Source organism: Zootoca vivipara, chromosome 6, assembly GCF_965207765.1.
Source record: "Zootoca vivipara chromosome 6, rZooViv2.hap1.1, whole genome shotgun sequence".
NCBI lineage: Eukaryota > Metazoa > Chordata > Lepidosauria > Squamata > Lacertidae > Zootoca > Zootoca vivipara.
Genome location: NC_142589.1, coordinates 8,422,137 through 8,538,653, shown reverse-complemented (window position 1 = coordinate 8,538,653; position 116,517 = coordinate 8,422,137). Strand labels below are relative to the sequence as shown.

The window sequence follows — 116,517 nt, the reverse complement described above, 5'->3', positions numbered from 1 at the left end:
AAAAAGTACCGTACAGTATATTCTTTCTATATACTCCTTCCCACCCGCTTCTTTAAATCACCAGACCGGATGAGATTCTGAGCATGTCAAGATTGCTGCCCCTCACGAAGGAATCCCTGGTTGCCGGGGATTCGTTCCACTTGGAACAGCGAGCTCTGGAGATAAGTGAGAGTCGCCGCCTCCTGAGCATGTACAAAATTCCTATGTGAACGAGGCTTTCTCAGGAGTGGGGGGTGTGGCTGGCCACGAGACATAGCGCAGTCGCCTGAGAGGGGCGGGGAAATCACACTTTTTCCCGCCAAAAGAAGGTCGCTTCGGCCCCTTCCCCCTCCTCCCAGCCGCAAAAGCGCGCATGCGCCCTTCCTCCTTGTTCAAAGCCGGGCTGCGTTTTTGTTTATTCGAAAAGGGAAGGGAGGGGGAAAGAAAACACGAACGGGAGTGGCGGCGCGGCGCACGCGCGTGTCGGAGACGCTGGTTGGCCGCCGCCGCGCGTTCGAAAGGCGCTCGCCGCCGGCTATTGGTTGCTCCAGCCCGATAAGCCCCGCCTCTTCCTGCCCACCGCCGAACCCCCAGCGTCCCCTCCGGTTCCGCCGCCGCTGTCGCCGCCGCCGCTTCTTGCTACTGTCGCTGAAGGGGCCGCCGCTGCCGCCGCTTTGTGCCTCGCGCGCCAAGAGAGAGAGAGGTGTGTGCGGGGAGAGGAGGAGGCCCTGAAGCCGGTGAGTGGCGAGCGGGCGGGGAGAGGGGGCGGGGTCAAAGTTCACGCGTTGGGCCCGCGCTCCGATTTGCATAAAGCTTTATTTTATTTTATTTTTTGCGTGTGACGCTTTTGGCATCGGGAGGCCTGCGCTGGTCTCGGTGCCGCACGCCGGGCAGGGGGGCGGGGCGGCCCCGGTTCCCTGGAAGGCTCATTCCGTGGGGCCTGGATGGAGGTGGCCGCGGCTGCTGCGCCAGCCCCTCTGGTCTGGAGGGGAGGAGCTCGGGGCTCATCGCACACCTTGGCAGCGGCCCTCGGACTGGACCTACGGAGCAGCCCCTGCGCATCCTCCTCTTCGCCGCCACTGCTGCTGCGCAGAGAGAAACGAGGGGCAGGAAGCGACACACACCGACCCGGAAAGGTCCGTTTCCATGGCTGGCTAAGTGACAGGCTGGCCGGCTGGCGCGGAAGACGGACTCCTCCAGCCTCTCTCCTCCTTGCTTACCTGTCTTAGGTGGCAGCTGAAGCACGTTCCCCACGCCCAAAGTTTGCTTGCCCACACGGAGCTACAATAATCCCCAGCATCCTTAGCAAACTGCAGCTCCCAGGAGCCTTTGAGCAGGGTGAGCTTTTTCGATGTGCAGCCGCGTATGCCGCCTCGCCGGTGCTTATATCGCACTTTACAAAAAAAAAAAAAAAAAGCCTGGTCCCCCTAGTTTGAAATGCTTGTCATTCCAAGGGAGCCGACAGCAGTGGCTTTTCAGGCTGCTGGGAGGAAAGGAGGGGGAAGGCCCAGCAGTAGGCGGCACCATAGCCAATTACAGAGGTAACTTAATTCTAGTTTTGTACCCATTCATCTCCCTGTTGAGTTCCACAAGAGCAGCATTGAGACGACGGCGAGGAGGGAAAACTGATAGGCACAGCCATTCCACGGAGCTGGATGTAAGTAAGGAGGAAGGTGGGGACTGGCAGAGGACAGTGCTCCTTTTCCTCTAATGGACTAGCCTCCACTGGCAGCCAATGTGGTGCCCTGTACTACAACTCCCAGCATGCTATCTGATGGGAATTGGGGACCCCAGTGAGATCTGGAGGGCACCACATTGGCAACTTCTGTATGAATGTAATCTATTATTAAATCCAGGGGGAACCTGGTGTTCTCCAGAGCTTTTTGACTACAACTTCCATCAGACCCAGCCAGCATATTTGTATGCTGCTGGGGCTGCTGGGCATCTGAGGAAGGCATCATGCTGAACAGGAGACACACAAGGAAAAGGGGAGGCAGCAGTAAATAGAGGAAGGGCAGCTGTGCTCTGTTTGGTCCAATAATGTGGGTCAGGGGCTTCAGGGGTTGGTGGGCCCAGGATACCTGATCGTTGCTGATGGGTGTTGGAGTCCCAACAACATCTGGAGGGCCTCCACACAGCCCATTGCCCTGGTTTACTTTCAAGGAGGGGTAAGAGCTATGGGTCATGCCAGGAGGTGGGTGTTGAGGAAGGCTTTGCAGGATGAAATAGAGCAGAGATGATGCTGTGCAGGTGTTTGGTAAGGTGCTCTGGGCATAAGGGGCAACAATGGAGGAATGGGGGAGTTACATAAGGGAGCAGTAGATCCGAGGGTGGTGAAGTGGAAACTACAAAGATGGTGGGCAAGACAAATAAGAATCTTGAAAACTTTTATCAGGTGGAGGTAGCAACTCCAGAATAACATTCTAGGTGTGGTTATGTAGCTCCTTCCACCTCCAGCCTCCCACCACCTGCTTTTGGGGCTAATGGCTGACGCAGGCAAGAGCTGCTTCTACCCCCCAAGTTTCTGGTAGAAAAGCTAAAATCTAGGCTGCTATACTTGGATCTTAATTAGGGAAGTGTTGTAGCACAGTGGAAGAGCATCTGCTTTGCAAGCAGAATATCAGCGTTCAGTCCCTGACGGCATCTTTAGTGATGCTCCCTGAAACCCCGCTGCCAGTCTGTGTAGACAACACTGAGCTAGATGGACCCAGAGGCCTGGCTCAATATATTGTGGCAATTCCATTGTGGTCTCTGATCTCTGTCTTGCCTATAGCAGAATCCACAAGCGATGATTCCTTAAGGTTCCAGTGCAAAATTCTTTCATCTCGACCAGCTGCTTCATTTTGGATTCAGCAGGAAAGACGCACACAGAGGCATCTCTCCCCCACCCTGCAAGCAGTGTCAGAGATACCAGGAGGCCTGTCCCAAGGAAGAAGAGGAGGAATGCTGTCCATGTGGACTATTTTAATCCAGCACAGAATTTCCAACTGAAGTTAGCTTGGGCCACAGGAAGGTGTTTTCCTGTAGGTGTGCTTCATCAGGAAAGTATAGAGTCGTGTTGATTTAGGGACTGACATTCTTCCTGGAAACGCTTTTAACCTCTTTTGAGAAGTGGCAGAGTGTAGCATCTCAGTGGCTGAACTGCCAACTGGGTTGCCCCAGTGCAAATCCTGCCTCTGCTATGAACTGTTTAGGTGGCCTTAGGCAAGTCTCTCAACCTTATTCCACCCCCTAATCTACATCTGTGGGGCACAGCTATAAGGGATGCAGTAGCAAATTGTCCTGGACGTTTGTACAGTAGGTGGTTTATAAGTGCAAAATAATGATTCCATCACTTTTCCCCAACCTGGTGCCCTACAGGTGTTTTGAACTGCAGCTTCCATCGGCCCCCTACCAGCACAGCTGTATGATGCTGGGGATGGTGGGAGTTGTAGACCAATACATCTGGAGGACTGGGATATATGATCAGAGTATTGGGTAGGTGCTGAAAGTCTCCCGGAACAATTGTAGTTTTGCCACCTAGTTTTAGTTAGAAATGTTGGCGTCATAAATACCCTACATGACTTGTGATGTAAAAGCTTCTAGCTAAATCTGTGCCTTTGGAGTCTTCTGTATGATTCTCTCTTTTGCCTGCTTAGAAAAATGCATGTGGTTTGAAATGCACCTGCAGTGTGACCTTCCACACAGGGAAGGTGCTCAGTCGCACTCAGAGCTGTGTGAGAACTCTAGCACATACGGGGACAAACAGATCCTTTCCATGGCCTGAAGGTTTTGCCACCTGTGAGGTAGGTGATGCTAAGAGAGAGTTAGGCAACTGTCCCTTGCTTGCCCAGGGAGCTTTGTGGCTGAGGGGAGATTTGCATCTGGACCTCCCTGATCCTAAACCAGGCATAGGCAACCTTGGCTCTCCAGATGTTTTGGAACTACAGCTCCCACGATCCCTGACCACTGGCCCTGTTAGCTAGGGATCATGGGAGTTGTAGTTCCAAAACATCTGGAGAGCCAAGGTTGCCTATGCCTGTCCTAAACCAACACTCTAACCACCATAACCACACTGTTGTTAGCATCTACTACAGCTTTGCAGATTAAAAAAGGTATGCAGCGTTGCAGTCATTAATGTATTTACTTGAATGTACATGCTATTTGAATTCAGGTAGACTTTCCTCTGAGTAGACTTGCTGTAAGTAGAAGAAAATCCTTTCACGCTGTGCTTAGGGGGTCTGGTGCAACAGCAGTTTTAATCTCCCAGGGGGAAAACCCTGTTAGCAGCTTCTGCGCTTTGAAACCAGCCTTGTGCAGAGACAGACAAAGCTTTGCGAGATTCAAACATGACGGCTCTCTGGAGGGGCGGCTCTTTTTTTAAAAAAAGTGCATTAAAGCACCAGCAAAATCAACGCCTTTTGTCCCACAGAAATGTATGAAACTTGCTCCTGAACATCATCCTCACTTTCGGTATTCTTTAGAAAAGTAGAATGGGTGAGGGGCGACTTGCATTTGATTAATCAAAGGTTTGAAATTTACGGGGTCTCACCCTGAAGAGGAGTGTTTTGTAGGGGGTGGTAGTTGCTAGCCTGGGTGAAGAGGTTACTTCACTTCATACCAGGAATAATGCACACATGTTGGCTGTCTCAGGCTATCTGGGTTGTTTTTTAAAGTAAAAATTAAGTTTTTTTCTGGGTCTTTTGGAGGAGGGGAAGAAAGTACATTTTGCAAATCCACACACAGGACTATGCCAGCCAAGGGGTCCTGTGCCCTACCATGCCTGGGCTCAAAGAGGCAGAGGTGTCCCACAGTCACCCTGATGTCTCAGTCTCTCCAGTCTCTTCTGGCAGAAGTAAACATTCAGAAAGATTGCAGGGCATTGTGCCCTTTGGGAGGAGATAAATCTAGGGTGGTCTTCCTGCATTTGCCTTTCCCCCCTCTGCTCCTGTATTCCCAGTCGCTCCATCAAGGCTCCCCCCCCCCCCCTAGAGAGGACTAAAACCTTTCTTGTTGGTGGGGCCTGAGCCCAGAAGGAATGTAGGGAATTTGCCTTGCGGTGGGCCTAGAACCTCCCCATGCTGTTTTTCATTTCCTGCATTTTAACCTGATGGTGATTTTTTTAAATTAAAGTTGCAGCCTTGCAGGTCTTGCCCTCGTCCGACCCACATCCTTCCCACACCTCAAATAGTTAGGGGGGGAGGGGAGGGGACTGATTTGTGCTCCAGGCAGTTTAATTTTTTTCCTCTCACCCCCCAAAAAAGTTGTAATTCTGAAAAATGAGGATTCTACCCACCCACTTTCAGCTGTATTACAGTGCGGGGGGGGGGGTTGTTTGAGAAGTTGTTTTCCCCTTATTGTCACATTTCATCTGCTTTAAGAAACAGAAGTGGGGGCTGAAACTCCAAATTCGTTTCCCCCCCTGCTGTCCCCGCCATGGAGCTGTGTGGGTCTGTTGCTGCAGCTCCTTGTTTGTTAGGGGGTGGCTGGTGGGATTGTTTTTAAACAATCTGCTGCCTGGAGGTTTGGGACATTTAAAAATAAGCCGGTGAAGGTGAGGGCAATGAGCTGCTTTGCTGTAAAAATGGGTGGAAGCTGGTCGGCTGGGCACTTCAGGCCTCTGGTGGTGAATGATGTGGGATTGTCTTTAAATGTCTCACATGTAGAATAAGATCTTGGGGCTGGAGGGGGACGTTTCCACCCACAATATGCCAACAGGTTGCATTCTGCTTGGGTAGCCTACCGTGGGGCCTCCACTTCCACCCTTGGTCTGTTGGGTGTTGGGCAAGGGGCCTTGGAGGAGGAGGAGGAGGACATTCCCTCACCCCGCCCTCAATCTGTGCAAGGAAAACCCATTTCCCGCCTGTAGGGGTTTCTGACGGGAGCTTCCAGCTTCTCCATTGGACCACCAGCAAAAGTGGGCTTCCTGGCCTCCTCCTCTGCAACTGCTTCATTTGTTGTTTTCTTTTGCTTTGACTGCTCAGCAGCGCGATAGGGATGTAGATGAAGTTGCCTTTGTTCTTGTTTCGTTGTTAACCTTCACACCAAATCTTTTCTGCACTTCAGGTTGTCTGTGTTAGGAAGTCCTCTCCCCTTGAGGTTAAAACCTGGGGCTCCAAAGTGTTACCCTCACGTTGGGGCTATACATTAATTTAAAATGGCGACTGATCTGCCCGAAGCTGATCCCGCACACCGTAAGGCGCTTCCACTCTTAACGGGAGCCCCCCCGGACAAGTTGAGTGAGGTAGGGGCTGACCCTTCCCCACGCTCGCCCTTGGACTGGCCCCTGCGAGGGCTGCTCTACTCTTCCTTCCCCTGCTGCTTCTAGGAATCTTGGTTGGGGCTGCCTCCAACACTCCCCTTCCCTTTCCCCTGCCTTCCCCTGCTTCCCCTGAGACCTCCCTCGCTGGGTCCCTTTGCTCTTCTTGTTCTGAACAGAAGCAATATATATGTATTAAAATGTATATACATCCTGTGATGCTCAAAAGTTCTGATGGAAACAGGAAGTTGGAGCCAGCTGCCTCCTAAGGAGCCTGAGCGCAGTTGCCTCCGTCTTAGGTGGAATACATGGTGGGGTGATGTTGGCTTCCTTCTGGGTGTCCCTAGTTCCCTCTGGAGCCTTCCCCCTGCCCCAGCCCACTCCACACCTCCTGGGCTCTCCTTGTGACGCTCTCGCCACTGTTTCCCTTCCAGACGGCTGAAGACGCCACCATGCCCATCCGCCGGGCCGTGAATTCTTCTGCTCGGGAAACTCCTCCCAAAAGCAAACCTGCTGAAGGGGAGGAGGCCAAGCCAGGTAAAGACACCCACTCCCACCTGTTGTCCTCCTTGGTCTGTGGTCAAGTGGTGGCGGTAGGGCTGATTCGCATGCGGCCTTGTCCTTTCAGCCAGAAAACCATCGCTGCTTTATAAGTTGACCCTTGGGGATGTCTGTGTATGAGACACACAGAGAGGTTCAGGTGGGAGTTTGGAAAGTTTGCTGTTTGAGATGCATTATGTTATTTTTAATAGCATTTATTATTTCAGTTTGCATCCCACCCTTCCTAATAAGAAAAATAGGAACTTTTTTTGTAAACTGGTTTGAGTTTCCTTGTTTTCACAATCAAGAGGTGTACGAATTTTATTAAATTAAAAATGGTTCTTTTTTTCCTTTCCTTTTTTTCCTTTGAGAAGTGTTCTTAAAAACAGTTTTGAAAAGTGTTCCCCCAGCCAGTGAGCTCAGAGTTGCCTGAAACATTATCTTTCAGCCATCCAAAGCCTGGGCAAACAGGGATGTTTTTATATTTCCTCCTGGAAATAAGTAAATACAGTAAATAATAATAATAAGAAGAAGAAGAAAATAAGAATAAATTTTATTTATACCCCGCCCTCCCCAGTGAGAGCCGGGCTCAGTAATAGCACAAACAGGCATATGTCACTAGGAAGAGCGTTCCACAAGGGGTGAGAACTGTCCCCAGCAAGGCCCTGCCAACCGGGCTCACTGCCAACTAGGTATTCCCCCATGGCCGTACCACCAAGAAGACCACCTTGTACAGGCAAAACATGGGCTCAGCCCTTGAACTATAGCCTGCCCTCACCACCACACCCACCCTGCAGAGTATTGGGGATGGAAACTGAGCCTCAGTTGCCGATTGAGCCAGTGGCTGCCCTCCAACTCATCAGCTTGTAAGTGAAGGAGGCTGAAAAGTACCCCAAAAAGGAACCACCTATGGTTCCCAATAGCCCACCAGTGGGCAACCCCCACGTCTGCCTCTGGCTACCAGCTGATTGCTTTTGCCATCCTGCCGGCTTGTGAGCAGTCACTTCAGTCAGGAGACATAGCAGAAGGAGGCAAGGTTGATCTGTCCCATTGTGGCATCCCTCGGGCAGGGCCTGTTTTCCCAACTGCAGTGGGTGTGGGTGCGTTTTGTCCTTTGCCTGTAACTTCACATGGCCCTCTTCTCCCTCTTCCCTCTCAGATCCTGATGTCAGCTCAGAGGAATCCGCTTCGACTGTAGAGGAGCAAGAGAATGAAACTCCACCAGCCGCACCCAATGAGGCAGAGCCACCCAAGGAGCCCGAAGTGGAGGAAAAGGAAGGAGAGGCAAAGCCTGCTGAGGAAGCCAAAAAGGAGTAAGGGGTGGGGGCAGTCCATACCTGGGGGCAAAGGCTATGCCAATGTCTCTGCCAACCCTACCTGGAGATGCAGCCAGGGATTGAACCTGGGGCCTTCTGCATGCCAAGCAGGTGCTCAACCTCTGAGCTGCCATCCTTCCCTGACAATTTGAGGAAGGCAGTGCTGCGGTAAGTGGAAGTGGCTTTGTATGAGGCCACCTCCAACATTCGGTTGCCCAGTTCTTCTGATTCCAGCTCTCTGCTTTTCTGTGAAATCAGAGCTCCCCTGAGCTGCAGGAAATGTCTTTGGGCTTCTGGGATTCCTGCATGAGTTTTGAGTCTCCCCCTTTGTGTGTGTAAAGGGAGAAGGATCAAGTCAAAGAGGAGAAGAAGAAAGTCAAGAAGACCATCCCTGCCTGGGCCACCCTCTCTGCCAGCCAGCTAGCCAGAGCACAGAAGCAGACGCATATTTCGGCTTCCTCTCGCCCCAAGATGGATGCCATTTTGATTGAGGCAATCAAGGTGAGCACAAAGGGTGGGCTTCTTGTGGGTTGCTGCTCTTCCTTTCTCTTTTCTCTTTCCTCTTCCCCGCCCCCAGGTATGTGGTGTTTTTTGTCACCTTTCACTCCCCAGGAATAGAGTGCCAGTTGCACCGCCGGTTTAAACGTATTTGCTGTTTCTGTGTTTTTACCGCATAGGTTGCCTTGAAACGGATTGTTTAGAAGGCGATTAATAAATCATTGATAATAATAGCTCTCTCCGTCAGCACCAGCGCAAACGCCCCTGCCCTCCCAGCTCAAAGCGCACAGCTCTGCTGTGGACACCTGCCAGTTGGACCTCCCAGTTTCCTATAGGAAATCCTCCAGGCTTAAAATGTCTTTATAGAGGGTTTTGTTTGGGATGCTGTCAGAAATCTGCCACCATCACATGGAGCTGTGGGGAATGCACACATGCACACACCTTAGGAAGGCAGCATATGGTTATGAGAGCACCCTGATTTGAGTCAGGAAGGGAGAATGCCTCAAGCCATGAGCAGCCTGGGCTTTGCTAGTTGTTCTGGGAGAATCTTGCAAGTGAAAAGCTCCTGCTAGTCTACCTGGCAACCCTGAGCTAGATGGTTGACCCCCTAGTCGCTCCAGGTAGGGTTATGAAGCACCCCGTCTTGAAACTGTGGACGAAAGATACAGCCAGATCAGGCCATCCTCCTGTTCTCACTATACCCAGCAGACACCTCAGTGGGAAGCCCACAAGCAGGGCTCTCTCTGCTTGTGATTTTTCCTAGCAAATGGCATAGAGTAAGCCTAGTCACAGGTGCCTCCTCTCCTTCCAGGCGTGCTATCAAAAAGGCGGGGCGTCAGTTGTGGCCATCCGGAAGTACATCATCCATAAGTACCCTTCACTGGAGCTGGAGAGGAGAGGCTACCTCCTCAAGCAGGTCCTCAAGAGGGAGCTAGAGCGAGGGGTCATTCGGCAGGTGAGTTGGGTGTGGGTCAAGGGTTCTTTTGCTTGCTTATTTCTTTCTAGCCTGCCCAGCATTAGGTGAGCTTGCAGATTGGGTGTGTTAAGACTGAAACAATCACTTACATTTTCCAGAATTCAAAGGCTTTATTCATGTAGGATAACAACAACAACAACAACAACAGCAGCAGCAGCAGCAGGCTGTTAAACATTAAAAGCTTCCCTAAACAGTGCTGCCTTCAGATGTCTTCTAAAAGTTTTCTCTTTGACATCTGGTGGGAGGGCATTCCACAGGGCAGGTGCCACTACCGAGAAGGCCCTCTATCTGGTTCCCTGTAACTTGGCTTCTCGCAGCAAGGGAACCACCAGAAGGCTCTCGGCGCTGGACCTCAGTGTCTGGGCAGAACGATGGGAGTGGAAAGCAGCTTTGTCTTGGCAAAAACTATTTTTTTAATAGGATGAGCAGAGCTAAAGAGAGAAATGGCAGACACCTTGTCAGAACAAGTTGGGAGAGAGAAACAAAATGGCTGAGCTTTTAGGGGCAAAGTTAACTTAGATAAAGAGACTACAAAAATGTTGGATAGATTACTAGAGAAACAGTGCCCTGATGTGGTTTAAAGTAGCATCTTAGAAGCTAAGAGAAGGAAATGCATTTGTTTTGTCCAACACTCAGTCCCAAGGAGAATTCAGGGGCAGGGAACAAAGGCATTAAATGTACCACTAAAACCAATTTACAGTAGGCCTGAGGAAAGCATCTGCCAGCATGGCATAGGGAAGCTTTCCCAGCCTTTCCTCCTAGGGAATGTTTGCCTGGTGCCTGAACTGGACCCCTCTTTCTCCATGCCAGGTGAAAGGAAAAGGAGCCTCTGGGAGCTTTGTGGTGGCCCCGAACTCAGGGAAAACAGCCCCCAAATCCAGGGATCGGAAGGTAATGCTGAGGGGCCTGGGGGAGGTTTAGGAGTTGAGGTAGCAAAGCTCGTAATTTGTGTGCACAGTTGAAATCCTCCATTCTCTGAAGGAACTAACAAGGAGGGTTCCAGACCTGTCTGGATCAGGTCTTGTATCCCTTCAAGAGCTCTGAAGAAGGCATATGTTCCACAGTGCGTGGAAGCACTTGAAGAACTAGTGGCCGACCCTTTCCCATGTCTGTTGATGGCAAAGGATTACAGTAAACGTACATAATCTTTGAGATAAAAGCCACATTTGCCACATACATTTAAAGCACATGACTTTCCACCAATGAATTATGGGAACTGTAGTTTAAGGGTTGTGGGAAAAGTAGCTTTGTGGGGGTAAACTACAGTTCCTGGGATTCTTTGCCGGGGAGTGGGATGTGCTTTAAACATGTGATGTGGACGTGATGATTAGCACAGACAATTGCTTTGTAAACAGAACCTGTAGAAAATGGGGCTAAGAATGTATTGGGAAGAAATGAACACTTGCTTTGCTTCCGACCTCTCTCCTCCACAGCGGAGCTCTTCTTCGGCGTCCGGCCCAGAGCAGCAGGTGAAGCTGGAAGACATCCTCCCGCTGGCCTTTACACGTCTCTGCGAGCCAAAAGAGGCATCCTATAGCTTGATCAAGAAATACGTATCCCAGTATTACCCGAAGCTGAAGGTGGACATCAGGTAGGGCTGGAAGGGGGAGGGCAGGAAGGCGGCACTGGCTGGCCAACCAGCCGGGACTTCTTGCTTTAGGCTTTGCCCTCTGTGGCAGCAAGTGGCAGGGCACAACTCTTCAACAACTTCCAACTTGGCATTGGCAGCAAAGGATTATTCCCTGTTGGGAACATGGGTGGTACCATGTTCACAGAAGTGGACCCATTTCAATGAGAGGAACTAAGCCATGTCCATCAGTTGCATCTACTCAAGTAGGACTAACTTTGGGTACGAACTGATGTTCTCACCTGAGTCATGTACCTATGGGGTGTTCCTGAGTATGTTCAGAGTGTCCTGCCATTGTAGCCAGAGCAGAGGAAATGGCTTTCTTTACAGCTCAGTGGCGACTGAACCTGGGGCTCCCTGCACGAAAGGCAGGTGCTCCACCACTGAGCTGTAAAGAAAGCTCAATTCTGAGCTCAGTGGGCAAACAGCCAGGCCTGGTAGAAGGCAGCTTCCACTCCTGTTCAAAATTAGTTTCATCCCACTGCTCCTGTGATCCTCCTCCCTGCAAAAAAAGGAACTCTTAAACTCTTCTAGGTTTATTCCAAATGTTTTTGGATTTTTAAAAGAAGAAAAGGGAGGGGTGTGGCAGAAAAGGAGAGCAGGCAGTCTATGCGAGGGTTTTGAGCTCCAGTTCACAGCCTGTGGACAGAACAAGCCATTCTGCATCCCGCGAGGGAGCAGAATCTCCTCCACTTCAAGGAAGGGCCACCCAGGAGGGCTTTGTGTCAGCCTCGGGCCCAGGAAAGAAGCACCACTCTTCCTCCTGGGAGGCTGTTTCAATCATCCTCCCTCTTTTCCGTAGGGTCTCCCTGCTGTTGGGAGATAGGGACTGTGTGCTCTTTGTCGCTCTTTCTGCCAATCATGGCCTTAAAACTCCTTTTCTTCCCTCCCACAGACCCCAGTTGCTGAAGAATGCTCTGCAGAGAGCAGTGGAGAAGGGCCAGTTGGAGCAGATCACAGGGAAAGGAGCTTCTGGGACATTCCAGGTGTGTTGGGGGGAGCAGCCCAGTTCCCCTTAACTTGGCTCCCCTCCTCCTTTGGCCTGTCAAGAGCAAGCAGCTTAGGGGGCTGCGTCTGGTTTCGGCTGGGGGTTACCGTAACAACTGTCTGTTTCAGCTGAAGAAATCTGCGGAGAAGCCCCTTCTGGGTGGGAGCCTGATGGAAGATGCCATCCTCTCTGCCATTGCGGCCATGAATGAGCCCAAGACCTGCTCCACCACTGCTCTGAAGAGATATGTTCTGGAGAATCACCCAGGGTCAAACTCCAGCTTCCAAGGTAAGGAGGCACAGAGGGGAGAGAGCTAATTCCACAGGCGCAGGCAGGCAGAGTCATAGAATTGGAAGGGACCCCCCCCCCAAGGATGATCTGGTCCAGCCCCCTGCAATGGAAGGATCGCAGCTAAATAATCCCCCTGCCACCTGGGAGGGCCCTACACTGGCCAAAGTGAATACCAGCAGGGCCCAGCCATGGGGTGCGGCAGGGGTGGGAAGGAGTCTGACACGTTTCATTGGTGTGGGTGCAGGCTACAAGCCCCTAACTTTGGGGCTAATGTGTAGATCGCAGACTCGTACAGTTGGAAGGCACCCTGGGGGTCATCTAGTCCAACCCCCTCCAGTGTATTTCCTCTTTATGGGGCGCCCAGATTTATAGAAATAGGAAAAGACAAGAGTGGCAACCAGCCATCGCCACCTGTTGTCAGGTGTAGGAAAGGTGGGTGGTGCTTGGATTACTGGGGCCCCTGGTTTCTGCCACAAAGGTCATTTATATCTACAGAGAAGAGCCTTGGAGGTTAAGTGGGTTTAGGGTGAGGGCTTAAAAGAGCAACCAGGACAGGGGTTACATTGCAGTAGCAGAGCCTTGGCAAATGAAATGCCTGCACGACCCTCCCTCCCTTCTTCCATAGTTTCCCCTTACAGCCCAGGTTCCCCCTCTCAGATCTTTGCAGGAGCCCTGCTGGGAGAAAGTGTGTGCATGCCGTGTGTGTGTGTGTGTGTGTTTGTGTTCCAGAAGAGTACCTGCTCTTGAAAAGACACTGAGCCTTGGCAAGGGCACAGGGCTTAATGGAAGCCACCACCCTCCAGTTCTCCACAGGGGCTCCCTTGTAGCTGCTCTTTCAAGGCAGCCTGTTCTGTCCGCCACAAGGAGAAGTCCGTGGGCTGCTGTTCATATCTCACAGCCTGTGCCTGGATTATTTCCTCCTTCAACACAAAGCCAGAGTGCTTTTTCCGCCCTGCCTCAGGCATCTTGGGGCGGGGGCAGTGGTTGAAGCAAAAGCCCCTCCGCTTGGCTCAGAAAACTCACTGCAAATATAGGGGAGCAGAGAGAGAGAGAGACAGAGACAAAGACAAAGGCTTTGGGGCCCAATTTTGACCTATGTTTTGAAAGGGCTTAGAGGGAGGCAATTTGGAATCTGATTTTTGTTCCCTTTGGGAACAGCATTTTAAGATGCTCTCCTGCCCCATCACCCACTTTGCAAAGTGTGTGTGTGTGTGTGTTTTCCTTTACCCAGAGATGAGGGAGAAGGTGCTGGGTGCAGGTTCAAGTCAAAGGTACCCACCTCAAAAAAAAAAGGAGGGAGGAGCAGGGATGGAGTGGGGAGCCATTTAGCATAAACTGTTGATGGGTAGATAAAGGCAAGTTTTCCAGCTGCTCTGGCAGCCATGCAGCGCAGGGGGAGGGAATCTGCTTCTTGGGAAGAGAAGAGGCTGGGATGCTCCGAGGTCCAGCCTTGGGACTTTGACCTGAACTCTCAAACCCCTCCCCAACCCCTGAGCACAGAGGCGGCTCAAAATTGGCCTCTTTGTCAGAATCCCAAGTAATGGTGGCTCTGGCAGCCATGCAGCGCAGGGGGAGGGAATCTGCTTCTTGGGAAGAGAAGAGGCTGGGATGCTCCGAGGTCCAGCCTTGGGACTTTGACCTGAACTCTCAAACCCCTCCCCAACCCCTGAGCACAGAGGCGGCTCAAAATTGGCCTCTTTGTCAGAATCCCAAGTAACGGGGCTTGCAAAAGAGGTCATTCCATGGCAGGGAAGTGTGGGGGTTGTTGTTGGGGGGGGGGGTGCTAAGCTCAAGAGGCTGGTGTCCCTCCTGATGCTATCCCCCTCCCACCCCATAGTCCACCTACTGAAGAGGACCCTGCAGAAGTGTGAGAAGTACGGCTGGATGGAGCAGATTTCCGGGAAGGGCTTCAGTGGCACCTACCAGCTGTGTTTCCCCTACTATCCCAGGTAATGGGGCTGGGGGGCAGCAGCCTCTGCCTTAGGAGGAAGCACCTGAGATTCCAAGGTGCAAGGCAGGGACAGGGCAAGGTGAGGGGGGGCAGTTAAGGAAGCGCTTCAAATACTCGAGTCAACCTTATTCTTACACACACACCCCGTCCTCCAGCTGACTCTCTTTAACAGCAGGAGTGGGAGCTTCTTTGATTGGTGGGGCCAGATCGTTTCATCTCCCACCCCGCAGGCCCACAACCACCAATCATCTGGTGTCAGGTGACTGATAGGTGGTGGCCCCCTGATGAAGCAACCTTTCAGCAGGATTGATTCCCACTTCTCCCTGGCTACCAGCTGACATCAGATGATTGACAGGTGGGCCTGGTTTGGGGGAAGTAACTTTGTGGGCAAAACTGGACCCCCCCAGCAGGCCAAAGTTCCCCCCACCCTGTTCTAAAGCCTTGGGTGGCTACAGGTATGGGGGTGAGGAGGATCCTGCCCCTTTTGCTCCCATTGAGCTCCCACTTTCCCGCCTGGTGAGGCTGGGGGGGTTGATTATTTCCTCTTGGGGTTTTTTCCTTCTTTCTCCCCTGCAGCCCCGGTGTCCTGTTTCCGGAGAAACAGAAAGAGGAAGAGTCCGAGGAGGATGAAGAGGAAGAGTCAGAGGAAGAGTCAGAGGAAGAGTCAGAGGAGGAAGAGCCCCCTCCAAGGAAAAGGTATCTGTGGGGGGGGGGCGCTTTTGGATCCAGGAAGTTTTAACAGTCGTGGCAGCTCTCCTGGGTCACCTGGCCTGCTGTGAAGAGGCAGGGGCTGGGGTTGCCTCTGGGCTTGCAGGGCCCGCCCTGAGAGCTTTTCCTTTCCTTGACAGAATGCAGAAGCGGCCCCCACCGAAGGCCCGGAACAGGGCCCCCCCACTGGCAAAGCGGCGGGAGGCCAAGCCCAAGCCCCGCAAAGCCCCTGTGGCCCGCCGTGGGAAGGCCAAAGCCCCCCCTCCCAAGGTCAAGACCCCCAAGGCCAAAAAAGCCAAGCCAGCTGCTCCGCCGCCCCGCCCAGCCCTCAAGACTCTCTCTGCCCCCAAGAAGCCCTCCTCAGCCGCCAGCGCAAGGAAGGACCTGAAGCCCTCGGCCAAGAAGAGCAAGACCACCATGCGCAAGTCCCTGAGAGCCAAAAAGTAACCCTCTCTCCTTCCGGAGTGGCAGGGCACAAGGGGGTGGGGATCCCACATGCTTGCTTGAGAAGCGCAAGGCCATCTTTGTCTCTTGCTCCTGATGCTTTCAAACATCTCTTTCTTCTCCCCACACTTCCTTCAGCAGCGGTGAAAACCAGCCAATCAAAGTGGCACTTAATAATCCAAGCGTCTCCCCTTAGATCTAGGTCCTGCCCTCTGTGCCTTCTCGCCACCCACCCTCTCCCCCTTTCCCCTCTACCCTTCCCCTCCAGAACTTTTAATCAGTAACATAGAACTGTTCTTTTTAAAAATAAAAAAGAGAAGGTTAATCTGTACAGGGTCACCTTGCCTTTGAATTTTGGGCTTTTGAAACAGGTTGCAGAAGAAGATTTTTATATTTTTAGAAAGTGGAAAGGATCCCCGGGAAGACTTTCTGAACAAAGCACTTCCTCTTCCCTCCTCCTCCTCCTCCCGCCTTTTGGGTGCCTTGCTTGGTTCTTGCAGGCCAGTGAACCCCCTGGGGTGAGCAAGTCTTCTCAGAAGAAGAGTTGGATACCAGATGGGGGGCGGGGGGCTTCCCCACAGGCGCCTTCTTCATTACCTTGTTGTGTTTTCTTGTGTTGTTTTTTTTAGCTTAGATGCTCCCCACCCCCAGTGTTTCAATGTCGCCTAAAAACCAAGCTTACATAAAGGTCTTCTTGAATCCAGCTTTTGAAACTTGTTCTGTAAAGAAAGAGGTGGGGAAACGAACATCAGGTTTCGTCATTTGTTCCCCTTCCCCCTTTTTTTAAAGGAAAAAAAACGAAAATAAAATGACTGAGAACAATCTTAAGTAGAGCAAATCAATAGAGCCATTAAGCAAAGGAACATGCTGTTTGTTAAAATAAAAAGTAGACTCTTGACACCTGTCTGGGGTGTGGTCTTTTGCAGATACCCACAAAGTGTGGGCCTGGGGCCTGGGTGGTTGGGATGTTGGTGATAAAAGCCTGCTCCCCAGAGCCATCCCAGCATAGCCCCAGCTCTTTCATGGGCCAAGAGGGTCCTGCTTGCAGCTCATAAGTGCCCTGAAGCACCACCTCAACAGAGGGCTTGGGAATCTTTTGGCCACTGTTTCCCAAAGTTGTTGATGATGCCCAGTTGGATTTAATTAAATTCTTCATTTCCACAAAATCCTAGGGACATAGGAAATTGCCTTGTGCCGAGTCAGACCCATTGGTCCATCTAGCTTAGCATTGTTTTTGCTGACTGGCAGCAGTAACTCTCCAAGGTTGCAGGCAGGGGTCTCTGCCCAGCCATACCCGGGACCTTCTGCATGCAAAGCAGGTGCTCTGCCATTGAGCTGGGTCTCTTCTCAGATGCCCACATTTGTGGCCCAGTTCTTTTTGGGGGGGGGGAGATGGCTGGGGTGGGAGAGATAGTCGTGTTGGTGGATTACGCAGGCAGCTGCTGGAAGTGTTGAGGTTGCAGGTGACCACCTTCATTTCAAGAAAACGTCAGGGTCTCACTTTTGTCTGCTACATTCCACCCTCGTTCTTCTGCTTCTCACTCCTTAATTCACAGAGGTTTGAAAGGCACCCTGGGCAGCGGGGATCCTGTGATCCGTGGTCAGAAGGGTGAAAATGCAGGCGGTGTCAGTCATCTGGGCTCTCGCTTGGCATTAACACTTTGGGATGGTGCACAAATGTGCAGGAGCACACAGTGGAGACACATACCGTGTTGTGGAGACCCATGTGCTTCTACAGGGCAGGGAGAAAATACTTTAAATGGCATGACATCTGTTTTAGCTGCAATGCTTGAGGTTTACTAAAACCACTCATGCAGCCATCCATGGTCTGCCAAAGGCTGAATGTCCCCTCAGAACAGCAGCCCAAAGCAACAGGGCAGTTCTGTGATCCAAATGCCTTTCCCCCGAGTCTTCAGTTGGAAAATATGCTGGTGAAGATCTTCCCAGGTGCATCTTGGTTTCTCCAGAGTCCTTGCTTTGCAGCTTCAAACCTAAGTCTGAGGTCTTGGGTTTCCAGCTGTTTTTTGGACTACCAATTCCCATCATCCCTGGCTGTTGTTCCTGCTAGCTAGGGATGGTGGGAGTTGTAGTCCAGAAACCGCTGGAGACCCAAAGTTTGGGAAACCTTGATCCAGTCCAATCTATCTAGTTCTCACAGATGCCCTAAAGGGAATCCTGCAAGTAAGACTTGAGCTCAACAGCGGGGCTCTCCCCACCTGTGATTCTCAGCAACTGGTATTTAGAGGCATCCTTGCCTTTAAGGTACCTTCCTAGATCCCCCCCCCTGCAGAATCTTTGCAGGGCAGCCTGCAACAGCCAGACATTGTCTTGTCATCCTGGCGACCTTCACTAATAAAGAGTTCCTCCACACATTATCCCAGCTCCTTCCTTCCTTAACTTCCAACCATTTCCTGCTCCTGTTCTGCCTCCCCTCCCCCCTTTTTTGTGTGTTCAAGAACCATCTGTCCCTTCTGCCTTGGCAATGTTCTTGGCCCAAATCTGGTGCTTTAATTCTTCCCGGAAAAGTGGCTTGTTTCCAGTCTGCTCTTGACAAAATTCTCCTCTTTTGTCTGCAAAAATAAATTCTGCCTCAAGGTCACTTCTGGGGGGGGGGTGATTATTATTTTGTCCATCCTAGTTTTTGTTCTCTATGTTCTACTTCACACGGCATATACCGGTAGTTAAACTCTGGAACAAGACGCATTGATGGCAACCAACTCGGATGGCTTCCAAATATTAAAGAAATAATTCCGGGAGGATGGGGCTATATGTTCCACCTCCAGAGTTGGAGGCAGCAATACCTCTGAATACAGGTTCCCAAAATCCTGCTTTGGGGATTCCCATTGGGGCATCTGGGTAGCCACTGAGAGAACAGAAGGCTGGCCTAGATGGGCCATTAGCCAGATCTTCCTATGTTATTGTGACTTTGCAGGGAAAGGGGCTTCAGGAGCTCTGAGAAAGACACATGTTCCACAGGTGCTGCCTTTCCTCGGGATGGGATGGAGGCATGTAAGGAATGAGCCCTTTTTCTGCACATGTTGGGACAGGGGGCAGGAACCATTGAGGTGCCCTTTGGATAAAGTCCTACTCTGCCCTGCCACCCTGGGCTGTTTGAATGGGCTGCTTTCCACACAGACCAGGGGTTCCCCTTTCATCCACAGATCCCTAAAGGGTCTATGAATTGCCCAACCCCCCCAAAAAAATATTTTCCCATTGCCATAAAAATATGCAAATTATTGTAGGGGAGGGGCGGTCCACATAGCTTGGGGGGGGGTCCACAACCCAAAAAGTGTACCCCCTTCCCTTCCGAGGAAATGCTTGTGTCCATAGGAGCCAACTCCTAGAGGCCAAGATCTCTCTGCCCCCACTCCACAATAAAATATTTGAGGGGCTTGGGCACCCCGAAAGTTTATGGTGTGCATGCACCACGTCATGTGATCGATTGTGCAACAGGGCGGGGTTTACCTGAACATCCACCCCAGGAATTTAATTCAAGTTGGCACCCCTGCTTCTATTGCAAATGATTATGGGGGTGCCCCCTCGCTGGCCGGGGAGGGCTGTTCTGTGCAGTGCCATGTCTCTTTTGAAGGTAACAAGACCTCAGACCTTCCCTGGATGGGGAGCTGTTCTAAAGGAAAGCGGGCGGGGCGGGGCTGTGGGGCTTTGCCCATCAAGGGCAGGTGGGGGGCTCCGGGCTCGAGTCTCGCAGGCCTAAGCGCTGCAGGTCGCTCTGCGCCGCCGCCCCCCACCCGCTGCTTCATCTCCGCAGCCGGGGGCGGGGCCTCGCATTCCTGACCGCTGATTGGTCGGCCGGGATTCGGGATCTGCTGCGGAGGCGGCGCGTCCAGGTGAGCTTGGCAGGAGAGGCCGAGCAGGGGCCGGGAAGATGCTGCTGCAGCTGCGGACAGCGGAGCGCCTCGGCGTTGAGGAGATGCGCGGTGGCGGCTTCCCACGCCTCCTCTGCCAGGTGAGGGCTGCGCGGAGGGAGGGAGGCAGGCGGCTTTTCTCCATCCTTCTTCTCCTGTGGCAGGACGGGAGAAGGGGGCTCCTGGACACGTGCAGAGCACCCTCCGGGTCCTTGATCTCCCGTCGTGGGAAGAGGAGCTCTTCTCCTTTTGGGGCTTCCTATGGGGTGGCGGGACCACAGGAATGCGTTTGGGCCCTGGGCATCTCCTCTTCCTCGCCCGCCCCACAATATCTCTTTCGTGGCACCCAACCATCATTTTCTCTTGGGGCCAGTGCGGGGGCGGAGGTGCCCCTTCCTCACATGCCGCTTGGGCATCCGCGGTGCCTCTTCGGGGAGAGGCCGTCTCCTCCCTCCATCTCCATGTCTCCATCCCCGCAGCAACCCCCGGAGCGGTCCCAGCCGGCGGCGCCATGAAGAAGCAGCGCTCCGAGTACTGGGGAGGGCCAGAGCCCCTGGCTTCCCCGCACCACCACCAGCAGAGGGGCGGGCGGGTCATCGCCAAACTGGCGGAGGTGAGGCTGGGCTGGGCTTTCACTCTTGTGGATTTGGGGGGGGGGAGGAAGGATCGTAATAGCTCAGGGGTGGAGCACCTGCTTGGCATGCAGAAGGTCCCAGGTTCAATCTCCACTGGCAGCATCTCCAGGTGGGGCTGAGAGGGATCCCTGCCTGAAACCACTGCGAACCACTGCTGACAGTCAGTGTAGGCAACACTGGCTCAGTATAAGGCAGCTTTCTATGGGGGGGGCAGTGGGTAGAGCATCTGCTCTGCATGCAGAAGGTCTCGGGCTCAATTCCAAGCCAGTCTGGAATGCAGGAGAGCCGCCACTGGCTGCCAGTCAGTGTAGACAATACTGAGCTACGTGGATGGCAGCTGTCTTGGTGTCTATGAAAGAGAGAACTTGGGAGGGCAGGGCAGGGTGGGGACTGGGGAGAGGTTGTGGGGTAGAGGGGCTGATCTAGATCCTGCCTGCCTTGATCCCATGGCCAGAAATCTGGAAAGTGAGCAGGGTTGGGCCATTATTGCCTCTGTTGCCTTGCCTGGCTTTGCAGGGGCATCTGTGCCCACGGAGGAAGCCCATGGCTCCTCCTCCCATTCAGCCTGGGTGGAAGCCTGCTTTGCTGCTCAGCCCATTTCCCTGGAAACCTTGCAAAGGATCAAAGGAGAGGAAGGGATAATCCCAGAGAAAGGAGAGGGCCACCCTGGCTCAGCAGCTAGTCTAAGGAGTTTGTCAGAAACCCCCCCCCTCCCTTCTTTTTTGCAAGGGGTGTAGTGGGGGTTTGAGGTGCATCTCCCTTAAGTGCTCCTCAGAGGCCTCATCTTCCCAGGTCCTCATTGGAGTTCCATGTGGGTCCTTAGAAGGGCCCCCCATATTATTCTCCTCTCTCACTCTCCTCTTTCCCTTGCCAACAGTATGTGGGCTCCTTTACTGTCGAGGACGCGGAGCTCCAGCAGAAGGCTCTGGCCATCCAGCAGCAGCTTCAACGCCTGAAGGTAAGCACTCGGAGCTGGTTGCGGACACATTAGCCCTCTGCATGTGCTTAGAGGCACTGGCCCCAATGCTTCTTCACCCTATTTGGGGGATCATTGCTCTGGCACTGTGACACCAGCTCCAGCTTTGCATCCTACAAAGTCCACAAAATTCTGGAGGGGCGGGGAGCAAAAGGGTTGCTCGAAATCTTTGTGCGTCTAGAAGAGCCAGTCGAGTCTCCTCGGTGTGCCATCTCTGACTCCGTTTCTCCCTTTCTCTATCTCTCATCCTGCTCTCCCGAAACACAGGACTGCCCCAGGCGGCGATCTGTCGTCCTCAAGTTTTGCCTGCAGGGTCTGAAGATGTACAATGCAGAGGGGGAGGTAGGAGCATGGCCATGGACTGATGCATGACAGCATGCTGGAACTACCGTCGGAGCCATCTTGCCCTATGAGGAGTTAACTGGGGTTTGTGCCAGGCTGGGTGGGGGTCCATTTCCGTTTTCCGGCTGGCCCACCTTGCTGGGCTGGGCTGTGGTGAGGATATCCTGAGGACAACTGATCTCTGGGGCTGGGGTGGCCGGGGAGGCCTCTGCTTGGATGAGGCAGCCCAGTGGTTGTTTGGTGAGGACGCGGGTTGCCATCTGCTTGACCTCATTGCCCCTTCCTCCTTCTCTTCTCCTGCAGGCTCTGCTTATGGCGCATGCCCTCAAGCGCATCCTGTATAGCACCTGGATACCCACTGAGTGCCAGTTCGCCTTTGTGGCCCGCAACCCACGCAGCCCTCGCAACAGCCTCTTCTGCCACTTGTTTGTGGGCAGCCAGCCCAGTGAGGTAGGCCAGCTGGTGGTGGGGCAGGCGTTCAGAGGTATAGCACCTCCGACAGTGGAGGAGAAATACAGCCACCCTGAATAGCAGTCATTGATGGACTTATCCTCTATGAATTTGCCTTACCCACTAGAGGGTTAACATTCTATAACTGGTGAAGTCACCACCAAGAAGGCCCTGCCTTTGGCCCCACAGAAACAGCGAGCACCGTTGGTCGCCATGAAAACTTGGAGAGCACTAATTCTGCTGCCCCATGAGGGGAGATGTTTAGTGCCTGCTCCTCTCCTGACAGAAATGTGTCACTAAGGCAGGGGTCCCCAAACTACGGCCCCCGGGCCGGATGCGGCCCAATCGGCCTTCCAATCCGGCCCGCGACGACCCCCGCCGCCTGCTGCCGCCGCCCGCTCTCACGGCGCGCAGCGCAGCGACGATCTAAAAAATCGGCAAAAAAATCGCCGAAAATCCTTTGTGCGCATGCGTATGGGCCTCTCCCGACCCGGAAGAGGTCATTTCTGGTGCACTTCCGGGTCGGGGGAGGCCCATACGCATGTGTGCGTGTGCGCATGCGCACGGGCGCGCACTCCCCCGCCCTCCGGCCCGCTGCGCGCGCACTCCCCTGCCCTCCGGCCCGCCGTGCGGTCGGCGCGGCGGGCACCGGCCCGCCGCACGGTAAATCTGGGGACCCCTGCACTAAGGAGTGAAGCTGCTTTCAGCCATTGGCTGGCTCTTGGAAGGGAAACGAGGGGGGGGCTAGTGGTGGCTAATGTGCCTCCTGCGTTTTCTGCCCTCCAGGTCCAGATTTTGCACTTCTTGCTCTGCCGCTCCTTCCAGCTCTACTATCTCCTGACGCATCCTGAGGACCAAGAATGGCCCCCCAGTGGTTCCACGCAGCAGGAACCCGGAAGGCTGCTGGGAGCCTCTTTGGATAACCGGGTGGCCTGGGAGTCCCTCGATCCGGAGGATGTATCCCAAAACGTCAATGCGTTGGTGTCCTTCCGGAGGCTTCCGTGCCCTGCTGACTTTGGCCCCTCCGTCAGCGTGGTAAGCGGGTTCCCTCTGGGGTTCTTCTTTGAGTAAGCTGAGGAAGTGAGCCCAGCTGCACTTCTTACCCCCCCCCCCCTGCCGGCGGCATCTCCGGGTCGGGCTAGAAAAATACTACCTGCCTGAAAAACCATGGAGAGCCATTGCTGCCAGTCAGTGTAGGCAATGCTGAGCTGGATTGACCAATGGTCTGATACGGTGTAAGACAGTTTCCTATGTCTGGACCTGGATCAGGAAGAAACTGCCTTCCAAAATAAGGTTTTCGGTCTGATCCAGAGTGCCAGCAGGAAAGGCACCACCTGGATTTCATCAAGGTGACCTGCTGTGTTGTGGTGGAGCTTTGAGCCACCCAGCTTCCCGCTAAACTTTATCGCCAGCTCCAGATTCTGCTTCTCCTGCTCAGTGTCCATCCGTCTCTGTCTCGTATCCCTAGAGAGAGAGGCTGGATTTAGAGGAAAGGAGCACCCTGGGCACCTCTCGCCCGGGGAATCCATACTGCTCCCCAATCCTGGTGCGGAAGAAGGCGATCCGCAGCAAAACCCTCCGCTCCGGAGCCTATCGGGGCTGCACCTTTGAGGCTCAGTTGCAGCAGAGCGCCCGAGAGATGTGTGAGTATTTGGGGAATGTGGAAGATTCTGCTGTTCAGGGAGACAGAAGAAAAAAATCCTGTGCTGCTCTTTCATCCATGCTGCATTCCAGCTATGCAAAGAGCTTATGTTTATTTCCAAGTGTGTATTTGGGGTGTTTTTATCCCTGTTTTTCAGAGGATAGCCTGCCTCCTGCATCTCCTTTTGCATTCTCATTCCTCATTTCTTTATTTTTATTGTAATGCGATTTTTATTAAAGTTTTCCATAATACTGTACTGTAAAATATCTGTTACAAAAAACCCCCACAATTGAATAACTAGAATGTTGAGTCCTATTGAAAGTAATTATTAGCCCTTACCAACCACAGAAGATAGTAACTCATCCCATCTCTCACCTGACATATTTTATCATCCCAGCCTTTCATCCTGGGAGACCATTTCCCTCTCTCTCATCCAGAGTCTCACCCATTTCCTGTTGTGTTTCCATTTCCTGATGTATTTTTGATAGAATCTTGATCGCCTCCTCTAGGACCTTCCGTTTTCATTTTTTTCCAGTCTTTTTCCAGAGAGTAGCGTAAAATTAGTAGCATAATTCTCTGAATTTACTCCAAATTGTATGCAAAATACTTTTCCTCTGCTAGAACTGAATAAAGGCCAGGAATGAAGTTTACCCAAAGCTTTATATCCTCTCAACTCCATTGATGCCAGATCCATTTAATTTCCCATCTCTCCATTTGTGATTTTCTCCTCCTCCAAATCCTTGTATGCAAGGCATTTCCATTTCAGCACCTGCTTTCTTCAATTTAGCTATTTCATAATCCAGTCCTGCCAGCTTTTCATCTATTCAGTATGAAGCAGTTAAGTATTCTTCATTTCCATTTCATATCTCATTTTTCTCAGATTCATTTTCTTTCCCTCTTTCATCAAACACCAATCTGATCATTTTTAATTGTTCAGCCATCAACTGTTGAACAATACCAACAGCCACTGGGAGACCCAAAGATACAATTGCCATATTGGGTGTTTTTGATGTTTTCAATATTATTAGCTACTCAGTCTACCTTAATATTTCCACCTTAAAATCAAAGCCAGCATATCCTGTCTCACAATAAATTATTTCCATGCCTGGAATAATGGAGTAATTGCCGGTTACTTTCAGTTATTTCAGATATTTAGCAGCAATCAAGAGAAACAGTGTTAATGATTCTTCACACAGGGGATTCCTTCACCCGTTTAATATTTATTGCCAACCATAAATCAGGCTTTTAACTCTTCCTTAGACACTTTAATGTCCACTTTTCCTTTCTGTTCTTCTTAATGACAGAATGCAGTACTTACAAATTTTTAGATTGTAAATTTCCACCAGCAGATAGAGGGGTATCTCTAAGTTACCTTGTCCCTGAAGTGTTTAAGAAAGTGGGACTGTGAGTTTTCTACCTATGAAAGGGGCTTAAGCGACATTTGGGCATAGTGTCAACTCCCTAGCTTGCCAGCTCGTTCTCACTCCCGTCCAAGCCGCCAGGTGAAGACAGCATAAAATGGCTTCATCCAAAGCATTTGAGGTTGCTCCCATATCACCCTTATATTCCAGAGTGATTAATAGTCAGACCATCTGTCTGACTGTTATCAATCACCACATAATTATATTCTGTCTGCGGCATGCTAATAAAGAGACAGCTGAACCACCAATTCCTCTCCCCGGAAGTCATCCTTCCTCATTCTTTTTTGAGATTTTGTTCAAGCATCTGTCCTGCTGAGATGGTCTCTTTTGTATAACCTCCCCCTCTGTTTCCTTCTTGGCTTTAGTTCTCACCAGCTGCGACAGCAAAGGCAGCAGAGGGAGCCTGGCTTGCTTGCTGGATAACGACAGCAGTCTGATGGAGAACGTGTGGTCCTTTGCAGGCATCGACAGGTGAGCGGAGGTCTCCCCTTGTGTGCCCTCTGACAGGAGGCCTCCAAGGATGCTTGCAGATTGGGGAATGGAAGTAAACTGCACAGCACAGGTGGTTGATCACAAGAAGGAAACTAAGGTTTCCCATATAAATTCATGGTTGCTGGTGCCAAATTGGTAAAAATGTGAGCAAAGCCCTGCAGCTAGAAGAGACCAATGGCTTGCCTGGTCCAGCATTCTGTTCTCATAGGCCCCAACCCAAATGGGAAGCCTGTGAGCAGGACCCGAACACAACAGCAGTGCTGTCCCCACTTGTGATTCCCAGCAAAAGGCATACTGCCATCATGGCTAGTAGCCACTGACACTGCTTGTTGTTGAATGACCCAAGGAAGGTAGCCAAACATTTCCCACACTTGTGGTGCGAACATAATCATGCTTACTCTGAAGTAAGTCCCACTGATTCCAGTGCAGCTTACTCCAAGGGAAAGGTGCATTGGATGGTAGACTTTACTCCTAGACGTGGAAGGGCTAGAGAGGGGGGAGGGTTTCTGCTCCAGAGAGAGAAACCTGGTTCCGCGGGCTGCTTTCATCATGCTCACAGGTCCCATCTTCCGCACTCCCGTCTGGTTTTCAGGGATGCCGGGATGGCGCTGCTCAGGAATGATGTAATTGGAGCCTTCCTCCTCTGGGCTGAGCCAGGGGCCACCAACCAGTGGTGTCTTACAGTGAGGACAAGATGTGGAATCATCCCTTACCAGATTTACAGGAGCCAGCTTGGGAAGTATTCTGTGGAGGTGAGAACTTGAGGGAAATTACATGCCAGCTCTTTCTGATTCTGTCTGATTCAGTTGTTGCAAGCACATTTTTTAAAACTCCTGTCATACAACATCGCCAATATATTGGACCATAGTCTCATCACTTTGGTGCACGAGATAAGCAAGTTTCCAGGAGCCAGAAGGAATGGTAACTAGTTGGATTTGTATCAATTGGTTAAAAGATTAAAATGTGAAAACATTAACTGAAATATTGTAAACAAAAAAAATTCTACTAGCACTCACCAACATTTCTGAGCTCCTTTTGGCCCAAAGCAGCCCAGAAACGAAGCACAGTCAGTCATACCTCGGTTTAAGTATGCCTCGGTTTGAGTATTTTCAGTTTAAGTACTCTGCGGACCTGTCTGGAATGGATCAATCCACTTTCCATTACTTTCAATGGGAAAGTTCGCTTCAGGTTAAGTACGCTTCAGGTTAAGTACAAATGTCCGGAACCAATTGTGTTTGTAAACCGAGGTACCGTGTACCTCTTTTAATACGTAGTCAGAAAGTAAGCCATGGCAGCATTTTTTAGCATTAGTAAAATATAAGACACACCCCGAAAATAAGACATACCTCCATGTCGTGTAGAGCGAGACCGCCGAGCACCCCAGCCAGCCAGCGGGACCCAGCCAGCCAAAGGGGCCTGAAACCGGCTGCTGTTGCTGCTGCTGCAGCAGCAAGCGCTCGGAGCGCCCTGCAGCGCCTGGCCTCTTTTTTTTTTGACTGCCCGAGGCCTGCTGCCCCGCCGCCAGAACCGGCGGCGGCAGAGCGGAGCGCTCCGAAGCGCCAAACGCTTGAAGCGCCCTGCAGCGCATGGCCCCCCTTTTTCCCCTTTGGCTGCCCGAGGCCCGGCGGCAGAGCGGAGCGCTCCGAAGCGCCGAATGCTCGGAGCGCCCTGCAGCGCCTGCCCTCTTTTTTTTCCTTTGGTTGCCCGAGGCCCGGCTGCAGAGCGGAGCACTCCGAAGCGCCGTACGCTCAGAGTGCCCTGCAGCGCCTGGCCTCTTCTCTTTCTTCCCTTTTTTTTGCTGCCCGAGGCCTGCCTTCCCGCCGGCGGCTACAGAGCGGAGCGCTCTGAAGCGCCGAGCGCCCTGCAGCACTGGGCGGAGCGCAGCGGCCTGGCTTCTTCTTTTTTTGCCAGAACCGGCGGCTGCAGAGCCGAGCGCTCGGAGCGCACAGCAGCGCCTGGCAGAGCGCTGAGCCAGCGGCCTGCCGCCTCGGTGCCTGGAACCGGCGGCTGCTGCAGCGCCGCGTAGAGCGCCCAGCAGCGCCGCGCAGAGCATCCAGCAGCACCCCCGAGCCAGTGGCCTGGCCCCTCTGAGGAGGCCTTAAGGTACAAGACATCCCCTGAAAATAAGACACCGTGTGTTTTTTTGAGTAAAAAAAGGTATAAGACGGTGTCTTAAAAAGGGGAAAACACGGTACCACTGTATGACAATAGCAATAGCAACATTACACAGCTCTTCCTGTCCCTAAAGCCTCCCTCTCTAATCCCAATCCGGTACAATTGTTCCTTTAAAGAAATCTTTCCCTTACCTCTCAATAATATCTCCTGCATTGATTTGTTTCGAAATTCCACAAGGGACTGTTCCCCTTTGCAAATTAGATTGTGTGGGAACATTATGTGACATCACAGAAGCTCAGCCAACGAGGGGTGGTTTGCGGGCAGCAGCCAGTTTTCGGTCTCTTATCATTTCTTTCCTTTTATCCTGTTCTCATAGCATTTGAATGTGGAGTTCCCCAGTATGGATGCCCTGTTGGAGCACTACTCTGGAATCCAAGGAGGCCTGTTCTGCTCTCTGGCTGCAGGCCGGATCAACCACTGTTACGAGGAGCAAGACTGCGCAGCGGACGATCCCTGGAAGGAAGACAGAAGCCGTCGGCAGGCGTCTTGGCTACATGGCACTAGTAAATCTCTGGCTGTCCCACAGGAACTGGGATGAGGAATCTGGGCTTAGCTTTCCTGCGATCCACATGCTAACTGTGCTAACTCTTTTTGTGGTGTTCAAACTATATGGCACTTTTGCACTTGGGCTAGCTTTCTTATACTGATACGGTAGGGATTAGGCTTCATAGCATTGATCCAATCCTTCCCCCTCACGCCCCCAGTAGAAGAGCAAACTAGTATTAACTTTTCTAGCCAAAAGGTCCCATGGCGCTGATGCCCTCGGTCGTTCAGAGATAGATTTTTCATCAGTGGCTGAAATCCTGCACATGCTTTCCAATAGGGTTGCCATATTAATAATAAAAAAGTAAAATTCCTGATACCCACAAAATTGTTGAGCTTTTTAAAGGAAACCACACCAATTTGGGAAGAAACTCAAATTGTTTAGCTTTTTGCGGGGAAACCAATAGTGATTTTAAGCTTTTTGAGCTTTTTCCATCACGTTGCCATACATCCAGGTTCTCCCTTACATTTTGCCTGTCCGGCAGAATTCCCTCCAGACATTTTTACACCCAAAAACCAGGACGTGGCAGGAATTTTCCAGACGTATGGCAAACCTACTTTCCAAGCACAAAAGCCCCATTGGACTTGGAGTTACTACTGACTAGAGGTACCCTGGAGTTGCACTTTCTGTCTCAATCCTACGTCACAGAATCGTAGAGTTGGAGGGGACCCCAAGGCTCATCTAGTCCAACCCAATGCAATGCCGGATTCTCAACTGTGAATTCATCTCACCACCACTTTTCCTATCTTGGGCTGCAGCTCAGACAATAAATGCTCCTTCAGTTAGAGCATTGGTTTACCAGATTCTTGCCACTTATCTTAAAAACAAATAAACAAATTAACTGAGCATTTGAGAGGTCAGAGATAACTCCAGGTTTAATATAAACAAAATTCTGCAAGTGGTTTTTAGCTCTTGCAGGTTAATTAACTCAACACCCTCTTTCCCACTTAGTGTTGCTGGTTTATGTTCCTTGGGTTGTGTCCAATGCTGGTCCTACTCAAAGTTAATGTACTGTACATAATTTTTATGGATCTACTCTCAGTAGAATTTAGTTGGTTACAATCCCTTATTTTGCTTATGGGGGTTTATGTACCTGCTGCTGCAAGAATATTTTGAAAGAAATATTTTTTTGGGGGGGGAAATATTTGTGAGCATGCCAATATATGAATACATAACCTATATTTTAAATATGTTTATATATAAATGTTATGAAAAATATATTTGCAATCCAAAATGATTAAATTTTAGCTGTCGTTTGCGTGTGTGAGTGTGTTGGGAAATCGCAATTAGACGTGACTGCGAGAAAACCTTTAAAATGTTAGTTTTCGAAATCAATGGAGGCCGTTAAGGCCTAGATGCCTCCGTTGCCTAGCAACAATCGCTCAGCTCCGCGCTATATTAGCCATGGCTGCGCTCATGCTTGATTGGATACCAGCAGCAAAAGGGAAGCAGCGATTGGTTTCCGCCAAGGGCCGAGCTCGGACTGGCAGATCCGGCCGCGGGGAGAACTAGCAGGAAGGCTCGGCCGTGTCGAGAGTTGTCTGTCTCCGATTGGCTCACGGCAGAAGGCAGGGCGGGCACTCGCTCCTGCGCGCATCACGTTGCCCCGTCGCCTGCTGTTGGTTGGCTGGGAGACGCTTGGGTGCCCGCCTTCCCTGTGAGGGCAGCGTCCGCTGATTGGCGGCTGCGGCGGAGTTCGCTTCCGTGTCGCTCGGAGACTGGGAGAAGGCAAGATGGCGGCGGCAGTGCGTGGAGCTACCGGGATGCGCCGGCGGAGGTCGATGGCAGCTTCTCTAGCGGCGGCGCTGGTGCTCCTATGCCTGGCGCGGGACGCGGCGGCCGGGGGAGGCGGGATTCGCACGCTGGTGCTGCTGGAGAACATGAACCTGAAGGACACGCACTCGCTCTTCATGCGCAGCCTGGCAGGTCTGGCCCAGCAGCGGGGAGCATTTTACAGCAGACGGGGTGTGGAAGGGACATGCCAGCGGTGTGTGTGTGGGGGGTCAACACGTGGAATTCCTAGGTTTGGACGGTGACTTACATTTATATAAAATAAAAAAATTTCCTTTCAGTAGCACCTTAGAGACCAACTAATTTTGTCATTGGTATGAGCTTTCATGTGCATGCACACGAAAGCTCATACCAATGACAAAATTAGTTGGTCTCTAAGGTGCTACTGAAAGGAATTTTTTTATTTTGTTTCGACTACGGCAGACCAACACGGCTACCTACCTGTAATTACATTTATATATTTATTATATTTATCAAGCACATGGTTCTCTTGTTCCTCTTTTCATCCCCCACAACAACCCTGTGAGGTAGGTCAGGCTGAGAGACTTTGACTGCCCCCCCCCCAAGTTAGTTTCATGGCTGAGCCAGGGATTCGGAGCATCGCCTCTCTGAAGGTGCTTGTCCAGCACTCTGAATCATCACACCACTAGGTTGTATTGTATATGCACAGATTCTCACACACGCACCTTTCTATCCTCCATTCAGGGGAGTGGGAGCTGTTATCAGAGTCCCAGCACATGTTTCAGTGTGGCACAGTGGTTAGAGTGTTAGACCAGGACCAGCATTCAAATCCCCACCGTCACTCAGCCATGAAACTCACTGGCTGACGTTGGGCCAGTCGGTCACTCTTAGCCAAGCCTACCTTGCAGGGCGGTTGAGGTGAGGAATAGAGGAGGGGGAGAGCTGCATTTGCCGATCTGAGCTCCTTGGTGAGATATAAATGCAAAAAATGAATAGCAGACATTCGAAGGGGGGTGCAGAGCTAGTGTGGGATGTGGCCTTGGGGCAAGCCTGGTGGGCTACGTCTGGCTCTCTACCTTAGCTTTAGAGGTTTAGGAGTGGAAGGCAGTGGTGGGTGGGTGAAGGGTGAGTGGGACACGGTTTGTTCTCATTCCCAGGCTTTTCCAGGTAATAACTTTGTTATTTAATAACATAACCCTCGAGCTCATTTTAGGCAGCTCAAGAGATTTTATATTTGATGGTTTAGAAATGTTTTTGGGATAAAAGAACAATTGGCCTGAATAATTATACAGAGCAGGTATTGGGCTTCTATTCCCCTTGCAAACAAGAAGAGGCAGCATAGGAGTTGTTTTAGGCCAGCTGATATTACCCAGCAGAGGCAAAATGGGAGTTTGGAACTCCCTGAGTTGCCCGTCAGTCTTTTAGCAGTGTCTAGTGGACCTAGAACTTTACTGATTCCTGGATTTCTCTCTGTGCTTGGGAATATCACAAGTCTCTTATTTTCTCTTGCACTTCTAAATCTAGATAGGGGCTTTGATCTCACCTTCAGAACTGCAGATGACCCTGGCTTGTCTCTTATTAAATATGGAGAGTTCCTGTATGACAACCTGATTATCTTCTCTCCATCTGTAGAAGGTAAGACAGATGAAGCAATGTAGAGAAGTTTGCGGTGCAACCCTATGCTGTGTTTATTCAGAAGAGAAGACCACCAAGTTTGTTTGAGCTTTACTTCCTTGAACTGTTCAGTGCTTATTGTATAAATCAGGTAGATCGTGATCTACACAGGGTATTATTGGTAGATCCTGGTTGATCTCTGGCCCCCCAGCGATCTCCTTAGAAAAAAGCAAAAAACAACTTTGGCTTCCTAAAAAAGCTCAACAACTTTGGGTAGATCACTGCTAGTTTTGTTTTTTTACGACAATGGGTAGATCACTGCCATTTTTTAAATACTGTGAGTAGATCACAGTCTGTTGGGAGTTGGATGTCCCTGGTATAAATAATACTTGTGTGTCATTATTCTGTTTTGCTTTCTGCACTTGTTCCTTGAACAGCTCATATTTCACCTGTTGCGTAGGAAGTGGTCTTCATTTGAAGGTTTTTTGGTTGGGATTGGAAGGCATTTCTTTCTGTCACCCTTATGATAGGCATGACACTTTGCATATTGTAAGCAGGTTATTATTAGTTGAATACGTGGATAAATACAACTGCGTGTTGCTTTTTGCTAGAAAAAGATTTTTGTTTTTAAAAATGAGTTTTGAGGGTGGGGGTTGGCTGCTGGAAATCAGTCATTTGAGGCAGGCATAGGCAAACTCGGCCCTCCAGATGTTTTGGGAGTGCAACTCCCATCATCCCTGACCACTGGTCCTGTTAGCTAGGGATGATGGGAGTTGTAGTCCCAAAACATCTGGAGGGCTGAGTTTGCCTGAGTTTGCAGATATTATCCCTCCTGCAAGCTGCTTCTTGCAAATCTAGCTTTTGCTTTGACATGTTTAAGCATCATTGCCCCTTCGTTTCAGATTTTGGAGGCAACATCAACGTGGAGACCATTGCTGCTTTCATCGATGGAGGGGGGAGCGTCCTTGTGGCCGCCAGTTCAGATATTGGTCAGTAAAATGAACTTTATCCAAGCCTTTGACTTGAAAGAGAGCTTCTCCCTACCCCCACCATGAACTTCTTGTTGTTCAGCCATTTTGTTTTGTAGTTTGGTTGAGCCGCCTGTGCCTGGAATTCCTTTGGCTATAGCAGTCCTGGAATTCTGGGTACCACTGTAAATTAAATAGGAAATACAGGACAAAGTACTCTTTCTGACCACCTTAAAGCGTGAATGCTAACTGTAAATGTGTTGAACCTTTCACTATTTAGCTGGAGAACTGACCTCCTAAGCTAAAGTTCACCAACCCAATACCCTCTAGGTGTTTTGGACTTGTATTGGCAGCTGTGCTGACTGGAGCTGATGGGAGTTGCAATGGGAGGGCACCAGGTTGGCAGGAGCCAGCTGGCTTCTTCTACCTGAGTGATGAATGAGTATAGATTTAAGAAACAACAAACCCAGGGTGCCTCAACTTCTTTATGGCTCTTCCATTAAGAACTTTTCTGTCTACATCAGGGGTCAGCAACCTTTTTCAGCCATGGGCCGCTCCACCGTCCCTCAGACCATGTGGTGGGCTGGACTATATTTAGGAAAAAAATATGTACAAATTCCTATGCTCTACAAATAACCCAGAGATGCATTTTAAATAAAAGCACACATTCTACTCATGTAAAAACACCAGGAAGACCCCACAAATAACCCAGAGATGCATTTTAAATAAAAGGGCACATTTTACACATGTAAAAACACACCAATTCCTGGACCGTCCACAGCACGGGCCGGATTGAGAAGACGATTGGGCTGCATCCGGCCCACGGGCCTTAGGTTGCCTACCCCTGGTCTACATAGCCATTATTTCAAAGCAGAGCAAAAGGGTTTATTTCTGTCTGCTGTCATTTTTAAAGGTGGCATGAATATTTGTTTCTTCCTTTGCATCTGTTTGGAAGCTGCTATCTTGAATAGAGTTAAGTAAACATTTGCGGCATCATAAAATAGAGCTCTGAGCACTTCCACCCTCTTTTTCTATGCATAGAGCATTTTTTTGTACATAGAGAGTGATTTGTGTGTGTATCTAAGTAGATGCCAGGCTACTTGTGGCTTTAATTATAAATGGCTCTCCTTTTTCCAAACAAGTACAATGTTGACAATTCTTAGGCGACCCCCTTCGAGAGCTGGGAAGTGAATGTGGCATAGAATTTGACGAGGAGAAGACAGCTGTCATTGACCATCACAACTATGATGTCTCTGATCTGGGTCAGGTAAGTAGCAGGATGCAAACTGTTGGGTAGACCGGCTGTCTATGTAGTAAATATGTAGTTGTTTTGAAACAGTTGCTTGCATTAACCATTAAGCTCTTGTGAAGGCAGTAGGTGGCAGCCAGCATCTTAGAAAAGGCCACAGCCTCTTCACTGCCACAGAGGAGGGAAAGCTGCTTCCAAGATGGTGCTTGCTACAACATCTACACATATATTTGAAATACAAATAACATATACCAATTTACCAGTTAATTGATCAGAAGAATCTGCTTTCGGCCCCAACATGGAAATAGAATGCCAGCAGCCACTGGCTATTTTCTGACAATCATATCTCAACTTTTGCAGCCTCTTCTCTTTTTTCCGTTTGCAGCGAAATGAATGAAATGAGGAGAATTGCAGTTAACCATTGTTTCCTGTTTTATCGGGAACCTGGAAACTTTGGCTACCAGCATTAGAACAAGCCAGTATCAAAAATATGGTTCAAACTATGGTTAAATATTCTGGCTAGTAACTGTAGATGTCCGACTCAGATGAAATGGGGAGCTACAGCTATATGGAGACTACTTGGTTGAATTGTGACGTGCATGAAGGGGCTGCCCTTGTAATTCAAATGCTTGTGCATATCTTGGTTGATGGTGCTGAGCTGTAACCATCCAAATACAGCCTTTGTGTGTTGCAGAGAAAGTTGGAGAGGGCAGAAAGGCGGAGTTGGGGCTGGTGGGCAGAGGATTATGGCTTCTTCTTCTAAGGCAAAGTGTTAGCCACATTGTCATTTGATGAAGCATTGACTGAACCTCCCTGTAGAGTTGGCAGTCCCCAAAAGGTTTTAACTGCGGTCTCTTTGCAGCACACCCTCATCGTGGCAGATTCTGAGAGCCTCCTGAAGGCTCCGACTATTGTGGGGAAGAAGCCTCTGAATCCCATCCTCTTTCGGGGAGTTGGGTGAGTCTCCTGCAACGTGGGGCTTGTGTTTGGCCACAGCTATAGGAGCTGGTGCTCTTGGCCAGTTTACTGAGCGAAGAGACTATGTCTTCATCTAGACAGCAAGAAAATTTGGTAACTACTTGGCTACAGTCCCAGCTCATGGGGCTTTCTCCAGCCAAGTCATTCTCAGTAGACCCACTCAAATGAATTGGCCCAAGTTAGTCCTGTTGTCCATAAATTTCAACAGGACTACTCTAAGTAGCACTAGCAGTGGATACCTCCCATGATTTTTCTTCATCTTTACTGCATTTATAATCCTAAGGATAAAGAGAAGAGCCTCCTTTCAAGACAGTGTTGGGTCTTGCACCAAGTGCTTTCCAGAAATACATTATTAATATTTGGGGGCTCCCACCTGGAGGGGCACATGGGTGTCTTGAACTGAGTCTTGGAAGGAAACTTCTCCCCTGCTGTCGGATATCTCCTTCACAACCAATTCCCCCCCCCCCCCCTGCAGGATGGTGGCTGATCCTGACAACCCTTTAGTTCTCGATATCCTGACTGGCTCCTCAACCTCTTACTCCTTCTTTCCTGACAAACCCATCACACAGGTATGACATGAAGGATGGGGGGAGGGCTTGCCTTTTTTAAAAAACCTGCTGACAAAAAGTACCTTGGTGCCAGGCTCCAATTGCTTTCCTTTTGGTTCGGGACCGCAGGGGGCGCCAAAACAATGCTGTAGGATGGAGCACAGGACACCTGAAATTTGAGAGCCCAAAGTCTGCCCCTGATGGCAATTGGCATCCTCTCGGAAAAATGGTTCACCTGTGCTGACCAGTCATTTTGCCCCCCTTAGTACCCTCATGCTGTTGGGAAGAACACGCTCCTGATTGCGGGACTCCAGGCCCGGAATAACGCCCGTGTTGTCTTCAGCGGTTCCCTGGATTTCTTCAGCGATGCCTTCTTCAACTCTGCTGTGCAGAAAGCTACCCCTGGCTCCCAGAGGTACAGTTGGGTTTCCACTCCGTTCTTGTGTTCCAAACGATGCCCACCTTCTGTGTGCATGAGGCTCCTTTGACGGAGACGGTTCTGTCTTATTTATTACTTCACTTCCCCCCCCCCTCCAAGTTGCTTAAAGTGGTATATATAGTTCTCTCCCTCCCCATTTAATCCTCACAACATCCCTCGGAGGTAGGTTAGGCTGAGAGGCATTAATAAGACTAAACCTTAACACTATATATGGAACACCACACCAGAGCGAAAAGAGAGAGAGTGAAACTCGGGCTCCTTCTGGCCCTACTTTTATAGGCAGCATGACCTTGACAGAAAGAGATAACAGAACCAGTTTAAACCAGCTGTACTCAGCTTCCCTGAAGGAATAAACCAAACATCAGTAAACTCCTGCTTGCTTCTTCCACACAGAGAAGCGTCCAGAACCCTCTTGAATTAATTAGAATGGGAAAGATCTCTGCACACCAGATCAATATTTTCTGTACCAAGAAATGCAAACTGGCACGCACTACCCCCAGCCAGGTAGTCTCTAGGTTGGCGAAGGTCAATGCAGACCATGCTTGATCTGCTGTGCAAATGACGCTGGTTAATCTTCCTGTACTGGAGTTGAATTTCTGTGGATATGCAACATCCCTTGAGCAAATGTTACTGGTAACACTCATTCCTTGGCTTCCTCTTCTCACATAAACTCAGGTACTCCCAGACGGGGAACTATGAGCTGGCTATGGCTTTGTCGCGCTGGGTGTTCAAGGAGGAAGGCGTCCTTCGTGTGGGAGAGGTGTCCCACCACCGGGTGGGGGAGGTAGCGCCCCCTAGTGCCTACACCGTCACAGACCTGGTGGTGAGATTTTTAAACCATCCTTTGCAGCCAGAGCTTAAGAGTTCCCTTCACAGTCTGCACATGCCTTTTTAGCCGGCCAATGACACTCGCTCCCCCTCCCCCTTCTCAGGAATACAGTATCGTAATTGAGAAGCTCTCTGATGGGAAGTGGGTCCCCTTTGATGGCGATGATATCCAGCTTGAATTTGTCCGCATCGACCCGTTTGTGAGAACTTTCCTCAAGAAGAATGGTAAGCTGGTTCCGTTTTCTCCCCAATACTTTCTCAGTCATGCCTTGTCAGCCCCTTGAAAATTTCAGAATTTATGCTGTCCCCATTTGCCTGTGCCCCCTCCACTGTGACCTAGGAGTGGGGAAGAGGTGAAACCACCTCTGTTCCTTTTTAGAAAAGATTCATTTCTGGCCAGAGGTGAGTAGCTTGTATGCAGGTTTGCAGTCTGTTATGACCCAGGTTTTCAGTATCCTAACACCTCCGCTTTAACAAAAATAAATTGTCATAGTGATGTTGGATGGTGATGAGAAATTCCGATACGCATTGAGAGACCTGTCACGTATACTGTCTGAACCTACCCAGCTGCTAAAATCATCAGCTTCAGCATCTTAACTCAGTCCCAAAAGCATGTGAGGCACAGCTGGCGGTGACACAAGAGAGAGAAAGAAAAAGAGGGAGAGCCTTTTCAGTGGCTGCTCCCTGATTGTGGAATTCCCCCCCCCCCGCGTGCGAGGTTAAACTGGTTCCCTCCTATTCTTCTGTCAGCATGCTGACACCTTATTGTTTAGACAGGTCTTTGAAAGCTAAAGTGCAGGTGGTGTTGATCGATGGGCTGCTGTCAGGGCGAACTGGATTTTAATTGCTGGTTCTAAATGTGTTTTGATATACTGTATTTGAATTACTGTCTTATAACTAGTTTGCTTTTCTTATTTTGCATTTCATAATGTTGTAAGCTGTCTTGAATCCCAACTTGGGAGAAAGGTGGGATATAAAGAAATAAAATAAAAATAACAGTAACTAGCTGCAACAGCCAATGAGAGGGATATATGCAGAGAATTTGCGCTGGGGCTGAGGGTTGCAGCCAATGCTAGTCCTACTTGAGGCGTGAATTTCACCAGGTGTGCTCTGAGCAGGGCTTGAATTTCCTACTTGGGAGGCGACCTCCAGTTCCCAACTGTATAATGGGCACAGATTCTACTGGATTAAGGGTAGCGTGGCCACCGGAGCCACAGAAATTATTACGCTTCCAGGTCAGAATGACAGGAGTTAGGATAGGTTGTTGAAATGTACAGGGGAAGGAGGGGGGGGGGACTCATTCACTTTCTTTGCATGTTGACCACAAGTTGGCCTGAGACCCCCTGAAATGTGTTTGGCTCCTAGGAGGCAAGTACAGTGTCCAGTTCAAGCTGCCCGACGTCTATGGAGTATTCCAGTTCAAAGTGGATTACAACCGGCTGGGCTACACCCACCTGTACTCCTCCACCCAGGTAAGAAGAGCCTTGGCCTGGGCAAGGAAGGAGCTTCTGGTCCAAGAGCCTGGTGGAAAGATACCATGGATGGTGCCACCTGTAAATCTTGGGGCCCCAATCTCTCAAGCTAGCTAACAGTAAAAAGACAAGCCCATTAGAAGATAATTGCTAGAAACCACAGAAGGGGAGAGTTGTTCTTGTGCTCAAATTGTGCTTGCTGGTTTCCCACCAGCATCTGGTCAGCCACTTGTAAGAACAGAATGCTGGACTAGATGGGCCACTGGCCTGATCCAGAAGGTGGTGGTTCTTATGTTCAATAGGCAACCCAAGCTGCCATGGCCAATGGTTGCAGATTCCCCATCCCTGGCCCACAGTGCCTGGGCTACCAAAGAGCTATCCTGACCCCTTTTCCCTTCGGGAATGTGAGATGAGGGGCTCCCGGACAGGGCTCTCATTGGAGGAACTCAGTGAGCTGAGAATGATTCAGGGCAGTTTTGACATTTCACTGCAATTGCCCTGTGAGAGGGGCAGAATCATTCTCCAGTCCTCCTAACACCACAGGCCTTTAATGATTATGCTGCAGTCTGCTCTGTGTGCTTTTAATAGAGGAGCTGGATATATTTATTAATTATAGTGATTAAATCTTTGACTCGATAGTGGTTTTTCTCTGCTGGGTGTGTGCTTTGCAAGAAGCCTGCTTGTTGCCCATAAGGTGGGAGACAGTACTGCTCCCCACCTGTGAGTGTGGGTGCCTCCTGGGAAGCCTTCTCACACCTTGCTCTATTTCCCGCCTTTGCCAGGTATCGGTGCGCCCCCTCCAGCACACGCAGTATGAGCGATTCATCCCCTCGGCGTACCCCTACTATGCCAGTGCCTTCTCCATGATGGTGGGCCTCTTCCTGTTCAGCATTGTGTTCCTCCACATGAAGGAGAAGGAGAAATCGGACTGAGGGTCTCCCAGCGGGAGGAGTAGGGAGCCCACCTCTTCCAAGGCGGTGGTGCCAAGCAGTGCAGACGCTGAATACACACAACATTTGGAGGCTGGAAGTCCTCAGGATCGTGGGACCAGGGCCTGGTGGGTGGGGATTAGGACTTTGGAGGTGGGCAAGGGGAAGACGATGCCTCTTGGAGGAAGAGAAGGAAGAGTGAGCAGCCCCCCTGAATGAACTCTTACAGAATCCACGTGTCAGTTCCTTTGTGGACGTCTCCCAAACATGCTTACTGCCACTGTGACTTGTTTCTGGTCTCCAAACAAAAGATTGCTGTACTTGAATTTTGTTTTCTGAAATAAAGCAGCCTCACCTTCCAGTGATTGTTGTTTTCTTGAAAATAATTTGGGAGCTGCCTTGAATCCCAACTTGGGGGAAAGGTGGGATATAAATAAATAAGAACAACAACTATCTGTAACAGGCAATGGGAGGGATGTGTACAGAGAATGTGAAGACACATATGAACATCTTTTGGAATGTCTGCCATGGAGTACCTGAATAACCTAAAGAAACTTGCTTAGTGATGATATCGGGTACACTTTTTTTGAGGGGGGAGAACCAGAAGGAGCTTCTGAATCCTGAAAATGCATGAGTCTGCAATTTTGTTTTCAGTCTGGGTGTTTTATGTAATATTTTGATCTAAATATAAAGCAGAGTTTTGAACAAATGCAATCTAACTACATTTGGAGCAACTGTGCTTCCCAACAGTAAGAAAAGGCCGCCCTCGCCAACAGTCAGCCAGCCTGGGACAAATTGACCAGTACCGGACCTCTGCAGCCCAGTTAGCAGCAGAAACTGAAGGCTCCAGGGAGGAGGGTGGTGACAGCAGCAGCAGCGGGAAGAAGCCTTGAGTTACACCTGGATAGTACTAGGAGAGGGAGTGGGTGTGGCTGTGGTCTGAGCCACAGAGTCTCTTGGGCATGCTGATCGCAAGGTCAGCGTTTCAAATATGCACGATGGGGTGAGCTCCCGTTGCTCTGTCACTGCTTATGCCAGCCTAGCGGTTCGAAAGCACATCAACGCAAGTAGATAAATAGGTACCGCAGCAGTGGGAAGGTAAATGGCAGTGGGAAGGTAAACAGCATTTCCGCGCGCTCTGGCTTCTGTCACGTGTCCCGTTGTGCCAGAAGTGGTTTAGTCCTGCTGGTCACATGACCCAGAAAGGTGTCTGCAGACAAACACCGGCTCCCTCAGCCCGCAAGTGAGGTGAGCGCCGCAACCCCCTAGTCGCCTTTGACTGGACTTAACCGTCCAAGGGTCCTTTACCTTCCTGCCACTCAGCCTCCATATAAGCATCTGGGGACTTCTATTTCAGTGTACTGTATCTGAAGAAGTGTGCATGCACACGAAAGCTCATACCAAAATAAAAAACTTAGTTGGTCTTTAAGGTGCTGCTGGAAGGAATTTTTTTATTTTGTTTCGACTACGTCAGACCAACACGGCTACCTACCTGTATCCATTAAAATTGTAATCGCAATCTGGAAAAATAAAATGACAAACAGCAGAGACGCTGCAACTCTACAAATGACACCACCTTCGCCCTCTGGTCCTGCCCTGCACCCCGCGAAGGAGCCGGACGTCGTGGCCGCCTCCTCCCGCCCCTACCCCTAAGGGCTCCGCCCCGGGGGCGGGGCGACGCCGCGCTGGCGCAGCTCTGTCCCCGCCCACCTGCCCGTCCTTTTGCGACGGAGGGGCGGGGCGGGGCGTCAAAGAGGCGCTGCCGTAAACGCGGCGTCGCTTTGCGGCGTCTCTGAGGCGAGGCAGGCGGGCAAGCTGGGGCTCAGCCAGGCGGGCTCCGGATCCGCTCTGCCGTCCTTCCCGTGTTCCCTTCCCACCCCGCACCCCTCGGCGGAGCGATGCTCCTGACGGTCTTCTGCCTGCGGAGCGACCGCTCCGAGCTCACCTTCTCGCTCCAGGTGGACGCCGACTTCGAGCTGCAGAACTTCCGCGCCCTCTGCGAGCTCGAGTCCGGCATCCCCGCCGCCGAGAGCCAGGTCAGCGCGCGCCCGGGAGGGGGAGGGGGAGGGGGATGAGCGTGCCCGGGGCTGGGACATGAATAGGAGGGAGGGGGGAATAAGGCGAGGCCAAAGGGGCACGTGTGTCTCTCCATGTGTGCTCTCGCGCGCATCCCCCTCTTACTCCGAGTAGACCATCTTTTAAAACGAGGGCGGCTTAATCCAGCCTTCCTTGCTTTTAATCAGCTTCAGGTTTAGCTGTGGTTCCTGCATTGCTAGGGCGGGGCGGGGGGGCGCCCGACTAGATGACCCTAGTCGTCCCTGGCCCCTTCCAGCTCTGCAGGCCTGTAAAAGGGTCTCCTCTTGAGTATGGCTAACCTTTTGGATGCATGGGTCCGGCTTTCCCCAGCTGGGTGAATGGAGTCTTGACCCAGCAGTGTGTGTATTTTCCCCTCTCCTTCCCCCACCCCCTCTATATATCTGCTTTCTTAAGGTTTTTAGTCATGTTTATTTTATTTTATATAATTATCGTGTGTGTAAAAGGTAAAGGACCCCTGACCATTAGGTCCAGTCGTGACCGACTCTGGGGTTGCGGCGCTCATCTCTCATTATTGGCCGAGGGAGCCGGCATACAGCTTCCAGGACATATGGCCAGCATGACAAAGTCGCTTCTGGTGAACCAGAGCAGCACACGGAAATGCCGTTTACCTTCCCGCTTGGAGCGGTACCTATTTATCTACTTGCACTTTGACGTGCTTTCGAACTGCTAGGTGGGCAGGAGCTGGGACCGAGCAACAGGAGCTCAGCCCGTCACAGGGATTCGAACTGCTGACCTTCTGTTCAGCAAGCCCTCTAGGCTCTGTGGTTTAACCCACAGCACCACCTGCGTCCCATCCTGTGTGTAACTCACATGCAAATCGCCTCTTTACATGTTGCACCATTTGCATTTAAAACTGTAATTTGCTTTGGGCGCCTTTGGCAGAAAAGTGGTATGTGAATATGATTAAGATAGCATGATTAGTAAAGCAGTGCTGGGGATAGTTATCCCCCTCTGAAAAGCTTCAGGGTTCTAGCAAGAGTAGACCCATTGAAGGGAATGGAGCAAAGTTAGCCACGTCCATTAATTAAATGTGTTTCCACACTGTGTAGGGTTAGCGTTGCCAAAGAAATCAACAAATTTCAGTGCCAAGCACAGTCGAAAAACAACACTAGCCCTTCTCAGACTTTCTTAAATGAATAAAGACTAACTCAGTTCAATTATTGTTAGTGGGCCTCTGCTAAGTAGGACCCACGTTGACTATAGAACCAAATGGACAGTATCTGTCCAATGTTAGCCACCTGTACTCAAGAGTAGACCCATTTGCATCTAATGGGGTGGGGTTGCTTCATAAGCCCATTGGCTTCAGTGTGGTCTAATCTCGAGTATGCCTAGCTAACATTGGATGCGTGTCTTCCAGGTGGATCAAAGCAGCCTTTCCCAGCCTGGAACCCTCTAGACCAGTGGTGGCCAAACTTGGCCCTCCAGCTGTTTTGGGACTACAATTCCCATCATCCCTGGACACTGGTCCTATTAGCTAGGGAGGATGGGAGTTGTAGTCCAAAAACAGCTGGAGGGCCAAGTTTGGCCACCACTGCTCTAGGCATTGCTGGACTCCCATCAGTGATCTTGCATGACCAGGGAGCTGAAGGCCAGCAGCATCCAGGGGGGCTGCAGTTTCTCAGTCCCTGCATTAAAAGAAGGGAAAACAGCATTGGAAGTAGCTAGAGGCAGTAAAAACAAGGGCCTTGGTGGCTCTCCAGGTATTGTCAGGCTCCCAATTCCCAGTGTGGCCAGTGATGGGGTGGTAGCCCAGCAACAACTGGTGCTCTGGTTGTGTAGGACGCAGTCTTGGTGGGGTGTCTGTTGGTTGCTGTGCTGCAGTTTGTATTGCAGCTGGCTCTGTTGGTGGCTCTCATGATTTGTGATAAAACTCTGCCTGGCTTTTCACGAGAGAGTGATAAAGGAGGTGGTGTCGGCACAGTGTGCAGCTTGTTAAAAGCAGAGTGGGAGAGGAAAGCCCCTGCCAGGCTCTTCTAGGAACATCTTGCATCAGGGGTTGGGGTGGGGGTTTGTATGCAAGGTGTCCACTTCCCCCGGCTGTGGGTGTGTAAAAATGAAAGCAGCTTAAGCTGCTTTGGGCCAAGTCAACCGGCTTGCCCCAGTTTGGCTGACACAGACTTAGCAGCAGCATTCATGCCAGAGTCTTTTACAGCCCTACCTAGAGATCCTGGTGGAAAGTGAACCTGGGGCCTTCTGGATGCCAAGCAGGGGCTTTGCCACTAAGGTAGAGAGGCTAGGTTTTTAGGATTACCCGGGCACCTCTTTACCCTGGGCTTTGACCCTGTATATTTTAGGACCCACCCTGTTCTTGTGATTGTAAGTTGCTTTAAACAGCTTTTAGTGTTGTTTTTTTAAAATAGTTGCAAATTGCCCTGGGATCTTAGGGTGAAGGGTGAGTAATTAATTTAAATAAGTAATTATTCAGCTTGGAAGATAGTTATGCTGACCTGGCCCCTGTAACCACCCGGAGGAGTCTCCGTGGTGTTGTCCATGTTTCTCAGGAGCGCATCAGGCCCTACACACCTTAAAAGAATGAAGACCAACCAATGCCAGTGGGTCTTGTCTAGAGTAGGAGCTTAACTGGAATCAACCTTGTCCCATGGGAAGGTAGGAAGTCCTCTCGGGGGGGTCAAAAGGGGGACCTCATAGATTGAAAGTCTGTTGCAATCAACAGGACTTTGCAGGATGAGGCAACCGCCTGGCACAGAGGAGTGAGTGTCCGGCTCATCTTGGGTTGGCAACGGGAGGTCCTTCCCTGGACTCTTGCGCCAGAGTATCATGACCGTCTATTTTAAGGTTGTGGGAAGCTGTGAATTCTCTCCTGCCTCCATAGCTAAACTGCTCCCTTCATGCAGGCAGTAAACATCACGGAGCAGTAAACACTGTGGAGCTCCCAAAGACGGGCCCCCAGATCCTTGTCTCAGAGTAGGGAGCCCCCCTTGACTCACTGGGCCTCCTTTTATGCCCCTTCTGTCCTGCTGCCTCCTCAATCTCTCTCCCTGCCTCCTCCTCATACTGCACATTATGGACTGGTGATAGAAGGAAGCTGGAGGGGAACAGGGCTGGTGGATTGCGGGAGGGGGAAGACGTTCCCCCAGTGAAACTTTGAGGGATGCCCACCTCCCAGAGAACTGGCCAGGTGTCTCCTGGTACTGGAACCCCCTGCACCTGCCTTTGCTGGGTTTCCTGGCGCCTCTCCCTTGATGGAGGTGGCTCCTGCCTCTGATGGAACCGGCTCACCCACAATCCTTTGTGCCAGTTGGGCAAGATTACTCAGGCTTGTGGGCGGCTCTGGAGGAGCTGCTTTTGAATTCCCATCTTGCACTGTGAATGACGCATCCCAGAGGAGAGGTGTGTGTCTGTGCACGACTTTTGCCAACTCTTAATGGTGTCTTGGGACCGGGAGGAGAAGCGACTTCCTGGAGGCTAAAGAGCTCCCTGCTCCACGCCAGGCTGGCTGGTGTAGGAAAAGTGTGTTTCATATCCTGGATCAGTTCAGAGAAGAGCCGCTGACTTGCCTGCTTTTGTGAACTGTTTGAGTCAAAACAAAATAAAAAAAATATCTTCAGTAGCACCTTAAAGACCAACTAAGTTTTTATTTTGGTATGAGCTTTCGTGTGCATGCACACTTCGTCAGATACACTGAAACAGAATCCACCAGGCCCTTATGTATATTCAGAGGGTGGGGGTGATGGGAATGGGTGATGGGCTGATAGGAGTGGTAAACCTGTTGATGACTGTTAACGACTGTTAACGACTGCAATTGGTCTTGGGGGGGGAGCAAGGGCTGAGGTGCTAAGGAAAGCTTGATCATGTATAATGAGATAAGAATCCTATGTCTTTGTTCATTCCAGGTGGCTCCATGGTTTTAAGCTTGCTAATGAGTTGCAATTCAGCAACTTCTCTTTCCAGTCTGTTTCTGAAATTTTTCTGTAATAAAACAGCTGCTTTGAGATCTTGTATAGAATGTCCTGGGAGATTGAAGTTTTCTCCTACTGGTTTCTCTGTCTTGTGGTTCCTGATGTCAGATTTGAGTCAAGTGTGGCTCTTTTGCTCCCGGGCTGTCTTTGCCAGGGGATGTCAAGACTGCAGGTTGGAAAGCGAAAGTGATACTTACCTGCTGGAGGCTTTTGTGTGGGGAATTCAGCAAAGCGCTCTCTCCCTCCTCCATCAAGCCTGCTCTTTCGCTGACATGGCATTTTCTTGCCACCTCTTGTTTGCCTTGAAAGTGTTTAGAGGCAAAGCTGTCATAAGGCACTCACCTGATAACCAGTAGTCCCGTGTTTGAGTGTTATCTCTCAGGCCACTGACTTCCAGTGCAGGTTTCATGAAGCAAAGCAAGATAAGGATGTCATTATCTGTGGTTTTGAGTGTGATTGCGCAGGGAAATGTGGAAGGAGTTCCCCCCACAAATGCCAGGTTTCTTATAATAATAATTTAATTTTTAAAAATATACTCCACCCATCCAGCTGGCTTGCAGCTTCCAGCACATATAAAAACATAATAAAACGTCAAACATTAAAATCTTCCCGACACCTTTGGGCGTCTTCTAAAAGTTGTGTAGTTCTTTATCTCCTTGACATCTGATTGGAGGGTATTCCACAGGGGAAAACATTGCGTTACATGTCCTGAATCAGTCCAAAGCACAGCACAAGCCCCCGGTCCTCATTCTTCTGGCATCCTGTTGGCTAGCAAAAGTGAGGCAAGCTGAATCTATGCTGCTTTAAGGCCTGGTCCTCACAGATCCCTCTGGGGATCTTCCATCCTTTGTGTGTCTGGGCAGCAGTGGAGTGCGGACATTTATTCTCCCATGTCTGAGCTTTATTGGCAGTCCTTTTCTCCTAGTCAGATGTGGTGAGTTGTTTATTAACCAGCCTTCCCTCGTCTCCCAGATTGTCTACGCAGAGCAGCCCCTGACTGACAACCACAGGTCGCTGGCTTCTTATGGCTTGAAAGACGGCGATGTGGTGATCCTGCAGCAAGTGGAGAATGCGGGGGTGCGGCCCGCGGCCCCGTTTCCCGGTGAGGAAGCCTCTCTCTTCACCCCACCCTGTCCCTGGCAGACTTCACCATGGTCTGGGCTGTCCACAGGACTCAGGTCACATTGAGCCTAGGAGACTGTTGATTCTCTGAGAGTTTAACTTTGCTGTCCTAAATAACCGTTGCATTAAAAGTTTCTGAGCCAGTGTGTCTTACTGTTAAGCAGAAGGTTGGTGGTTTGCACCCACCCAGGGGCAGCTGTGGGTGGGATTCCTGCATTCTATAACTCTATGAAACTGTGGGCTGAGCCAGCCTCTTCCTCTTGTCCTGCTTTGGGAAATTGCCTTCTGCTCACCGCTGTTCCTACTGCTCCACTCTTGAGCATTACTTCCTTGTCATGCTCTGCACATGCTGAGACCGTAAGGACACTTGTGAGCTTCCTCTTCCCTGGAGCCGGCCATTGCTTGCCCAGGAGGAAAGCAGGAGATTCCTCGTAGCAGAGGCTGCTGTGATCCCGGAGCTACCATTGCTGTGTCTCTTGACTGGATCTTCATATGATCTAAAGGGCTGTCACATGGAAGGTTGAGCAAGCTTGTTTTCTGCTGCTCCAGAGGGCAGGACCTGAACCGATGGGTTCAAGTTACGAGAAAGGAGAGTCTGACTAAACATCAGGAAAAACATTCTGGCAGGGAGAGCGGTTTCTGACAGTGGACCAAACACTCTCAGAAGGGCTTGGACTCTCCTACGTAGCAGGATTGTAGGCACAGGTTGGATGGCCATCCTGTCCAGGATTATTTCACTGTGGTTCCTGCATTTCTGGGGGTTGGACTAGATGACCATTGGGGGTCCCTTCCAGCTTTACAATTCTGTGATTCTATTATTTTGTCAACCTGCTGAACTACATTGTGGAGGCTGGATACTTGGCATGGCTGTGTGTGTGTGTGTGTATCAGAGGGGATTGAGCCTTGGGGTCCCCCCCCCCAATAGGGTAAAAATCACCAGGGCTAGTATTAACTGTTCTGTTAATTCTCCTCTGCCTAGGTTTGCCCAGGATAGACTTCAGCAGCATCACAGTTCCTGGGACTTCAAGCCAGCCTCCCCAGCTGCCCTCACTGGCACCCCCAGCGCAGCAGCCCTCCTCGCAGCCTCGCCCGTCTCCTCCCGAGTTCCCCTCCCCACCGCAGGGCTTGGACAACCCAGCGCTGTTGAGAGACATGTTGCTGGCCAATCCCCACGAGCTTTCCCTGCTGAAGGAGCGCAACCCACCCCTAGCAGAGGCTCTGCTCAGTGGGGACCTGGGTGAGTATCTCCCCCAGTGTGGGGCGTTTGTGCTGGAGGAGAAGAAACCCCCTAGATTCTTTGGGGTGATTTGCTGGAAGGCTGCAGGACGGGCAGAAGAATGGGCGCTTTAGCCTCGTGGCTGCGCTCAGACGGGTATGTGCATGATTTGACTTCCTGGTTTTTGCACGATCCCAGACTAACGAGGATTTGGGGAGAGGAGGGAAGTGAGGAGTGTTTGGGGAAAAACTGGAGTTGGGTGGTGCACGTGGAGCGCTTTGTGAGCTGTGCCACAGAAACGCTAGCTGTGGCTGCCAGTCACTATTGTAAATGTCTTTCCTTACTCTAGAGAAGTTCACCCGGGTGCTTGTAGAGCAGCAGCAAGATCGAGCCCGCCGGGAGCAGGAGAGGATCCGCCTGTTCTCCGCCGACCCTTTTGATCTTGAGGCTCAGGCCAAGATCGAGGAGGACATTAGGTAGGCAAAGGTCTGGGAGCCACCCTTGGGGTGCAGGTGGCTTGTCAGTTTCAAACCTGGAGCAAATGTATTGCAGATTTGTTGTCTTCTGGCTGAGCCTTCTCTGAACTCCTGCGCCTCCCTGACCTCTAAGGGGGTAGGGGACAACAGGTATCCTCAAATCCACATCTGTTGGGTTTATGAGGAAAAGCTGTAGCTCAATGGCAGAGTGTCTGCCTTGCAAACCAAAGGTCCCATGTTCAGCTCCCTAATGGCATTTCCAGATAGATCTGGGAAGAGATCTATCTGCGCTCTATGTGGCGCTACCTTTGAAGGTGACTCGGAAACTACAACTAATCCAGAATGCGGCAGCTAGACTGGTGACTGGGAGTGGCCACCGAGACCACATAACACCGGTCTTGAAAGATCTACATTGGCTCCCAGTACGTTTCCGAGCACAATTCAAAGTGTTGGTGCTGACCTTTAAAGCCCTAAATGGCCTTGGTCCAGTATACCTGAAGTAGCGTCTCCACCTCCATCATTCTGCCTGGACACTGAGGTCCAGCACTGAGGGCCTTCTGGCGGTTCCCTCGTTGCGAGAAGCCAAGTTGCAGGGAACTAGGCAGAGGGCCTTCTCAGTGGTGGCGCCTACCCTGTGGAACACCCTCCCAACAGATGTCAAAAAGGAAAACAACTACCAGACTTTTAGAAGACATCTGAAGGCAGCCCTGTTTAGGGAGGCTTTTAATGTTTAATAGATTATTGTGTTTTATTTTTCTGTTGGAAGCCGCCCAGAGTGGCTGGGGAGACCCGGCCAGATGGGCGGGGTATAAAAAAATAAATTATTATTATTATTATTATTATTATTATTATTATTATTATTATTATTATTAGAGACTCCCTGCCTGCAACCCTAGAGTGCAGACACTAGTGAGCTAGATGGACCCAAGGGTCTGACTCGGTACAGAGCAGGTGGGAAAGAATCTCAGGCGGCATCTCTACACATGCACACACAGAGAGAGCTAACCCGTGAAGTATCTCGGGGGCCCTGCACGAGGCCAGACCTGCTGTGTTGCTGTGGGTCTGCCCTGTTGTCAGCTTCACCCTCTGGCCCGGGGGGGGGGGGTTGCTCTGCCTCTAGCATGGAGCACGTGGCCGGCAGCCCCGTCAGGGAGGGCCAATCCATGGTGCTGGCAGTTAATGCTTGACCGTCACCCATGTTTTGATGTTGGATCCAGGCAGCAGAACATCGAGGAGAACATGACGATCGCCATGGAGGAGGCCCCGGAGAGCTTTGGCCAGGTGGTGATGCTCTACATCAACTGCAAAGTCAACGGCCACCCTGTGAAAGCCTTTGTGGACTCAGGTGAGTTAGGCCCAAGAGGCAGGTGAGTTGGCCCAAGGTCACCCACTGAGCTGCATGGCTGAGTGAGGATTTGAACCTTGGCCTCCCGGATCCTAGTCCCACATGCTAACCACTATGCCAAACTTGCTCTTGTCACCCAACAAGACATTGGGTTGCTTCCAGTGCTGGGTCTACTCTTGAGTAAACCTCTGTTGGTTACAACCCCTTGCCTTGGTTGTGTGGACTTAATGCTAAATTTCTGCTGTGCTTGTGAGAGAAGGAGGGAGAGCCTTGCCCCCCCCCCCCCGAGGCAAATGTTTTCCCAAGTGTCAGCCCCCATAATGGGGAGAGTATGGGGCAGCTGCCCCTTTTGCTCCCTGGGAAGAGGTTGGGTGTGCCTTTTAACACCGGCTGCTGTATTTCTGGCAGGGGCACAGATGACCATCATGAGCCAAGCGTGCGCAGAGAGGTGCAACATCATGCGGCTGGTGGACCGGAGGTGGGCAGGCATTGCCAAAGGCGTGGGGACCCAGAAGATCATTGGCAGGGTCCACCTGGGTAAGGGCGGCAGATTCTTTGCAGCTGCCTGGCGGGGCAGGGAGGGTGGGGAGCTCCTTGCTTCCAGAGCCAGAGTTGAGGCTGTTGCAGGCAGCACAGAGTGGAACTCTTATTCCACAGAAGGCAGTGACAACCACCAACTTGCAGAGAGCATTAGCCAGATTCACAGAGGTGGGTGAAGGCTCTGTTTTCCCTCTGCTGTCAGAGGTGGGAAATTTATTGTATTATTATTATTTATTGAATTTGTATACTACCCTTTACCTGGAGGTCTCAGGGCGGTTCACAGAATAAAATCAAAATATAAAACCGCAAAATGCATAATCAAAACAAAAACAACAACCCAATAACCCCCCCACCCCCCAAAAAATCATATTTTAAAAGGGCATAGGATCCTCACAACATTTAACAAACCCGGACAGGAGCCACTTGTTGGAGAGACCATGATCTCAGATATGTCTGCAGCGATATTTATGAAAAATTGCTCTGAAAGCCAGTGGCTGGGAATCTTAATTGGGGAAGAGTTGCTCTTGTGCTCGAATCCTGCTTGTGGGTGGTCACTGGGAGAACAGGGTGCTGGACTTGGGTGGGAATTCTAGCCTGATCCTGCTTTGGGCAGCTGCTTACATTAATATGACTTGTCATGGCCAACAGCTAGAACAATGAAGTTATTTGAATCGGATTGGTTTGGTGAATATGCCAGTCTCTCTTCTCTCCTTCCCACCCCCCAATCTGCTTTAGCTCAGGTCCAGATTGAAGGAGATTTCCTGCCTTGTTCGTTCTCCATCCTGGAGGAGCAGCCCATGGATATGCTCCTGGGACTGGACATGCTGAAGAGGCACCAGGTGAGACTGGCAAAGGGGACAGCATCCTCTGAAATGTGTCTGTGTGTGGTCTACGTCCAGCAGCTTCTACCCTTTTTTAAAAAAGAAACATGTTCAATAGGTTTTTTTTAAGGGTTATACAGAAATCCTGCAAATTAACTGCTATCAGGGTTTGATAGCAGTATACATCGTCCATATGCAATTGTGGATCGCTTGGAAGGAAGAAGTTCCCGCCAAGGAAGAATGGATAAGTAAGGTGATGGACAATGCAGAATTGGCAAAGCCAGAATGAGAGAATCTAACAATGATTGTTTTGTGGAAGAATCGAAGTCCTTTTCGGACTACTTAAGGAAATATTATAGTCAGGTGACCTTGCCAGCAGGATTTGAATTATGAGCCACAGAAGGAATTGGAGAATAGAGTATTGATGTGTTGGCATAAGAAGTAGAATGCAGTGGGCAGCAGAGGGGGGAGAAAGTAAAACACCATGGAAAATGGGGCGGGAAGTAGAGAAAAGACAAATTCGTTATGTTGATTTTTTAAAAAAAATCAATAGAAATTTAGTATAAGAAAAAAATATTTTTGTTCGCTGTCAAACAAAAAGAAATATAAAATAAAACCAAAGTAACTAAGCCACAAGTATGTGACTGCGAGGAAAGTAGCAACTGGAACTACTTGTGGAATAGACATAATGGTTAAACAAGATGGTTAAAAACCATGGACTCTCTATTATACTGAGGGAAGATAACTGAATGTATTCAAGGCATTTGAATGCTTTACCTGTCATATTCATTCGTAGGGCATTGGGGGGGTGTCTTTGGCCATCTACCCTGTTTTTCCCTGGGCGCTTTTGAAGCTGTCTGGCATTACGGTATTGCCTGCAGTTGAAAAGCAATGAAGCTCCCTTGGTGTCCCCTAACCAGGATTTCTGCTCCTTCCCACCTCCCACCAGTGTTCCATAGACCTCAAGAAGAACGTGCTGGTGATTGGCACTACCGGCTCCCAGACGACCTTCCTGCCGGAAGGGGAGCTCCCCGAGTGTGCGAGGTTGGCCTACGGGGCGGGACGAGAGGACGTGCGGCCTGAGGAGATTGCAGACCAGGAGCTGGCAGAAGCCATACAGAAGTCCGTCGACGAAGCAGGTACTGCAAGGATACGCCCGCGGTGGAGTGGCAGGACACCTGCTTGGCATGCCAATGTGCCCCCGGTCCAGTCCCTGGAATCTCTAGGTGTGGGGCTGGGAGGTCTCTTCCTGCTTGCCGTCCTGGACAGCTGCTGCCAGCCAGTGTAGGTCAGTGCTGAGCTAGATGGGCCCAAGGGTCTGGCTCTGCATAAGGCAGCTTCCTCTGTGTTTCTGTCGACAGAAGGCTCCCTCGTTTCCCCTTTGCCAATCTGGCTGGCCGTTTTTGTGCAAGCAACTGCAAAGGCTGAGACCGAGAGGAGTTGTAGTCTGAAGCACTTGGAGAGCACCAAGCTGGTTTAAGAGCATGTCAAGTGTAGAGGCTTCTCCCTTACGCCTCCTAGAGATGGTGCCCGTGACTTTTTAATTTGTTAATCCATTAAACCCTTATTAACCTAACCAGTTAATCAATTGAAAGTTGCAGAACCCCGTTTGCTTAGAAATTTTAAAAAAGGAATCGCAGTTCCCTTTATATCCCACTTGCCAAGGAGTGTGGTAGTGGTTTAGCCTTACAGCAACCCTGTGAGGTAGGCTCGGCTACCCAGTGAATGATGAACCCAGGCCCAAGGCTGCCTTCCTGGCCACTGAGCCACGTTGACTGCTCAACCAATAAGACTCGGAAGGCGCCAGAGGCCCCTTCCTACTCTCTGCGGGCCCTGCTTCCACCTTGGCCCCAAAGCAGGGTTGTCCCCTCCTCACAAGGTGTCTTCCATTGCAGCAGAACAGCACACATAGAATCATAGGATAGAACTGGAAAGTTGGAAAGGACCCACGGGGTCATTGTAGTCCAGCCCTTCTTGGAAAGCTAAGTATATTGAAGTAAAGCTAGGAGCAAATATCTTGGCCCGGTAAAATGCGAGGACCTCAACTGACGCTTTCACCCACCTCCCCACCACCACCTCTGGACGCGTTAGTTGCAGTTGCAGTTGCTCAAGACGCCCAAGTCAGAAGACGGGAGGAGAGGAGACGGCGGAGGGAGCGTCGCCTGTCTTCGGGAGCCTCTGCCCGCCACAGGACCTCCCATTGTGTCATCTTCTAATGCCTGGCACGCCCCTCACCCAGGCCTTACGCAGCTTGGATAAAACAGCGTGCCAGGGAAATTGCTTTGTACTCCAGTTCTGACATTAAAAGCCTCCCGTTCCAACATGTCTAGCTCAGTCTCGAGTTTTGTTCGGAGGCCCCTGGCCCACCTCGAGGAGAGACAGGAATGCTTAGTAGGAGGGCAAGGGGGTAGGGCAGGCAGCTTTCATGCCTGTCTTGATGAAGCAGTAGCTTTGCTGTTCCTCCACCTTTTCTCCCTTCTCTCTGCCAGGCCATTTCTCCCCACCCCCCAGTGCTTCTGCCCGGGCATTTGAGTGGGCAGACCCGTCTGCTCCTTACTCATGGCTGCTGTGATTTTGTGGCATTATAATTCTTTACCTGAAATGGACCAGAATTTTTGGTGTTTCAGGAAATAGGGGTTTTATTGTTATTGTTACTACTACTACTACTTTGTGCCCCCTCGGCTGGGCACTCTGTGCAGCGTAACTGCTTGCACTGCCCTAAATTCCCCCCAGATGTTCTTGGGGTGCCTAGTCCCTGCTTGCAGGGCCAGTGGTTGAGGATGATCTGCATCAGCCTTCCCGCTGCTGAAACCTTCTTTCTCTGCCCCTTTGCCACAAGCCCTTGTGCCCCACAGAAGCCTCAGCCCGGGCTCCCGGGCATGTTCTGGGGTCTATGTGGCACATGAGCAAAAGCCTTTAAGGTGATTTCATAGGTAAACAAACATTAGCTTCTGGAAAGAGCATCTAAGCTGCATTTCACTGCTGTGGGCGAGAACGTGGTCAAAGGCTTTCCACATCACCCCACATGGCAACCAGACAGGCCTGGTTCAGCTTGACAAGACTGAATGTGTTGTGGAGTAGTGGTGAATGTTAGAACCCACCACTACTCCAAGCCCGTAGCTCCTAAATGAAGGGTCATCCTCCTTTTATATGGAAACCTACTGAGATGGGGCAGATGGGGCTTGTCTACCTGGGATGGTAGCCCAACTAGGAGAAGGAAACCTTGGATCCAAAACCTCCACTGAACATTTTTGGGAGAAGGAAAGGCTAAGGAGTAAACAGAAATCCGGAGTGGAGACCCTAAGGCAGTTGGATGGCACCTTGTCAGCCTCCTTCCAGCAACTCCTGCAAGCCAAGCTGGTGCCAAACATATTGCTCTGCTTTCCTTTGGATCACCATCAGTGAGGCCAAGAGCAGTGGGGTCTTGTCATCTGGACAGCCCAGGACCCCCAGACACACTGTCTGGGCTTGTGTCCCGGGGAGGTCTCTTTGGTGCTGCTTCAGTCCCAGAGGCGCACTGCATTGTCTCGAGAGAGAGAGAGAGAGGTGCCAACAACAAGATTGCCTTACCCCATATATGCCCACTTGACAACTTTTATCGGCTGAACTGGGGTTACTACAGATACCATTTCTGCATTTGTAAGAAATCGATCTGTTAGTGTGTTATCTTAGCTCTCTCAAACTCTTTACCGTATTTTTGTTAATTTTTTGTAATGTGATACCGTTATTGTTTTTGTTTTTTTGTAAACCGCTTTGAGGTTTTTTGTTTTACAATCAAGCTGTATAGAAATTATGAAATAGAAAATAAACACAGGAGTCGCTCCTTGTGATGCCCAACGCTCACTTTCCTGTATGACACTCCCAGCCGCTTCTGCCTTGAAAATCTTTAGCAAAGGGAAGCTTGCATTCCATTCTTGAGTTGCACATTTAAAAACTGATCCGCTATGTTCCCATCCAATGTTGTTCCTGTCACCTCCCCACCTCCTGCAAGTCTGGCCATCCTGAATTACTTTGAAAATATTCCCCCCCACACCCCACAGAGGCAATGCTGGAGGCCTCCCCCCTGTCTAGTTCTTGAGCCCTCCTTGGTTTCATTGGTTTGCAGCAGATGATGGAGATATGGCCCCCCTCCCTAGGGACCAGCTGGGGCAGTGCCTGCGCAGAGTTAGCAAGCCCTGCCTGCACGCTTGAGCCCATTGAATCAACTAGAGCCAGGAAGAGATTCTGAAGAGGTGGCGCAGAGGAGATCTTCAGGCAGCCAGAGAGTTCCTTCCTCGCAGAGCGTCAAGATCTGGATGGCAGGGAGGCAGAGAGGAACCCAGAGCTCAGGCTCAGAAAGTGGCTCAGAAGAGGCTGGCCAGTAGCATGCAGTGCCAAAAATCCATGCTAGTTGAGAATAGAAGACAGGAGCCCCACCAGCGCCCATCCACACCAGACCTCGACTGGAGAGCAAGCGGACGGTTCTTGACCCATTCTAAAAAGCAATTCAGTGTGCATTGTGAGGCTAGGATAGCTGAGCACCGTTCCTGAAAGAAGTTCCAGCCGTGAGGAGCTGCTAAGTTGCATGCAGGAAAGGGAGGGGGACAGGAAAGCAGACCGTGACACAAGGACCCACATGAGGGCTGCAAGCCACCTCCCGAGTCGTGCATGTGCGTGTGTGCTAACCCGAGTTTGGTGTGTTTGTCTCCTAATCCAAACAGAACGCCAGAAGCCTTGATGCATGTTGTGTGGGGTTTGCTGCCGCTGGAGTGGGCCACAGACCAGGTATTCCACTGAGCTCTTCCATCTCCTTGAAGGGGGTTGCAGGGGTGGGGACTTTAAAGGAGCTCCTTCCTACTCTGGCATCTTCCCTGGTCGGCGTGGAGCAGGGTCTTTGATCTTCCCAGCATCTGCTGCAGAGAGAAGAGAAGAGAACTGCAGAAGGGGCATATTTGTGTGGATGTGTTCGATTCAGAAAACTTGAGTGCAGTAGTTTTTGGTGGTGCCTGGAGCTGAACACTCAACACCACTCTCTGTGGGATTAATTCACCACTGGCCAGACTTGGCCTCTTTTTCGGTTGTTCACCCCAGATCCGATAAGTGGGGGGAAGTGCAGGAATTTCGTTTCATTTTGTCTTTGGCGATTTTCTCAGGTGAGTAGATGCAAAGCGGACCTCAGAACTGGCTGCTTGTTTAAGACTGTTTGCCAAATAAGTCAAAAGTGCAGTGCCATTTCTTTTTATTTTCGCTAGCAAAACTTTTAACGCCTTTTGCTATCAGATTATCTCACAAGACTGACTAACCAGAGAGCAAGAGGCTCATATCCAGATCTGCACCTTCGGGAGCTGAGATGACCCCCGAGCTCAGACCGAATCTTGCTAACAGGTTGCCTAGTGCTGAGCAAATCAGCCTGGCGGGAGGGCTGCTTCTAATACACCTAGCCTACTCTTAAAACGTTAGCAAGAATGTTGGTTTCACTAATTGCATCTTGTTGAAGCGTGGGAAAAACCTGTGAAACTTGTGGCTTTGTGGCCACTCTTGATTCTCAGTCTCATTTATATGCTGTATCTCTGCCAAAGCAATATGGGCAGCTTCCTGCCAAAAGGGCAAGAAGGGGGCGGAGGACAAAGATATCTGGTGCCTGTTTGGGTGCCAGCTGTTTCATGCTGCATCATAATAATGACAGGTGAAATGGCTGCTTGATGGATGCAGCTCTGACAGAAGCCAAGTGGCCCTTTGTCCCAAACCAACCCAGTGGAATCTCAGACCCATAGAACTGTAGTGTGGGAAAGGGGCCGGAATGGTTATCTAGTCCAACCCCCTGCGAGGCAGGGACGTAGGCTGCCCCTGCCTCTCTTCCCCCAGTGTTACTACTATTCTTGGGGTGCGGGTGGAAAAACGGGAGTCTTGCCTAGTGGTTACTAACCTTGGTGGTTCCTTTCTGCTTTCACAGTCGGAGGCAGTTTGCATATGAATATTAGTGGCTGGAAATCACATGTAAAAAGAGAGTGTTCTTGCACTCAGACCCTGCTTTTGGGCTTTCCATTGGGGCATCTGGTTGGGCACTGTGAGGATTAGATGGGCCCTGTTGGGCCTGATCCAGCCTCCAAGCATTTCTTAACAGCACCCTGAGTGCATATCCCAAAGCAAGTCCCGGTGATGCAAGCAAATGGGCTGTACCCTCTGAAGGTTTTATATATGCTCCTGGAATGTATCAAAGGAAGAATCTCATTCCATTTCTCTCTCCCCCCCCCTTCTTTCTCCTCTCCCCTGTGTACAGAGAATAGTGACAAAGAATCTACCTCACTAGAAATGCCATCGCTACCAACTTCTGATGGGACGAAATGTCCAGTCCGTTTTCCAGAGATGGGTCCGAAGGCCGGCGACCTGGCAAGCCAATTGCTTGACCATTCTGTCTCTGCGCCTTCTGTTTTCTCCCACGAGGGCAGCCAGGATGAGACTCTTAGCCCCAAGGCGGCCAAGTCCGTGGACTCTCTTCTTGAATGCCCAACCAATTTGGAAGGCAAAGAGCCGCTTCCGTCTCCACCAAATCATACTGCTTCTGCCAATTCCGATGCTTCCCCGGCTGAAAAAACTGGAACGGGATCCCGTCCTCATTCACAGGATGCGTCCCGAGAGCCAGGTGCTCATGGCAGCCTGCAGAAGTCCATTGCTGAAGACGATCCCCTTGGCCTGGCGCCTGCTGTTGGAGGAGAAGGAGAAAGCCACTTGCTGGGCATTTGTGGGTCGCCAAAGGATCTGGACGAACCCTTCCCTTCAGAGCAGCAGGAAGGGAAACAAACACATAAGCTTCAATTAGACCTCCAGGCATGTGAAACCCTTGGAAATGAGCAGCCTCTGGGTGAGCAGAAGGAGCCAGATTACCAGGAGCCTATCTGTGAGATGGCCGTTTCCCCATCCCCTGCTGATGGAGAGCAGAACCCTGACAACGTCCCCATGGAAGGGCAGGTGGGGTTTTCTGCAGGAGAGGGAAGGAGCTCACAGAGTCTGACACCCAAGCACCCTGCAGTGGGAGCCACCCAGGACACTTCAGATCCACAGAGCTCCCTTGGACTGGCTGCTGTGAGCTCAGAATGTGCCATGATGGAGGTGGAATGGGCCAAGCGAGTTGACTCCACCCCGGCCACTGATTTGATGCAGCCAGGAAATGAATTTTTTGAATCTGATACACTAGCCACCCCTCCCAGTGGCCAACTGACTGATCAGGTAGAAGACCCGCACATCTCCCTCTCCTCTGCCTTAAAGGAGCTTCACCAACTTCTTGCTGCCAGTTGCAAAGGGGAGTTAAGTGTTCCTTGGCATGAAGACACCAGCCCGTCCGCGTCTGCCCCTGAAGAGCAAACGACAGGTGGGGAGATCTTTAAAGAGGAACACGGGTGTGCACGCCTTGAGAGCCAGGATGTGGAACTCCCCATCCCTCAAAGTGCAGGGATACAAGTGTCCATTGACATCCAGGAGGCCCACAGGTTGGCTGTGACGTCCGAACGGGAGGCTCTGGTCATCCAAGGGTCTTCTACTTTGAGCACTTCCCTCTCCCTGAGCCCATCAGCAGCTTCTGCTCAGCTTCCACACTGTGAATGCTCTGAAAGCCAGCCTCCTCATTTAGTTGTGGGTGGTGAAACTTTGGAGCAGGGCCAGCTTCTCAGCATGGGTCAAGATGCATCTCTGAGCTCTCGGAGTTCTTTCCCGGAAGAAACTGGACCACCAGACACCTTAAATGCAGGTGCTTTGGGGCCAATCGATGAGCCAACTGCCCCCTTGCTGCCTCTGGGCTTCCCAGATCTTGTGCCCCCCTCCTGGCCCCCTGTTTTCCCTGCTGCAGACATTGATCAGATTGTGGGGGCCGGCTTTACACCCCAGGAAGCCGGTGAGGCTTTGGAGCATGCCGGCGGAAATGCAGACCTTGCCCTCCTCATTTTGCTAGCCAAGAAAATAGTCGTTCCTACGTAACCGTGGCAGGAAGACGGCCTGGCTTGCTGGCCAATACTCCCCCCCCCCAAAAAAAAGAGAGAGTCTGTATCTTGACTACATAGAATATTCTGCTTCTATGATTGAGCCACACTTTTTTTTCTTAAAAGAAAAAGGAGAAAAAAGAGAATATCATTTATTTTCAGCCAAAGTATCTTCTGTCTTGTTTTCCCTTGTTGAATTTAGGCATTTTAAAAGGAGCAAAGCATTGGTAATGTATCAGCACAGTAGCTTTTTATGATGATGATGATGATTATGATTAAGGCAATGCATAATGGAATAAAGAGTCTTTATTTAAATAACCTGTTTTTAAAAGAAGAGGCCATACTTAAGAGGCAAGAAAGCTGTAAAACATAGTCCCTCTTCTTCAGCAAATCCCTCAGAAACAGGCGTGGCAGGAGGATCTCTGCTCTCTGGGCTATCCTTCGCCTCCACGGGGTTGATGCTCACAGGGGCTGTAGAACCTTGGGATGCTTAGCAAGCAGCAGAATGTCACAATGGGGGTGCAAGCCAGTGCCAGCTCCAGAAGCTGAGGAGGTGAGCTCATGAGTTTGCCAAGACCCTGGCAGAAGGGTCTCCACTTCCCCAAGAACGCCACCATCCACACTCTGCGTGGAGCGGGTGCAGTGATCAGAAAGGTCCCTGAGAGAATACTCCATTTGCATGCCCCATCTCTTAGGCTGGTTAAGGAGAGCCCCTAAATCTGTCATAGCCAATAGAATGGTAGAGGCCCCCCTGCAAGCTTGACTTGGGTTGGGCTCCTTCTGCCGTATCTTGCCTTGCTGATGAGCAGTCAGGCTGACAACTTAGAAGCAGGAACAGTGCTCCCCCCCCCCTAAAAAATGTTTAGGGGTACTCTCATTTTGACTCAAGAAAATCACTATTTGATGGTTCAAACCAAGAAAAATAGAGTAAAAAGGTGCAAAGATTCACAAAATGTTTAGGGGTATGTGTACCCCTGCGTCCCCCTAGAAAAAAACACTGAGCAGGAATAACCACTAAGGCCCAGAGGCTGAACCCAAATATTGGCAGCAGAGTTGTCCATTTGAAACACTTTCCCTTCCCCCTATTTTTTTTGGGGGGGGGGTGCTTCTCCTGGTGTGTGTGTGGCTTCAAGGGGGAGGGCTAGAATGTGGTGCTGTTGGGTTGTCAACCAGTTCTGAAAGCGTCTCGAAGTTAGCACGGTGGGAGATGGTGACATTTGGGCCCCAATGGGTATGTATGTATGTATAAACCTCCCGTTCCAAGGTGAGGAACCCAGAAGCCTTTTTCTCCAGCAGGCATCCCCTCTTGAAATGGCTTTTAGGTACAGCAGGTATTGTGTTTGCCATGGCAATGCCATACATGGAGACCTTGGTCCCCTGGACCCAAGCCAGGGTGCTCAGCTTTATATGTGTTCAGTGAGTCACTTCAGGCCCTGCAAAATCCTGAAACTGTCTTTGTTGCATATGAAAAGAGACTTAGGTTTAAACTAGTGAATTCTCTTGTCATTCTGGCTACTCTGCAGCTTGAGTGTTTCATTGCATAACCATCTTGCTGCACTGCCCAGTACTCTGTTTACATTGTAATGGCGATTATCTAGTTCCCAGTGGACCAAAATGGTGCACGGCTACATTGGGGTTTAAAACTGCAATGAGCACTTGGAGTGCTTTTTGCACTGGGTGAACCAAGCTCTCATTGGAACCACACAGCTACCGGTAAGAGAATATTTTGCAAAGAAATGGTGGGGACAGGGAAGAAAACGTTCCTGGAGGATCATGAAAATGTCCTAGTCCACCACTGAAAAGATGAGTGAGATGTGTCAGACTTAATCAGGCTGGACTGTCCTGGGTGCAAAGCAATATTGGGACGGTACTAGGAGAGAGAAGGAAAAGAACAGACACCCTCTTTTCAACAATACCCCAATCTACCCACCCCATTATTCTGTTCCTTCTATCATTCAGACATTACAGATTCCCTTTATGGCAGAGAGCAGACCCAAAGCAAAACATGGCCCCACCACAAATCCACCTAGCTTTGCTAGTTAATACAGTGGTACCTCTGGTTAAGAATTTAATTCGTTCTGGAGGTCCGTTCTTAACCTGAAACTGTTCTTAACCTGAAGCACCACTTTAGCTAATGGGGCCTCCTGCTGCTGCCGCCGCGCTGCCAGAACACTATTTCTGTTCTCATCCTGAAGCAAAGTTCTTAACCTGAGGTACTATTTCTGGGTTAGCGGAGTTTGTAACCTGAAGCGTTTGTAACCTGAAGTGTTTGTAACCCGAGGTACCACTGTCCAAGAGCTGTCTTGCTTTCCTTCTGTTCTGTTCCCTGACTTACCAGGAACCTGTGTGTTTTGAGTGTCACTAGAACTGATGGGAATGACAACTGGCTTTTATATTTTTCAAAGGGCAGGGCAGCTGTGTTGCTCTGTCCTGTGGTTCTTGACACAATCTGATATCTCTTTATTAGGGCTTACACCTAATTAAAGCTCCAATTGTAGGTATGAGGGGGAACTGAAAGCAATAATTGGGCTGCAAGAGTGGAAACCTAGTTCAGGGTGGCAGTTTGGGGGGGGGGAGAATTCCACGCTAGGGATTATCATCATTTGGAAAGAGATTGAAAATAAAACCACCAAAGTTGTGATTCTATGGGGCTGCACTTAGAATGCTGGGCACAGTTCTGTTTTCCTCTGCTCCGATGGGATATTGTGAAGCTGCAAAAAGGGCAACCCAAAATGTGTGGTGTTGGTAGTTCTATCTCGGAACAGTAGAACCCCCGCGGGGTCATGGTGAGAGGGCAGACAAAAGCAGGTATTTATTCACACAGTGCATAGTGGAACTGTGGAATTCACTGCTGCAAGGTGTAGTGATGGCCACCAACTTGGGCTGCTTTAAAAGGGGGACCGGGCAAATTCAAGGAGGATGCTAGCCATGAAGGCTATGTTGTGCCTGTGCCGTCAGGAGGCAACAATGCTTCTGAATACCAGTTGCTTGGGGGGGGGGGCGAAAAGTAGGGAGAGTGAGGTTGTCTTCACTTCCTGTTGGGGCGTCTGGCTGGCCACTGAGAGAACAGGTGCTGGACTATGCTGGGCTCCCTTTGGGATGATCCAGCTTCAAACTTCATTGGTCTCTAAGGTGCTACTGGAAGGAATTTTTTTTATTTTGTTCCAGCTTCAGGGTTGCTCTTATGGGCTTCAGTTGCAACTACCATTTTTTCCTCCTGCAAGAATCTGCTGTGAGATGTTTTGGACTACAACTCGCTTTAGCCCCAGAGCCTGACTTAAAGGATGTCTTCTACCAGCTTTGATTACTTCCCCTTGGCCATTAAGGGCTGCCTGCTTTAATACAAGAGATGGTCCTGGGGCCTGGCCCTACACTGACTGACAGCAGCTGTCCAGGGTTTCAGACACGGGGAAATCCCCGGTCCTCGCTGGGGATGCCTTCAGGAATTAAAGCTGCAGCCTTCGGTGTGTAAAGCAGGTGTTCTGCCACTGATGGTGGCATTTCTGATGGTGACTCTCAGGCCTGAGTGGTTTTACCCATCTCTGAGCTGGCACAAAACCCAAGGTCTCCCAGGTGGCTATTTGGGGCTCCAAACTCTGCCCTTTGGCTCATGTCAGTGTTGGGGCAGAGCTGGTGGGAATCTTGAGCTGATTATATTTTACTTTTAAAAAACAAAAAACAACCTCATATTTTGGGGAAACTTGCGCCCCTCAGGGCTGGGTTGGCTTTAACTGTAAGAAATTGGAGAAGCTTACCCTGCAAATGGATTTGCCTGTTTTTCATAGGACATCTGCTTCAGGCATATGTATGAATTCTGGGGCAGATGAATGTTGCAGTTCAAAACATCTGGAGGGCACCAAGGTAGAGTAGGCTGCTTTATGTAGGGTACCTCTCTTTAGAAATAAAGTTGCCCCCCATTAACAGGCAATGGCGTCTGCAAATTTGTAAGAGAAGTTTTGGATGAGTTTGAATAGCTTCCCTACAAAAGAGTGTTGGCATCTTGGAATTGGCAAACATCTTTATTTAAATAATGATCTGAGAGCTTGCCAGTGCCGCTGCCACCAGTCAAGATAATAATTTTCAGAAGATGGTGGACAGCTTACCAAGGTGGGGCCTTTTTCACAAGAGGATGCATGACCTCATCTGAAACTTGGCATGCCACAGGGATACTTCTGGAGCACAGCTTTCCAAATTGTGTGTCGTGACACATTGGTGTGTCGGCTGCATTGTGTAGGTGTGTTGTGCAAATGCTCCTCCCAGGGCTGGAAAGGGGCATGTTTAACCTCCAGTTTGCTAGTAAAACTGAATTACTGTGTCGTGAAATAATGCGTGTCTAAAAAGTGTGTCCCCAACATGAAAAGTTTGGAAAGCTCTGCTCTAGAGTATAGGCCAAGATGGAGAAAATGTCCAGTGCCTGTCTGGATACAAAATCATAGAATTGTAGAGCTGGAAAGCTGAAGCTTCCCTGACAGACATCCATCCAACCTCTGTTTAAAAACCTCCATTGAAGGAGTGTCTGTCACCTGCCAAGGGAGTCCGTGTCGCTGTTGGAACAGCTACTACTGTGAGAAAGTTATTCCTAATGTTTAGTTCTTGCATAAGAACATAAACCCTGTGTGATAAGACGTTGAACAGAGGAACGGTGCTGGATCCAATGTTAGCCCTATTCGAAGTAGGCCCATTGAAATGAATGAACACACATAACTTGGGCCCAGTAATTTCAGTGTGTCTATTCTTGAGTAGAACTTAGCTGAGCACAACCCATGGTTTTGAAATCCTGCCTGGGAGCAGAGCTGAAAAATGACCTCGTGGCGACTGATGCACTCCTTGTGTGTCCTAAATAAGCCTGCCCCAAGTCCATGAGTCTTTGCAAAGCAGTTTTAGCCAAGCAAATTTCCCATGTTGGTCCACTTCTTCCTCTGCGGTAGTAAATCCAAGCAGAGTCTTTTCAAACTGTTTGATGTCTGTCCTTGAGCTCAGGCTTTTTCAGTGGTCTGGGCCTCTCAGGAATCCTCAAGCTGTGTTGCTTCAATGCACCCTTCTGGGCTATGAACTTATTTGTTTGGGCTGGATTGTTCTTGCAACCGACGGCTTCAGCATTGTGGGAGCATTTGGGGTTTTGTTGCTGTTTTTTCTGATCAAGCTATGTTTTCTGTTACTGCCACTGGCAACCCACTTTTGGTTTCTTTGGGTTTTTTTTTAATACTTGGGGATAAACAATCAGAAGAAAAACATGTAAAAACATTTTTAAAAATAAAAAAACAAAGTTTTATCATAATGGTTGTCAGGATTTTTTCCCTCCCTTTCTCACTAAAAACCACCTAGAACAGGCATCCCCAAACTTCGGCCCTCCAGATGTTTTGGACTACAATTCCCATCATCCCTGACCACTGGTCCTGTTAGCTAGGGATCATGGGAGTTGTAGGCCAAAACATCTGGAGGGCCGCAGTTTGGGGATGCCTGACCTAGAACATAGCTGGGGGCGGCGGGTGTGTGAGTCATCCAATGAAGCTGAATGTTGGGAGAAAAATTGGGACAAACAAGAGGAAGGACTTCTTCACAAAGCACAGAGTTAAGCTGTGGAACGCACTGCTGCAGGATTTAGTGAGTGCTGAATTGGATGTCTTTAAAAGGGGATTAGAGAAAACCATAGAGGAGGATGTGGCTATCTTACCATTGGAGGCAGGATGAATATCAGTTGCTGGTGGAGCATAAGCTGGGTAGGGGTTGGCCAGGATGGTCCCTGTTGCAACAGCCCTGCAGTCCATACTAAGGGTGCAAGGGATGGGAGAGCTCCAATACAGCTCCTTGCCAAGGGCGCAAGGGAGCCTAGGCACACCTCGGCGAGTGCTGCTGCACCCATGTCTAGGATATTGGTCCACACGGGCCTTTGATCCAGAAGTGCACTGCTGATCCTGGAGCACTTTTGTATTCTTGCTTGCATCCCCTCAAGCACTTCTGCACACCTTTCCCACTGCACCCTATAAAGTGGCTAGACGGGTTCAGCTTAGCACCTGTGGGCGTGTGACAAATCGGAGGTGCTTACTCCACCGAGCTAGCAAGCTCACCCTAAGAAATAGGCCACCGAGTTACCTGTTTGGGCTTGCTTTCCTCTTCCACGCCAAGCAGGGTGGCCAACTCTAGTCGCCGTCTTGTGGTATGACTCATTTCTGCTTTAATAAATAGGCATGGATTTAACCAGTGAAGCCTTGACAAGCTGATAGAAGGGCCAAACTCCAGCTTGCATTTTGCCTCTGGAATGGAATAGAAATAGGCATTATGGCAAGGACACATAGAGCTACCTTAACACGTAAGAAACCCCACATCGGGGCAATACCTTCATTAGGTCAACTGCCACATCGCACGCGCTGTTTTGTAAAACGTTTTGGTTGGCCTATTGCAAGTATTTTTTTTGCCCAGGGTGAATGCTGGAATTCTTGTAAGGCTGGTAAGAGGTGTGCTTGTAGATTTTAAATTAAATCTGCAAGCACACTTCTCCCACATCGCTTTTAAAAAAGGACAGCCTTGCAACCCCAAAATACATAGCACAAAAGGAAAAAGAATTGGGAGGGAGGAGGAAATGAATAGGTAGAAGTTCTTGGAAGGATGTTTGTCAATAAAAGGTGTACACAGGCTCCCATCCAGTGTCAGAAGGGGGTGAATTAGCACATACCAAATTTTAGATTGTAAACTTGCTGGGGGCTGGGACCTTACCCTCCCTTGAAATTTGAAAACGGCATGTGTGTTGCAGGCAGGAAGTCACGTATTTGCACATGCATATTTACACACACATAATTTTGTTAGTGGAAGGGGAAAAGAAGTGTCTGCATCACTGAGCTGATTTTTTTCTCCCAATGCATTCCTATGGGATTCGACTTCCATTTTTTTCCGACTTACAAATGTATGTTTGGAACGCATTAAATTCGTAAGTAGAGGTACCGCTGTGTGTGTGTGTGTGTATAAAAAACAAACTGTACAGTATAATCATATGGACTCAGCTGTACAGCTGCAAATACAGCATTCTAAGTGCATTATACAAATATGACACTAGATGGCGGTGGTGAGCTAATGGCAGATTCAACGTATTTTTCAAAACGTGTCTTTCTTTTAAGCATTTTCACAGCCTTTTTTAAAGTGTGTGCGTGTAAATTCCACCACAGACTGGTAGAATTGTAGGGTGGGAAGGGGGACCCCGAAGAGCCCTCTCGCTTCTTCCTTAGTCGTCTCCTAGGCACACTACTGTACGGTGTACGCTATCCCTGCTCCCCCTCACACCCGGCGAACTACATTTCCCGGTGTCCTTTGCGCGGGCCGTGAGCGGCCTGGCCGGGGACGGACTGCAGCAGCCGCCGGGAGGCAGAAGCGGCGGCGGTCTCGGTGGCTGCATCTTCTTCTCCCGCCTTGCCGGGCCGAGCCTCTTCTCCTCGCTTCCCTTTCCTCACAGGCCGCATACGCAGGAGGCCCGAGAGGCGAGAGGGGCCGGTCCCGGCGCTCTCCCTGGGAGCCTCCCCGCTTGTCACGAGGCGGCTCCACCCCGCGGCGGGCAGCGGCCCTCCCCCTTCTCCTCCCCGGCCGGTCCCGCTCGGCTCCGCGCAGGATCCTTCCCGGGGCCCCTCTTCATCCTCGTCCTCCACTTCCCCGCCTCCGAAGTGCCCCCGGTGGGGGGCGGGCCTTGAGGGTTGTGGGGGAGGACCTTCCTCTCCGTGGCCCCCGGGGGACCCTCAGGACGGAGGGAGCGAGGGGTCCGCAGCGCCGTGGGGGGGGACGTCCTCGCCGTCGGGGCGGCCGGGGTCTCCGCCAGAGGAGCGCGTCGGCGCCGGCCATGGAGCCCCCCGGGCAGGTCAAGGACCGCATCCTGGAGAACATCTCCCTCTCCGTCAAGAAGGTCAGCGGGGTTTTTATTTGGGGTGTTCTTGTTGTTGTTGGGGGGAAGACCCACAGACGCCCCCCATCCCGCCACAAGGATGCCCTTCCCAGCCCCACTTAACCGCCCCCTACGCCGGCCATCCCCATCCCAGAATATTTCTCTTCCTTTCACCCCCCTACTCCCATGATTTGTTATTAAGATCTGTTAGTTTTCTTGTCCTTTTGCTACCATCATCGTCGTTCTTGAATTTATTACCTTTTCTGTGAACTGCCCTGAGACCTCCGGGTATAGGGCGGCATATAAATTCAATTATTATTATTATTATTATTATTATTTATTTCCCCCCCCCTTTGACAGGCAGGCTCCAGGGTTACAGTCGTAGCTTCACTTTCAAAATCAAAAGCAGTCAAACCAAGAGCAGGGGAGGTCACAGGAATCTGAGTCACTTAAGAACTGCTTCATGGGCTCCTTTCGGGGAGGAAGGGCAGGTTATGGATTTAATACAATATAAATAAAATTAAGATGTGCTATCCCGGTACGACTTATACTCAGAGCTGGACCTGCTGAAGTTGATAGGCGTGTTGGATTTTTGGCCCATTGGTTTCAGTGGGTCTTCTCAGAGGAGGACGCAGCCCATTGTTGACATACAGCAACAATAGTGTTGTTAGTAACGTCATGTTGTTGATGTGATTAGCCACAGCAGCATAGTATTACTTATAATACTATTAAATCAGCCTTTTTAAAATCCATTGCAGATTTCTCAGTCCTTTCCCTGCTCTCTCTTGATAAGCCTTCTACGCTGGGGGATTGTTGTGGGCGTGGGGGAAGAAAGTCAGGGGCAGAGAAGCTGTCGCATTCTCCTGCTGGTGTGGCTTCTTCTGAACACTACCCACCCACCCAGGAGCACATTATCAGGGCCTGCCCCATGGTAATGATAACTGCTCAAGCTGTGCTTTCTGACCATTTCAGCAAAGCTGTCACCTCTGTTTTAGCACCATATGACATCACTTAACCAGCACCCCTGGTTGCAATTGTACATCTCTTTTCCCACATGGTCTGCCTTTGCCCCCACAGCCCAGCTGCTGTGCTCTCTTGCTTCCTTATCCTAGCTGGACTGTAATAAGCCTGGGGATGCAGTCTCTGCAACAAGCAAGCTGCAGCACGTGTTGAATTTTCAGTGGGCTAAAGGGCTGCTTTCGTTGGCAATGGATGTTTTTAGAGAGGCCTCTGTTCCCATTTTACTGATAGCAAACCGAGGCCGAAGGGAAGGGCTGCAGCTCAGCAGTGGAGCACCTGCTTTATGTGCAGAAAGTCCATTGCATCTCCAGGTGGGAACATCCCCTGCTCAAAACCCTAGGCAGTCAGTGTGGGTCATCCTGAGCCAGGTGACCAAGGGTCTACCATCCTAAGAACGTAATGCCAGTTGTCCTCGCTGTGGCCAACCAGATTCCTTTGGAAAGTCTGCAAGATGATGGACCTGAGTGCAACAGCATCCTCCCCCTGCTGTGCTTCTCAGTAGCTGCTATTCTGAGTGTTTGCCATGCAGCTGTGGAAGATGGGTATTTGAGTCCAGCAACATCTGCAGGGCACCCTGATGGCTCCCCACCATGAGAGGCCTTTCTGTGAGCATTTTCACCCCTCCCATTCTGAAAATCTGGTGATATCTGCTGTTGGGAGGGAACAGTTAGGAATTGTTACTTTGTTGTTTTTCATTCCTGACTCTGCTCTCTGCTGTGTGCTGTGTGCAGTTTAATATCTTCTGTAGACAAGATGGCTAAGTGAGAGGCTGTAACACTCACAAAGCCAGATCTGTAAATATGCAGTAGTTAATAGAAATAAATGAGGAATGTTTTGAAACCTCTACAAATGCTTCTGCTGTTCACTGCTGATTTGGTGCTCATAAAGCCCAGTTATGAGTCCATGATTCCCGGGTGTATGCTGAAGGTGTTCCAGACGTCCTGCCCAGGCATAGGGGCCTAAGAAGACCTGGACAGATCCTGGCATTTACCCACATATGGTAGCAGGCGGATGGTTGCTGGTAGCAGACTGGTGGTTGCAGATGGCTATTGATGGTTGGATAATTGGATGTTTCTGATCCATTTCCATCTGATGCTGCACATCGGAGTTGAGCTGTGAGCTGAAGCTGTTTTTCAAGCTGCTGTTTGATTTACAGAAAGGTATGTTGCTGGCTGCCAGGAAGACAGCAAAGACGCTTTTCCAGTTTGCCTGTTAATTGTGCTGAGTGGGGAGAGAAGTTGCTGAGAGAGTCAAGAGTATTTGGGGTGCATGAAGGGAAGTGTCTTGCTGTTAACTAAACACAGGCATGGCTTCTGCACATTCTGGCCAGATGTCTCTATCTTTTCCTCTCCTTACACCAGAGACCTATCCTACATGGCAGGTCAAAATGAAAGCACTTTTACAAAGGGAAAAGCTTTACCATATTATAGAAGATGACCCCCCTAATGAGGATGATGATGGATGGCCAGCGTGGCATGAGGCAGACATGAGAGCCAGGGGGACAATTATTCTGAGTGTCCAGGACCAGTTGTTGGTCAACTTGGAGAACCAGCAGACTGCACGGGCTGTTTGGAATAAACTTCGAGATATGCATCTAAGACAAAATGCAGGATCCAGTGTGCTTTTCTTTAAAAAGCTGTGTAGGCTGGAATTGCAGAAAGATGGTGATTTGCCCAGCCATCTAGCCCAATTAAAACGTCTCAGACAGGATCTTGTCCAGCGAGACTTAAATATTTCAGAAGCTGTTTTTGCAATGCTTATCATAAACAGTTTGGATGAATCTTATGATGCTGTAGCTGCTCAATTGTCGTCTTTGCCCAATGACCGTCTAACAGAAGATTATGTGTCTAGCGTGCTCTTGAATGAGTGGGATCGCAGACAGACTGCTAGAGAAAGCAGGGACAAGGCTGTTGGAAATGCCTACAAGCCTTCAACAGGGGAAAGTGAAAGTGTTGCAAAAGCTCTTAAAATGCGCCGCTGTTTTTCTTGCGGAGAGGTCGGCCATTTTAAAAATCAGTGTAAAAACTCTTCAAAGAAGAAGGGCAACTTCAAAGGCAAAGGGGGAGGAGGCCGAAAACCCCAAGGGCCAGCTGCATCAAAGGCTTTGATTTCACGCAGTTCTAATCAACTCACACGTTCTGTTTTTTGTTGTCGACTCAGGAGCCACAAGGCACGTGGCCAATGATAAAAATCTCTTTCTTCATCTTGAGAAACAGGGAGGAGCAATTCATCAAGCGGATGGAACGACTATTAAAAGTTTGGCTCAGGGAACGGTTTCTTTGCAGAGCCTTAATGCAACAGTTAAAAATGTTATGTATGCTCCTCATTTGCAGGATAATCTCTTGAGTGTTTCTCAGCTAGACGCTCAAGGATTTAAAGTGGTGTTTGCAAACTCTCGGTGTGAAATTCTTCGAGACAACAAACTCATTCTTTATGCTAAGTGTGTTGATGGTTTATATGTATTGCCTTTTGTTACAGGTACAGCTGCTGGAGCAACTAAAGAAACTGAAAAGGCGTGCTGTAATATATCAGTAGATAAGAATGAGAAATTGCATAACCATTGTATTCATGATTATCATCGTTTGTTTGGTCATTTGCATTTCCAGGCAGTAGGTAAAATGCAAAATATGGTTGAGGGCATGAAAGTTCAAAAGTGTCCTTATCATATGAAATGTGTCTCATGTGCAGAGAACAAAATTAAGCAAGCTCCCAAAGGTACAAAATCTGGGAGGGAGGTTAAGAAACCTTATGAGATTGTGCATGCAGACTTGGTTGGACCTCTAGCGCTCTCTAGAGGAAACTCATGTTATTTTTTGGTTCTGATAGATGCCTATTCTAGATATGTTTGGGTCTATATGTTACAAAAGAAGTCTGAAGCCTTCTCTAAGTTTCAAAAATTTTGTGCATGGCTCAGGAATGTTCACGATGAGCATGTACGTTGTCTTTTCACTGACAGGGGTGGAGAATTTTGTTCAGAACAGTTTGAAAACTTTACTGCAGAACAGGGCATAGAGCACATGACTGCCACGCCCAGATCTCCATGGCAGAATGGTTTATGTGAAAGAGTAAACCAGACCTTGCAACAAGGAATTAAAACTCTGTTGCATGATTCAGGCCTACCCAACCCCTTTTGGGCTGAAGCTCTATCGTGTTTCACCTATATTTACAACCGCAGATATCAATCAGCCATTGATTGCACCCCATACGAAATGCTGTTCAAAAGGAAACCGTTTGTAAAACATTTAAAAATTTTCGGTTCTGAAGTTTGGGTGCACACTCTGCAAGGTGACAAACTGAGCAAATCTGGTCAACATGGCATTTTTCTAGGTTATGAAAAAGGTTCTTATCGTGTGCTGATGACAGACACAAACACAATTAGGCTGACCAGAAGCATGGATTGTAATCCAAAATGGGACAAAGTTGGCATTTTTCAATGTCATCCCATTTCAGATGATGAGGTGGTGAAACCAATTAACAAAGAGGCAAAACCTGTAATTGATGCTGATGGTAGCACAGATTCTGACACTGATACAGATGATCAGAATGAAAAGACCTCTTTTAAGAAATCAGATGGGTCTGACACTGATCTAGAGGTAGAATCTTTGCCAGATACAGGTCACCATTCTCCCAAGGAGGAGGAACCAGACCCAGAGGATCCCAGAGTATTGCGTAGATCTGAGAGAACTACCAAGGGACAAGCACCTAAACGATTTTCTAAAGAATTTGCTAAAGCTGCTATTTCAGATATGGCTGCCACTAGCAATCCAAACTCAGTTTTTGAACCAACTAACTACAAAGAGGTTCAAAATTTACCTGAAAAAGATGCCGAACCTTGGCTTAATGCCATGAAAGCTGAATTGAATTCCCTAAAGCAAAATGACACGTGGGAATTGGTTCCAGTAGAACCAGGCATGAAACTTGTAGACAGCAGGTGGATTTACAAAACCAAGACTGATCAGACTGGTAAAGTGGTCAGATATAAAGCCAGATTAGTTGCACGTGGTTTTTCTCAAGTTCCTGATCAGGACTATCATGAGACATATTCACCGACAGTCAAATTTGAGACAGTTAGGCTGTTGATGAAAATTGCTGCAGAAGAGGGCATGACCATATCTCATCACGACGTAAATACTGCGTTTTTGTACGGAATTCTCAATGAGAGTATTTACATGTCACCGCCAGACGGAGTGCAGATAAAAAAGGGAATGGTGTGTAAATTAAAAAAATCCCTGTATGGTCTAAAACAAAGTGCTCGATGCTGGCACACTAAGCTGACAGAAGTGCTGTTTTCCTTAGGTTTCCAGCAAGGAAAGGCTGATTCTTGTGTTTTTGTTAAAGAATCTAACCAGCACAAATTGTACTGCATTTGTTTTGTGGATGATATTTTGTTTTTCTGGAAGGATGCAAATATTTACAAAACCACTCTTGCAAAACTGCAAAAGCATTTTGATATGAAAGACCTAGGGGAAGTCAGCAATTATCTCTCACTGGAAGTAGAGAGAAATAAGCAAGGTGATGTTTTGCTGCATCAATCACGTAAGATCAATGATGTGATTGAAAAATTAAATCTGACAGATGCCAATTCTGTAGACACCCCCATGGTCACAGGGTACCAACATGATACTAATGCTAATGTTTTTCCTGACACTACATTGTTCAGAAGTGTTTTGGGTAAACTTAGTTTTATAGCAAGGTGCACAAGACCAGACATTGCTGTTAGCGTAAATTTGCTCAGCAGATATGTAAATCAACCTACAGTGCAAGACTGGAAGGCACTGAAACGCATAGTTAGGTATTTAAAAGGCACTATGCATTACAGGTTGAAGCTTACTAGCCAAAAATCTGGAGGTCTTGAGATCTATGCCGATGCCAGTTTTGGTAGTGATACAACTGATGGCAAGAGCACCTCAGGTGTGTGTTATTTGTACAATCAGTGCCTATTTGATTGGTCTTGTAAGAAACAGGCAACAATAAGCATGAGTTCATGTGAAGCAGAACTCAACGCTTTAAATTTTTCCCTCATGAATGTAGAGTGGTTGTTGCAACTATGTGAGGATATGAGAGTAAAAATTTGTTGTCCAGTTCAAGTTTATCAGGACAACAAAGCCTGCATAGAACTAATCCATTCAGAAGGGTGCAAGCAAAGAACAAAACATTTGCTAATCAAATTGCACCGTGCCAGAGAATGCATTCAGAAAGGAGTTGTAAAAGTCTCATATATGCCAGGGAAAGAAATACCTGCTGATGCTTTGACTAAAGCTGTTAATAAGGAACAACTTGGTATATATGTAAAGAAATTGCTTTTGTGCTAGATTTTCATAATGGTCAGAATGAAAAGGGGGAGGTTGTGAGCATTTTCACCCCTCCCATTCTGAAAATCTGGTGATATCTGCTGTTGGGAGGGAACAGTTAGGAATTGTTACTTTGTTGTTTTTCATTCCTGACTCTGCTCTCTGCTGTGTGCTGTGTGCAGTTTAATATCTTCTGTAGACAAGATGGCTAAGTGAGAGGCTGTAACACTCACAAAGCCAGATCTGTAAATATGCAGTAGTTAATAGAAATAAATGAGGAATGTTTTGAAACCTCTACAAATGCTTCTGCTGTTCACTGCTGATTTGGTGCTCATAAAGCCCAGTTATGAGTCCATGATTCCCGGGTGTATGCTGAAGGTGTTCCAGACGTCCTGCCCAGGCATAGGGGCCTAAGAAGACCTGGACAGATCCTGGCATTTACCCACACTTTCCCCAGCAGGAAACCCTCAGTGTTTTGTGGAGCTTATCTCTTCCAACCTCTTAAACAAGCAGGTGCCCTCGATGTGAAGCACTTTGCTCCCTGCTGGTCCTTTGCTGCTTGAAGAAACAGCCCATTGATTGCCAAGAAGGAGAGCCAGCAGTGTGTAGTTCTCGTAATTCCATTTCTCAGCACTGCATTATCCAATTTACCAGTCATTCTTTATTCTCCTTTGCCTTCTGTAACCTTTTCCCTGCCCCTGACTTTCATCCCCCAAGCCCATAATAACCCACTTATCCAAATGCACAGGCTATTCCGTGCAGTTTCTGCAACCAGACATAATATGAAGGGGAAGTGCCTTTGGATAATATATTCAGTTTGCAGAGCTAGGATTTTATACTATCTAGATCTGGCTATCCTTTGCCATGACTTTGCTTGGCTATAGGGAACCAGAGGTGAGACTGTCCTCTTTGTTACCAGACGGTGTCTTTTATATTCACTGCTGAAATCTCTATCTGCCCGCGGACTGTCTTGTCAGAGTGGTGCATGCTCTGGTTATCTCTTGGACTATGGCAATGCGCTCTTTGTGGGGGCTAGACTCACCTTTGAAGGTGACTCTGAAACTACAACTAATCCAGAATGTGGCAGCTAGACTGGTGACTGGGAGCGGCCGCTGAGACCACATAACACCGGTCTTGTATTACCTACACTGGCTCCCAGTACGTTTCCAAGCACAATTCAAAGTGTTGGTGCTGACCTTTAATGCCCTAAACAGCCTTGGTCCAGTATACCTGAAGGAGCGTCTCCACCCCCATTGTTCTACCTGGGCACTGAGGTCCAGCGCTGAAGGCCTTCTGGCGGTTCCCTCATTGCAAGAAGCCAAGTTACAGGGAACCAGGCAGTGGGCTTTCTCGGTGGTGGCACCTGGCCTGTGGAACGCCCTCCCACCAGATGTCAAAGAGAACAACAACTATACCAGACTTTTAGAAGACATCTGAAGGCAGCCCTGTTTAGGGAAGCTTTTAATGTTTGATGGATTACTGTATTTTAATATTTTGTTGGAAGCCACCCAGAGTGGCTGGGGAAGTTTAGCCAGATGGGTGGAGTATAAATAATAAATTATATAAATTATTATTATATTTTATTATATTTTTATTTTATTTTAAAAAGGCTTCATCCTTTTACTGGATCTGGCCTTTGGGTTTCTTTATACCCTATAATGATCCGCCTTAGCCTTAATCCTAACTTAGGCTGGCGATATATCATCCAAAACTGGATTGAAGCCAATATTGTGATACCGGTTTCATAATTTTTGACTTGGCAATATGTCGGGAATCATGATGTATGTGTGTGCTATGCAGAAACCATGATGCAGGAAAAACTTTGAAGCCAGCCATTGCCTCTACATTGCTCCATCCTTCTTTCAGACACTGTGATATATCGGTATATTGCAACGTTTAGCTGGTGACATATCACGATGTTGAAAACCAGGTATCACCCAGCCCTAATCCTAAACTGGAGACTCTTAGAGTGGTTTACAAAAACAGTAACAAAAAGTAACTCACCCTTTGTGGTATACGTATATATGTGTAGTCAAATAGCAATATGCAAAGCAGAGATACACCTGTATAATGCAAATATTTAAAATGTTCAGATACCAGTATCTGTGTGCGTGCGTGCGTGCATAAGGCTACTATTGCCCTGAAATCTGTCATTCCAGGATGTTGCAGATATTATGCACCGCTTCTTTGCTCAACTTTAGTCCTTTCCACATCCAAGAACAATATATTCATTTTGGCGTCATCGGGGTGTCTCAGATTCTATTAAAAACCGGTCCAATGCAGGCAGGACAGTGGGGTTTCTTCTGAAAGTACATAATGAACACCTTAGCCATTGTTGGTAGGTTAGTCACTGTTTCTACACGGTCCTCTTTGATAGCTCCAGTTAGATAGCGTAACACTCAACATAAAGTAATCACAACTTAAAACCGTTTAAAGCAATCAGTTAGCAGTGCAGCCTAGATACCAGCAAGGAGATGTCTTCAGACTTGCTTTCATCTTCTCTTCCCCTCTGACTCGCTCAACTCCTCCACCCTTCATCAGCCCCTTGTTCCACATAACCCCTCCTGTCTTCCCCAGGCAAATCCATTTCCACTTGTCCCACAGCAGTTGCACAAATTGCCAGTATTTCATGGCTTGCTCTTCCCACTCAATACAAAATATTGCATAAATTCTAGTGCTCGGTTAGGGAATCTCCAGCCTGCGGCCCACCAGACTTCCCCGTTTGGCCCATGTGGTTGTTTTGACCATGCCCACCTGCCTTTTCCCTGTGGCTGCAAAGCAGAGAAAAGGCAAAAAAACCCTGTAAACTATTTCCCCAAATTCTAAAGGAAGCAGGTAGAGACTCCAAAACTTTCATAAATTACTGTCCAGTAGTTTTTTCCTCATAAAATTGGGTCTCCATGAGTTCGTACTGTAAGGTCACATCACCTGGGGCTAATTTGTGAGGGAAGGGTGGAATATACATTTGATAAACTAGTTAATCAGATGATGGGCCTAGGTTTAATTTTATAAGATGCCCAAATGTTCCCCAACTCCACCCTGGGAGGAGAGCATTGCTGCAACTACTTCATCCCTCTTGTGTGAAAGTGGGTGGCATAATGCAGCGGGTACGGGGGACTTGAAATTGTGAAGGAGTATTGCAAAATTCTTTGGCAAGAGTTGTGATCTTTGCCATTGCATATGTGCTAACCTTTTGTGGGCTTTCCTAAAGCACCCTGGGGTGGTATCCAGGTAAGTCCTACTTTGCGTCAACCCATTAAAATCATTGGCCCCAAGTTAGTCACACCCACTAATTTCAGTTGGTTTGCTCAGCAAGAAACACAGTCCCCTGGGGAGGGGGCCGCTGCCTTAGGAATTTCTAATGAAGAGTGGTATTAAAGGCTTGATTTCTTTCTTTGAGGTTAATGGGGAACAGCTGCATATCAGGCAAATCCATTAATGAGGTTCAGTCAAAGGACCCTGACCTTCAGTGGCAGGAGCATGGTCTTCTACGTTTAACAACTTCTTGGCTGCTTTATAAAACATGAGTTTCCCACCGGTGCCAGATTGTGTAGCCTGTGCATTGGGGGCTGTGTCAGGGCAGCCACCAGCAGGTGCATGGAAGATCTGGGATGCAGAGGAGTAGGAGGAAGGTGCTGAGAGTGGCCCCTTGAAGGAACAGAGCAGCTGTTGGCTGTGTTGGCTGATGGGCACAGGAGGCTGGGAGTTGGAAGAGGGAGCTGTTGTCATTCCTTCCTTGTCTCGTGCAGCCTGCGGCTGGTCTGGCGTGGCGTGTGGCCAGGGAAGGGGCAAAAGTTGGCATCCGGGCAGCGAAAGCAAGGAGGGCTGCTGTGTGATCAGCTCTGAGCACTGAAAGGGCCCCCAGGCACTGGCTGTAGAGCAGGACCCAAATGGCCATCAAAAGAACAAAATGGAGAAGAACAACTTTCCAGCTCCCGTGTTACCATCAGCAGAGTTTCCTCCAGCTGTTGCCATGAGCAGAGAATGCTGTCAAAAGCACATTCCCTCCTTCCCCTCTCGAGAAGTTTCACATCAGTACAAGGGCCAGTTTGCAGAAGTTGGCTGCTTCCAGCCAGCCACTTAAGCAGGGAGTCCTTTTCCTCTAGGGGGGGTTTCAGTGAGCAGACCACAGTCCTCCTCCTCCTCCTCCTCCTCCTCCTCCTCCTCCTCCTCCTCCTCCTCCTCCTCTCTGCAGGGCCCTTTCTTAGTGTGCTTTCCAGGATTTTGCCACATGGCAGGGGATCTGTGGCCTCCCTGCAACCCCCCACTCCGTCCTTTGTGAAATGGTTGTTCCATCCTCGAAGGAACAGTCATATGCTTTGCGTCAGTCTCAGCATGCTCAACTCATGAGCTGCACCAGCCACTGCCTTTCTGGACTTGTTCCAGTCCTTGGAATCTGCCCAGTGCTGGCAGCCGAGCATTGAAGAAACTGGCTCAGAGTTGCCATGAAAGGGTCTCTGGTGGGCATCACCCCCATCCAACGTGGCCCCCTGTGCCCACTGAACAGGAGCATGGCAAGCTGAGTTATGTGGTGTTGATTCATTGATCCATCTAGTTCAGTGTCGCCTGCTCTGACTGGCAGCAGCTCTCTGGGGTATCCGGCAGAGAGAGGCACTTTGCTCGTACCTGGGCCTTCTGCATGCAAAGCCTGAGATACCTGCCCTCTGCCCAGGTGATGTATGGAAGTTGCAGAGCCCCTGCTTCCCTCTTGGTCTGAGCTGTTGTGGGCCCCACCCCACCCCCAGTTAGGGACTAGGTGTTCATGAAAAGTATTCCACAGAGCAGTAGGCCCATAAGCCTCCTCAGCACTCCATACGGCAGGGGAGGCTGGGACTGACCCTCTTGTCATGGGGGTATTTTCCATCAGCTCTGAATGGTCAGCTGGGTTCAAGCCGAACATCTCAGCCAGCCGTCTGTTTATGGTGCTCCCTCTGTTTGTGTGTCCTGCCTCTGAATGCGCTTGAGCAATCACATGGGTGTCTCTTAAACATGGACGTCGTTTGTTTTGCTTGTCAAAGGGTTTATAAATAGCTCTGTGACTCACCAGACCAGCATTCCCACAGGAGGAAATTGTGCCCTGTCACCTTATGGGTCAGCTTTGCTTGGTGGCATCAACTGGGGCAGAACCCGATCAGACAAGCACTGCTTGGCAGGATATCCAGTTGACACGTGAATTGACACCCTGATCAGGGAGGGAGGTCCAGCTTCCTGCCTTTCCTGCTGGTCAGGATTTTTTAGCCCCCCCCCCCCCCGAGGAGCAGGTTTTTTGACCAGAACATGCAGTTTTTACCCCTTTGGGTGCAGTGTGAAAATGTCAGATATATAAACTAGGTGCCGAATGGCTCCTTAAACCAAAGTTAGTCACCAAAACAGGATGTTTAGTTGCCATTTTTGGGCCAGGTGCCTCTAAAGTCTTTATTTTTCAAATGATGGATTGACTGTGATTAATTCTCAGTTAAACATTTGGCTAGTTCAGACGGCAACCTTGAGCTAGGTATAGAACTTTGAGAACTTAAAGAAGAAAAGTCACTTGATCCAGGGACAGTCCACATATACATTGGCCTATTCCAACCTCTCTCTTTTTTTAATGGTTACACGGACCGTTCATAACGTAAGAATATTCTTCACAACTGTAAGCAGGGCAGGGGGGGTGGGGGAAGTGAAGACAAGCGACAACAATGATATCTAGCCTTGTTCACTAACTCCTTTTCCAGAAAAAGCATTTTGTCTCCTAAAATTAATTCTGATTGTGCAATAGAATATAACCGATTGAATTCTACAGGATGGGGTGAAAAAACTCCAGATCCAATGATTCCTAGGCATGCACCTCCAGATGGTGGAGATGTCAGGTGCCATCCTGACGCCCGGGCACCTTCACTTGGTTGCAAGTGACCGATAGCCAGGTGCAAAATGCACCTGGCACCTGAATAGTTTCGAACACTGATTGGGTGCTGTCCTGCATCCACACCAAGGGTGTGATAGTGGGGTACAGTGGGTATTGCTGTACTGGGCCCAGGCCTGGAGCCAGTAGTGGCGTCAGACTCTGAGATTTCCTTTATGGTTGGGAAATAAAGGGTTTTATTAATGACCATGATTAACTTCAGTCCTTTAGTTTCAGTGGCTCCCCAGGGTTTCAAGCAGGGGAGAGGCTGCCAGGGCCTGGGACCTTTGGCATGCTTAGCAGATGCTCTGCCGCCGAGCCCCCTTCCCTGTGTGTCCTCCGTGTTGCTTCCCTTGCACTTGCCGCCATTACCCCTTAGGGAGCAGAGCTCCAAGAGGCAGCCAGGCCAACCCCCTCCAAGCCAGGAGCAGCTCTTCCTTGCACCCCCCCCTCCCCTCCTTGCAGTCTGTGCTGGATAGCTTCTGTGCAGGTACACTTTGGGACACACCCCTTGGGTGAGCAATTGCAAAATGGGCGACGGGAGCTATGGGGTGTTGCCTCTCCTGCCCCAGGCTCTCCCTGCGATCCGATCAGCTCGTTGCAGGAGCCTCATCCAGCTGAGGCAGCGCATTGCTTGGGTGTCCCTCCCAAAACCGGTGAGGCTGGGAACCCTGGCTTAGGGAGAAAATGTCCCTCCCACCTTGCTCTGTGCGTCTGATTGGCCAGGATAACTGCCTGCATACACAACTCTATCCCAGCAGGCAAAGAGAGGTGGTGCTGATGGAAGGTACCCACAATAAATATCTCCCTGCCCCCCCCCCCCCGCTGCACTGCTGGATCCCTCTTGTCACTTGCAGGAAGTAGCTCGTGGCCAGAGCGCCTGCCTTGCAAGCAGAAGGCCCCAGGTTCAATCCCCATCAGCATCTTCAGGCAGGGCTGGGAAAAGCCTTTTGAGCCCTTCAGAGACGTCTGAGCTCCTAGGTGCTTGCCCCCTGGACCCCTCTGGGGTGTGGCGATTCCTGCATTGCTACCTTCCAGCTCTACCATTCTATAATTCTACGAGGAAGAATGCTCTTCCCCCAAAACTCGTTCACTGATGTGTTTTTTCTCTTTCTCTCACCGTTAGCTGCAAAGCTACTTCGCCGCCTGCGAGGATGAAACTCCAGCCATCAGGAACCACGACAAGGTCCTGCAGAGGCTCTGTGAGCACCTTGACCATGCACTGCTGTATGGGTAAGGCAGCCAGGCCTTCCTAACTGCTTTCCAGTTGGGTGCTGGAAATATTCCCAACCCCCCAGTGCCACTTCTCTCTTTGAAAATGTTGCAAAGGCAGAGGAACACTTGGTGAATTAAGAACCCGGCACTTTGGAAGGGCTCTTACCGTCCCCCCCCCTTCCTTGTTTGGCCCACTTTACGAGAGAACTGGTGAGTGTTTTCTCTTAAAGCAACAGGCTAGGTGTAAAATTCCCCACCAGCTTCAGACAGGAAAAGGCTGCCAGGCAGACATGAAAGTCGCCAATATCTCAGTGCGCTTCTACAGATCTAAGGTGCAACTTCACTTGCAGTACGGCATACGGTTCTCAGCACCACACTTCAGATAGGGTCAGAAAATGAAAAGCCAAATGACTGATGGAGCAGCTCCCCTGTGAAGAGAGGTCTCCACGTTTGGGACTTGCTAGTGTAGGGAGGGGGAAAGGTGGGAAGATGGGATAGAGGCATGGAGAAAGTGGGCAAGGGGAAGCTTTTCAGATCCCTGCAGAAGCTGAATGGTGAGAGATTCAGGACGGGCAGGAAGAAGAAGCAGCTTATGAGTTCTCACAGAACTGAGCTGTGGAACTTGCTGCCCCAAGAGGTGGTGATGGACCCTAACTTGGGCAGCTTATAAAAGGGGATTGGAGAAATTCATCGAGGGGAAGGGGGAGGCTACCGGTATCAGTGGAATTGCTAGCTACTGCAACCACAGCCTTCCTCCAATATCGGAGATGGCAGCCCATCTGAATACCAGCTGGTGGGGAACAGACATGGGGCTGTTGTGCTCACGCGCTGCCTGTGAGCCTCCTGGAGGCATCAGATTGGCCGCTGTGGGGCAGAACACTTGTCTTGATAGGTTTTTGGCCTGCTCCAGCAGCTAAGCTCCTCGGGTGTTCTTATAAGGTGACAGAGGTTGTACCTGGAGTCAAATCATGAGCAAGTTGTGTTAGATATTTTGGGTCTGGGCTGGATCTCATGAACATTTTATCTGGGGTTGCGGAGGCAATGAAAGGAAGTCCATGTGTCTTCCAGGCTGTGCAGCAGGTCCCCCTTACAATTCGGAAAAAGTGACCTGTTTTGCCTTTAGAGTGCCCATTTTAAAGAGAAAGGTTTTCTGGGATGATGAGTTAAATTCTTCAGGGGAGCAAACTCTTGTCTGACAGAATGCCTGGTTTCAATAATTATTTTAACTGTAATGTATTTTATTCTGCTTTGTGTATTTATTTATTTTCGTAATGGCTCCAGGTACACAGATAAATAATATTCATAATGCAGGCTGTGCTGTTAAACAGTTCTCAGGCAGAGGCTTTGACACAGTGGCTGTCCTCCATCACCCTGTTTTTACTCCTCCGTTTCCACAGGCTGCAAGATCTCCCTTCGGGCTACTGGGTCCTGGTGGTCCATTTCACTCGCCGAGAAGCCATTGAGCAGATCGAGGTCCTGGAGCACGTGGCCACTAACTTGGGGCGCAGTAAGTGTGGGCCAGAGCCTGGCTGGCAACCGCCTTGCCCGGGATGTAATGTGGCATAGTGTTTGTATTACATGTTTTCTGGTTCAACTTAAACCCAACCTGCGCCCTAGCATCTGAAGACGAACCTCTCCCTTGCATCCTGGCTGCTGCCAAGACTAGAGCTCTCAGGATGCAGGAGAGAAACTATGGAATTCTGTCCTTCAGGGGGTCCCTTTGGCCCCTCTCTGCCCGCCTTCCACCACTCAGATAAGAAGTTTTATTTAGGCTAACTTTTAATTTGCCTGGTTAGAAATTGTCCTAGCCCTACTCAGAGGAGAGAGACCCATTTAAATAAAAATAAAAAACCCCTAAGGTAGTCATATTCCTTAATTTTGACAGATCTACTCCCAAGTAGGGCTAGCATTGGCTATAATTCTGAATTTTTAATGGCTCTACTCCAGTTATTTTAGCTATTGTCTCTTTTCCTGTGGTCTTTTATTATTATTTTTAATGATGTATTGCTGTTGCTTCGGGGCTTTTAAAAAATCTGCCTTGAGCAGTGCCGTTGTTGCTTTCTTTACTGTAGAACGAGAGGATATAAACTCTCTGAAATGAATGAAACACATATTCTGTTCTAAGCTGTTGCTCCCTTTGGGCTCCTATCCAAAGGACTGATCCGGTCTTCCAGCTGCCAGGCCATTGGCTGGCTCCACAGTCCTCCTCCTCACAGGGGTCCCCCATCCAGGCACTCTCCAGGCCTACTGTAACCACGTTGACTCTGAAATATGTTGGGACGGGGAGGGGAATTTGTGTTCCCTAGACCCCTCTCTGCTGATGACACAAGGACATGCAAGCTTCTGAGCTGCACTGAGATCTTTGCCAGGCTGCCAGCTTTGTACGGGCAAGGGTGCTCTGATCCCATAGTGTTTTGCTGGTTAAAGCAGGGGCTGATTTAAGGCTGGCACCTTTTTCAAAAGGGCTTAATACTGGGACATTTGATGGGCTTGGCCTTGTGTAGTACAGAAAAAGCTGTCTTGTCCTGCAACCTGAGGTTAAGGAGCAGGGCATGGCCAGGCCCAGAGGGCAGCAGCTGAGCATTGTTTCATGATCAGAGGCATCAAAGCCTGTGCATTGAGCCTGTTGCTCTTGACATTTAGCCATGGCGGGTGGGAGGTTGCCTACTCCTCAAGCAGTGCCCGTAAAGCCTTCTCCTTTTCCGCCCGCCCCCTGCAGGCCGAGCATGGCTGTACCTGGCCCTCAACGAGAACTCTCTGGAGAGCTACCTGCGCCTCTTCCAGGAGAACCTGAGTCTGCTGCACAAGTACTATGTCAAGTGAGTCTGGCACTGGGATGGAGAAGACACAGCTGCGCTTTCCCCCACTCCCCACCCCCTTAATGTTCAAACGGTGTAAGGGAAGTGCAAACTGTTGAGCCGGCATGTTTTAAAGTACATACATCTATTCCAGTTCACTGGTTTCTTAAGTAAATCGTCTGCTTGAATGTACCATAGAAAACACACAAAGTTTACATTATTGGGTGTCCCCACTTAATTGAATATTGCAGTTCAACAGACATTTGGTTATTGGGAAACGGTTTAAACGGTACATATCGTTAGCATGGATGACTCCCTTGCTTTCATTTTCTAAATGAAAGTCAAATAAACACACTAATTCAGATTCCATTTGACTGAGGGTGCCAGAACACTTCTCTTCTCTTTTTTAAAATAAAAACTTAATGATTTTATTTAAACAAGGCAGGCAAAAGGAAAACATTTACAACAGTGTAACACAGTTCAGACAAAGAAAACTTTCTGATTCAAAATTTTCTGGAAAACCAACATATTTGCCTTCATTGATGTTGCAAGGAGTCCGAACAGACAGATCTGCATATGTGACTTGGAATATTAAATGGAAGCTAATTCAATCTTTCCTTTCTTGCTGAACTTGCAGAATTTGTCTTTTTGGATTGCAGAAAGAAAGGAATGATCAGATAGGAAGAGGTTGGGCTTTGTTTTTACCCGGGTGGGCCATGAAACCTCTGGGTTCTTGGATGACCAACTTCAGTTTCTCTCTCCCACAGGAACGCTCTTGTCTGCAGCCACCATCATTTGACCCTCTTCCTCACGCTAGTCTCTGGTTTGGAGTTCATCCGCTTTGACTTGGACCTGGTGAGCAAATCTTCTCCTCTTCCTAGAGAGTAGCGGACACACACACACACACACACACACACACACACCGAAGCAGCAAAGAACAAACTCTTGACGCAAACCTGCCCCTTATTTTTCAATCACCCTGGCCCCCATTTGACTATCCCAGTCTTTGGCAGCACAACTTCCATCATGCTTAGAATACACACACAGCAATTTCCATGCCTCCTTTTGAGTTGCAGCATCTTGTTGGTGCCACGAGGAAAGCTTAATCCACCTCCTGCCTACCCTTCAATTTCCTGCATCTACGGCCAAATAAAGATGCTGCATTGATTTTTCCTCCCCATTTTGAATGGCCCTTGCTTCTTCTGTATTGCATTAGCAGCATTTAAGAAGTACTTTGCTAGAGACTAGGACTAAGAGCCCTGTGTGGAAAGTGATTTACTGGGCTGGCGAGAGAGAGAGAGAGAGAGAGAGAGAGAGAGAGAGACTCAAGAGGGACCCCTTCATTACATTGGCTGTTCAAACCCCTTTCGCTATAGCCTTCTGATTTAGTAGTCTGGACCAAAGATGAGCAGCATTTTGCCTTCCTTTTGTTTCTTAGGTGCCTTGAGGTGTGTTCTGAGCTTCAGTGGCGAGCCCTTTTCAAGGGCAGGCTACCCCTTCCAATTAATTTGCCAACCAGGCACATCAGTGTTGAGGAGCCTGCAGGCAGACCCTTTCCCCACAAAGATGCCTCTCCCAGGGCTCTGGGCACTGAGACTTCTTCCTAGTCAAGTTACCCCCTCTTGTTCTTCCTTAATAAGCGGCCCTCCAAGCGCTGGCATGGCTGTGGCTCCAGTTCTCTGCAGTGCTTCGAGGCTGCTGGCCGCATGCAGGTGCCCTAAGGGAGAGATGGCGCCAGGAAGCAGGATGGTGGCAACAGTGAGCAGCCAGCTGGGCTGCCAGCAGGGGCTCCCTAGGGGAGGCAGGTCAGGATGTGGGTTTCTCTATTCCCTAGATGAACAGTAACCCCAGGTTTTTCCCTGGCCCTTCCAGGATGCCCCTTACCTGGACCTGGCGCCCTACATGCCGGATTACTACAAGCCTCAGTACCTGCTGGACTTTGAGGACCGCCTGCCCAGCTCAGTCCATGGCTCAGACAGCCTCTCCCTCAACTCCTTCAATTCCGTCACCTCCACCAACCTGGAATGGGACGACAGTGCCATCGCCCCCTCCAGCGAGGGTAAGTGGGGTGCAAGTGTTCGAACAAGGCTGGGGGAGGCCAGGGGCTTGTTGCACAGGGCCCGGGAGACTGAAGTCTACAGGCAGAAATCCCTCCCTGCTCACAAAACAGCAGTTTGAGGCGAAGGTACAAGGAGTTAATCCAGTTTGGGTATCTAGTAGTGGTGCTGTTTCTCTGCAGAGAGAAGGGGAGGGAGCACGAGTGATTTCGCTGGTAGGGAATTCCGGCCCTCTGTGCTGGAAAGCCAGAGCGTGGGTGGCATCTCCCTGTCTTTGTGGACAAAACCCAGGGTGGGGGAGTTACCTGCAGCCAGGTCTCCCCGTGGCCTAAAAGGCTTCCTCATGGATACACAGGAATGGAGTACTTCTCTCAGAGTGGTGTGTTTAATAAGGTATTTGAAAATATCATGCTGTGGGTATGCACAGTTTTCTCCCCACCTGATGCTGGTTAAGCCTCATCTGGCTGTGCTGTAGAATGAAGTAGTCCCGATGTGCTAGAACGGACTGTACCACATCTAAGAGTCAGTCAGGGGGACCACGTTTTTAATGCCCTCTTGCATTAAACAAGCAAGCGGGAACAGCCCCAGATGAATAGGAGGCAGGCACAACTAAGGAGTAGACTGAACTTGAATTATTCCTCCCTGGTAAACTGCTGTGTTTGTTGCTGGCGATGATGGCATTTCCTTTCTGGAAGTTTTGTATTTGGGGGAGCATTTGGAAGCTGGCACCTCCCCACCCCCTTGCAGTCTGGAGTGGTATAATCCAGCCACAGTTCCCCCACCTCTCCTCTTCCCCATATGCTGGGAAGAAGCAGCATAATGTAGTGGACAGAGTGTCACACTAGGGCCTGGGAGACCAGGGTTCGAAACTCTGCCCGGCCATGAAGCTCACAGGGTCACTGCCTCTCAGCCCAACCTACCTCGCAGGGTTGTTGTGGCCATTAAATGAGGAGGAGGCAAACCATGTATACCACTCTAGAGCTCCTTGGAGAAAAAAGGTGGGATATAAATACTATAAATAATAAGAGCAATGAATTAGCACCCCCACCTCTGTCCCCCTTGATGCCCCCCTTGCACACACTACTAGCCATTTATTCCCCACCCCTTCCTTCAGCCTCCATTTCTAACCCTCCTTTTTTATCCCTCGTTTTGTAGATTATGATTTTGGAGATGTGTTCCCTGCAGTGCCGTCCATGCCCACCACAGCCTGGGAAGGTGCGACGAGCTCGCCCGCTTCTCCGTAGCCGTGCTCTCTCTGTGCCGCTTTTGTTTCCTTTGTCAGAGCTTGCCTGCATGCCCCGCCATGGGTCCCTAATGCCGCTTGGCGCCCCCAGGGGGAACCAATGGCTCAGAGGAGTGTGAGGTCCCTCCCTCCGTCGTTCCTTGTGGGGTAAACAAGGGCTTGGCACTGGGTGCTGCGGCACTCTGGGGAGCAAGGGCTCTCCACCTCGGTGGCCCTTCCCCACGGCCTTTGACCTCCCTCCCCCTCCCGGTGGGGTCAGTCCTGTGTGTCTTTAACATCCTTCCTCGTTCTGTGGCTTTGTATCTGGCAGCATGAGATGCTGGGTGTCCTCCTCGTCTCCGGATTAACAAGCCTTCCAAACCCTCTTTTTCTGCACAGGCGTCGGTGATCACTTTCTCCCTTCTCCCGGGCCACTAACTGCTTTCTCTGTTCCAACAGTGCATGGGAAAGACCCGAATGAAGCCATCACTTATTTGATTGACACTATCCCCCCTGGCAGCCTCTTTTTTAAGCGGGCTGCTGCAAGCCCGTCTCTTTTCTCTGCTCTCCCTCTTTATGGGCTGCCTCGGACTCTGTGGCCACCTCTTCCTCCTCACAGGGCTTTGCAGCAGAAGGAAACCAAGGACTCTCTATTACAAGCTGCTCTCTGTCTTGTTTGTAGGCAACCTTCTAGTCCTTATGATTGGAAAGGGAAACAGGGGGGACAGGACAGCAGAAATTGCCAGTGGGAAGGTGCTCAGAATATTGAGTTGAGGCTCCTCCTGCCCGTTTTCCGTTCTCTTCCAAGGGCAGTCTGCCTACCAACCCTACGGTGCTCAGGGTTTGGGGCACTTGTTCATGGCTGATGTTTGTTTGCTTACGGAGCAGCTGAATGGGACTGCTCCTCTCGCCTTGCTTGGAGTCAAGTCCAATCCCAAGGCAGCTCAGCACTCAGAGGCGTTTCTGCACTACAATGCTGTAGTTCTTTAGATAACTGAACAAGCTTGAAAACCTGTGAGTTCTGTCCAAACAGGCGTTAAAGCATCACTGGGTACTGAATAAGATTTTTCAGTGCCTTTGCCAGATTGTAATGCCACAATAAGTATCGCAATCTGTGATAAGTTTCCAAAACTAGTTTTAAACCGAAACCAATGAGCACTTGTGATGTAGGCGAGTCCTCCTCTGATTCCTGGCTGCTTACTTTGAATGACCCTGAATTGTCTCCGGAGGTCTGCAGGGGGCACCAAAAACCAACCCTTTGCTGGGGGGTCCTTCATGGGCCACTCTTTCCCCAGGCTTTGCTTCTGGCTTCAGGACCTTCTCGTAGGGAGGGGGGTGCTGAATCACACTGTGTTGTTTTTTCTCCTCCTCTTGCTCAGACGGAGACCTAACAGACACCCTTAGCTGCTCGCGCTCCACAGCCTCCGAGGTGAACAACTGCCGAGCGTCGGCCAAGAGCCCAACTCAGCAGCGCTACAACCCTTTCAACGAGAAGGCGGAGGCAGTGTCCTCCATTGAGACCACCCCAGTCCACTCTGCCTCCCAAGAGAAGGCAGACCTCACAACGACAGAGGGCACAGACCAGTCGGAGAACTGCATGGAGCTGGAGGTCATAAGGTCAGGGGGGGGGGCAGAAAGTCCAGGGTTCCCTGGCCAGCTGGAATCCTATGAAACTGCTTATTATTATCATTATCATTATTATCTTTAAAAAAATATTGGTTTTTACAAAAACAAATTTAAAATAATAAAGAGAAAAAACTTTTACCATATCCATATATGAAATTCTCTGAATTTCGCGACTCCCCCCCCCCATCCCCTGCATGGGTGCTTATTTTTTCTTCTTCCTAAAACTACATATCATTACATTCTCCAGTTTTCATTTCTCTAAATTATCCAGATTTTTTGTTTTTTTACAAGTTATTTTTCAAGTCCAGCTAACGTTTTTATTTGTTTACAATGGTCTCCTAAGTAGATTATAAATTTTCCCCATTCTTTTTTAAAGTCATTATCTTCTTGATTCCTGAGTCTCCCAGTCAGTTTTGCCGTTTCAGCATTGCAGTTTGGCTTGCCATTCTTCCTTGGTCGGAACTGTTGGTTCTCTAAATCTTTGGGATAGCATTATCATCATCATCATCACATCATCCTCGTCATCCCAGCAGGTCCCAGGGCAGGCTACAGCAATTTAAAATTCAGTACTATATGAACAGTTGAAGCAAGTCAGAGGAAGAGAGTATGTCCTAAAAAAAAACTTGCTTCTTGAGGGGTCAAAGGTCAGAGTAAAGGAGTACATCTTCAGCATTCCTGTTGAATTGAGCCATTCTTCCATCTAGCTGAGTGTCCTCCACTCCTGACAGTCAGCAGGTTTGCAGTCAGAGATCCCAGGGAGGTGGATAGGCCTTACTGCTGAGCTATTGTCCCCTCCTTAAAACATATTATACATTACCTGGATGAAAGAGGCAGCACCTTGCTCTATCTTGTTCATGGCTGGGCTAACTGTGGCCCTCCAGATGTTGCTTGACTCCAACTCCCAGCAGGCCCAGCATTGCCTGTGGTCAGGGAAGATGGAGGCAGCTGGAGCTGGGCGTCCAGAGTGCCACAGGTTCCACACCCCTGCGTTAAAGAGGAGGCAGAGTTGTGATGGAGGGAGGCAAGGGCAGGAGAGGCAAATGATGGTCTAGTATAGGTTTGAGGGAGCTGTGGCCTTCTAGATGTTGCTGGACTTCAATTCCCATCAGCCCCAGCCAGCTGCTAAGCCTAGGGGGATGTCCTTCAGGATGGGACCAAATATTCGCACTGGCTGCATTCTCTAGAGGGCTGTTGCTGCCCCCCCAACACCCCGTGGCCTAATGTGGACCTTATGCATCACGGTGCTTCTACTTCTCCATCTCTTCTTCATTTGATTTTATTTATGATTTTCAGGTTCATGCATTTCAATAACTTACAGTCATTTTAACATTTCAAAACTTGACTTCCTTCCCCCTCTTTCTGCGGTTCCTTAAATTTATTTTTAATATCTTCTGCATATCCAAATTAACTTTATTCATTTATTCATCTACTTTAAATATATACTCTTATAAAACTGCAGATTACAATAATCCTGCCAATGATCTTATCTGTTTACAGTTTGTCTGTAAATATTCAATAAACCATTTCCATTCTTTTATATATAAAAAAGGTTGCTATCTTGATTTCTTTTTTCCCCCTGTAAGTTTTGCCATTTCTGCATATTCCCTAAGTTTTTGTATCCATTCTTCTTTTGCTGGGACTTCTGCTCCTTTCCATTTTTGGGCAAGTAACATTCTTGCCGCAGTAGTAGCATCCTTGAATAAGTGTCTATACAGCTTGGGTAGTTCTGTCCCTATAATTCCCAAAAGGAAAGCTTCTGGGTTTGTTTTTTTACAAACATTATTTTAAACATCTTTTTCAATTCATTATATATCATTTCCCAGGAAGCTTTAACCTTTGTACAAGACCATCGCATATGATAAAAAGAACCTTCTTTCTCCCTACATTTCCAACACTTATTTGATTTAGAGTTATACATTTTTGCCAAATTACTCAGTGTTCGATATCTATCATCTATCTATCTAATACTTCATCTCTTTGTAGGTTAGCTAAAAAGAAGAAGACAGGCAAGAAGAAAAAGGTCAAGTCCGAAGAGGTCAGACAAGAGGACTCCAGCACCACTCCCAACTCTTCTGCGGCCCAGGCCAGAACTCAAGGGGCAGGTGAGGGAGACAAGTCGTGCACCGGAGCCAGGCAGCAGGAATCTGGCCTGGAAGCCAACCCAGATGTCAGCAGCGAGAGGAGCCCCGCCCTTCCCCAGCTGGGTCTGTGCATCCCCGAGATGAAGGACACCTCCATGGAGAGGATGGGGCAGTCTCTGAGCAAGGTGATTGACTCCCTGGACGATGCCGGTGGGTGGAGCTGCTCCCTCGAGCCCCCGGACCAGTCCTTTCGGACCGTCCTGCCAGAGGAGGCCCCCTTGGAGGGGCCACCCTCTGGCAGCGTTAGTGAGGGGCTTTCAGCCCCCATGGATTTCTACCGCTTTACCGTCGAGAGTCCAAACGCTGCTGCAGCAGGTGGTGGCTGCCATGACGCTGCAGGGGATGGTCAACCGCCACATGTTCCTGGTGGCCCTCAAGTTGCTGGAGAAGAGGAAGAAGGAGGAGGAGGAGAAGAGACGGCTGGGCCACGCATAGCAACGGACTTGCAGGAGGTGGAGGAGGAGGTTGAGGCAGGGAGTGTGAAGGCCCTTGGTAAGCTAAAGGGAGACAGGGCCAGCCCCTCTCTGAGCAGCGCCGAGGACTCTGGCGTGGAAGAAGGCCAGGGGAGCCCTTCTGAGGCAGCCCACCCTTCCGACTTCAGGTAAGTGACTGCAGAGAGGGAACCAAATAAAGCTGCCAGGGTAGGATGGGAAGGGGAAACAGTTATTCCCCTTATAAATGAGGTATATAAGTTTCTCTACCTGAGAACAAAATGGTGGCTGGCTCCTTCTGCTGGGTCTCCCGAGACAAGAAGAAAAGATGGGGGGGGGGGACAGCTCTCAGTCATCTTTTATCTGTCTGGCAAATTGTCACTCCAGCCTGCTAGCCTCACGGTGGAGCCGTTCAGCCTGGAATCTCTTGTTGGCTGCATTCACTTGCTGATGACAAAGAATCCAGATGGCGTAGCTGACAAAACATTGCGTTGTGTAGTTTTTGTGTTTTTAAAAACCCAATACAATACAAGCAGCACGCAAGGGCACAAGATTCAATCAAGTTTCAATCAAGTATTATTAGTACAAAAAGAAAACAATAAGAGAACCATATACAAACTCTGACACAGAAGCCAAAACCAAACGTCAAGCAGATAGCATATACAAATACCGAAAGGCAAACCAGTCTTTATGGTCTTTGAGGCTATGTAGCGGTCAGCAAAGTGGCAGCAGGTCGAACGAAGTGTCAATAATAGACAGGCTGCCGGCGTTTTTCACCTGTTTCGCCCATATGACGGGCTTCTTCAGTAGTTTCTCCTTCTGCTTTCTGTTGTGTTTAATACATTCAAATTCGTATGAAACCACTTATCTTGGCTTAGGCCACAATGTTCAAGTTCTTGTTTCAAAAGGTTCTCTCATGCGGCTTTGATATATTTACATATTCAATTTCTTATATTCAGAGTTTTCTTAGTTTGAGCATGTATTGACTAAGCCTTGATTGAACCTTGTGCCCTTGCATGCTGCTTGTATTGTATTGGACTTTTGAAGAAATTGGCAGCATTAGCCCATTATTACAGTTTTCTTTTTAAAAACCCAGGCAGCTTCTCTCACTTGATGCAACTGAGGTGCTGCTGTGTTTTCCAAAGTGGGCTGGCAGAATTCATTTGAGACTTCCAGCTACCGTGCCTTCGATTAGGAGCTTCCCCTGTGCGACTTCCTCCTCTCATTCCTTCCTGTTCAGTGACAAGGAACTGCCTTTGAACTGCTCCTCTGTTAATCATCTTTTCCCCACCTAAGGCAAAGCGTCTTTAATTTTACTGGCTTCCTCTCATTATTTACTTGGGGGTTTTTTTTTGTTTATCATGAAATTGTATTATATGATGGGGGGGGGGAGGAATGAGAAGAAAACAGTCTCCCCTCCTCCTCTATGGGGAACAAGAACTAAACAAGGGGCAGTTCATCAGTACTAAGAAAGAGAAGCCACAAGGAGCAGGCTTCTAACTCAATTTGCAGACCTTTCCCTGAATGGGGCTTGCTTCTGAGCAGGCATTGTGGAGCATTCTGTCCTTAGTGGCATGCAAACACTCACATTTTTGACTTGGGGGGTGACGGTGAGGTGTTGCTCCTTCCAGCCCAAATGCTGAAGGGTCAACATTGAAGAAGAGTATTGACCACTGAGGTGAGGGAAGCATTGTTGGATAATATAGTCCTATATTAAATTGCGACGTGGAAATGACCTCATAAGGCCCAAATCTCCCCCTCTCCCACTGGCCTTGAAATATTAGGTGGGAGGTCTAACCCTTCTATGCTTTTTGAGATTCATCTCTCTCTCTCTCTCTCTCTCTCTCTCTCTGCACAGGGTAGACAACAACCACTTGTTGCTTCTGATGATCCATGTCTTCCGGGAGAATGAGGAGCAGCTGTTCCGGGTAGGTCTGTGAGGTGTTGCCGCCTTCTCTTCCATTCCCCAACTCCTTGCCCTCTCCACTTACTCAGTTCCTCCTGCCCTTAAGAGGCAACGTGAAGGGTGTGTGTGCGTGTTTGTGTAGGGCTTGATGCCAGCCAGCTCAAAGCCTGCTTTGGAGGGGAAGAACTCATTTCCATCCTAGAGTCACCAGCAGTTCCAGCAGATCAGGGGCAGGGAGGATATTCAACACGCCTTGCAACAAAAGAGCAGTGTTCCACGGGCAGCGTTGCCCCAGTGGCAAAGTCGTGGCCAGTGGGTGCATTTCGCAGAGCCCCTGCGGCAAAGCCTTAACAGGGGGCCTCTCTCTTCCCCCCCCCAGATGATCCGCATGAGCTCTGGGCACATGGAGGGCAACCTTCAGCTCGTCTACGTGCTGCTGACCGACTGCTACGTCTACCTCCTCCGCAAAGGTATGCTGCCAGGCTGGCCCAGTCTTTTCCCTCCTCCGGGCATAGGCCCGGATTCTGGCTTTGCACTTGCAAAGGAGCCATTTAGTGATTTTCCAGGGGTAATTATTTGGCAGGCAGACCTGCAGATGGTGGATTGAAAAAGCATTTTTTACCAGGGCTGCTTAACACATCCCTTCTGCTCCCTTTGTGGCCACTGGAGTTGCAAAAAGTATTTGTCTCACATACAATATACTCCCCCCCCCCCCCCAAATAACTTGGCACTCCCCGTCTTACTTTGTTTTCGGCCACAGGCAACTTCCAAAGGCAGGGTTTGGGTGGCATACATACATAACACCCATCTTCAAATATCTCAAGGGGCTGTTGCATGGAAGAGGGAACAAGATTGTTTTCTCCTGTTCTGGAGGGTAGGACTCGAACCAATGGCTTCAAGTTACAAGAAAGGAGAATCCGACTAAACATCAGGAAGAACTTGCTGACAGTAAGAGCTGTTAGACAGTGGAGGTAGTGGACTCTCCTTCCTTGGAGGTTTTTAAGCAGAGGTTGGATGGCCATCTGTCACAGTTGCTTTAGTTGAGATTCTCGCATTGCAGGGGGTTGGACTAGATGACCCATGAGGTCCCTTCCAGCTCTACAGTTCTATGATAATTTTATTTTGGTTCAAACCATGCTCAAGGTGGCCTACAACATGAAAACAATACATAGCTACAACATGACAAAAGTAGTCATAAACAACAAATAAAACATTTTTAAAAATCACAAGCCAACTGACCAGCTTCCACATAAATCACAACAAGATCTATAATAAAAATGCAAAAAAAACCAACCCAACAGCAGCAGCCCCCCACAGCAACAAGAGTCTAGTGTGGAGGCATCCTAATTTAAATTTGCCCTGAAGGCGGTTTAGTGGGTGGGCTTTGCTGATGCTCAGTGTTGCCTGCGCTGACTGGCAGCAGTGCCTCTCCATGGTTGCAGGGAGTGGGGAAGGCATTCCCAGCCCTACCCGTAGAAACTGTGAGGGATTAAACCTGGGATCCTATGTTTGCAAAGCAGATGCTCTGCCGCTGAGCCACAGCCCTTCCTCATCTTGGTGGGGAAGGACACATTGCGCAGCATTGCTTTGCTCAGTTCAAAGCCTGCCTCCCTGTTTGCTGTGACTGCCCCGGTGCCTGTCCAGGGAGAGAGGCTTCCAGACCAGCTCCCTGCCTTCTGTTGTAGTTGCTTTGCTTTTTTTAAGTGAAGATGTGAGCAATATCACCTGGGGCCTGATCACTGAGCAGGAGGCCATGCCAGGTGATCCAGAGACCCTCGCCGATGGGCTGCCACTTTCCCAAACCATGTGACTGACTTGGCTCTCTCTCTCTCCTGCCCCCCCTGTTCCCTCACCCTTTTTGGCTCAGGAGCCGCTGAGAAGCCCTACATGGTGGAGGAAGCAGTTTCCTACAATGAGCTGGACTACATCTCAGTGAGTTGGGAAAGGGGGACTGAGGCAGGGGGGCAGTGTTGGCGCCTCTTGGGACAGAAGCTGGATCCAGCCATGGGACACAAGGGAGGAAGAGGGCCTTCTTGTTTTCAGTGCTCTGAATTCCAGGGCAAGGGTGCTCTTCCCAAAGAGATGAGGGGCTTTTACCAGTGCAGTTTCAAAGGCACAGAACCTGCCAGGGTGAGCTGCTGGCTTCCACCTGGAGGGGACACACACACCATTGTGTGAATATAGCAGGGGCAGCTGGACCTGTTGAAGCTGCTTGGCAGCCAAGGAGATGGCAGAGTCGTGGCCAGAGAGGGCATCATGCCAGGCTCTGCAGCACCAAGCCCCCCCACCTCCAGTGCCCACCTTTGAGCAGCCCACTTTTAATTTTTTTATGGTTTTCAATTTTATACATTTCAATAATTTTACAATCATTTTAACATTTCAAAACTCTACTTCCTTCCCGCTCTTTCTGTAGTTCTTTAAATTTATTTTTTATATTTTCTGCATATTCCACTTTTTTAATAATATTTTTTGTAAGTCTTCAATTACATCCCAATAATAGCCTCATTATAACAATGCCAAATTATAATACATTTACTAATACCAGTCATTCAAATACCAAATTATATAATTTAGGTGGCCTCCCGCGTGCTAGAATTGATGGTTTGATTATTTTCTTTATATCTGCATTCCAAAATCTTGTTAATTTCAATTACATTCCACTCACAATAATAATCCCATATATAACAACTGCAATACTAATTTTCTATTTGTGTTGACACATTAAATGGTTTATGAAACTACAAGTGAGGCACTCAAACTATGTCCTTGTTCTTCCTGTGTGTGACAATTATTCTGTCCGTAATGTTTCTTCCTGTCCTTGTAAAACGTTGTGTCTATCTTTCCCAGTTGTTGCTGTTCTCCATCATGCCTTGGGCGGAGCTAATATCCCATTGTTGTTTCAGAAATGCATATTCCAAATTAACTTAATCATTTATTCATCTACTTTAAATGCATACTCTTATAAAGCTGCAGGTTATTACAATAGTCCTGCCAATGTTCTTACCTGTTTATAGTTTGTTTGTAAATATTCAGTTGAGCAGCTTCTCAGCTCCGAGGCTGAGGGGCTCTCCTTTGCCCTGGGTCTCCTTCCCTGACCTGGGGTGCCTTCCTTCTGCCACAGGTGGGCCTGGACCAGCAGACAGTGACCTTGGTCTGCACCAACCGCAGGAAGCAGTTCCTTCTGGACACAGCTGATGTCACCCTGACCGAGTGAGTAAAGCGCCAGCCAGGCATGCCTGCTCCCTTCCTGGCACCTTTCTGAGGCAGCTGCCTGCTTTGTGGCCTTGGGTTCACTTGCCCTGCACAAGGCAGAGCAGTGTGCCAGCTGGGGGTGCAGAAAGGGACTGGCCCCACATTTCAAGGGCTCCTCCCTTACCAGTTTGCTTCTGGGGTGGCCTCAGAAGAGTCTGCTGACTGCAGTAAGGCTGTATTTTAATAACATCTAAACGCTATCAAGGGGGGACGGGGAGGATTCTGAGCAGTACGTTTCTGAGCACAGTTCAAAGTGTTGGTGCTCACCTTTAAAGCCCTAAATGGCCTCGGCCCTGTGTACCTGAAGAGCGTCTCCACCCCCATCGTTCAGCCCGGACACTGAGGACCTCCGGGCAGTTCCCTCACTGCAAGAAGTGAAGTTACAGGGAACTAGGCAGAGAGCTTTCTTGGTAGCGGCGTCCGCCCTGTGGAACGCCCTCCCATCAGATGTCAAGGAAATAAACAACTATCTGACTTATAGAAGACATCTGAAGGCAGCCCTGTATGGGGAAGTTTTTAATGTTTGTTGTTTTCCTGTGCTTAATGTTTTAATTGTTGGAAGCTGCCCAGAGTAGCTGGGGCAAACCCACTCAGATGGGTGGCATATAAATTATTATTATTGTTATTGTTATTATTATTATTAGAGACGGGACCCAGGTGGCGCTGTGGGTTAAACTACAGAGTCTAGGGCTTGCTGATCAGAAGGTCGGTGGTTCGAATCCCTGCAACGGGGTGAGCTCCCGTTGCTTGGTCCCAGCTCCTGCCCACCTAGCAGTTCGAAAGCACATCAAAGTGCAAGTAGATAAATAGGGGCTGCTCCGGCGGGAAGGTAAACGGCGTTTCCGTGCGGTGCTCTGGTTCGCCAGAAGCAGCTTTGTCATGCTGGCCACATGACCCGGAAGCTGTCTGCGGACAAACGCCGGCTCCCTCGGCCTATAGAGCGAGATGAGCGCCGCAACCCCAGAGTCGGACACGACTGGACCTGATGGTCAGGGGCCCCTTTACCTTTACCTATTATTATTATTATTATTATTATTATTATTATTATTATTATTTATTGGATCAGCTTTTGTTTTCTGGCCTGATCCCCCATTTCTGGGAATGAATCCTCACCCCCTGACTCCTGCTTTTGCCCTCTGTATTCCCCCCTCCCTCCCCCAGGTTTTTCCTGGTTTGCCTCAAGTCAGCCATGATCAAAGGATGCCGAGAGCCGCCCTATCCCAGCATCCTGACGGACGCCACCATGGAGAAGCTGGCGCTGGCCAAGTTTGTGGCTCAGGAATCCAAGCGGGAGGTGAGGAGGGCACTCTGGGCGATTTTCCAGCCAACTGCAGGCAGTTTTAACTGCAAGTCTCCCTGACCTGTTTTCAGCAAGGGGGGAACATGACTATTGTCTGCATGTTGCACAAAGATCAGATGGCCCTCAAGGTCAGAATGAGAGCCGCAGGCCTGCTCCACTTTTGCACTGAGGCTGAGAGAATTCCATATGCAATAAGGCGGCGGCGGGGCGGGACTGTTTTCCCCAAGCCACACCCACCTGTCAGTCAGCTGACATCACCAGGTGACGTCAGCTGGTTGGCAGGTCAGTCCTGCTGGGTTCTGCTTCACCAGGGAGTTCCCCATGAGGAGTGTTCCCCCTACAGAGAACAGGAGCCAATCCTCCACTCATCAGCTGGTGAACAGAGAGTTCAGTCCTGCTGTCTGCTGCTTTGCCAGCCTGTTTCCTGCGAGGAACACCCTGGTGGGCAGGGGTCACATGACATCAGAATGACATAATGGCAGGAGGGTGGCCCGCGGGGTTGGGGGGGGGGTTTGAATGGGCCAAAAAGGTTCCCTGTCTCAGCTGTGAGGGAAGAAGAGGAAGACTCTCTTGGTCTCTGCCAGTTTTCCCACCTGGATACTTAGCTGCTGCCGTCCTCCTTCCCGACAAATAGGATTGGTTGAGGGGTCCCCCTGGCATTTCAGACCCCCTTCCCCCCCCAACCGAGGGGCCTTTCAGGCACCTGCCCTGGAGGGACTTCATCACAAGCTCCTCCCTCCTCCCCACCCCCCAGTGCTATGAAGCTATTAACCCCACTTGTGGGTCTGGGGCGGGGTCTCCTTCAGATCTCTGATGTGGTGGTCCGCTTCTACGGCCTGATCCACTGGGAAGACCCCATGGACGAGACTCTGGGGCCAGCCCCCTCGGACTACATGCTAGCCGAGCATCCCATCACAAAAGAAGGTGTCCTGAGCTACAAGGCAGGCACCAACTACCTGGGCAAGGAGAACTGGAAGACCTGCTACGTGGTGCTCAGGTGAGAGGGAGACAGGATTCCTGAGTGAGCGAGGACGGGAGCACAAAAGGGTCAGAGCAAGCGCCATGGGGTTGCTTCTCTTGCTGTTGTGCCTACAGTGTGCAGCCGCCCCCTTTGCCTTCCTAATGACCCCATCCCCACCCCCGCCGGACATTGTGCCCTGCGACTCGCATCAGCACCAGGCAGCACAGCTGATGCAGCAGCTGCCTCGAGTGGCCACAATTTGCTAGGGTGATTGAGCTCCCCACCCTGAGTCCTGAACCCAGGACAGGATAGCATGACGAAATCGGTTCTTGCATTTTCCCTCCACAGCAACGGCATCTTGTACCAATACCCAGACCGTGCGGATGTCACCCTTCTTCTCTCCGTGACCATGGGGTGAGTTTGCCCCTCGAGGCAGGAGCCTTCCAGATCCCTCCTCCCCAGCCCCCCACCCCACCCCACTCACTCGCAACCCTCTCTGGCCCTCCTTGCAGCGGGGAGCAGTGTGGAGGGTGCCGGAGGTCGAACGGGACGGACCGCCCCCACTCCTTCCAGGTGATCCTGAGTGACCGGCCCTCCCTAGAGCTGAGCGCTGAGAGCGAGGAGGAGATGGCTGACTGGATGCAGTACCTGTGCCAGGCGGTCTCCAAAGGGGTGAGAAAGAGCTCTTCTTCCAGATGAGACCAATACGACTCACAGGGCTTGCCGCTTATGTGGGGTCCTAGGCAGCCTGGGCTTCTGTGGCCCCACAAAACTGCTTTTGGCCCTCATCAGTAAAGGGGGAGACCTGCTGAAATGAATGGCCGCAAGTTAGCCATGTCCATTAACTTCAGCGGGTCTACTCCTGAGTAGAACTGGAGAACCAACACACTCCTTTCGCCAGAGCTTTCCAAACACTGTTAGTGTGTCAACTGCAGTGTGTAGGTGTGTTGCGCAAACTCTCCCGGGGCTAGAAAGGGGTTAGTTTAACCTCTGGTTTGCTAATAAAACTGATTTACTATTTTGCGAATGGATGCATGTCTAAAAAGTGTGTCACCAACATGAAAAGTCTGGAAATCTCTGCCTTCTTCCAGGTCGTCCCCCAGGGTGTGGTTCCTGCCCCCTGCGTCCCTTGCTGCCTGGTGCTGACGGATCAGAAACTCTTCACCTGCCACGAGGACTGCCAGACCAGCTTCTTTCGCTCGCTGGCCACTGCTGAGTTGGCGGACGTGGTCTCTGTCTCCACAGAGGCTGGCCGGGAATACTGTATCTTGGTGAGTATTTGGGCAACCTGGGGGCATGTGCCAGGTGGGTGTGTCCAGCCAGCAATGGCTACAGACACCTTATACCAGATCATCCCATCAGTCCACCTAGCTCAGTATTGTCAACACTGACTGGCAGCAGTAGCTGTCCAGGGTCTTGGGCACGGGACATTCCCAGGCCTGCCTGGGGGTGCTGCCAAGGATTGAATGTGCAACCTTCTGCATCCAAATCTGAGCTATGAGCCTTCTCCTAAAGAGTAAGTAAAGTAAGTTCTGAATAATGATTGTCATCCGTCTGTCTCGGAAGACACCTTCAGGAGTGAAGTCAAACCATTGGAGAGTTACAGTGCCTGCTGTGGCTGGAGAGGCCAATGTGGGGAGACCTGTTTTATTGCAGATGGGGCAAATTTTGCTGCTGCAGGTGCACCATGGCATTTCTTCTCTCTGTGCTCCTCCCAGCGGTCATTGCTTCTCTGGCCGCTGATGAAGCCAACCTTTGTGACCCGTTTGCAGACACCTTCCTAACGCAGAGTTGGTCTGCTGATGGGCCTGAAGGCAATAGCGTACTTGGGGATCCTGCCATATTTCATTTTGTGTACCACGACCAAGCCAGCATAGTTCTGAATAAAGGGCCAATTTAAACAAGAAAATAGGAAGCTGCCTTATGCAAAGTCCGGCCCGAAGTCTGTCTTGCTCATTAATGTCATAGAATCATAGAGTTGGAAGGGACCCTGAGGATCATCTAATCCAGCCCCCTGCGATGCAGAAACATGCAGCTGCCCATTAAGGGCAGCCTTGCAATTACCAGCACCACGCTCTAGCCAACTGAGCTATCCGACTCTTCAGGGTTTTTCAGACAGGGAGCCTATTCCCAGCCCTGCTTGGAGATGCTGACATTGGGGATTGAACCCGGGTTCTTCTGCATACCAAGCAGGTGCCCTTCCCCTCAACTGATGTGTGTCTTACCCTCTCTCCCCTCCTAGGAATTTGCCCAGGACCGCAAGCAGTACCTGCCCTCCTGGGTGCTCTATTTTAGCTGCATAGCAGAACTGGAGAGGTTCCTCCTGGCATTGGACACGGTGTGGAAAAGCACCTACCAGGTAATCTGGCCTGGCTGCTGGCGGGCCTCTCTCCTCCCAGTCCTCTGAAAGGCGGCCAGGCTTTGCCTGCTCTCCTCCCTTTCCTGCACACAGAGGCCCACACAGTGTATAGGCTCGTACTGTGGCATTGCCATCAAACCATAGGGGTGGCTGTGAAAGGTAAGAAGGGCCTTTTGTTGACGTCCTTCTGCCTCAAGAGACAATGGAGTGCACCTCCAGGGGTGAAGTCAAACTGCTGCATTTGCAGCACCGAAGTGACCCCCTGAGGCGCAAGCCTAGACAGTGTGCATGGATGTTCTGGGCTGCCCAGACAAGACCCCCCCCCTCTCAGCCTCGCTGATGTGGAGCAAAAGGGAGCAATACATTTGGCACCAGCGGCTGCAGGAGTTGCTGGAAGGAGGTGTACAAGGTACCATCCAGCCATCTTAAGAGACTCCTCTCTCCAGATTTGAGAAGGGTTTATTCCTTAACCTTGTCTTCTCTTGAAGAAACCCTACAAGGCAGAGTTTTCCTTCTCTTACCGGTAGTTGCAATCAAGAGATCCAAATAATACCTGTACTGACGACATAAAGCTGTCATCGCATTCTGATTCAACGTATAGCAAGGGACTATGAGACTGTGGGCACATCACTCCTTCCTCTTTTATACAGTATGGTTTTATTAAGACATGCACTGCAATACAAACAAACAGACTAATCTAAACAAAAAAACAGAAAGAAGAAGTCCCTTTTCACAGGTAAATCTTAACTTGTCCCGCGCAAAAGGGGGGGGAACCCTTCCAGCTCTCACCTGGGAGCTCACCTTCCTTTTCCCATCCTCCCACCCTGGGAGATCTTCCTTTCCCTGCCTCTCACACGGAGTCCTTCATCCATCCATCACTTTCATCTGCATGTTAACCCCTCCTTAATCCTGAGTTGAGGTCCACAAAAATTGCAAAAGACCAGAGCAGAACAGCAGCACAAACAAAGGAGCCTAACCTACCTTGGGGATTAATTCAGGAGCGGGGGAAACTATGTATGCCAGCTTGATCTCCGAGGGGAAAAAGTGGGATAGAAATACAATACATTAATTCCATTTGAGTCTCTTATCTGTGATGAAGAAACAGCTACTGTCGCATCCTGTGGACCAGGTGGCCGCAGGCTCTATGGTTTGGCTGCTGGGGTTTTAACCAGGCAGGGTTCACCCTTCAGCCTCGCCTAGCTCCCTGTTTTTGGTCTTAGCAAGCCAGGCGGACTTCCACAAACCTTCCTCCCCCGCCCCTGTTTTGTCCGGATAGGTGGACCTCCTGCACAAGCCAATCGAGGACGCCTCCACCCGGAAGAAGTGCGAGGATGCCGTGAGCTTGATCCACAGCGCCTGGCAGCGGAGCGACAGCCTTTGCCGCGGGAGGGCTTCCCGGGACCCCTGGTGTTAGCCTCTCAGCCGGCAGGGGGAAAACACAACTCTGCGGCAGCGCGGACATTGGCCTTCATGAGCCAGAGGCTGCTTGAAGTGGAGCTGGGCCTCCCTGCGGTCGCCTGGCTGCCAGCAGAACCCAGCTGGAGAAGAAAGGGGGCCCGTGTGCGTGACTGAGTGAGTGAGTGTGCACGTGTAATGATAGGCTGGCGAAGCACTGCGGTCCTCGAGCAACTTCCACCGGGCCCACCTTGCTACATCTCGCCTTCTCCTGCTACATCTCAGCTGGAGGTTACGGTACGAGGGCTGCTGACAGCAGTGAAGAGGACTGGCTTGCTGGCGCTCCATAGGCAGCCTGGTGGCAAGGCCTCGCCTTTGAAGAATACTAATCTCTCATTAACGGGGATGGGGTAGAGGGGGCACGACCCAGGCCAGGAGGTCTGGAGCTGTTAGGATGAGGCAAGGTTGGGACATGGCAGACACCCTGCATGCGTTTCTCTTGTCAAAACGAAGCAAAAACTCGCTGGTCTTATTCCACTTTCACCCCCCCCCCCCGAGGTACAGACAAATCTTCGCCTGCTGCTCTCCCATCTCTCCTCCGTCCGCCGCCCCCCCAGATGGTCTCGTTCTGTGAAGGGATCTCTGCCTGTTTCCAGCCCCTCTGCCCCGGTCTCGGCAAGCTACTGGGCAAAAGCTGGTGCAGCAGATCGTGCCTTCTTCGCTGTCTCTTCAAGGAAGCTGAGAAAAAGCAGCAAGGGGGGGGGGAGTGGCGGCGCCGGCAGCTTCCTCTGCTAGGCCAGCAGGTGGCGCTCTGCCCCCAGGTTTCCCTGGGTGAAGTGGAGTTTCCCAGGAAAGGGCCTGTTGTCAGGAGTGGGCTTTGACCTGGTGCAGTGAGTTCCTCCTCTCCTCCTTGCCCCCCTGCAGCCAGAGAAGCTTCCTTTCAGGGAGGGGGGGCGGTCTGCCCTGGCAGCTGCTGGTCTGTGCAGATCCTGCCTCTTCACATTCCTGTTGTATAGCAGGAGGGGAGTCTCTCTGTGCCTGCCTGCCTCCCTCCCGGCTGGCTTTAGGGCAGTGGTAATGCCGCTGCTGGGGGGGGGGGGAGCTGGGGGTGGTGGTGCTAAACTGTTTATGCCGAGAGCAAATCTATAGGAAGCAGGGGCCGCGTTGGTTATCCCAGCCATGATAGGCAGGGTTCGGGTTTTATTTGCCTGAGGAGGGTGGTGGTGTTGTTTTTTAAGCTGTTGGTATTTTTAATTTTCTTTTAACAGAGAAGAGACTTGCTAATGTATTATATGCGTTCATGCGGGGGTCTTCCCCCCCCCCCCCGAGGTGGCCTGTGTGGCAGAATGTATCTGCGCATACATCTCCCCTCCCACCCTGTAATAAACACTCCTTGGTTTATGCTGAGTCTGCCTGCTTTCCTGGGACATCAGGGTGTGGCCCGAAAGCTCCCTGTAGCTCAGTATTTCCCAAACTTGGGTCTCCAGCTGCTTTCAGACTACAATTCCCATAATCCCTGACCAATGGTCTTGCTAGCTAGGGATGGTGGGAGTTGTATGACGGTTTTATTTGCCAGGGCAGTGGGAGGACCAGCTTGCTCTTCTCTGGCTGTTTGTTCTCCAAAGGGATTTGACAAGTTATTATCTCAGGTTAATCTTGGCTTCTGTTCTCTCGTCTCCTTCCTCTGTTGGTTACCTGTTTGTGCTTTAAGGTGAGGAGCGGAGCCTCGGGTGTCATTTGGTAAAAAGGCCTCAGCCTGGGAAAGGACTCTGTCTGGGGGAGCCGAGGATGATCTACTTTGCAAAAGGCCTTTGCGGAGCCCAGGTTCAATCCCAGGCAGCATCTTCCAGCAGGGTTGGGAGAGACTTTGGATAGGTTGGTGCCAGTCAGTGTAGACAATACAGAGCTTGATGGACCCAGTGGTCTGAATGAGTGTAAGGCAGATTCCTATGCCAGGGAAGAAGCTGAGGCCAAGGCAATCCAGTCCTTTGCCATGGGGGGGGGGAGGCTTTTCTAACCTATGCAGTCCTGGCAGGAAGTGCCAACTTGCAGAGACCCCAAAGTGGAAACAGACCTCATGTGCCTTTTGCACAGTAAGGCCTCAAGGCCGCACCCAAGAGCAGGAGAATCTGGTGCCCCCAGGTGGGTGCAGGAGGCTCCACAGCCAGCGCAAAGGGCAGCCAGGGGTCCCTTTGCCCCTCCTGTGCCCTAGTTCCCAGCCCGCCTCCTCCTCGGCACCCTTCCATGTTGCTGTCCTCTCAGTGCATCTTACGTAAGCATCAGTACTGCCACTCTCTCCCGAGACGTGCTATTTCGAGCTGTTGACAAGAAGACGCCTCCAGACCGAGCCAGCTGCTCTTTTTCGGGCACAGGGGTTGCTGCCTGTCCTCGGGCACGTGCTTAAGACGTGCCCCTGCTCTGCTTCTGTGGAAGAGCCAAGCATGCCCAGCAGCAGAGGCCAGATTCTTGGTGCGTCGTTTGCTGAAATTCACACCTAGTGTTGGGACCTGCCACTGCAGTGCCATCCTTAGCCATCTTCTGCAGCTGGAGGCCATAAACCCTTCTCAATCCCAGTGGCCGAGAGTCGCAGGAGTGTGGTATTGGCCCTCAGCCTTCCTTTGAGGCTTCCCAGTGGGGCACTAGGTTGACCATTGAGAGGACAGAAGGCTGGACTTGGTACCCCTACCCCACTTTGGCCTGATCCACCTGGTTCCAGGCAGGGGCGAAGGAAGGCTCTCTGGCACCTGGGGCGGGGTGGGGCAAACCACCCGGCAGCGCATGTGCAGTGCTGCTACGTACAGCACATGTGCATGCTCTGCTACGTACGGCGCATGCACAGCGGTGCTACATAAGGATGGTGGCGAGATCCTCCACTCATGGCTGCAGCAGGGCGGAGCAAACTGCCTGGCGGCGCATGCACAGCATTGCTACGTACGGTGCACGTGCGCATGCCAGTACGTATGGCGCCTGTGCGGCTGTGTGTGCACCATACGGACGGCGGAGGGATCCTGCGCTTGTGGCTGCAGCAGTCGTGGCGGAATCCTCCATTTGCGGCTGCACCGGCGGCGGAGGAATCCTCTACCCGCGGCTGCAGTGGCGCAATGGTGATGGCTCGCGCTGCCAAACCCAGGGGCGGTGGGCTGAGCCCCCCGCGGGGTGCCCTCTTGGCACCCCCCTCAGAGATGGCACCTGGGGTGAGCCGCCCCCTTTGCCACTGCTTCCACACTTTCTTCAGGTTCTCATCTATGTTGGTCTTAACTGGGCCTGTTCCTCTGCCTTTCCAGACTTGATAGGTCAGTTGGTTAGAGCGTGGTGCTGAAAATGCCATGGTTGCAGGTTCGATCACCTTAAGGGACAGCTGCAGAGTCTACAGGGGATTGGACTAGATGATCCTCAGGGTCCCTTCCAACTCTATGAATCTTTTCAGATTCATTGTGTTATAGAAAAAATAGGGGGGTTGGTTTTTGCTCCATGATCGGTCAGAGATTAATGAATGGAGGCAAGATTCATAGAAAGCAAGGGGGATATTTATTTTTCTGTTGCAACAGAGTCCCCCCCCCCCTTGCAAGGAGGCAGGAGAGACCCAGAACAATGGTGTGCAAGCCCCTATAAAGACTTTAGAAATTGCCCAAGACCACCCCCCAAAAAAACATCATACATACATCACAGAAGGAGGCGGTCTACAGCAGAAATTTGAGAGTATTGCTTCTCTCCTGTCTGCCAGGATATCTGATAATGACTTACTTGATTGCATTTTCTGGGTAGCCTGGCCATTCCTTGGAGATGGCAAAAACTTCAGTTCCTGAATTTCTTACACATTTTGATAGTTTGCTCAGCTTAGCTGATACTTGCCAGGCTGTATTTGCAGGAAGGCGTAAGCCCCTACAGCCCAAAGACAATAGGAAAGCTTTTCCCATTTCCTTCCTCCTTGCAGAGAAATCTTTCGAGGTCAAATTGGGAGAGTCAAAATGGCTCCACAATTGCTCTTTTGTGCTATTTCAGACACGTGTACATTTATGAACATTAATTCTATATTTGAGACCTTAGAATTCTGATAACAATTGGACGATACGGATTCCCCTTGGATGACTCTGGGTATGTGTACATGATGGGGAAAAACACCCACATGTGTGTGTGTGTTGCCTGCCTAGCGGACTGGACTGCTCTCCCTGCAAGGAATGCATCCCACTAATCACACTTTTTCAGGAATTCAGGGCTGGCTGCTGGGTTTTTTGTTTTTTTTTTGTTCTGGAAAGAGCTGAATCTCTCTCTCCTCCCCCCCCCCCCGCCTTCTACTTGCAGAGCAGTGTGTTCCTGCAAGCTCAGGAGCAAAATGATCTCCAGTAAACAAAAGAGGGAGGCAGGCAGAATGGGTGTGTGTGTGTGTGTGAACTTTCCCCTACATTCTGCCTGCTTCCCTTCCTTGTCCAACCCCTTCCCTGGCACCCAGGCAAATACTGTACTGTAGAGAGAGGAAGGCACCACCCAACCATCCCTCCCAGAGGCGGAGAGTCAGCTGAGGGAGGGGGCTGGCCAGCGATATAAGCCCAAAGGTGTCACTCAAGTGGCACAAACAGCCCTGCATGGCACAGAGCAAGCGGCAGGGCAGGGCAGGAGGAGAGGAGCCGGCCTCTGTGCAGGTGTCCTAGTTGCCGGAGGAGAGGGGCTGATCTCCCCAGGAAACGGGGAGTTGGTGGCGGCATTGGCACTGGCCAAGCAGGCTTCTGCCGGGGCCCACCTGTGGTCCCAACCAAGCTTCTCTGGAGGCGGAGCTCAGCTAGCTCAGTTTCAGAGAAGACCACCCTGCATGTCCTGCCAGGTCGTCCCCGTCGACAGCTGGGCCAGTGGGGGTCACGCCATGGAGGCCCCCCGCGGCCACGCGGCGGCCATGCTGTCCATCTCTCCTTCAGTGGATTTCGTCCTGGGGGCCACGGCCTGCTGCATGGCCTGCGTCTTCACCAACCCACTGGAGGTGGTGAAGACCCGCCTGCAGCTGCAAGGGGAGCTCCGCTCGCGGGGCACCTACCCCCGCCATTATCGGGGGGTCCTGCACGCCATGGTGGCTGTCAGCCGGGCTGATGGGCTCCGGGGGCTCCAGAAAGGCCTGACGGCCGGGCTGCTCTACCAGGGACTGATGAACGGCGTGCGGTTCTGCTTCTACTCCCACGCCGAAGACATCGGCTTGACGCAGCAGCCGGGCGGGACCATCGTGGCGGGGGCCGTGGCTGGGGCGCTGGGGGCCTTCGTGGGCAGCCCAGCCTATCTGGTGAGTCTCCTGGCAATGCTCTGCCTGGCAATCCAAGCTGGCTTCAGGGCAGTGGGCAGCTTTGTGTCCCTGTGACCCTGCTTTGTAGCAAATAGAAATAATTATATTTTGTCATTTGAACCTTGCACAAAGGCCAGTTCTCATTATCCCCATTTTGCAGAGCGAGAACTGAGGCAGGCAGAAACCGGGCCAAGCCCCACAAATCCGCCGTAATTCTGTTGTGAACCCTTGCCCTGTTTTGCCCGTGCATCACATAAAAATTTCACATGGCTTGCTCCCATTTTACAGAGCAGGAAGCTGAGGCAGTTGGCCTCTGGCCATGAACTGAGCTTGTGTGAGAAATAGGATTTTTCAGCCCAGGTCTGCCACATCGGAGGCATTCCTGTTGCGCCTCCCTTGCTGTGTCTCTCAAATACCCGCCTGTGGTCTGTAGAACAGCTGCGGTGTCCCCCACCCCTTGCTCATTGAGAGCCAGAGTGCTGGTTAGTGCTGGGAGTAGGATTAGGAAGAGCCGAGTTCAAATCCCCAAACAGCCATGAAGCTCACTGGATGAACCCTGAGAGTATAGTCTTGAGCCAATCTCAGTCTCACCCACCTCACAAGGTAGATGTGAGAATAAAATGAGGAGGGAACCACATATGCCGCTTCTGGGAGCTCCTTGGAGGAATGGCAGGACAGAAATGGAAGAACCCTGGAGGGCTGAGCAGTTTCTTCCACAAACAGCTACCAACCACCCCGGAAAATGGCTGCTGGTTGCTTGGGTCTGCCTGCCTGTCCAAGCGTCCGTCGTAGAGCTTTAGAGCAGACCAGCCCTGTGTGGGGTTGCAAGAGCTGCTCTGCAGCATTCTGAGAAGCTGCTCCTGTTTCGTAAAGCTGCCAGGAGTCTTGTCCCAGCGAAGGCAGGCTGTGAAATGTGTTTGGGCAACATAGGAACAGAATTCCCAGGGGATGGCTGAACTTCTCACGGCCTCCTTCTCCTTGCCCAGGAGTGAGAAGCACACAAACTTGGGGAAATCTTGCTCATTTATGCCTGGGATACAGAACCCCCTTTTTGCTGAGGCTGTTGCTTTTTATGTGCATGTGAAATGCACAGCCTATCAGTCTTGCGCTGGCCACCCTCTAGCATGTTTTGGGCTACAATTCCCATTGGCCCCAGCCTGATGTCAGAGGAGCCCCCTTGGCAGCCCAGGTGAGAGTCTTTCTCCACCCACCAACCTGTGGTCTGAACAAGGATCCCAAGTAGCTCAGAGGATGCTGAGGTCCGGCACAGAATGAATGGAAAGTTGTGCGCTTTAAAAGAAACGGCACAGAGTGAGCACCAGTGAGGAAAAGATGGGGGTAGTACCTATTTTTCTGAAGACCTGGTGGTTAAGACATGCTTAGAGAGCTGGGGGCATAGAGGAAGGGTGGCTATTTTGCTAGCTGTGTTACAGCCTAACACACCCTTCAGAGGAGCTCAGGACTTCTGAAGATGAGGCCAAGACCTGGCAGGCATAGGAGCCGCTCCAATAAAATATTTGAAGGGGCTGCTTCCCACCCCCCAAAAATTTGATTGGCGTTGCCATTCAAACTGTGTGTGTGCGCGCGTGTGCTGCATCTTGTGATTGATTATGTGGGATGGGACTGAGCTGGGCCCCCTCCCCAATATTTTATGCAAGTTGGCACACCTGCTGGCAGGACCCTGCTAAACTAGCAAAGTCTCCAATAGCCACACTGCACGGTTCAGGGAGAACACCCACCCACATGCACACCCACTGGGCTCCAGCCTGTCTGGCATGAGGATCCACTTCCCTGAGGGTGAGGCGGTCTGTAAGCCCTCTGTAACCTGGCTTAGGAGCTGCGGCACACCTTCCCGGGGTGCTCAAAAGTCTGATCATCAGCCAGGTAGAGTTATGTAACTGTCCCCAAGGTACCTATCCAGGGTGTTGACAGAGCAGAGAAGGTTGGAGGCGTTATTGTTGCCCGCAAGGTCGGGCAGAGTCCTCCTCTTTCTGCAGAGGAGCCAAACGATCTGCAGGGTGGGGGCAAACTCCCGCCCCCCGCCTCTGCTCTCGCTGACCTTTCTCCTCCTCTGCTTGCGACTCCAGGTCAAGACGCATCTCCAGGCCCAAACGTTGGCCGCCATCGCCGTGGGGCACCAGCACAACCACCAGGTGAGCTGGCGGCCAGGGGGGTGGCGGCAATGAGGCTTTGGGGGGTGAATTTGCAGGGGGTGCCCTCTGGATGTGTGTGTGGTGCCTAGTCTGTTGTATATGCAGGAGGAACACATAAAACCGTCTTCTATCAGGCCAGGCCACCTAGCCATCAGCTGCCAATGGGTCTTTATTAAAACTGGGAAGGAGCGCCGGGACCTTCTGCATGCAGAGCAGATGCTCTAGCGGAACCTCCCCCCCCCCCCCCCGCCAGCTGGGACCATTTAAAGGGGAAGGGGTTTGTTGCTGCAGAGAAGAGGAGCAAGGAATGGTGGAGACAGCCAGCCTGGAAAAAAGCACTGGATGAGCACACCCAAGGCCTTTGGGCTGAGGGCCAACATATTCTGGCAGCATCGTCTGGGTACTTTCTGTTTGAATGACAGCCAGCCAATCAGCAGCCACCATTACTGCCAGGGCCGGCCCTTCCATTAGGCAGGGTGAGGCAGCTGCCTCAGGTGGCGCTGGCAGCAGCAGCAGCAATGACGTGTTGTGCCTGTGTGTGTGTGCCACTTGGCCTCCCCTGCACCCCCTAAGCTGGTCTCCAGCACAGTAGGGGGTGGGTGGTGCCCTTTCGACTTCTTCCTCAGGCTGCAAAATGGCATGGAGCAGCTCTCCTTGTTGCCCGCTGTCCCCGGTCCTAGCAGTTGCTGCAGAGGAGGGTTGATTCATTGACAAAGGGGCCAGAGGTGCCTCTGTCTAGAGCAGGGATGGACAACGCGTTGGACTCCCAACTCCCAGCTGCCAACACAGCCAAGAAAGGGCTATAGCTCAGTGCTTTGCATGCACAATGTCACAGGTTCGAGACTCGGCACCGTCTCCAAGTAGGGCTGGGGGTGACCCCTGTCTTGAAGCTCTGGAGAGCCACTGCTGCCAGTCAGTGTATAAATGAGACAGACTTAGATGGACCCATGGACTGTCTCGGTATAAGGGGTGGTATAAGGGATGGCCAAAGTTGAAGTCCAGCAATATTGTCTGGCTTTGCTCGTCCCTGTTCCAGCCAACAGGGGCTGATTCTTTCAGGGGGTTCTGATATGCCCACTACGCCAATATTTAGTGTGCCATCTTAGCTTAATGCAGGGATCAGCAAACTTTTTCAGCAAGGTCCACTGTCCCTCAGTCCTTGTGGGGGGGGCAGACTAGTATTTTGGAGGGGGGGTGAGGAACAAATTCCTATGCCCCACAAATAACCCAGAGATGCATTTTAAATAAAAGGACACATTCTACTCATGTAAAAAACATGCTGATTCCCGGACCGTCTGTGGGCCGGCTTTAGAGGGTGATTGGGCCAGATCCAGCCCCCAGACCTTAGTTTGCCTATCCATGGCTTAATGTCACATTAAAGGCAGGCTCTGCTTCCTCTTCTTTTCTCTGCCCCATTAGGTTTAAATTCGGATTATGCCTGGCCTCTGCTGCTGAATTTCCCCCACCCCGTTGCCGGGGCAGAACGGAACAGGGGGGGGGGCTGGTTCTCTTGCTTTTAAGAATAATCTCAGCCCTCTCACTTTGCCAGCCTGAGAACCAAGCGAGTGTTTTGCAGCATCCAGAGTTGCCGAAAGGGAGGAGTTGGGGGAGGAGGAGAGAGGGCAGAGGGTGATGTTGGCTTGCTCCTGAGCTCAAGTGACGTCAGCTGTTTGTACCTCTCCGCACGGATTGCTTTCCAACTACCTCAGCATGTTTGTTTTGCAAAACACAGACGTCCTCCCTGAACCCTCCCTCTTGGCCTGAGCTCCCTCCGGCTGGCTTCTCTCCCAGCAGGGAGGCGGAAGCAAAGGGCCCCGGGGGAAGGGACCTCCAGCTGTGCCACTGGTGTGTGCTGGTCCCAGGCCCAACGGCCAGAGGGTTCTGGCTGATGTGACTCCTTTTGCCCTCCCTGGCATAGGGCAAGACCCTCTCTCCCAGAGCCCACCCACCCTCAGATCAGGAGATTCAGAGCTCTGGCCTGGATAGTATCCACCACACTCCATCCCTCACCTGGTTCAACTTGTGTTCAGGTGTTTTATGCAGAGTAAACCCACAGTGTTCAATAACACTGTAGATCAGAGGTATCAGATTCATACCCTCCAACATTTCTCTGGTGAAAATAGCAGCATCCTATTCAACAACAACAACAACTGGGTTGCCCCAAACTCTGGGTGGCTTCCAACATATATAAAAACATAATAAAATATTAAACATTAAAACAAACTCCCTATACAGGCCTGCCTTTATCTCCTTGGCTCGGGGTGGCATAACTCCATAGCCTCCAACATTTCTCTGATGCAAATAGGCACATCTTAAGGGGAAATGGGACATTCCGGGATCAAATCAGAAACCAGGACAGCTTCTGTATATTGGAGACTGTCCCTAGAAAACAGGGACATTTGAAGGGTCTGCAGATTCATTAGTCAGTATGGTGCCTCTGCTTTCCCTGGCCAAGGGCATCCTTCGCATCGTGTGCCCATGAGGTCGTCCGTGGCCATGGAGCCAAAGTCAAGTTGTTCACATGATCAGAAATGAAACTGGACCACTTGGCTCTTGTGTCCTCTGGCATTCCTCAGTCTTGCTGTAGCTTATGTGAAATCCAGATCCCCCATTAGAGAGGAGGACCACTTCCGGGGTGAGGAGGCAGAGCCAGAGCATGGCATTTCACCACATAGGGTGAAACATAGCTGCCAAGTTTTCCCTTTTCTCACGAGGAAGCCTATTTGGCATAAGGGAAAATCCCTTTAAAAAAGGGATAACTTGGCAGCTATGGGGTGAAAGAGGACCATGCCGCGTGCCTTGGGCGTGCAGGGGCCCACAGGAGCACCACCTCAGGGTTTTCTGCTGCCCAAGGCAGCTGCTTCACCCTGCCTCAAGGGTGAACCAGGTCTGGGTGGGGGGATGGCTTTGGACCATAAGTGGGCCTCCATTTCAGGCCCCTGGAACCCATGAGAACAGTCTTTATTTCATTTCAGAGGCACCTCCCCCTGCAAGATCTCTGTCTCCCACCTGCTTCATGCAACAACAGCAGCCTTGGTGGGTGGGGCAGGGCTTATTATTATTATTATTGTCCAAAGCAAAATGGGTCAGGATGGGTGCATCATGTGCTCTTTGGTGTCCCTGGTAATTTGGACTCCGTCGAAACCCTTCCTGAGCCCCGCAGGAGTCTGGAGTGCAGCTCCTTCATCACTAAGAGAGGAGGAGCTGCAATTTGACCTCGTAGGCTTGGCCCTTTTGCCTTCAGTTCCTTCCTCCAGATTAAGTCTGGATTATTAAGGCAACGGGAGCAGGTGACCTGTCGCCGGCATGATGGTGTTTCTCTTTGAAATAGAGAGGACGAAGCTACGAAACTAGTCGTCCTAGTGGTGCAAGCAATAAAACTGCTAGCACATTTGCAAAACTAAGCAAGGTCCAGGATGGTTTCAAATTGGATGGGGGACTGTTTTCAGGGGGGTTGGACTAAATGGCCCTCAGGAGCCCTTTCATCTCTACATTTCTATGATTTAATGCACATCACCTCCAGATCCTGGGAGCTGTAGCTCTGTAAGGGGTAAACTATAGTTCCCATGTTTAGGGGGGGGGGTTCCTGCTTGAAGTCTGAGAAGGGTGTGGCTTTCCTTCCTGCCCCCCTTACCAGACTGAGGAGAGGGGGGCAAAGCCACAGATTAGTGTCCCTCCACAGTGGGGCAATTCAGGCAGCTGCCCCTGCTCTCTGCTGCCCCCTGCTGACTAACCCCTGACTCTTCCCCCCGCAGAGTGTCTCCAGTGCCTTTGAGACCATCTACAAGAAGCAGGGCCTCCTGGGACTGTGGCGAGGGGTGAACGGGGCTGTGCCTCGCGTCATGGTGGGCTCAGCTGTCCAGCTGGCCACTTTCGCCTCTGCCAAAGAGTGGGTCAGGAAGCAAAAGGTGAGAAGGGGGCCGGAAGGTGGGGAAGATGGTCCGCGGCAGTTGCATGACTCTGGTTTTGTCATTGACTCTGGAACAAAGGTCTAGTTTCCTAACCCCCTTTCCAAGATGAGACCTGCCAGCTTGTTTGATTCCTCTGGCACAGGCACGTCCAACAGGTAGATCGTTGCTCAACAACTATGGATCCGCTTTAAAAAGCTCAAACATTTTTGCCCTGCAGCCCATCAAAACGGGCCCTCCTCCTCCCTAAAAAAAAAGCTCAACAACTTTGACCTGAACCCCAAAAAGGGGGTAGATCACTGCTGGTTTTTAACTCTGTGAGTAGATCGCAGTCTCTTGGGAGTTGGCCACCCCTGCTCTAGCAGATCCTCTCACCCCTTATATACCCCAGTTGATCCCTGCACTCTGCAGAGGGTGGCCGGCTCATCAGGAAAGCCATTCCACACAGGGTAGGAACGGGGCCTTTTGGGTGGTGCCACCAACCCCTTGGAATTCCCTCCCCTTAAATGTGTGACAGGGGCTGTCTCTGTTGCCTTTTGGCACCTGCTGGACACCTTCCTCTTCCAACAAACCTTTTAATGCAAGACCTTTATCCTGCTTTATCTTTACATAGTTTAACTGTCTCATCGCTTTTGTATTGGGTGCCGTGGGCTGCTTTGGGGAGGAAGGTGGTATATACATTGAATGAATAAATAAATAAATAGAATATTCAGCCTTTGTGGCTTTTCCTGCTGCTGGATGCTGACGCTGTCAACAAGCAGAAGAGCTGGTGGGGTGGGGCCAACTCTCTCTCCCCCCCCCCTAACTGTTGCCCTCTTCTGCCCACAGTGGTTCAAGGAAGACAGCTGGATGGTGGCGCTTGCCGGTGGGATGATCAGCAGCGTGGCTGTCGCTGTGGCTATGACACCCTTTGATGTGGTGTGCACCAGACTCTACAACCAGCCAGTGGACGAGCTGGGCATGGTAAGTCTCTCATGCCGGGGTGGACACTGGCAGCCTTAGGAACCCCAAGAAGCTTGCGGAGGGAGGTGAGGAGTTTCATGGCTCTGAGCCTAAATAGAATCAGCCTGTTTCCAAGCACAATTCCGAGCAGTACGTTTCCGAGCACAATTCAAAGTGTTGGTGCTGACCTTTAAAGCCCTAAATGGCCTCGGTCCAGTATACCTGAAGGAGCGTCTCCACCTCCATCATTCTGCCCGGACACTGAGGTCCAGCACCAAGGGCCTTCTGGCGGTTCCCTCACTGCGAGATGCCAAGTTGCAGGGAACTAGGCAGAGGGCCTTCTCGGTGGTGGCACCTGCCCTGTGGAACGCCCTCCCAACAGATGTCAAAGAGGAAAACAACTACCAGACTTTTAGAAGACATCTGAAGGCAGCCCTGTTCAGGGAGGCTTTTAATGATTAGTAGATTGTTGTGTTTTATTCTTCTGTTGGAAGCCGCCCAGAGTGGCTGGGGAGACCCGGCCAGATGGGCGGGGTATAAATAATATATTATTATTATTATTATTATTATTATTATTATTATTATTATTATTATTCAGGGATGGGGAGCAGCTGCAGCCCCCCAAGGTGTTGCTGAATTCCCAGCTCCCACGGGTCAGCACAGTCAGCGGTTAGGGATGGTGAGAGGAGTTGCAGCGCCCTCTGTTCTGCATGCCACGTGTCCTGCTTTTAACCAGGCTCTTTCCTCTCTGCTACCTACAGGGCAAGCACTACCGCGGCTTCTTTGACTGTGTGGTGCAAGTCACTAGCAAGGAGGGCGTCCTGGCCCTCTACAAGGGCCTGGGGCCTGCCTACCTCCGCCTGGGACCACACACCATTCTCAGCCTCCTCTTCTGGGACGAACTGAGGAAATTCACCTACCAGCTCCAGGGGGCTTGAAAAAACCCTGCAAGAAAAGACGACATTTCCAGAGAGAGGGGCACCCTCTCTCTTCCTCCCTCTCCCCGCCTCACTGATGGGACCAGAACTTGGGGGTGGGAGGCTGGTCTTTTCCCAGGGGCAGCTCTGGAATGAATGAAGAGCGGGGCTTTCGGCGCTGCCTGTCCTCTTTTCCCTGGACCCAGAGGTCTTGGGGTGGGGGTGGTCATACAGCCCCTTCCTCCAGGAGATGGTTGGGAGCACCAGGCCCTTCCCCATCTCGTTTTCTCACTCATCATGTGATGCCAGAGAAGCGGCCTCCCAGAACCAACTTTGTAGATTTGGAAAAGCAAGAATTGCAAACACACACTCAATGCACGAGAAGGACGGATGCCTCCGAGCCAAACAGCAGCTTCACATCAACGTGACCTTTTGGGGGGGGGTTGAGGCTGCTCAGGGAGGGGCATCCCTGGACCAGCTGCAGCTCCACCTGTGCAGATTTGGGTGTTTGGTGGCCTGCAGACAGTATCCTGCCCATTCCCTGCCTGGAGACACACACTCCCTGCCACCAAATGGGTAGGGAATGGGCACCAGGTGTTAACAGATCCAAATTAAAGGGTAAATGGCGTGAGCCTCTCCCAGTTATGAGGCCTGATGGGCCAGTGTTGCTTTGGTTGGTGCAGAAGGATCCTAAGCTTGGGGTGTGAGCCAGCATCCAAGGTAGGCTCCAGCACATCCCTCTGCCTGTGCCAGGGGAAGAGGAGAAAGCCCCAAGGAGCAACAGGGAAGGTGAGCAGAAAGACAAAACATGAGCAGAGAGTGAGAGGCTAAAGTGGGTCGCCCTTAGCAGAAGAGGCTCCTGCTTTTTGCAGAGGTGGAGGCCTCTGTCCTAGAAGCAGTGGCACCCTCACAAAGCCCATTCAGTCCACAGGAGTTGGGGAAGGCACTGTAGCTCTGTGGCCTCCTTGGCATTTGCAGGCAGTCCCAGGCTCAGTCTCCCGGCCTGAAACCCTGGAGAGCTGGCAATAGTGAGCTAGGCGGCCTCCGGTGTGTCTGAAGGTCTGTTTGGAACCTCTGAACCCATCAGATGGTAGTTCGAGGAGTGCAAGCAGGAGAGGAGCTGTGGCCACTTTCAGGAACAGCAGAGCTGTGTTTTGGGTTGATGTCGAAACCCCTGAGCCTCTGACATTTCGACCCTGCCAAGTTCCCGTCTGTCCTCCTTGCACCTTGCCAAGAACAGAGCACCCCCCCTCCCGCTGGGACTGGGAAAGGGGGGGGGGCGGCAGGTTCGCTCAGCAAGGTGATCTTGTTTCCTCCAACAGCTGCTGTAACTGGAGCCCGGTGGCTCAAGCCCAATAAAGATTGTTTCTACTTTGTTGTATTTATAGCCCTCTCTCAGGAGGTGTCATTTGGGGGGGGGAGTGCTTTCCATGGATGAGTAGGCAACGTTCAGTTCAGCAAAATAGGTCTGGGGGTGGGTTCTAAGCCACATTAGGCCGCCTTGCCCCCCGCTTTCTTTCCAGGGGAGTTGGCAGGGAGCCCCCGTCCCCCACCAGCACAAATCTAGAAAGTCACGTGAACCATGAGTTGCTAACGTGCCTTTAGAAAGCCAGGGGTGGGAAACAAGGGCACTGGCTTGCCCCACAAGGTTGTTGTGAGGGTCACTCAGATGATGGTGTGTGTGGTGTCGTAATATTGGGGAACGCTATATAAATCCCCTTGTGCAAACACTGTCAGAGAGAGAGAGAGAGAGAGAGAGAGAGAGAGAGATCCCCTTGTGCAAACACTGTCAGAGAGAGAGAGAGAGAGAGAGAGAGAGAGAGAGAGAGAGAGAGAGAGAGAGAGAGAGAGAGAGAGAGAGAGATGGAATTGCAATGTATGCTCTTGCCTACACCTGTGCAGCCCCACAGGTAAGAGCAGGCACCCCCAAACTTCGGCCCTCCAGATGTTTTGGACTACAATTCCCATCTTCCCCGACCACTGGTCCTGTTAGCTAGGGATCATGGGAGTTGTAGGCCAAAACATCTGGAGGGCCGCAGTTTGGGGATGCCTGGGTAAGAGGCTTCAATGGGTCCCTCCTCCCCATTCTATGTTGTTCTTATCTCTAGTCCATCTTTCCTCCAAATAAGCTCAGGGTAGTGGCAAAAAGGACCGTTCTCCTCCACATTTTATCCTCACAACAACCCTGTTAGGCAGGATAGGCTGAGAGGGAGCGAGCAACTGGCAGTGCGCTTTACAGCCGAGTAG

General features: G+C 50.4%; 6 protein-coding genes across 16 annotated transcripts; all 6 read left to right on the top strand.

Annotated features, from left to right (window-relative positions):
- Positions 1-583: 583 nt before the first annotated feature.
- On the top strand, positions 584-16,454 carry HP1BP3 (heterochromatin protein 1 binding protein 3). 8 transcript variants are annotated; one of them, XM_088670957.1, is made up of 14 exons: positions 584-716; positions 2,836-3,002; positions 6,025-6,202; positions 6,652-6,754; positions 7,917-8,070; positions 8,415-8,574; positions 9,383-9,526; positions 10,358-10,438; positions 10,981-11,138; positions 12,070-12,160; positions 12,291-12,450; positions 14,291-14,402; positions 14,981-15,100; positions 15,253-16,454. In XM_088670957.1, the coding sequence occupies exons 3-14, from the start codon at positions 6,116-6,118 to the stop codon at positions 15,557-15,559; spliced, it is 1,677 nt and encodes a 558-aa protein (XP_088527083.1). In that variant the 5' UTR covers positions 584-716; positions 2,836-3,002; positions 6,025-6,115; the 3' UTR covers positions 15,560-16,454. The 8 variants fall into 8 exon arrangements, with proteins under 8 accessions (XP_088527083.1, XP_088527082.1, XP_034975195.1 ...); XM_088670956.1 differs by having other exon boundaries at positions 2,756-3,002; XM_035119304.3 differs by lacking the exon at positions 2,836-3,002.
- Positions 16,455-19,248: 2,794 nt separating this feature from the next.
- On the top strand, positions 19,249-29,336 carry SH2D5 (SH2 domain containing 5). Of its 2 annotated transcripts, XM_088670961.1 has the most exons (10): positions 19,249-19,523; positions 19,902-20,035; positions 20,935-21,015; positions 21,301-21,375; positions 21,679-21,825; positions 22,612-22,860; positions 23,294-23,468; positions 25,254-25,359; positions 25,973-26,132; positions 27,872-29,336. In XM_088670961.1, exons 2-10 carry the CDS (start codon positions 19,934-19,936, stop codon positions 28,091-28,093), a joined length of 1,317 nt encoding a protein of 438 aa, XP_088527087.1. In that variant the 5' UTR covers positions 19,249-19,523; positions 19,902-19,933; the 3' UTR covers positions 28,094-29,336. The 2 variants fall into 2 exon arrangements, with proteins under 2 accessions (XP_088527087.1, XP_034975905.2); XM_035120014.3 differs by lacking the exon at positions 19,249-19,523 and having other exon boundaries at positions 19,581-20,035.
- A 474-nt stretch (positions 29,337-29,810) lies between these two features.
- DDOST (dolichyl-diphosphooligosaccharide--protein glycosyltransferase non-catalytic subunit) lies at positions 29,811-39,237 on the top strand. Its single transcript, XM_035120013.3, has 11 exons — positions 29,811-30,025; positions 31,376-31,486; positions 32,368-32,454; positions 33,597-33,700; positions 34,545-34,639; positions 35,136-35,229; positions 35,475-35,623; positions 36,323-36,470; positions 36,580-36,700; positions 37,841-37,947; positions 38,730-39,237. Exons 1-11 carry the CDS (start codon positions 29,833-29,835, stop codon positions 38,877-38,879), a joined length of 1,359 nt encoding a protein of 452 aa, XP_034975904.1. The 5' UTR covers positions 29,811-29,832; the 3' UTR covers positions 38,880-39,237.
- Positions 39,238-40,664: 1,427 nt separating this feature from the next.
- DDI2 (DDI proteasomal shuttling factor 2) lies at positions 40,665-58,683 on the top strand. 2 transcript variants are annotated; one of them, XM_035117384.3, is made up of 9 exons: positions 40,665-40,912; positions 45,866-45,995; positions 46,995-47,252; positions 47,581-47,707; positions 48,925-49,052; positions 49,461-49,589; positions 50,328-50,431; positions 51,363-51,552; positions 56,673-58,683. In XM_035117384.3, the coding sequence occupies exons 1-9, from the start codon at positions 40,775-40,777 to the stop codon at positions 58,361-58,363; spliced, it is 2,895 nt and encodes a 964-aa protein (XP_034973275.1). In that variant the 5' UTR covers positions 40,665-40,774; the 3' UTR covers positions 58,364-58,683. The 2 variants fall into 2 exon arrangements, with proteins under 2 accessions (XP_034973275.1, XP_088527074.1); XM_088670948.1 differs by lacking the exon at positions 49,461-49,589.
- Positions 58,684-65,668: 6,985 nt separating this feature from the next.
- PLEKHM2 (pleckstrin homology and RUN domain containing M2) lies at positions 65,669-102,485 on the top strand. Of its 2 annotated transcripts, XM_035117382.3 has the most exons (20): positions 65,677-66,250; positions 79,548-79,654; positions 81,034-81,143; positions 82,356-82,455; positions 83,202-83,289; positions 84,307-84,493; positions 85,647-85,706; positions 87,093-87,330; positions 89,323-90,081; positions 91,770-91,839; positions 92,197-92,287; positions 93,685-93,749; positions 94,939-95,027; positions 96,231-96,363; positions 97,176-97,366; positions 97,679-97,744; positions 97,843-98,002; positions 98,422-98,601; positions 99,573-99,689; positions 100,966-102,485. In XM_035117382.3, exons 1-20 carry the CDS (start codon positions 66,188-66,190, stop codon positions 101,101-101,103), a joined length of 3,012 nt encoding a protein of 1,003 aa, XP_034973273.1. In that variant the 5' UTR covers positions 65,677-66,187; the 3' UTR covers positions 101,104-102,485. The 2 variants fall into 2 exon arrangements, with proteins under 2 accessions (XP_034973274.1, XP_034973273.1); XM_035117383.3 differs by lacking the exon at positions 85,647-85,706 and having other exon boundaries at positions 65,669-66,250.
- A 3,168-nt stretch (positions 102,486-105,653) lies between these two features.
- On the top strand, positions 105,654-115,657 carry SLC25A34 (solute carrier family 25 member 34). Its single transcript, XM_035120023.3, has 5 exons — positions 105,654-106,350; positions 108,438-108,503; positions 112,259-112,411; positions 113,240-113,374; positions 114,115-115,657. Exons 1-5 carry the CDS (start codon positions 105,892-105,894, stop codon positions 114,289-114,291), a joined length of 990 nt encoding a protein of 329 aa, XP_034975914.1. The 5' UTR covers positions 105,654-105,891; the 3' UTR covers positions 114,292-115,657.
- The last annotated feature ends 860 nt before the right edge of the window (positions 115,658-116,517 follow it).

What these genes read in the sequence shown, in the direction of transcription:
- DDOST (XM_035120013.3), top strand. Translation starts at nt 29,833, where the DNA reads ATGGCGGCGGCAGTGCGTGGAGCTACCGGGATGCGCCGGCGGAGGTCG. An exon ending in GGCCGCCAGTTCAGATATTG is followed by an intron (nt 32,455 to 33,596) that starts GTCAGTAAAATG and finishes GACAATTCTTAG; the next exon opens with GCGACCCCCTTCGAGAGCTG. An exon ending in ACCTGTACTCCTCCACCCAG is followed by an intron (nt 37,948 to 38,729) that starts GTAAGAAGAGCC and finishes CGCCTTTGCCAG; the next exon opens with GTATCGGTGCGCCCCCTCCA.
- DDI2 (XM_035117384.3), top strand. Translation starts at nt 40,775, where the DNA reads ATGCTCCTGACGGTCTTCTGCCTGCGGAGCGACCGCTCCGAGCTCACC. An exon ending in AAGATCGAGGAGGACATTAG is followed by an intron (nt 47,708 to 48,924) that starts GTAGGCAAAGGT and finishes TGTTGGATCCAG; the next exon opens with GCAGCAGAACATCGAGGAGA. An exon ending in GAAGTCCGTCGACGAAGCAG is followed by an intron (nt 51,553 to 56,672) that starts GTACTGCAAGGA and finishes CCCTGTGTACAG; the next exon opens with AGAATAGTGACAAAGAATCT.
- SLC25A34 (XM_035120023.3), top strand. Translation starts at nt 105,892, where the DNA reads ATGTCCTGCCAGGTCGTCCCCGTCGACAGCTGGGCCAGTGGGGGTCAC. An exon ending in GGCACCAGCACAACCACCAG is followed by an intron (nt 108,504 to 112,258) that starts GTGAGCTGGCGG and finishes TTCCCCCCGCAG; the next exon opens with AGTGTCTCCAGTGCCTTTGA. An exon ending in CAGTGGACGAGCTGGGCATG is followed by an intron (nt 113,375 to 114,114) that starts GTAAGTCTCTCA and finishes TGCTACCTACAG; the next exon opens with GGCAAGCACTACCGCGGCTT.
- SH2D5 (XM_035120014.3), top strand. Translation starts at nt 19,706, where the DNA reads ATGCGTTTGGGCCCTGGGCATCTCCTCTTCCTCGCCCGCCCCACAATA. An exon ending in AGCAGCTTCAACGCCTGAAG is followed by an intron (nt 21,016 to 21,300) that starts GTAAGCACTCGG and finishes CCCGAAACACAG; the next exon opens with GACTGCCCCAGGCGGCGATC. An exon ending in TTGGGAAGTATTCTGTGGAG is followed by an intron (nt 26,133 to 27,871) that starts GTGAGAACTTGA and finishes CTGTTCTCATAG; the next exon opens with CATTTGAATGTGGAGTTCCC.
- PLEKHM2 (XM_035117382.3), top strand. Translation starts at nt 66,188, where the DNA reads ATGGAGCCCCCCGGGCAGGTCAAGGACCGCATCCTGGAGAACATCTCC. An exon ending in GCCCACCCTTCCGACTTCAG is followed by an intron (nt 90,082 to 91,769) that starts GTAAGTGACTGC and finishes CTCTCTGCACAG; the next exon opens with GGTAGACAACAACCACTTGT. An exon ending in ACCTGCTACGTGGTGCTCAG is followed by an intron (nt 97,367 to 97,678) that starts GTGAGAGGGAGA and finishes TTCCCTCCACAG; the next exon opens with CAACGGCATCTTGTACCAAT.
- HP1BP3 (XM_035119304.3), top strand. Translation starts at nt 6,116, where the DNA reads ATGGCGACTGATCTGCCCGAAGCTGATCCCGCACACCGTAAGGCGCTT. An exon ending in CCCCGGACAAGTTGAGTGAG is followed by an intron (nt 6,203 to 6,651) that starts GTAGGGGCTGAC and finishes TTTCCCTTCCAG; the next exon opens with ACGGCTGAAGACGCCACCAT. An exon ending in GAGCCCCCTCCAAGGAAAAG is followed by an intron (nt 15,101 to 15,252) that starts GTATCTGTGGGG and finishes TTTCCTTGACAG; the next exon opens with AATGCAGAAGCGGCCCCCAC.